Below are 144,179 nucleotides of genomic sequence, written 5' to 3' on the forward strand. Positions count from 1 at the left end.
ATTCAGCATATGGTCCTGGAGGTCTATATACAGTAGCCAATGCTAGAGATAATAGGGATTTCTTTCTTACATCTAAGAGCGTAACGTTTAGCACAAGTACTTCAAACGAATTAAACCTGTGACCTGTTTTCTGAATAACATTAAGAATATCTCTATAGATTGTTGCAACACCGCCGCCACGACCGATCAGACGGGGCTCATGTTTATAACAGTATCCTGGCGGGGTAGACTCATTTAGACCGAAATACTCGTTTGGTTTAAGCCAGGTTTCAGTAAGGCAAAGTACATCGAAGCTATTATCTGTGACCATTTCATTTACAATAACCGCCTTAGGTGTGAGCGATCTAATGTTTAGAAGACCTAGTTTTAGAAATTGTTTTTGTTCACTGATATTTACATTTTCAGGTTTAATTACAATAAGATTTTTCCTAGATCCTACTGTAGATTTATTATTTGGCCTCACTAAACGAGGAATAGACACAGTTTCTATATAATGTTCTACACTACTTATATCAATTAAATTGGCACAGCAAAGACTGTGATTTGGAATTTGATTTTTCTAGTCATACGGTGTGTAACGTCTTGGAGATGTTGTCCGACAGAACAGCCGCTCCGAATCTGCTGGGGTGCAGGCCATCAGCACGGTAGAGCCTAGGTCGCTCCCAGAACAGATTCCAATTATTTACAAAGAGCAGTTTTTGTTCATTACACAATGACATTAACCATTCATTTAGTGCAAATAATCTACTGAACCTTTCCTGTCCTTGTCGGTACGTGGGAAGCGGTCCAGACACGATGATCGTTGCCTCAGGCGCTGTGCTGAGTACCGTCTCGATCAGGCTCCTGTAGTCCTTCTTCAGAACCTCCGTCTGCCGCAGCTTGATGTCGTTTGTTCCAGCGTGAAGCACCACAGCTCCGACGCGCTCTTCACCGTTCAGGATCTCGGGAACCTGTGCGGCGACATCAAGAACACGAGCACCAGGAAGTGAGTGCGCACCTTACCCTTACCTGAGGTAGCACGGACATGACGGACCATGGAAGTGCCGATGATCACGGCGTCGTCGCGTTCCGACTCGCGAAGAGGGGAGAAGCGGTTCCGGGTGGAGATCTCGAAGACCGGGAGGGGCGGAGAGGTTCTTGCTCTGGTCCTGGCTCGTGTCTTCCGCTGTGGGATCACCCAGGGTCCATGGTGTTGAGTTGGTGCCGGAGTGAATGATGCCAGAGATGATCGCGTCCTCCTGGGCAGAGAAACGCACGGAGTAGACGAAGTCAGAGTCAAAAAGTTACTAACCACTGACTTGTGTGCATCGGCGCGTGACGTTTCAAGCGCTGATCGCCGATCCCGCAGCTCGGCTTGCCTCTCTAGCAGACCACGGATCTGTTTCTCCACCGATTCCAGCTCCGATCGTACCGAAATCAGCTCGAATGTGTCCTCACCTGCACTCAGAGGTAACGTTAGACACACATCTGATATGTTCGCCATAACAGATGAACAGTAGATTAGTAGTGATACTACCAATATCACTAGTAATTTAGGACTGAAATGCCGGATATAACCTGTATCCTTTCAGTGAAATGGGTGTAAAATCAAACGGTCAATAGGCGCGAGGCCACGCGTGAAATGCTAGCGGACTAAAGGCTAGTAGCCGAGATTCGCAAAGTTGGGTCTAAGTAGCGATATCAAGGCAATCCGATTGTTTTTTAAAAGGAATAGTATCGAGGATAAGTTCCCATGATATAAAAATAGAAAGTGCTTGTTTATAAATGAGTGGTAAAGAAGAAAATCAAGGATTAATGAATTGATTCGACGGAGCTTTCAAACACAAACACAAACTGATGGAAGTGACCCCTACATTGCTCTGTTGGAATACAGAAACACGCCATTGGATGGTATTGGGTACTCACCATTACAGTTACTTATGGGACGTCGGTTGAAATCAAAAATACCTACCTCAGTCACCTTGTTGTCACCCGAGAGCAACATACAGATCCAAGACGACCTGAAACTAAGACAAGACAAGCAAAAAGCCTATTTTGACAGACAAACGAGACTGCTTCCAGATGTCCACATAGGAGAAAGAGTGAGGGTGCAACGAGGAGATTTCTGGAAACCTGCAGTAATCATAAAAAGACATGAGCAGCCAAGATCTTTCATCATACAAACTCCAGATGGGAAAACATACAGGAGAAACAGAAAATGTAAAGGTTTGAAATATTGAGAAGTGCAATGGCTTACACTAATAACTATCTAACATTATTCCAAGCAGCTAGTCCCATTTGCCGTGTCCATTGTAAGCTCAGCAACACAGTTCAATAAATCCACTTCAGAAACGTTGTTGAAATAAAAGATGAAAATCTCCGGTTTTTATTCCTTGGTTTCCGATTTACAAAAGAAAATGTGAGCTGATTAATACACTTATTATAATGGATAATGAAATAAGAAATTCTTAATAGAAATAGCTATAAGTTAGCAGTTATCAGGTAAGAAAACCGTTCGCTTCCACAGCTCTCAATATCTGAGACACGTAATGAAAATCAACATAATGTAATCTGAGTTGGCCTGTTCTTAAAGAGGCAGTACACTATTTTTACCAATCCTACAAGCACATGAATTATAGTATGCTTTTAACCTTTTAGGTATAATTTAACATTTTTAACCATTACATGAACTTCTAAATGAAATGATTTACCTGTTTAACATAAATTCTTATTCACATTACTATGAATTATACTTTGGCCTCTACATACCCGGCCCCTAATTGCCTTCTATCCTAGAAGCAATTACAACTTTAAATGTCTTTCTTTTGAGTAAAACTCAATAACAGTCCTTCTCATACTGCTTCCTGAAGTAAGCAGAGTTTAGTTATTGGCCTCTCAAGTTCATTCGTCTTTGTCTTGACTCGAACCTTGCGGACCACTCCATGCTCGTCCTCCATAGCCTTAACGATTCTTCCCATCAGCCATGATCCCCTGGGGGCTGATTCGTCGACAATCAAGACTACATCTCCCGGGATGAAGTTCCGTGATGGATGGTTCCATTTCTGCCTCTCCTGGAGTTGAGGCAGATATTCCTTGGTCCAACGCTTCCAGAATAGATCGCTCATATACTGGACTTGCCTCCATCTTTTACGCGCATAAGTATCATCCTTATCGAAGAGTCCTGGTGGCAATTTGGGATTAGTCTTGAGCAGGAGTAAGTGCTGTGGGGTAAGAGCTTCCAAATCATTAATATCATTGGAAGGCATGGTAATAGGCCTACTATTCAGAATGGCTTCACATTCACAAAAGAACGTCTGAAGACCTTCCTCATCCAAGTTTTGTTCTCTCAGCGTAGAACCCATGATTTTCCTGATGGAGCGGATAATTCTCTCCCACACCCCTCCGTGGTGGGATCCGGATGGTGGATTGAATAACCATCTGATGTCACGTTGGAGCAATTCCACTCCTTTATTGCCTTTCTGAGCTCATGATCAGCTCCAACAAAGTTGCTCCCATTATCAGATCTCATCTCCTTCACCTGACCTCTTCTTGCAATGAAGCGACGCAGAGCTTGAATAAAGGAGTCTGTTTCCAATGATGTTGCCATTTCTATGTGGACCGCACGACATGCAAGGCAGGTAAATATAACCCCATATCTTTTTACAGACGATCTTCCACGTTTAATGTGGAATGGCCCAAATAGATCCACTCCAGTTCTGGTGAAGGGTGGTTCATCTGGTACAACTCTGTTTCTTGGTAAGTTCGCCATCATTTGTGTGCCTGATGCCCCATGTTGTCTTCGACAGATAGTACACCGTGACAGCATTCTTCTGATTGACGAGGAAGAATCAATAATCCAGTACTTTTGACGTACATGAGACAAGACATGATTACGTCCACTGTGTCCCAGTCGCTCATGTGAATCCTGGAGAATCAGGTCAGCCACACGATGGTTCTTAGGCAGTATAATCGGGTGCTTGGCTTCAGCTGGCATGGATGCTCGACTGAGCCTCCCTCCAACACGAAGGATTCCCTCTTCAAGTTGTGGATTCAGTCTGAAGATTCGACTACTCTTCTTGATGGAGTCCTTTCTCCAAAGAGCAGATATCTCTTCATGAAACAAACTTTGCTGACAATTAAGTCGATGATGTCGGTCTCAGCTTGTCGCAGATTGTCCACGGTCAGGTAAGTCTTTTTGAGATTCTTTTTGTAGCTCAACATCTCCCTGTTCACCCGTTGTTGATCACTGTACAATCCATTCATCTCCTTTCTCTTCCTTGACAGATTTACCAGGGTTCCCTTAAGTCGTATGAGCCACGCCACAGCCTTCTTGAGGTGTATCCATGAAGAATAGTATTGAATTAGTTGTTGCATTGCATCAGTGCTTTCTTCTGCTGTTATAGCATTGACAAGTATGCCTTTCTTGACCTCAGGATCTTCAGCCGTGAGCTCTTCTAGGTGATCGTGCTTGTCTGGCCATTCCCTTTCAGGTTTACTGAGGAAAACAGGCCCTTCAATCCAAACTTCGTTCTTCATGAAGACACTCACCTTTTGTCCCCTAGAGGCACAATCAGCAGGATTCAACTGAGTGTTGACGTAGCTCCATTGCTGCACCTTTGATGCTTGCAAGATTATGGCAATCTTGTTCGCCACAAATGTCTTAAATCTGATGTTCTCATTTGCTAAGTACTTAAGTACGGCAGTACTGTCCGTCCAAAACCTGGAATCTGACAGTGACAACTGTAGTTCTTTCTTCAGCATGACATCCACCTTTACAGCTAAGGCAGCCGCCGTCAGCTCCATCCGCGGGATAGTTAGTGGTTTGAGGGGGGCAACCCTTGCCTTTCCCAAAACAAATGAGCAGAGTATTTGGTTGCTACTGTTCTTCTGGACTAAGTAAGTAACAGTACCGTAGCCTGTTTCGCACGCGTCACAAAAGTGATGCAGCCGAGCTTGCATTGTTTTGCCAAACTCAGGTGGCTTAAAGCACCGATCCACTCCAAAGTCAGTGAGCTGTTGAAGTTCTTCAGTCCACTCTGTCCATTGTTGTGCGAAGTGTTCTGGCACAGTGTCATCCCAGCCTGTTCTTTGTCTACACAATTCTTGTAAGATGTTTCTAGCAGGCAATATGACTGGCGATAACATTCCCAGTGGGTCGTAAACTGAACTCATAATAGACAGGATACCTCTCCTGGTGAGAGGCTTCTGCTCTATGTGTACATGGAACTTGAACTGATCTGACCGGATACACCACTGTACTCCTAAAGCTCTCTTGATGGCGAGTGAATCCTGGTCAAGATCGAAATCTTTGACTTCTGTTGCCCGGTCCTCAAGTGGAATGCTTAATAACACATTTCGATTGTTCGTCGTCCATTTCGTCAGTCTAAAACCTCCTGTTTGACAGATGGCCTTCAAGTCTTGGAATAGTCTGACTGCTTCTTGTTCAGTGGCAACTGATCTCAAACAATCGTCTACATAAAAATTATTTAAGACTGTATCCACTACTGCTGCATCAAACATGTTCTTGTTGTCCTCGGCACACCTTCTCAACGCATAACTCGCGCAACTTGGTGAGGAGGTGGCTCCAAACAAGTGTACCTCCATTCTGTACTCTTGCAGCTCTTTTGAGGTGTCGCCGTCCGGCCACCACAAAAACCTGAGGAGGTCAGCATCTTCTGGTGGGACTTTGACCTGGTGGAACATCGATTCCACATCCGCCATGACTGCGACTCGCTCTTGACGGAATCTAGTCAAGACACCAACCAGACTGCTTGTCAAGTCAGGCCCTTGCAGTAATTGTTCATTGAGTGTGGTTCCTTGATATGAAGCGCCACAGTCGAATACCACTCGCATTTTATGCTTCTTAGGGTGGTAGACACCGTGATGCGGAATAAACCACACCTTTCCGTCACTCCTTTTTAGTTCTTCATCTGGGACCTTTACAGCGTAGCCCTTCTTTATCACCTCATTCATGAAGCTGACATAGTCCTCTTTGAACGTCTGATTTTTCTGAAGCTTCTTTTTCATGTTGAGCGCTCGTTGCTCTATCATTGCTCTGTTGTTTGGCATTTTCACATCCTTGTTCTTCAACGGCAGACCAACAGAGTAGTGGCCGTTGACCAGCTTTGCCGATTTAGAGACTCTGTCCATAAACAGTTGGTCTTCTTTAGACATTTCTAACTGCTCTCCTTGAGCGTTCTCAGGAAAATCATACTTGAATTGCTGAGTCCACAAGTCCTCGAGTCGACCCACTGAGATCCGATTCATCTGGATCTGCGGGTATCCATTCTTTGTCCAGCTTCTGCTGTTCTCACGCAACGGTCCGTTTACTGTCCATCCCAAAGCTGTGCGTACTGCATACGGTCCATCCTTGACACTGTGGATTACCTCTTCTGGCTCCAAAGCCTTTGCCACATCGGTCCCAATCAGAAGACCGATATCCGCGTTGATCGATGGAATTCGTACACTTCGTAGATGTGGCCACCTATCCACATCTTCTTGGGTTGGAATGTTCTCTTTACTTGCGGGGATAACCTTTTGTGCGAAAACACCTGTAAGCTCGATAAAGTCGTCACCTTCTAGGCTACTCACTTCTAGGTCTGATACAGCTTTGCATGAGACTGTCTTTTGATCTCCCATAGTAGTGAGTAGGATGTTCACATTTTTTCCTTGCAGATGAAGTTTGTTTGCCAGCTTGTTAGTGCAGAAGGAAGCGTTACTTCCTGGATCCATAAATGCATAACAAGTCAGTACCTTATTGCCTTTCTTTGCCTTTACTCTCACAGGAACAATGGCGAGGACACTACCTGTACTCCCGACACCTGTCTGAGAGCATGCTTCCCCTGCGTCCACAAATCCACTGACAACGGTATGCTCTTCCTTTGGAAACCCCTCTTTCTGCTCTTCCTGTGAAGCCTCTTCCTTTGAAAAGTCTTTAAATTTCTGCTTTATGTGTAAGAGCGTAGGGTGTGTCGCTGAACATATCTGACAGCTCTTCTTCTCTTCACAGGCATTACTCATGTGTCCTCCCATAAAACAACTGAAACAAAGTCCTTTGCTCTTAAGGAATTCAAGCTTTTCTTTGTGCAGCTTTCTTTGGAGTTTCTTGCACTGTTCCATGGTATGATCTCCCTGACAGAAGATACAAGGTTTCTTGAAGGCTTTGTCCATGCTTGTTCCCTTCTCATGAGTTTTCTTGTTTCCAGCACCAGCAACATCTTTCTCAACTTTCTGTTCTTTTACTTCAGTGGCTAGCGTTGTGATGTTTTTCTTTCCACTTGACCTTTCAGTCTGGCGCTTTGTTTGTCCTGAGATTTCACCAAACACAGGGTGTGCTGCCATTTCAGCCTGTGTGTTGACAAATGACACTACGTCTTTGAACTTTGTCCGCCGATCTTGTTTTTTCTGAATGTCTATGGCGACACTCCTGAATCTCTCTCTCAGCCTGTATGGGAGCTTTGAGATTATCGTGCGCATGTTAGCGGCATTTTCCATCTCTTCTAAGTACTCCAGATCCGACATTGCATTATTGCAGTTTGTCATAAAGAGGGCGTATGCTTCAAGTGCCTTGGTGTCATCTGCTTTAATGACAGGCCAGTTTAAAGCCTTATCAAGGTATGCCATGGATATCTTATATTTATCACCAAAGCGTTCCTTTAGCAGTCTCTTGGCTTCAAGGTATCCCTGATCTGGATCCATATGAAAACAGCTACGCACTAAGTCATTAGGCTGCCCGTTTGTGTGCTGTTCTAGATAGTAAAGCCGATCTTTGCTGTTTTCAGTCTTGCTTTCTATGCGGTGCTCAAAGGCTCTCATGAAGAGACGATATTCTAATGGATCTCCCTTGAAAACTGGAATGTTCGGTGATGGCAATGTAGATAGCCTTTGCTGTTTTATTAAGCTTTCAGTGATTTCATTTTGCCGTTGCATGACAGTAACCAAATTATCTGAAGTGACAGAAGCTCGCATCGCATCTGCGCCTCTTTCACTAGTGTGGCTATGCAAAGTTCCACAGCTAGCTACGCTTCTCTTACTTTGGCTGACATCACGTTTCCTTGGCGCAGACATCAATATTTCCACCTTACTGCCTTTGGTTCTACTTGACACATCTGAACCTTCATATTTTCTTAACACGGCTAATCGTGCATCAGTTGCAGCGAGCTCTGATTGCAGCTCCAACTGTTCTTTTTCAACCTTGAGCTGTAGTTCCTGCTCCTCCAAAGTCTGTCTTTTTCTCAATGTAGCTGACTTGGCTAACAAAGCAGCTCTCTCTAATTCAACCTTTAAGCGTTCAGCACGAGCAGACGATGTTGTAGAAGTAGCAGAAACAGACTTAGATTTTCTAGACTTACTGGCTGTGAATGACACACTATCTTCAGGATGTATCTGCTCACTAACCTTGTTAGCCTCTTCTCTGCGTAGTATTGCATTCTGTATCCATGCATTCACTTCTTGCACAAATTCTCTGTGCTCGTTATTTCTTGGCTCAAACCAATCACTTTGATCTGTGTTCAAATTCTCTATGCATTCAATCTGGCAGAATAAGTCTTTAACGTCAGCATTTATTTTTCTGAATTCCTTTATCAGTGTTTCATACTTGGCCAACAATTCCTTTGCAATGATTTCCACATTTGCATCATCATCCATTAAAGCATGCAATTCGTTCTTTTTCACAGTAAGTTGTCCTAGTATAGCTCTTCTGGAACTTATTTTTGTTTGCAGACTATATTCCAATGCTTTAAGTGTCGGTTTAACCACTCGTTTTTCTTCAGTTAGGCTTACCGTGGCTTCTGTTCCTGTCTCCGTCATGATTGCTTTGATAGTCGATCCGTTTTTTTTTACAGTGTCCACTTGCGACAGTCACGCAGCAACAACAACGAACTCGTTGAGGCCGTTGGCAATCCACTTAGCACTCACCGGCCACGAGCACAGTGCATGATCACTCGTTGAACCTTCATTCATGTTCCACTTTCCGCAAACCTCTCCAAAGGCTCGTTGTCTAATGTCAAGCAGGTTTTCTTACTAATGTAAAGGTTTGAAATATTGAGAAGTGCAATGGCTTACACTAATAACTATCTAACATTATTCCAAGCAGCTAGTCCCATTTGCCGTGTCCATTGTAAGCTCAGCAACACAGTTCAATAAATCCACTTCAGAAACGTTGTTGAAATAAAAGATGAAAATCTCCGGTTTTTATTCCTTGGTTTCCGATTTACAAAAGAAAATGTGAGCTGATTAATACACTTATTATAATGGATAATGAAATAAGAAATTCTTAATAGAAATAGCTATAAGTTAGCAGTTATCAGGTAAGAAAACCGTTCGCTTCCACAGCTCTCAATATCTGAGACACGTAATGAAAATCAACATAATGTAATCTGAGTTGGCCTGTTCTTAAAGAGGCAGTACACTATTTTTACCAATCCTACAAGCACATGAATTATATGCTTTTAACCTTTTAGGTATAATTTAACATTTTTAACCATTACATGAACTTCTAAATGAAATGATTTACCTGTTTAACATAAATTCTTATTCACATTACTATGAATTATACTTTGGCCTCTACAGAAAACATCTTCTAAAGACTGGAGAAAAAAGTCTCACAACAACAGCAACAAACACAGTCAATGACACTTATAGTGATATGGACTCACAGGTCACTGACACTCAGTCATCTACAATTGACAAGGACACACAAAACACAGAATTGCCTGAGTCTCAGCCACATGAATACATTACCAGGTCAGGTAGACAGTGACAGTGAAAATACCCGCAAGGTACAAGGACTGAACAGTGGTTTGTACTATACAAATACGCTGCAGTAACCTGAGTTTTGTTTTTGTTTGAATAACTTGTGCAGTTAAAAGAATGAGCTCAAATGTTCATAAGATGTCTCATAAACAAAGAAATTATATTTTGGTTGTATAACTGTTTAATTCAGATATGTAATAATGGTTACAAGCTGAATAGTTCTAAACTTAAGAAGGGGGATGTCATGTATTTTGTATAGCTATGCTACCCATACCTGGGTGACGTCATGTTCAGTTCAGTTTTAGTAAAACAATGGAGACCCTACTGGGAAAGTCACCTCGTGTCTGTGTCATCTTATTCTTCACTTTAAGTACATAACACATGAGACCTGTGTTGTGCCAACAGTGAAGCATCCTGAGACCATCCATGTGTGGGGTTGCTTTTCATCCAAGGGAGTGGGCTCCTTTACAAATATGCAGTGTTTCTGTGCTCTTGCAGACCAGCATGTGTTCAGCTCCTCACAATGTGTGTCCTTGGAATCAAATCATGCTCACTAGAAAAAGACAAATGCATCAGTAATGCGTTTTTAGCAATTGACTGTATTTAATGTAATTTTTTAATGTATTCTCCCAGTGTCTCCAGTTTACGGAGGCTTCTAGCCAATGCAATTGTCAGTGCATTAAAGCTATATATTTTACATGCATTCTCAGGCCACCAAAATGCCGTTAACATTAAAGCAATATATTTTACATGCATTTTCTTGACATTGCTAAAAACACATTCTTTACTGATGGAATTGCCTTTAAAACAAATATGTTTTGTCAATAAAATGACCCATGAAAATGGGAAACCTATCACTCTCATTCATGTTGAATTATCCTTACAGAGTCTGAATTACTCAAGTAAGTGCTGTAACAGTATCTGAAGATAATCTTAACAGTGGAAGATCAAAGACTGCAAAGACCTTTCTCTTGACTATTCCACTGACAACAAACATAAATTAAAGCCATGCAAAGTGAATTAACGCCATCTGGAGGGACCAATAAGAAGAACAGCAAGTATGTGTGTGTGTACAGGTTTGACTATACTTGTGAGGTCCAAAATGTCCTCACTATTAAAACAAATGTCCTTACTAATATAGTGAAACTTGTTGAACACTGATTAATGAGCCAGACCTCACCAGTTAAAAAGACTTATAAATCAGCCAAATCCACTTCATATTTAAATGTTTTGCACAGATTTCTGTGAGGTGAGGGTTATTTTTAGGGGTAGGAAAAAGAAAATATCATTATCATAACCTGATATAAAACAATGAAAGTTAAGAGATATCCTCACTATAGTGAAACTTGTGTGTATGTGTTTAACCTTGATGACCAAATTTACCCACTAAGATAATAAAACCTGACATTTTTTACATTGTGGGGACATTTGGTCTGGCCTTTCGAGGAAAACAGCTAATAAATCATACTAAATTATGTTTTTTTGAAATTGTACAATAATTTGTGCAATTTTTACAGTCTAAAAATCATTATGCCTATGGAAAGTCTACATAATTACATAAAAGACAAGTCTCTCTCTCTCTCTCTCTCTCTCTCTCTCTCTCTCTCTCTCTCTCTCTCTCTCTGTGTGTGTGTGTGTGTGTGTGTGTGTGTGTGTGTGCATACAGGTTTGGCTATACTTGTGAGGGCCAAATGTCCTCACTTAAAGGAGAACTCCGGCGCAAAATGAACCTTTGGTCTAATTACACATTGTTACCTAGTCAACCGTTATCTGAGATTTGTTTTCATGATTATCGAATGTAAATAGTTTTATCTCTAAAAACAGTTTAGCCTATAAAGCTAGTATAATGCTAGTATATTGGGCATAGTGTAATGACAAATAAAAATCGCTTGTTAATACCACTAACAAGGCTGAAAATAGCCCCACACTAACACGGTAGCATAATGAGGGTCCCTACCTTCAAACCGAAGCATTGAGAACTTTGTCAGTGTCCAGACAGTTTAATAAGAAGATATTTTAAACATACAGTCAACTTCGCGAATACAGGCAGGAGCCATCTTTGAAATACAGCCTTTACCAGTCGATTTACGAACGCCGATCCAAGCCTACTGTTCGCGCTCACCTTATCACAACTTATAGCTCGTTCACATCTCACCAGCGCACTTGGATCGGCGTTCGTAGATCGACTGGTAAAGGCTGTGTTTCAAAGATGGCTCCTGCCTGTATTCGCGAAGTTGACTGTATGTTTAAAATATCTTCTTATTAAACTGTCTGGACACTGACAAAGTTCTCAATGCTTCGGTTTGAAGGTAGGGACCCTCATTATGCTACCGTGTTAGTGTGGGGCTATTTTCAGCCTTGTTAGTGGTATTAACAAGCGATTTTTATTTGTCATTACACTATGCCCAATATACTAGCATTATACTAGCTTTATAGGCTAAACTGTTTTTAGAGATAAAACTATTTACATTCGATAATCATGAAAACAAATCTCAGATAATGGTTGACTAGGTAACAATGTGTAATTAGACCAAAGGTTCATTTTGCGCCGGAGTTCTCCTTTAAAAACAAATATTGATATAACTAAAATTGTATTTCTCTACCAATCTCTCAAGAAGAGAAAACAATCTGTCCATTCTCTCCCTGCTCTCCTGTGATCTCCTCTGTCTCTCTCTCTGACAAACATATTTGTGTTTACATATTTATGTAAGTGGCACAAAACTGCAGTAAAATCATGCCAAAACACTGAAGATGCTAAATTGCAAAGATAATTTTTATATCTCCAACGGTGTACCCATGGCGACGCGATAACGAAAAAAAAGGGAAACAGGGAGTCTCACATCGTCTGCGTGCATCATGTGATATACTTCAGATTGGACACATATGTTTGGCTTTGTGGGCTGATCACACTGATGTTGCTAGTGTGACACAAGGTATACATATTGCTTTTGGAAACATTGGACCCGAAGCCTCTATATGTTTTATAAATGATGCCACATCCGCATCATTCTTAATTGTTTTGTATTGTTTTACATTTATATATATATATATGTACTGTGTTGTCTCTATGGACCTCTGTGTCTTGAATAAAAGTTGATTGATTGATTGATTGACTGATTGATTGTGGGTCACGGTTGTAGCGCCACCAACTGGCAGAAGGAAGTAGGGCCGTTTTAACATTTTTTTAAATATCCCTTTTTCCTCTTTTACTAAATTGCTTCAGATGTTTTTATAATAATGCAATAAAGTACAGATTTCAAATTATTAAGGGATATTTGATATCTTCAGTATTATCCATTTTATGTTTAGTTATGTCTTTTTGAGGTACCTCTCATGTTTTAATTTTCAGGATCTTTTGCACGCTTGTCAAAGTCATCTACCATTATGGCTTGGCAAAGGTTAATTCATGAACTTGTAGAGAGGGCTATATAGCACCACCTAGAAAATGGGCATGTTCAGGGAACTCTGTAGCACATCCCTTTCAGCTATGGTCACCAAGCTTTGTACATATATAGATCTCATCAAGCTGGACAACTTTCACACCACAGACATTAGCTCCGTCCAACAGGAAGTCGGCTATTTTTTTTTTTTAAATGGCATGCTGTGGCATTTCAAAAACTCCTCCTGTGAATTCTTGCGACTGCCATCAAATATAGGTAAAATCATGCCAAGTGTTACAGCGTCTAGCCCTGGTGATTCCCTGCACTCTCAGTCCCGTGCTCTCTCTCCTGAATACTAAGTGTCTTATACTTCAGTTTAGTAGGGATCGTTACGCTCTGATTGCACTACACCTGTTCTGTATGAACTCTGGTCCCCAAACTATATCTGCCTCGTTAACTCGGCGCCCTGTGCAAAGTATTGTTTCATCCCGTGTTTCATGACCGAGCGCTCTCTAGTTTCCCTGATTGTCTGTGTTACGGAACCTAGCCTGTTACTAACCTCTCTGACTGTCTGCAGCCTGCCTAGTGACCGTTGCCTGATCCTGGACTCTGATTCTCGCCGCCAGCCCTGAACCGCGAGTATAACGTTGTAACACTCCACAATATTTAAAGGCGGGGTATTAACAAAATAAATAGGAACCTGTCCTGTTTCTATATAGACTCGTACAGAGGAGAGAAAAAAAATAATACTCAACACCGATATATCAACAATCAACCCAAGTGTATTTACAAATCAAAAAATAAATATATACAATAATTAAGTGTGGCGATACGATCGGCTTCTGGGTTGCTAATAAAGAATTTAGGATAATAAAGAATTTTGTGATAGTCGACTACGCCACCCTGACTCAATCAGGGAATATACCCAGTAGTTACACTAGGCCACACAGGTTCGTGTGTGCCAGGGAGGTCAGAGACGCAAGTACAATCAGGTTACAAATAATCTTTTATTGCCATACAAAATTGTAAAAACACAGTATTTCCTCTTTTTAAAAACCAGGGCACTCGGCACATGTACACATGATAACACTTGGAAAAGAAAGATCTCAGAGGGCAGCACTAATGGCTCATACAACACAGTCCCCATACCCGCAAGGGTAGAAGGAACTTCAAGAAAACTCTGTTTTTCTTACCCACAAGGCAAACCAAAGAAAAGAAAAAAACACAACCCACCCAGGCTGGGGCTACAGGCGGAAGGACCACTTATAGGCTTTTCCATCACACACACACTCACACGTCACCGTGCGCTTAAATCACACACCGGCACTTCAAAAGTGTCACCCCACAGCAGCACCACCATGCAGAGAAGGTCCTTCCGCCAAAGCACCTCAGTCCCTGGGGAGAAACAAACAAACAGCTGGGTTTAATACAACCCTAAAAATAACCAACATTAACAAAGCCAAACCTACAAATATACATGATCAAGGTCACAAAAGACCAGCTGATCTTCAAAAAAGAAAACGTACTCGGTTACTAACGTAACCTCGGTTCTCTCTAGAGAGGGAACGAGTACTGCGTAATAGCTTACGCTATGGGGAAAACCTCTTTTCCACGAGATATTGAAGCCAAAAATTATCCTTAATTTTTTATTAATGTAAAACACTTTGCAGCAGCAAGCAAACATAGGCGAGACAGCTCGCGCGCCTATTGGCTGCTCTTGCGGCAAATGCAGCAGCCTATCGAGAGAGACTCTGCGTGACGTAATGACCAATGGGGGCAATTCGCGCCCATATCGTCACGTCCCGCCAGAAAGGGCGTGGTCTCGCCCTATAAATAAGCTCGGTAGGCTGGTACAAGCTGGTTTTCATCGCCGAAGCGAACCAGAGCGTATTCCAAGCACGGCAAGATACGCAGTACTCGTTCCCTCTCTAGAGAGAACCGAGGTTACGTTAGTAACCGAGTACGTTCTCTTACGAGAGTATCTCTCGTACTGCGTAATAACTTACGCTATGGGGAACACAATGCAACACGCCGTGCGTACAGGGATCCAACACCAAAGTCCCAGGGGCCGAAACCCGGGGCTCATATAGTGCATAATCACCATAAAATCACATAGAGTGGATGAAGAGAGGCTGGAAGCATCATTCCTTATAAAAAAGCACCCATAGGGGCTAATCATATGACAATTAAACGCGCAGCCAGGGTGAAAGCTTTCAGCCTGATCTGGGTGGCCATACGTGTGTCAACACTCATGGGGCTGCAGTAAACTCAGTATCTGGGCCGCACAGCGGGGCAGATAGCACTGAATTCTAGACCGCCAAAAGCTTAGCTTGTAAGGCGGGTACCTCCAGGTTATAGTATTTTATAAATGTAGACGGCGAGGCCCCGCCCGCGGCCATACAGATATCTTGCAAGGTAACCCCGCTAGACCATGCCCACGAAGAGGCCACGCCTCTCGTGGAGTGCGCTCTGACACCCAAGGGGCACTTTGCAGTGTAAGCGAGCGTAATGGCATCCACTATCCATCTGGATAGGCTCTGTTTTGAGGCGGTAAGTCCCTTGGAACGCCCGCCAAACAAAACGAAAAGCTGCTCAGTCTGTCTGAAACCAGACGAGCGCGACACATAAGCTCTTAATGCCCTGACGGGGCAAAGGAGACTCGCGTCTTTCTCCTCATTGAGAACCGGAAGGGCAGACAGGGAAATTACCTGGGCCCTAAACGGTGTATTGAGGGATTTCGGCACGTACCCGTGCTTAGGTTTGAGAATGACTTTCGAGTCATTAGGCCTAAACTCCATACATGACGCGCTTACTGAAAGCGCCTGCAAGTCCCCTATGCGCTTCACTGAAGCGAGAGCCGTGAGAAACACTGTTTTGAAAGACAGGTGTTTCATGTCCGACAGCTGGATTGGCTCGAACAATGGCCTCCAGGACCGTGGAAAGGTCCCACGTCGGGACTGAAGGGGGCCTGGGAGGGTTTAGCCTCCGAGCTCCCCTAAGGAAACGCACGACTAAGTCGTTCTTCCCCAGCGACTGGCCAGACACCGGTTTTGCAAACGTTGCTATGGCCGCCACGTATACTTTGAGCGTGGATGGGGTCCTGCCCTTATCCAGTAGCTCTTGAAGGAAGGAAAGCACTTCCGAAACCCCGCAGTCCACAGGTGAAAAGCTCTGGGCTTGACACCACACAGAGAACACAGACCATTTCGAGGAGTAGAGCCGCCTGGTAGACGGAGCTCTAGCCTGCGCGATCGTGTTTAACACTCCCTCTGGGAGGCTAGCGGGTACCCGTTGATGGCCCATGCGTGCAGGGACCACAGATCCGGGCGAGGATGCCAAATCGAGCCCCCTGCCTGAGAGAGGAGGTCTCTCCTCAGTGGTACAGGCCACGGGGCAGTGCTGGCCAGCTGCATCAGGACTGGGAACCAGGTCTGGTTTGTCCAGAGCGGGGCCACGAGCAGCACTGGGCATCCGTTTTCCCTGATTCGTTCCAACACTTGAGGCAGGAGCGAGACAGGGGAAAAGCATATAGGGGAACGCGGGGCCAGACATGGGCCAGCGCATCCCTGCTCTCCAAGCAGAAGTTCGGACACTGAGCGTTTTTCGTGGGACGCGAACAGGTCCACCTGCGCTCTGCCGAACGTGTCCCACAGCAGTTGGATCATCTGCGGGTGCAGTGACCATTCCCCTGCTGGGACATTGTTTCTGGACAGTCTGTTTGGTCCCACATTCAGGTGACCAGGCACATGCGCTACTCTCAGCGAGAGCAGGTTGTGCTGAGCCCAGACCAGAAGGCGTTCCGTCAACCTGTAAAGGTTTCAGCACCTGACGCCGCCCTGGCGATTTATGTGTGCCACCACTGACATGTTGTCCGACCGGACCAGGACGTGGTGACCTTTTATCTGGGGACAGAAGCACCGTAGCGCTTTGTCGACTGCTATCATTTCCAAGCAGTTTATGTGAAGGAGCTTTTCCCGTTCTGACCACAGGCCAGCGAACGGTCTGCCCTTGAGCAGCGCTCCCCATCCCGAGGTGGAGGCGTCCGTAGACACCACCTGCACACTCGAGGCGGTCCCCAGACTCACACTTGACTGATACCAGTCGGTTACTTTCCAAGGTTTCAGAGCTGAAACGCACTTTAGATCGACCCTGAGGCGAAACAGACCAGCGGTCCGTGCCCGGGGCGGAACTCGCGCTTTCAGCCACATCTGCAGTGGGCGCATGCGAAGTAGGCCCAGCTGGAGTACAGAGGCTACTGAGGCCATCAGGCCCAGTATTTTCCGAAACCTTTTGAGTGGGACTATAGAGCCGTGGCGGAAGGAGTTCGCGACGCGCTGAATGTCTAGTCCGCGCTCCGGTGACAGGCGTGCTGTCATGGATAGCGAGTCCAGCACTGTTCCCAGAAAAGAAATTTTCTGACTGGGAGACAGCGAGCTTTTCGCCCAATTGACTGTGAGGCCCAGATTCTCGAGGTGTTCGAGTAATGTGGCCCTGTGTTCTATGAGCTCTGAGTGTGATCGAGCTAGAATCAGCCAATCGTCCAAGTAGTTCAAAACTCGCATGCCCCGAAGTCTCAGGGGTGCGAGAGCCGTGTCCATGCACTTCGTGAATGTACGGGGTGCTAGGAACAGGCCGAACGGCAGGACTGTGTATTGATATGCCTGGTCCTCGAAGGCGAATCTCAAGAATCGCCTGTGATGGGACGCTATTTGTATTAGGAAATAGGCGTCTTTCAGATCTATTGACATAAACCAGTCCTCTTGGCGAACTCGCACGAGGATTTTCCTGGTTGTAAGCGTTTTGAACTGGCGCTTCACAAGTGCTCTGTTCAGCTGTCGCAGATCTAAAATGGGTCTGAGACCTCCATCTTTTTTCGGTACCAGAAAATATCTGCTGTATAGGCCCCCTTCGCTCTGAGCCTGAGATAAAGGTTCTATAGCACCTTTGCTCAGTAGTTTCGCTATCTCGGCTCGAAGTAGATGTGCTACTTCTGTTTTCACCGTGGATTTGACGCGCGCCGTGTAACGGCGGGGGCGCCGAGCGAACTGTAGCGAATATTTGCAGGTGTGCGTGTTATACAACAGGCTCATTGCTGCAATAATGACATTTTCAGCCGCACAAACTAGGAGCTGAGAAATGTTTGAGAAATGGAGATTAGTCCGGCCTCGGCGGGAATAAAACACACTCTTTTCTCATTTTGCCGGTGACGCACGCCCATGGGGGGCGGGGTAGATTTCATATAACGTAAAGAAAGCTAGCCGCGGTTTTAGGGCTCGCGGTCTTGATGCTGGCCCGTTTCCCTGACGACTCGCGGACAGAAGGGGGGAGGTCCACAGAGCTCGCCCAGTCCTCACTGTCCGACGCCAGGATAGAGCAGCAGGTCTCCTCTACAGATGCAGCTATCTCGTCGTCATTAATGGCGGAAGCGGCGGCGCGCGGCGGCCGTTATCCGTCAGTGAGCGACTCGAGTGAAGCTGGCGGGCGAACCGGCGAGCTTTCACGGGCTGGAGAAGGCTCGGGGACCCGCTGAGTACGGCGCGGCACTGCAGCGGGTGGAAGTGCAGTCTCGCTGAAGGATGCCAGGCGAGTCCTCAGAGTCACCGTAGGCAATCGCTCGCAGTGAGGGCAGCCGCCGTCGGCGAGCGCGAGAGCTGCATGATCCTCTCACAGGCAGGAAACGCAACACATGGCGGTCCCCGTCGCTGAGTGTGGCTCGGCACGAGCCACAGGAGGATGGCATCTTTAAAAAGACGCAGCTCTTTTAGATGATAGACGTGTGAGTCGCGGGGCGAGCACACACACACACATACACACAGAGCAGAGTAAAGGATATATAGTACGCCGGAAAGCGCAGCAGGTACGGCGGCTGAAGGCGGCGAGGTGAAGGCCAGCTACTTCAGGCTCGAGGGCTCGTCCCGCTGAAGGCTTGCGTCGACGGCGCGGCTTCTCACTCCGGATCCAGCGATGCGTGAGGCTTCGCTGAAGAGATGAAAATCAGCTTGTACCAGCCTACCGAGCTTATTATAGGGCGAGACCACGCCCTTTCTGGCGGGACGTGACGATATGGGCGCGAATTGCCCCCATTGGTCATTACGTCGCGCAGAGTCTCTCTCGATAGGCTGCTGCATTTGCCACAAGAGCAGCCAATAGGCGCGCGAGCTGTCTCGCCGATGTTTGCTTGCTGCTGCAAAGCGTTTTACATTAATAAAAAATTAAGGATAATTTTTGGCTTCAATATCTCGTGGAAAAGAGGTTTTCCCCATAGCGTAAGCTATTACGCAGTACGAGAGATACTCTCGTAAGAGAACCACACGTAATTAAACAAAAAGGAAATAAACAAAACGAATACGACTCACACGCGCGCACACACCCACACACACACACTTAAATGGAGCTAAACTAATCAAACACATCCAGTGAGCCTAGGAAGAATAACAGAAGTTAAGGCTGTTGCAGCACACACACATACACACCCACGCACACTAGTGCGCATCCAACTATCACTCAGATTATAATTTTCTCGGTCACTCTAAAAAAGGAAAACAGAAAGTAGACAGTAGAATCCCGGCAACGGGCACGTCGACCCCCGCCGAGTCACAGCAATAGGAAAAGCAGCGCGAACACTGCAGTTTATCGAGAGGGGCTCAGATTCCAACGAAGCCCAATCACTGCCGATACGGAGAGAGAGAGAGATCGGGACGGAAACCCGTCCGGAGGACGAAAGAGGAGACCCCACACCCTACAAACGCCCTAAAGAGAAGCCTATATCAATGTTGCAAGAGTAACTGTAAAAGTCCAACGAGATGAGTAATCCAACTGGTTAGTACTCCTCCAAGGATCGGCACCTCAGCGCTCCGAAAACAGCCAGCCAACAAAGTAATCCACACGGCTCGGTGAAGTTTGTTAGTGAGAGTCAGCTCTCCCTAAGACCGGAATACCGGTTCCTTATATGGCAAGCACAAAGTCTTTTCCTGTCTCATGACACGTCATCACGTGACGAGAAGTCTCGATAAGAGATCGCGAGAACATATATATCGGTGTCAATGACACAACAGTAAGGGTCAGTAAGTACAGACTAACGGGAAAAGCAATGCAATAATTGACAACATAAAACTTAATATATTTCAATTAATATCAAATATGCTTTCCCTTATGTGGCAACGCTACAACGTTGTATTTATTAGCAGCATGTGCTAGACGACACTTGTCAGGATTTGACTTCGGTTTTGGGAAGGGAAAAAAATGCACACCCCCCTCCAACCTCTCTGGGAAACGCGTATCTGTGTTACAAATGCCCCAGGCACAACGTTTAACCATATTTTTGATAAAACTACGACGGTAATAGCCTGCCGAGACCAAAAATATGAGACGCCTGTGTTAAAGTCAATAGAGCGCTGTGAAAAAGTGTCGGACCTCTGTGGGAGCTCTTTCTTGGCTGCGCTGTGATTGGTCAATCTACATTCTAGGGTGTGGCTTAGCCAAAGGCGAATTATGCAAGGAACTGCGTCTTTATTAATCCATAATCTGCCCCTGTAATCATAATTGTGTGAAAACGATTCAAAGTGCTTGCTGTTTTACTGCCTCTAGTGTTCATTTCTGTTAGAAACTGCAGTTATATACGTATTGGTACGTATTTTGCGTTTTGCAAAAATGTTGCCACAGGTACGTTTTGTCCAATGAGCCTGTGTTGGCAGTTTGCCCTGGGTATGGATTTGAATATTGCGAGGGTCTTTCGTCCCCATGACAGGGGGACCCCAGTTTGTTGTTATGTAAATCACAGAACTAAACAAGAAGCATTAAGAATGAAGGATTATTATAGGATTATTTGAATAATTACATTTAAATAAAAAACATTTATATAAGTTTAACTAAAACCATTAATGGAAGTTAAATGTACACCATTGATTCTAGTTAGTTCTAAATGGTGGGATTCAAATGAGAGAGAGAGAGAGAGAGAGAGAGAGAGAGAGAGAGAGAGAGAGAGAGACCTCTTTCAGACCTCTCAGTTTCTTACTTTCCCACACACACATGCACACAAACAATTATTTGCTGCAGGAGGACAGTGCAGGTCATCAGTGTGTGTGTTTGTCTGGACAGTGTCAGCTTGACCTAAATCATGCTCTCAATCACACTTAGTCTTCCTCTATCACCAACTACGAGAGAGAGGGTATGATCGATTCAACACCGCTGCTGCAGATAATCTGCTATGAATACTGTTATAAATATGCTGCACACATGGGTAAGAAAGTGCAGCTGGATCATAGAGCCACTTTCTCATACATGAAAAGAATGACTGAATTTAGCCTGAAGTACACCTGATGCACAGGATTGCTATGAGTGATATTTATTTTCCTCAGGTGCAAACTAGGTGTGAGTGGTGGGGTGGGGGATCCCAGAAATCCCAGAAAGAATTTAATGCTGAGAAGTTTCCCATGATTCCACAGGTCTGCACTGGGATGAAGGTGTTAGTGTGTGGGTGAGGTGTTAGTGTGTGGGTGGGGGGTTGTGTGGGTGGGTGGAGGTGCAATTTGTCTGAGAAAAATAACAACACAGACTTGCTGTTTCCTGCAGGGCTCTGAGAGTGTCTGGGACCCTGCTGGGCGACACCGGGGTCACAACCCATCCACGCAGGGAGTCACACACACACACACACACACACACACACAAAGAAGAAGAAGAAAAAGACAACTCAGTGACATAAAGAAACCATAGCACTTTATGAGAGAATGTTTGAAATAATCAAAAATTGCCATCAAAATTGCCATAATGCCATCAAATTTGCTATTATTTCATATTAATTTATTCATTCATTTTTCTGCATTTTCAGAAATATATTATATTCATTTAAAAAAATGTAATGATGGTATGTCATACAAGTAATCTTAAAATAACAGATGATCGATCTGACTAATTTAAATAATAAACAAACGGAAATCTGAAAATACATTAGAAGAAAAAAAATGCATTTCTGATTGTAGGTTTTTAGAGGACGATATGAGATACAGTACATTCTCTTCACAGTAAGGTGTTTGAAAAAAGCATTACAGACACTGGACAGATTCCAGCTTTTCTTAATTAAAACAGCTTTAATTCGGTTGTGTGGAACTTTAAAACAGGGTCTCTCCATGACCTCCTGTTCCGATGGAAACATCAAGCCACCTGCAGAGGAAGACTGTAAAACATGCTTATGGAAATAAATAAATCAATGTAGAAGATTTAAAAAGGACAGGTCTTTCACCTGAGGTAACAACATTTAGCCGGGAAAGGAAGGGAATTTGAAATCGACAATTTGAAATTAAAATTCACCTTTAAAGTTACACATGAACTATAGTACACTATAAAAAAGAATGACTAAATAATACTTTACAAAATAATACTATTTCAGTTTTTACTTAAAAATTCCATGTTTAATTCAATGTGTTACTCTCAGTTCCTTTGTAATTGTTTGTGTAATTTGCTAGAAATTTCTGAATGAAAACGGTTTCAAGACATTGGACAGTTGGATGTCTTGGACAGAGGACCAGGACTCTCCAATGAAGAGCGGCAGACAACAGTAAGTGGTGGGCAGGACACAGGGGACTACAGTTAGGTAGCGGCAGACAGTGGACTTTCTCTTTTCACAGGACAGCATCAGACAACTGAGTGTCACGTTTCTTTCGCAGGGCAGCAGCAGGCGGAATGCAGCGGCGGATGACAGGATCTCTCTGTTCACAGAACAGCAATGGTGAGCACAGAATCCAGCAGTTAATAACTGAGTCTTCTCTTACCACAGGACAGCAATGGCAGAATGCAGCGGCGGGTGACAGGATCTCTCTGTTCACAGAACAGCAATGGTGAGTACGGAATCCAGCAGTTAATAACTGAGTCTTCTCTTCCCACAGGACAGTAATGGCAGCATGCATCGGCGGATGACAGGATCCCTCTGTTCACAGAACAGCAATGGTGAGTACAGAATCCAGCAGTTAATAACCAAGTCTTCTCTTACCACTGGACAGCAATGGCAGAATGCAGCGGCGGATGACAGGATCCCTCTGTTCACAGAACAGCAATGGTGAGTACAGAATCCAGCAGTTAATAACTGAGTCTTCTCTTACCACAGGACAGCAAGGGGCAGATGCAGATCTTCACAACGACACACAGAGCTGAACTTCTCCTTTCTTTACCACAGCGGCATGAACTGGGACACATGTACAAAGCTTTACCCCCAGCAGTTCAAATTATTTCCTGATGCACCGCCGGGCTAGACGATCCCCGACAAAGATTTCAGAGTGCTGGTAGCATTTAATTTTCCCATACTCGTGCATGTATCAAAACACTGTAAATCTTCACACGTGCTCACTTCAATCTTCAGACACTGCAATGACACACCACTTCACAGTGAAAAGTATACCTTCACTCCACCTCGTCGGGGCCGGCCAATCCACCGTCGTGATCTTCAAAAGGGGGACATCAGGTTTGACGAACGATCCGAAGATCGGGGCCCACTCGTTTCTCTCACGATAACAACCTGTACATCCAACAATGCTTTCACTCGTTCCGTTCTCAATCTCAATCATGCCCCGCGCCTTGACCGCACTTTAGATAGATAGATAGATAGATAGATAGATAGATAGATAGATAGATAGATAGATAGATAGATAGATAGATGCCTTTATTCATCCCCACAGGGGAAATTCAGATCTCCAGCAGCATATAGTGTGTGTTGTCTACCAACAAGCATTCTCACCGCAATACACTCATAAAAACACAGATGATAAAAAAAAAATATATATATAATATAATAATAAAATAAAATAATAATAAAATTACTATCATTAGTAGTAAATAAATAATGCACTTCAAACAGATCCATTATGCAGTTTTATGGCGGCCGGAATAAATGACCTCCTAAACCTCTCAGTCCTGCAACTCATGGAGAGGAGTCGGTCACTGCGGCTGCTTTGCTGGGCAACCACAGTGTCATGCAGTGGGTGGCTTTATCCTTCCCGTCTCTGCTCTTCTAGCCTCTTCAAGCCGCCGCTTTTAAATCCCCCCGTTGGAGACACGCACTCCAATGGCTGCTTGATTAGCCGCTGCAGCTGCCGCTTGTCGCACTGGAAGTCTCCCCCAGGGCAACTCGTTCCGCTCCCAAAGTTCCTTCTATGTCACCCGGTGACAACAGCATAAAACGCATATACAGACCAAAAGGTACGTAACACCCCCATACACAAGAATAAACATGATAACATGTTTATAGTCAAGTCAAGTCACCTTTATTTATATAGCGCTTTTTACAATACAGATTGTATCAAAGCAGCTTCACAGTGATAACATGAAAATAATACAACAAAGTTTGTTTCTAAACAACAAAGTTTGTTTCTTGTTATAGACAAGATCTAGATAGAGAATCCGCAATAACATTATCTGTGCCCTTTTTGTACTGGATGTGCAGGTTAAAATCCTGACAAATTAAAGCCCAGCGCATGAGTCTTTGATTTTTGTTACAGAACTTTTGCAAAAATACAAGAGGGTTGTGATCAGTAAAAACTTCAACAGGTTGTGAGCTTGAACCAATATAAACTTCGAACTGTTGCAAAGCTAGCAAAAGGGCAAGGGTTTCTTTCTCAATGGTACTGTAGTTACATTGATGGCAATTAAACTTAGAAAAAAACCACAATGGGTGATCAATTCCATTTTCATCTTCTTGTAACAGTACAGCACCTGCACCGGTTCCGCTTGCATCAACCTCAAGTTTTAACGGTTTGGTAAAGTCAGGAGTAGCTAAGACAGGAGCACTACATAAACTCTTCAAAGAATCAAAAGCAATCTGACACTGAGGAGACCACAAAATTGCTTTTAGGAGGTTATCAGTAAGAGGTTTCACTACATCAGAAAAATTCGCGTTGACTTTGGCTTCTATTGGTCGTACAGTGCCCTGGCCTACTTCCTTTCCTAAGTACTGAATAGTAGCATGACAAAATTCACATTTAGCAAGATTGAGGGTTAGATTAGCTTCTTGAAATCTAACAAACACTTCCCTTTAATACCTTCAAATGACTCTTCCAGGTCTCTGAATAACACACAACATCGTCCAGATATGCCTCACAATTTTTAACATTAGACAGTACTTTACACATCAAACGTTGAAACGTTGCTGGAGCATTTTTAAGGCCGAAAGCTAATACCTTATACTGTAAGAAGGCATCTGGAGTAGCAAATGCTGAAATCTCAGATGCACGCTCCATGAGTGGCACTTGCCAGTACCCCTTGAGTAAATCTAACTTGGTTACAAACTTAGATTTACCAATCCTGTCAATACAATCTTCTATCCGTGGGAGCGGATAGGAATCTGATTTAGTGACCTGGTTAACCTTTCTGTAGTCTGTACAGAAGCGTGAGGACCCATCAGTTTTTGGAACCAGCAAACATGGAGAGCACCAGGGGCTAGAACTAGGCAGAGCTAAACCATGCTTCACAAGGTATTCAGTTTCTTGTTTCATTATTTCACATCTAGTAGGGTTTACGCGATAAGCATTTTGCTTAATTGGGCGATGATCAGAAACATCAATATCATCAAATCAAAATCAAATCACATTTATTTATATAGCACGTTCAAAAACAACACACGTTGGCCAAAGTGCTTTACATATAGCCCAGCACATATAATCTAAGATTATAAAACAAAGTATAAAACAATTGCAAGAATTTAATTACAGTCAAAAGCAAGAGAGAAGAGATAAGTCTTTAAAAGAGATTTAAATGCATCAAGGGTGGCACAAGATCTAACATGGAGGGGTAGACTGTTCCATAAACAGGGAGCTGCAACAGAGAAGGCCCTGTCTCCTTTTGATTTAAGTCGAGACTTTGGAGTGGTTAACTGAAACCTATGTACAGATCTTAAAGGCCTAGAGGATGTATGTTGCTGAAGAAGTTCACTAATGTAACTTGGTGCCATCCCATGTAAGCCCTTAAAAGCAAATAATAAAATCTTATACCTAATCCTAAATTTGACTGGAAGCCAATGAAGGGATGCTAGTACAGGTGTTATACTCTCATACTTTCTTGTCCCGGTTAAAAGCCTTGCGGCAGCATTTTGCACTAACTGCAGACGTGAAAGTGATGCATGAGAAATACCATAGTACAATGAATTACAATAGTCCAGTCTGGACGTAATAAAAGCATGCATAACAACTTCCAAATCATGAAAAGACAGAAAAGGTTTCAGTTTCGCTATATTCCTTAATTGGAAGAAGCCACCTCTAACCACAGAATTAATATGCTTATCAAATTTTAACTCTGCATCAAAAATAACTCCAAGACTCCTAGCTTGATTATGAACCTTCGGTTTAAAAAGGCCTAATTGATTAATTATATGTTTAGTAGAACTCGGAGGGCCAAACACTATCACTTCAGTTTTTGAATCATTTAAGTGGAGGAAATTGGCAGACATCCACTCCTTAATATCACTAAAACAATCAAAAAGAGACTGCAGGGCTGAATTATCCCCCATTTTTATAGGTAGATAAAGCTGAGTATCGTCGGCATAAAGATGATAATATATATTATGTTTTTTACAAATATCCGCCAATGGAAGCATGTAAATAGGGAATAGGACCGGACCCAATATTGATCCTTGTGGAACCCCACACTTCATAAGAGCAGACGTAGACGAAAAATAACCTAATTCCACAAAAAAACGTTCTCCCAGAAAGATATGAGTTAAACCAATTAAGAGCTTTTCCCTGAATCCCTGCCCACTCTCTTAGACGCTCCAGTAGTATAGCATGTACTATAGTATCAAATGCAGCAGTCAGATCAATTAAAACTAAGATTGCACACTTTCCTGAATCGACTGCTAAAAACAAGTCGTTTGACACTTTGAGAAGGGCTGACTCTGTACTGTGTTTAACCCTAAATCCCGATTGGAACTTATCAAAAATACCATTTTCATTTAAATAAATAGAATGCTGTTGAAAGACAGCCTTCTCTAGAATTTTTGAGAGGAAAGACAACTTTGAGATTGGACGATAGTTCTTTAAATCAGATGGGTCCAAGTTGGGCTTTTTTAAAAGGGGTTGCACCACTGCATGCTTGAAGCAGGACGGCACAACACCACTCAATAAGCTGGAGTTCACAATCGACAAAAGATCTAAACCAACCACATCCAATACCTGAACAAGGAGGCGCCCTCTGCTTTAGCACATGCTTTAGCACATTAGTTACAGTTGGCACATCTGAAAAAAGCGATGTAACCGATCGGCGAGAGTTGCCGCGTGCAGGCGGGGAGGAGCTGCAAACGGAGACGTGAAGTCGGACACTTTCTGGTTCCCGTAGTGACCGCTCACGTGGTGTTTGCATACTTTACCACAGCTGAAGTGAAATAAATGCAATATTTGCCAAATACACAGATATTTCAGACACATTTTCATTCAATACTTTACTGCTTCATACAGCATCTGTTTGAACAAGAATAAAGTTCAAAATAAGCCTATAATTATGAAGTGTAGTCAACGTTTTTTAATCAGTTTTATTTTGATAAACATGACACAATATAACATCGCGACTACATGAAAAGACTGTTTACTGTTATAAAAAACTGATTTGTGACCTTTAGTGGAACTAAAGGTGTGAGAATAAACACGAAACGCACGTGATCTTTGTCATGCGGTGAATCCGGCGAATCGTGGAACAGCTGTGACGCCATCAGGGCTTGTGCAGCTGCTCTTGAGAAGCTGCGCTGGCTGAGTTCTCCTGATGGCATACGTCACAGTCATGTGGCGTCGGCGCTGCATCAAGTCGGACAAAATTTCTAACCGGCATGCACTGTTTCAAGTCAGCCGCCGATCGGTCTGTGCAGAGCTGCATGAAGTCGAACACACCTATATACCGACCAAAAGGGACGTAACAAACAGTAATGATTAAATTACCAACATCCAAGTGATCTCAAAGAGCACAAACATTACCCGAGGAGGTTATTAGTGATGTTAATGAACCTTGTGAAATCAGTTTATCTGCCAACATAAATTCTCTGACAAGCATTAAATTATTTTTAAAGGGATAATTCACTCAAACTTCTATTCCAAACCTGTTTTTCATTTCTTCTGTGGAACATAAAAAAGATTAGGCCCATTTGGCTTTCAACCATCAGGTCAGTGGGGTCCAGTGTTTGTATTCTGTAACAAAATCTTGTTTTTACAGAATAAAAATGGAAAATATTTTGTACCTTTGCAATTATGTGTCCAGTAGAGTAGTGTATGTCAACAAACACATGTTCTCTTACGAGAGGTTCTCTCGTATTGCGTAAGTTTAGCTTACGCTACGGGTAAAGTTCATCTTTGCTCGAGATACTGAAGCCAAAATTATCCTTAATTTTGTATATATTGTCAACACAGTGCAGCAGCTGCAGACCTAGAGCAGGCTGCCTAGCGTGCTCATTGGCTGCCTTGCGGCAACTGCAGCAGCCTACCAGTGAGCCTGGCGTGACAGCCCGCGCGAAGGGGTGTGGCTTAGCGTATACAAGCGGGGCTCAGAGGCTGCTTCCCTGATTTTTCATCTCTTCAGCGAAGCTCTTCATTCCGCTGGATCCGAGAGAAGCCGCCGCCGTTGAAACCAGCGACTGCAAGCAGAGGAAAGCGCCTGAGGAAGCCGGTCGATTTCTCGCCGCCTTCAGCCTTCCGTGCCAGCAACGCTATCCGGCGACAATATCCTTTTACTGCTCTTGTCTGTTTCTGTGTACTGTGTGTGCTCGCCGCCGCGACATACACTTCTACTAAAAGAGCGCAAGCGTTCTTTTAAGAATGTCTCGCACGTCCTGTGGCTCGTGCCGAGCCCCGCTCAGCGCCAGAGACCGCCACGTGATTTGCGCTCTCTGCCTGGGCCAGGACCACGCAGCCCTCGCACTTTCCTCGGGAGGCTGCGTCCACTGCGAAGAGCTGTCCATGGCGACCCTGCGGGCTCGTCTGGAACTCTTCAACGCTGAAGCTGTCACTCCGCCCTCCATTTCACCGCGCAAGAAGAATCGCCGTGCTCAGAGGATGCCGGAGCCCGACGTGGAAGACAAACACTCGCCGGACAGGCTCCCTCGAGTGTCTCTCTCGCCTTCCCCTCCCCCCCTCACCGACACGCAGATGCCGGCTTCCGTCCGCACTGCCGTTGCTTCAGAGGACGAGGCGGACAGGGGCACCGCGGGCGACAGCTGTTCCATCCTGGCCTCGGACAGCAAGGAATGGCCTGGATCTCTCCACTCCTCCTCTGCTTCCATCCAGGAGTCCGGACGGACACGTTCGGGTGTGGATGCCGAGCTGATGCGTCTCCTGGTGAAGGCCGTCGACCGCCTCGGCCTCGAGTGGTCACCGCCCAAGGATTGTTGGCATTGTTTCTTAACCGCCTGGACGGCTGTTTTCTTCAGTGCCGCCATCAGCCACCGGCTTCAAGGCCTGCTCCTTTTCTGCCGGAGCTCCACGCCGAACTCTCTAAATCGTGGAATGCACCTTTCTCCGCGAGGCTCTACTCCAGTTTCTCCGCGACGCTCTCCCACGTGGACGGCGCCGCCGAGAGGGGGTATGTTTCCATTCCCCAAGTGGAAGAAGCGGTAGCAGCGCACCTTTGCCCGCCCTCCTCTGGATGGCGCTCAAAGTCTGCGCTCCCCTCAAAAGCCTGCAGGACCACGTCAGCTCTCGTCGGCCGTGCCTTTTCCGCCGCCGGACAAGCTGCTTCCGCCCTGCACTCTATGGCCGTTCTGCAGATCCTGCAAGCCGACCTCCTCCGTTAATGGGACGAGAAGGGCTCGGATCTAGCTGCGATCGCCGATCTAAGGAGCGCGACGGACCTTTCCCTCCACGCCACGAAGACCGCAGCCCAGGCCATCGGCAGATCCATGGCTGCGCTAACCGTCACAGAGAGGCACCTCTGGTTGACGCTCGCAGACATGAGGGAGTCTGAGCGCGCCACTTTCCTCAACGCGCCGCTCTCCCCCATCGGTCTCTTCGGCCCAGCGGAAGTACAGAAGTACAGAAGACCTCGCAGGCCATGAATTTGTTTCTGCCACGACGCTCTAGCTCAGCCACAGGCCGCTCACGTGACAAGCCGCCTGCTAGAAGCTCCACTCAGCGTCCAGCCAAGCCTGCCGCTTCGCAGCGTCGACAGGGCGGCCGCCCTAGATCGCGCTCGGACAGCCGCCGCAGGCCGCCTCCCCCGCGGGGACCCCGGCCGAGGATTGCGTTGAAGCCCGAGCAAGCGAAGCCCTCCTAACATCAGGGGAGAAAAGACGGTTGAGTCCCGCTGCGGCCGGACCACCGTCAAAACGCCATGCCTTGTCAGTCCCCCCACAGAGGGCTACTGCAGGAGATTATTTAGCAGCCAACAAGCCGGTTATAATGCCATCTCGCCTGCACACAAACGCCGTTTTTACGGCGACCCACAGAGATCCCATAAAGAGTGTAATTTCTGTTTATCCGGCTCACGCCGCTGGTGTTTTAAGTGTAGGAAATGTGCCCACGCCCCAGTGTTCACCCCTACACACAAGCACTCAAAAACATGTGTCCCTCTGGCCCACAGAGCCCACTCTCATAAAGCTGACAAATGCCGCTCGAGTGTTAGATGTAAACATCGCGCCCGTGAACTCACGCTTGCGTCCATCTCATGCCCGCTCTGTCACACGGCCATTTCAACCTCAAGTCAGTCAGGTTATGAGTGTAAGTCACGTGCCCGCTCACAAGCGCTCACTCTTACTAACAGACACACTGTCTCCGGTGCTGCTCGCGCGTCACAGAATGTTCATGGCATGCTCCCCGTTCACGGTAACCGGGTCGCCTCATGTAAAACAGCCAGCTGTTGCTGTCAGCGAGCTGCCGCATACAGACACCCATATGAGTCAGGCTGCGATTGTAAGTCACGTGCCCGCCCCAGCGCGCTCTTGCTTGCTAATAAATGCCTCGCCTCCGGCGCCGCTTACTCGCTACAAAGCTCTCAGAAAACGTTCCCCGCTCAAAGTAACCGGGACGTCACATATGAAACAGCGGGCCAGACTGTGAATGTATGCTACGAGCCCGCTCACGAGAGCTCGCGTGTACTATCAGTCGCTCCGCCTCAAGCGCCGCCGTTTCAGTTCCCGAAGCCCACAGTGTGCGGCGATCGGAACCCGGAGGCCATTCTCCCCCTATCCACACATGCACAAGCATGGGAAGCCATTCCAGGGTTTTCAGAGTGGGTGCTGAGCACAATAAGACAGGGCTATGCACTACAGTTCGCTCGCCGTCCCCCGCGTTTTCACGCTCGGACCGAGTCGACAGTGAGCGCGAAAGTAGCACATCTACTCCGCGCAGAAATAGCCAAACTGCTGTGCAAAGGAGCTATAGAACCGGTGCCGCCTTCTCTGAGCGAGTCAGGCTTTTACAGCCGTTATTTTCTCGTACCGAAGAAGGACGGAGGCCTGAGGCCTATATTAGATCTCAGATTTTTTAACAAAGCTCTCATGAGGAGACCGTTCAAAATGATTACAACCAGGCAGATCCTCGCGCAAATTCGCCCGAGGGACTGGTTTATATCTCTCGATCTGAAAGACACATATTTTCAGATACAGATTATACCCCGTCACCGGCCATTCTTGAGATTCGCCTTCGACGGCCAGGTATATCAGTACACCGTCCTCCCGTTCGGCCTGTCCCTGGCACCCCGTACATTTACGAAGTGCATGGACGCGGCGCTCGCCCCCCTCAGATGTCAGGGTGTGCGAATTCTGAACTATTTGGACGATTGGCTGATTCTAGCACAGTCAGAGATAGAGCTCGTATCTCACAGAACTATGCTTCTCAGTCACTTGGAAAGATTGGGTCTCACGGTCAACTGGACCAAGAGCTCATTACAGCCCAGCCAGTCAATCTCCTTTTTAGGGATGGAACTGGACTCCGTGGCTATGAAGGCTCAGCTGTCGACAGAGCGCGCGCGCCGTGTTCGACACCTGGCCGCATCTTTCCAGAAGGGCAGAACCGCCTCCCTGAAGAAATTTCAGAGGATGCTGGGCTGTATGGCCTCAGCTGCAGCAGTGCTTCAGCTGGGCTTACTGCGCATGCGCCCGCTACAACGCTGGTTGAACGCCCGCGTACCCCGTCAGGGGTGGACGCGTGGCTACAAGCGGATCAGGATATCTCAGAGCTGCATTTCAGCTCTGCAGCCCTGGTTAGCGGCCAATTGGTACCAGCAGGGGACGAGGATGGGAGCGATTTCCCACCGGAAAATCATCTCGACAGACGCCTCCAACTCAGGTTGGGGCGGCCTTTTCGAGGGCAGACCGGTCTTTGGCCTGTGGTCAGACCGAGAGAAATGCCTTCACATAAACTGTCTGGAGATGTTGGCGGTCAAGAACGCGTTGAAGCGCTTCCTCCCGTTCATACAGGACCAACACGTTCTAGTCTGCTCGGACAACATGTCGGTTGTGTCCTACGTGAACCGCCAGGGCGGTGTCAGGTCCAGGAGCCTCTGCGACCTGGCAGAACGCCTCCTCGTTTGGGCCCAGTGGTTCCTGCGTTCGCTGAGAGCGACGCACGTGCCAGGGATCCTGAACGAGGGACCGGACAGATTGTCCAGGGACAATATCCCCCCCGGGGAGTGGTCGTTACACCCCCAAACAGTCCAGCTGCTGTGGCGCCTCTTTGGCAGAGCGGAAGTCGACCTATTCGCGTCAAAGGACAACGCTCATTGCCCAGTGTTCTTTTCAAAGAACGAGGATGTGCTGGCCCAACTCTGGCCCAGACGCCCGCTATATGCCTTCCCTCCGATCTCGATGTTACCGCAGGTAATCAAGAGAATCAGGGAATCACACAGCCCGGTGCTCCTCATAGCCCCGCGATGGGAGAACCAAACCTGGTTCCCGGAACTAACACGGCTGTCACACACAGCCCCGTGGCCGATTCCGGTGAGGAGGGACCTCCTCTCTCAAGCCTGCGGCTCGATCTGGCATCCCCACCCAGAGCGCTGGTCTCTGCATGTGTGGTTGATCAACGGATACCCGTTATCCTGCCAGAAGGAGTTATGAACACGATCACGCAATCTAGAGCCCCCTCTATGAGGCGGCTATATGCGTCTAAATCAGGGGTCTCAAACTCAACTTAACTGGGGGCCGCTGGAGGTAGAGTCTGGGTCAGGCTGGGCCGCATCAAGTATTCCACAAAAAAAAAGTATTCAAGTATTCCAAAAAAGGAGCACAACTGATCCAATCTTCTCAATATTTATTATTAACGTTTCTTCTGAACTGTTCCTCTGAATTTGAACTTTCCTTTCTGTACATGATTGGTTCTTCATGAGCTGTCCTTCTGACAGTTGAAGTTCATTTTACAAACTTTATTTATTTATAACACATATTTGTGATATTTATATTTGCTTATGTCCTTTTTATTTTCTTTATACAACACATTAATGATATTGAATGTTTTTTTTGGAAGGCACATTTCCTTTTATTATACTTAGAAAAACAATTATTGGACGATTATTCAATAAGATGGGCAGACATGACTGCAAATACAAATATGTGCAGTCATGTCTGCCCATCTTATTGAATTCTTTCTACACATGTATAGAGTCTCAAATTACTGACTGCACAAATCAAAGCAAACCTTCTTATCAACCTGTTGGAAACAAGCTCAAAGTGATTATTCTCACATTGTTTTAGAGCAGGGTCTCTCTCCAACACGGCGCTCGCGAGCTACCAGTAGCTCGTGGCCTGATTGGTGTTAATTCGCCAAGGGGCCGTTCACATATCGCGCTCACATATTTTGCGCGCTCAAGTTCGTTATTTCAAATGTAGGCGCGTGGCAAGCGCGCTCATAATTGAAGCGACGCGCTCATTTTTTCCAGGCGCAGTATGTTTGTACTTCGCGGTTGTCTATGACAACTATTGACAACAAACCCACCGTAAGCTGTCACGAGACTATCTATGGTAGCCCATAAGGGATATATAAAAAAATTTTTTAAAACGCGGCACACGCAACGACGGGCCGCACTAACATTAAAATTTAATGTCAAGTAGGGGGCCACAAAATATCACCCCGCGGGCCGCAAATGGCCCGCGGGCCGCGAGTTTGAGACCACTGGTCTAAATGGTCTGTGTTCTCCAAATGGTGCACCGACAAAAATCTGGACCCCAGAACGGGTGAGGTTTCGCAGGTGCTCAGTTTCCTTCAAGAGCTGCTGGATAAGGGCAGGTCCCCATCCACGCTCAAAGTTTACCTGGCGGCCGCCGCAGCCTTCGCTGAGTCGAAGCAAGGCCGGTCGCTAGGAAGGAATGAGCTGGTCATCCGCTTCTTAAAGAGGAGCCAGAAGGATGAACCCTCCGTGCCCACCTTCGGTTCCTATTTGGGATCTCTCCGTGGTCCTAGAGGCCCTAAAGATGCATCCCTTCGAACCATTAGATTCAACGAATCTAAAATACCTCTCGCTCAAAGCGGTTTTTCTTTTGGCTCTGTCATCAGTTAAACGTGTGGGGGACTTACACGTGCTATCTGTTAGTGCAGCGTGCCTTGAGTTTGGCACGAATGACTCTAAAGTCATCCTCAAACCGAGACATGGTTATGTCCCAAAGGTGATTGGCACTCCCTTCAGAGCGCAGGTCATTTCTCTGTCGGCTCTGCCAGCATCCGACAGCGCGGGCAGCGACAGTCTCCTATGCCCTGTCAGGGCACTGAGAGCTTACGTAACACACTCAGCCCCTTACAGACGCTCCGAGCAGCTTTTCGTTTCGTTTGGCGGGCGCACCAAAGGTCTCGCCGCCTTGAAACAGTCCCTATCCAGATGGATAGTGGACGCGATTTCTGCTGCCTATGCGTCAAAATGTCTGCAATGCCCTCTGGGCATCAGGGCTCATTCCACAAGAGGCATGGCCTCGTCGTGGGCATGGTCCAGTGGAATTTCCATTCACGACATCTGTATGGCGGCGGGCTGGGCCTCCCCGTCTACATTTGTGAGATTCTATAATCTGGAAGTTCCTGCCTTGCAGGCCAGACTTCTATCAGTTTAATGTATGTATGTTCTGCCCACGTCACTGGTGCGCAGGCTACCTCAACGTTAGCTCTCCTGGTTGAGCTGCACTAATATGGGGTGATTTACATGTACATGCAGCCCGGCGCCGCCGCTCTGCATTCCCCATGGGTGCTTATGCTTATACATGTGTCGGCCCGCTTGCTGGCCGCCTGAATTTCCCACTTTCACTGTTCCCCGGGTTGGGACTCATAGAGTGGATGCTGGGCGCGCACGGCGTTGACAAAGTGTTCCCGTAGCGTAAGCTAAACTTACGCAATACGAGAGAACCTCTCGTAAGAGAACGTACTCGGTTACCTAACGTAACCTCGGTTCTCTCTAGAGAGGGAACGAGTATTGCGTAACTGGCCGTGCTAAGCGCCACGAGCGATTTTCGCTTCAGATCATGAAAACCAGGGAAGCAGCCTCTGAGCCCCGCTTTTATACGCTAAGCCACACCCCTTCGCACGGGCTGTGACGCGTAGATGGGCGCGAAGCGCCACCATTGGGCGTGACGCCACGCCAGGCTCACTGGTAGGCTGCTGCAGTTGCCGCAAGGCAGCCAATGAGCAAGCTAGGCAGCCTGCTCTAGGTCTGCAGCTGCTGCACTGCATTGACAATATATACAAAATTAAGGATAATTTTGGCTTCAGTATCTCGAGCAAAGATGAACTTTACCCGTAGCGTAAGCTAAACTTACGCAATACGAGAGAACCTCTCGTAAGAGAACCGAGGTTACGTTAGGTAACCGAGTACGTTTTGGCTGATTTTTAAGCTTTTTTACTAGTGAGGACCATTAAAAAGTCCTCACTTGCCGGTTGTCATGATATTTCACTATATAAATGAAACAAAATTGTTCTATATATTATTTTGTAATGTAAGTTATAATTTGTAAAAAAAAAAAAAAAAAAGTCTTCTCTGTGCATTGTTTTGTTTTGTAATGCCAATTTATAAATGAAACAGAACTTTTTTTTGTTATGCAAGTTATTATTTGTAAATGAAACTAAATAAATTATTCTATACATAAATATTTGTCATGTGAATTAATTTGTAAATGAAAATAAATAAATTATCGTATACATTTTTTTTTTCATGTGAATTAATTTGAAAATGAAACAAAAAAACAAACAAATGAAACAAAAACAGTACTTTTTACAAAATAACAACAAAAAAAAAAAACATTTTTATGTACACTTTTATTGAGCTGAGCAGGGAGACGATGCTGGTGATGCTCAGGTGGTGATGCTGGACTTGGATGGGCTGCCACAATAGAGACCCAGTAAGGCCTCTGCCAGTGGGACATAATCTGGGATGAGTGCATATTTCCACTGTCCACTGCGTTGTCTACCAACAGGTTTGCAGGACTGACTCAGTAGACAGCTGCCATGTCGCTAAGATGTTTTCAGAAGCGGGAAGAATAAAAAGAAATTAACTCATCCTAAAAAATCAAACCATAAAATATTTTTAATATGCAAAACCATGCAGCCCTCCAGGACCATCATTGCCTGTCCCTGATCTATAAGACCATATTTTGAGTGTTTGTATTATATAGCTTTGGTGGCCATTGGGTTTGTGAAAGCGCTATAAATGCAGTCCATTCCATTTACCAAGGTTGAAGGAAGAAAAATAAGTTGATGATCAAGTTTCAAAAGTCTTTAATAATCCAATTCGAAGGCAAGCCAAACAGTCAGGCAAACAAAACAAAACAGTAACCGGAAAAAGAATGACTTTGAGGGTACAATTATAAAGCAAACACAAATGAGATAATCAAACACAGCTGAAAAACAGAACTCATAATGACGGTAACCAAGGAGACAAACTAGTGGCCGGATAATAAAACAAAGGAGAACATGTGACTGAGGAAAAAAAATGTTGTCTGTGACAATAAGGCTTGTTCGACTTGAACCGGCGCTGCACAGACCGATCGGTGAATGAAATCAAAGTAACGCGAGAGCAAATAGAGAGTAGATGGCTCCTTGTGCTTTTGAATCACTCTCGCGGTACTTTGATGTCATAAACCAATCGGTCTGTGCCGTGCCGGTTCAAGTCGAACAAGTCTAATGACTGTTTGCATATATTTATATATATATTTATTTATTTGTATAATATAATAGAGTAAATTGAAAACTAATACTTGTGTATAAAAGTGTAATCTGGTTATTTCTCTAAAAAACCTGTCGTCACTGGCGCGCAATTAATTCTGGGTTAGGCAAGGAAACCAAATCAATCTGTTGTATCCATTTCAATGGAAAAGAGGGACGGATTTGTGTGCCACATTTGAAGGATCCTTTGAAGGAGCCTTCGAATTGGGACAGCCTTCGTCACGCCGCGGTGACGCAATTGGCTATACCGTCCACTTTAACAAGTCTTGGTGCGTCCTTCGAAGGCGTACTTGATGTAGCCCTTGAATTGGGACACAGCTAATGTCACTAAAAAAATTTGTGAATATCAGACAAAGTCTGTGGCAACCACAGCGATAAATAAATATGCGCTATGGAGTCCACTGGCCACACCCAAAACAAATGACCAAATAATTGATAAATATTGCTACGCTTCTATGAGTGTGCAAAATTTTGCGGGTTTTTGAATATTCCAAAGGGACCAAATAAGCATTTTCGAACTGGGGGGCTGTGGGGGGCATTATGCAAATCAAAAGATGTCCTAAGACAAATTTATCTGTTCAATTTCATGAGTTTTTAGCAATGGTAAGACCCTAACAACAGTGCGGGAAAATTGCACATTTCTTCCAAGATGGCTGACTTCCAGTCAGTTAAAAGTCAGTTAAAAGCAAGCGAATTTCGTATATATGACGTCATCGATGACCATACCAAATTTCCACGGCCAAGCCTAAGCACTACATAACTTTTAAAGGGGTCCTTTTATGCCCTTTTACGAAGTCTTGATTTTGTTTTTGGGGTGTACTATAATACTAGATTGTAAAAAAAAAATCATTATTTTTCCACATATTTTACATTTACATGTACTCTGTCTGTCTGCTGTTCTCCGTAAAATGTGCAGAGCACACACAAACGTTGAGGTTACAATGTTCATGAACAGTGTTAAAAATAAATTTTAACCACTCTAAGTTTGTCAGCCTTAGGACATTTTTTTTCCAGGGTGGAAAAAACAGTGACAAAACTCTTTATCTTCTCTAGCTTAACCAGGCCTCGCCAATTTTTTATTTTATTTTTGCGTATTCCGTGGGCGGGAATTATTTAAATGAGGAATATTATGACTTCATAAGATCCGGAAAAAAGTGCATTGTAGTCCAAACGAGCCGCTCATTGTAATTCTTGAAAAATGGTTTCTGTTAAATAAAATATCTCCCTTTGGAGTGGTCTTTGAGCTTTGGAACCTTGCAGATCTTTTTTATGCTCAAACAGCAACATTACACACTAACTAAAGTTGAAAAAGTGAAAAAGCATAAAAGAACCAAGCAGGTCTGGTGTCTGGGAAATTTCATGAGTTTTCAAGCATGACAAAGGCCTCAAAAACGGGTGAATTCTCTAAAGGAGAAAAACTAATAATAGTGATCTCTAAAGGAGAAAAAAATGATAATAATAATAATAATAGTGAAAAAACATGACAAAAAGTATAAGGCTTCTACGGACTGCACCTTCTAATAATTTTTCTTTAGACGTGATGTTAGGTGTTGGCAGTCCAGAATTGATACTGGTTTCATCCAGACCACTACCATATTAAGAAAACCTGGAAAAAATACACTTTACCTAATTTATGTAACTGACTTCTAGTTAAATCTATACTGTTTTAATAATATATATCTAGTGTGTTATCAAAAGGTGTGAAAAATATGATACAGCTGTTACGAGCCTGGCTCAAAGCAAGCAACAGAGTAGGGAAAGGCCACACACGGAATAGGAATATAGTATATTTATTAAATTAATAGAATGTTAACAGAATAAACTTTGCTCAGCCAGTACTGAAGTTGGCTTTGAAAAGGAAATAAAAATATAAGCAATCGGAAATGAATAAACAAAACAAAATCATAAACGGTGCGGGAGAAATGCAACGGAGGCTGGTTCGCCTCCCGGTCTCATCTGAAGCGTCTTTAAAGGCCCAGACCAGGAACTGATTAGCACAACTCCAAACACCTGTGCCCAGCTCACCTGGAGGAGACAGACACAGCACACAGCCAGGAGGAGGAGCCAGGCAAGGCCGTGACACAGCCATGAGGTTTTGTGATAGAACAGAATTTGCTGTTTACATGGTTTTCAATAATCACGCCAATCCAGCTTCGCTCTGCTCAGATGCTCTGCATTGTATCACATGACTGAATCTATACAGTGTATTTGACCTTTCAGATAAATGGTGAGTTACAGTATTTTACAGTAATTTGTCAGTCCATACCATGGTAAAAACTGTTTACAGTATCACACGGAATACTGTAATGTAAAATGCCTTGATTTGATACTACAACAGTTACCTGCCGTCTGTCTCACATTATGTTTCACTGATCAATCTAATAGACATAATCATTCATGGTTTCCTATCCCTTTTACTTTACCCTGTTCACAAATTGCAAATTCTCTCTCTCTCTCTCTCTCTCTCTCTCTCTCTCTCTCTCTCTCTCTCTCTCTCTCTCTCTCTCTCTCTCTCTCTCTCTCTCTCTCTCTCTCTCTCTCTCTCTCTCTCTCTCTCACACACACACACACACACACACACTCACGCACACACACATGCGCACGGACGGAGTTAGGTTTTAATGTTTTATGGGGACTTTCCATTGACATAATGATATACGGTAACACTTTATAATAACTGCACGCTATTAATCATTAGTTAAGCATTAGTAAACAGTTAATTCATCATTTATAAAGCATTAATAACCATTAATAAGCAGTTTATAAATACAGTTATACATGCTTTATTCTTGATTTAAAAGCATATCTATAACGTGTTTAATAATTGTATTTTCATACTTTATTAATGATCAATTTATCATTTCTGAATGAAGTATTGCATTATTTACAAACCAGTTATTTAGGAGTTGTCAGTGGTTCATAAGATCACTTAGAAAGTGTAAGTAAATGATTAATAAACTATTTAAATGTACATTCATACATCTTATTATTCAGACATATAGTAATAGTTACTTAGTGTGTTAATAAATGCTTTATTAACATGTATTTATACTGTAATTCAGGGTTAATTCGGGTAGTTATAAAGCATTTAGTAGTGGTCAGTTAACTATTTCTGTGAGCTCATCTAAAGTGTGGACTAGTTATGCCTGGTAAAGCATTTACAAATGAGATTTAAATATTTCTATGTTCTGTATCACTGTGTGTGATCACTTGTGTTTGTTTTCTGTTTAGAAGATAAATGAGCCTTTAAATCTCCTTTGTAAATACTTTACAATGCATGAATAGTCCTCACTTTAGATGAGCTCACAAAAAAAGTTAACTGACCACTACTAAATGCTTTATAACTACTTGCATTTACTACATTTACTTACACTTTCTAAGTGATCTTATGAATCACTGACAACTCTGAAATAACTGGTTTGTAAATAATGCAATACTTCATTAAAGTATTAATTGATCATTAACAAAGTATGAAAATGCAATTATTAAACACATTATAGATATGCTTATAAATCAAGAATAAAGCATTTATAGCTGTATTTATAAACTGCTTATTAATGTATATTAATGCTTTATAAATGAGGAATTAACTGTTTACTAATGCTTAACTAATGATTAATAGCGTGCAGTTATTATAAAGTGTTACCTGATATACTGTATATTAAAAAATTGGATTAAAATGATATTTGACAGATATTTTAAACTAAATGAGAATAGATGCAAATGAAAAGATTAATAGTAACAGCATTATGAAAGACAGTTACTGTAAATGAAACGTTTACATCATAAAAAAAAATTGTAGTGAAAAGGATAATTTGTGATTTTGTGTTTTATACTAACATAATTGAAACTATGCTTTAATGGTGAACAAAGTGCATTTTTGATAAACTGTTGTGAGATTAGCACTAAGAGTTACACGTAAAACGTACAACTTGCTTTTGAAAATTGCACCAAAGCAATTAAAAAATGCAACTAAAACACAAATTAACACAAATAATCTAATTCAAAAGTTTAAAACATGACAGGTGTAAATTGTTTTTTATTTTGTCCTTTGTGAAATATTGAAATATCTTATAGTGTTATTCTGGGATATTCTGGGAATATTCTAAATGGCAGTAGTAATAGTTGTCCTGGTCTTATGTGCAATTAGAGCATCATCACGAAGGCAGTGGAAAATTATGTCTTCATAAGCTGCTTCCTGTTTGTGTTTACTCAGTCCTTTTTGCAATGAAAGTTTATTTCCGCCACAAAAAAAAGAAGAGAGAGAGAGAGAAAACCTTGTCTTTATGCAATCTCGCATACACACAAAAGGCATGTCTTGAACACCTCACACTCTCCTCAGGCCTGGCCCTGACCCGGAGCTTGCCTTTGCCCGTAGGAGTGCCCTGTCGATGGGCCGTGTATTTGCGTGCCGAGGCCCCCCAAGCTCCCCCGTCAGCCCCTGTGTGGTCCTTCGGTGCGTGCCTGCGTGTGTGGTCTGCGCAGGCCACCCGATCATCTGTCCGAGGGCTGCTAACTGCCTGCCCAGCCACCACGACGTGTTTACTTTAGCTCTGTCTGCACCAGTCCAGTTCTGATCACTCCCTCTCTCCAGCTGGGTCAAATCAGGGCCCAGGAGCAAGTCCACGGAAAGCACAAAGCAGAGAGAGGGAGGCCCATGTCAGAAATACAGGGGGGAACTGGGGGGCTTTGAGTGCTTCAGAAACCTGTTCAGAAAATCCTTTTCCTTCCTGCTCTGGATAAACCGCTTCTAAATGAGAGACAGGATAGGGTGCAGGTCTTATAAAAACTCAAGTATAATTACACTGTCAGAGGCTTTGGTCCATTGCAGGTGATAATTGCACTCTTATTCCCTGTATTTGAAGCAGAAAAACACATGGTGGCTGACAAACTGTAGTTGACATGTTTGAGAAGGTTCGAAGAGAAGCTGCTTCACGAAATCGCACTGGTCTGTTTCTCGGCTAAAGCCTTTTATCAGAGGAGTTTTCTGACTGCAGCAGGCTTGTGTAATGGATATAACGCAGACTGAAGCAAACCTCCAACACTGCCAGTGCCTAATGCCATTGTGTAGAACAAGAGTTACTGTACTGCATGCTTTCGTACCTGTCTCTACGACTTTGTTCCCTCTTTTATTACAGAATTTATTTTGGTACGACCCAAAAGCTGAAATATTTTTTTCTGCAAAAACATTTTTATGCCGTTCTAAAAGATAATCTTTTTTTCATTAGAGATGTTTTTAGTAATATAATTCTTACAATTATTATTATTATTATTATTTAATGTTTAATGTTATAATGATCATTGATGATTTGTGCATATTCAAATCTTTTGTGGACAGTGAAAAATATATAATTGATTTCATTATTATATATTATACTTAATTTCAGTAAATATAAAACAAACATGCTGCCCTCACCTTCATTTTTAACTCTGTAATATACATACTGTATATATATATATATATATATATATATATATATATATATATATATATATATATTTCTTCTCTGGAGATGCACAAACTACATTTCTTTGCCTGTTATTTATGCTGCATGCTGTATTGTTGTGCATTTGATAAATAAATTATTTGGACAGAATACAAAGTAGATTAATTATCTTCTTTGTTGTAAAAAATAATAGATTGAACATAATAATATGATTATGTTCTCATTTGTGCTCATTTATATAAAGAAGGCTTGGATTAAAAACAAAATACTAATATGTTTATATGTTCTCTATGTTCAGAGATGAAAAAAATTATAATTGTTTTGAAAAGTTGTTGGTCTGCCTTAACCCCTTTCCAGCCATGTTTACCTGTCCTATTTATCAATTTCACTACATCCAGTGGAGTTTGTGGTGTTAAGCACATAAGTGTGTCACCCTGTTCAGACTGTAGCAGTCCACATCAGTCTGAGTAATGAGAGGAAGAAGTGCAACTACCTCTTAATAATAAGGTCTGCTGACTGCACTAGTACTTATGAAGAAACAATTCCTCTTGTTAAGGCCTGTTGGCTGGGCCGTCTCTTTAGAGAGATAATTTCTGTTATTAGGTCTATGCTGGAAAGTTGTGGGGTAATTCTTCTTTTGAGGGGTTTGGGAAGATGTCTGTGGACTCAGACCTGATGTCTTGGGATAGCTGGTAGTGTTTAAGTCTTGTGTTTTCCCAGGGAAGCCCCAGAGGTCAGAGTTTGCCTTTTACAAATTGAAGGTTCTGCCGGCAGGCGCCAGGGCAACGTGAAATGAGTAGGTTCCTCAGACCTTTGACCCGAACTCTGTTGCTGTGCCCACAGCCCTTTGTATAGGACATTGGTGGCCTTCCACCAACTTCAAATGTTTCTAGAACTGTTAGAAAATTCTTTGATTTTGACTAATTTTAGGCAGACAATCTGGCAAAAAAACAGAGCTAGAATGTTCCTGTTCACACAGATTAGACCTGATAAATGGATCTCAAGGACTGTGATATGCTATAAATTCATGGAAATGGATGCTTCTGTAGACAATCTATGTGTTTCTTCATCATCACAAATTTATGGAACACAATTTTTTTTTCTTTTGTGCAGGTGTTTGTTTAAAATATTTATCAGAACATCTCAGATACATTTCTCAAAAATTCACACATTAATTAATTTATTCATTCCAAAAATAACCATACAACTCATCTTTTAGCTGAGGCATTACAAATACACGTAAAATCTGTCCCTTTGCTCTCTGAAATGCCCACATTGTCAGTGTTGCTCACCTCATTTCTCTGTGTATACAACAAGTAACCTGGAAGTTTGAACTGAGACATCTGTCTATAATGTAATATTTCCTGGCCAAGTCAGTAATTCTTAATGAAAAAAAAATGTATGTTCAACCCACCATGGTTCACCGTTCTGAAGAAAAACCAAACAATGGAAAAAAAGAGAAAGTCTCCTCTCCTGTCCTCTGAGAGCTGTTTCCTTAGCCCTTACATGCGTGGGTGGCGGGGATGCACCCTGCTTGGCTTTCTTTAAACATCCCTGACGCCCCCACCGCTCAAAACATATATCTCATCAGGCTTGGTGGCCCCACTGGTTCATGGTAATTGTTTTCGGAAGTGAGAGCTGCATGGTTCAAGAGATCCCTAATTCTATCAGCAGTCCAGAAGCGGGACGGCAGGCTGGGTGGACCATGCGGTGAGACCACTAGGAACCGTCAAAGCTCATTTACCGCCAACAGCATCCATATTCCTGTCACTCATCCACAGGCCTGCCTCCCAACTTGAACAGAGAAACATCTCCCAGACTTACATGTGGAATGATTGATGCATTAATTACTGGTCTTTGTTTATGGGCTGTGACAGGGGAGATGTAAGGCCTATGTAACCGTCCAGGCAGGTTTTTACGTGTTACAGTTATACGGAAATGATAAGATTTCTTGTGTCTTGTTTATGTGGGCAAATAATTCCAATGGACAGCAAGTGACATATGGGGTAATGTGGCCAAAAGGTTTCTTGGCCAATTCCTAATATTGATTGCAATATCATGTAATTGGACTTCTACCACTATTCAGAGATCTTCCAGGCTGCCCTGATCGACAGTGAGATTATGGTCATGTGATCATGCTGGAGATTTGCAGAACATCATTTGTCGCAGACTTGAGGCAGGGGCTGGTCATGTTTTTCCTGGTGAGGTCTGTTTGTGGAATCATTACTCTTTTCCTGACGCAGACAAATCCCAGATGGCATTCCATTTGAATCTCTGTGCAGAGGCCTAGTGACACAAACAGAATAGCAGGAAATGGGTTCATCTAAAATTCCAGGGCAGGTCTGTGGTTGTTGCATGCAAGGTGTCCTGAAGGGTTTCTCTGGTATTATTGCTTAACTACTGAAGGGGTTTTTGACCACAGTATTAAAAGTAGGCCAGACTTTTGATGTTTTGTTTTTGCTTTGAATTTCTAATGAAATGTATCTGAAGATTGTATCTTCAGTGTCTTTGGAGATTTAATACTGTGTGTGTAATTGATTTTTTTCACTGCTGGAACTAAAATAAATATATTGACAGATAAACAGAAAGGCTTGCATGAGGACCTGTATTCATGCCGTCTGTTAGTTTTATGTGATTCTAAATGAATGTTTATATTATTAAGTTGTATGATGAAACTCTGAAATGTGGTGATGAACAACAATCAAACATAACATTTTAAACTCAAACATAAAACACACTGTAGGTGTACAGCTGGTAAATCAGAGAAATAGATTATTTCAATCCATTTTTACTAGTGGATATTTGGCATTAGGAAAAGGCTTTGTGGCATTAGCTTTCAGTTAGGAAGGGGCCAGATGGAAGGTTTGCAGGTTTGGTCTACCGACGTATGTTTGTGGAGAAATGGTGGTGAACCCAAAGCTGCGGCCATAGGCCTGCTGCCCACATGTGCACCTTCCCAGCTGGGTCTACCGTATTACACAGTGCATTAGCAACCCAAACTTGTCAATAAAAATAAAATGTTGCATCACTTTGGTGGGTAAACTCTGTTTGGGTACCACTTTATATTAAAGGGGCACTTGGCAACTCTAGTCATTTTTTCGCTGATTTTCACTTTTGTTGTCGCATGTTTTCTCATCGAGCTCCCCCTACAGCTGTGCTGCGTATATTTTCACAACACTGTCATAAAAAAACTCACTTGCGGCACCTTCCTCCCGCTTTCTACCGTTGCTCATGTGCATTTGTTATTATCGGAGCCGGCCAACTTTATCGTTTGGAGCTATGTCTACCGAGTGGGTAATACATCATACACAGTATCATAGAATTATGTCGAATTGCCATAAAGCAGTTCGTGGTTCTCGCTCGTTCTCGCTTCTCACAAGACTTCTATTTCCAACTTACTGGGACGGTAGTCCCCATGTTGCAAGGTTGGTTTTCCGTCTGGGGACGCTGGAAATGTAACGGCCGTTTCACACCGCAAGCATGAGCGGCGCTTGAGCAGCGCGTCAGCGTTACTACACCGTCACTGCAGCTGCAGACGCGTGAGAGTATTCACACTGGAAACGTTTGTGCAGCGTCACAGCAGGGGCTCCAAAGCGTGTTTTCTCTTAGGCCGACAGAAGAACCATTTCAAAACAATGGGTAAGTTCTCTTACGAGAGTATCTCTCATACTGCGTAATAGCTTACGCTAGGGGAAAACCTCTTTTCCACGAGATATTGAAGCCAAAAATGATCCTTAATTTTTTATTAATGTAAAACGCTTTGCAGCAGCAAGCAGACACAGGCGAGACAGCTCGCGCGCCTATTGGCTGCTCTTGCGGCAAATGCAGCAGCCTATCGAGAGAGACTCTGCGTGACGTAATGACCAATGGGGGCAACTCGCGCCCATATCGTCACGTCCCGCCAGAAAGGGCGTGGTCTCACTCTATAAATATGCTCGTTAGGCTGGTACAAGCTGATTTTCATCTCTTTAGCGAAGCACGCATCGCTGGATCCGGAGTGAGAAGCCGCGCCGTCGAAGCAAGCTTTTCAGCGGGACGAGCTCTGGAGTCGCTGGCCTCGCCGCCTTCAACTGCCGTACCTGCTGCGCTTTCCGGCGTTCTATATCCTTTTATATCACTTTGTATCCTTACTCTGCTGAGAGTGTTTGCTCGCTTACTTGACGCGACTCACACTTCTCATCACAAAAGAGCTGCGTCTTTTTAAAGATGCCATCCTGTGGCTCGTGCCGCCCCCCACTCAGCGACGGGGACCGTCACGTCATCTGTGTGTCCTGCCTGGGTGAGGATCACGCGGCCATCGCGCTCGCTGACGGCGGATGCCCTCATTGCGAGCTTTTGCCTATGGTGACTCTGAGGACTCGCCTGGCATCATTCTCCGAGCCTTCACCACAGCCCGCCGTGGTGCCGCGCCGCAAGAAGCGCCGCGCCCAGCGCGCTCCCGAGCTCTCTCCAGCCCGCCAAAGCTCGCCGGTTCGCCCGCCAGCTTTGCTCGAGTCGCTCACTGACGGACAACGGCCGCCGCCTGCCGCCGCGTCCGTCCACGAGTTCGACGAACCCACCGAGGCGTGTTCTCTTCTGGCATCCGATAGCGAGGATTGGGCGAGCTCCGTGGACCTCCCCTCCGCTAGCGGTTCCAGCCAAACCACTGGTAAGAGAGCCGGCATTGAGACTGAGCTGATGCGTCTGCTCTCTCAGGCCGTGGAAAGCATCGGCCTCGACTGGGAGGCGCCCGCGCAACCGCCGCGCAACAGGCGAGCTCTGTGGACCTCCGCCTTCTGTCCGCGAGTCGTCAGGGAAACAGGCCAGCATCAAGACCGCGAGCCCTAAAACCGCGGCTAGCTTTCTTTACGTTATAAGAAATCTACCCCGCCCCCGATGGGCGTGCGTCACCGGCAAATGAGAAAAGAGTGTGTTTTAGTCCCCGCCGAGGCCGGACTAATCTCCATTTCTCAAACATTTCTCAGCTCCTAGTTTGAGCGGCTGAAAATGTCATTATTGCAGCAATGAGCCTGTTGTATAACACGCACACCTGCATACAAACGCCGACACACACAAAACTGTGATGACGCTCTCTTATCTGCTTGAGCTAGTGTAGTTTTCCCTGTGGCCCAGTGGCGGAACCCGAAGCCTTCGCGCGAGAGACCCGTGTTCGATCCCGGCTCTCGCAGCAGATAAAAATTTAGTCTCGCCGCGGCCAGACTTCCACCGAAACTTTTCGCTCGTTCAGTTCCAGAAAATGCGACTGTTCCAGTGTATTTTGCAGTAAACAAGCTGGTACCACGGCCCGCTTGCCTGCACATAAAGGCCGTTTCCACGGCGACCCAGAAAAATCATGTAATCATTGTATTTCTGGTTTTCCGGCCACAGCCGATGGTGTTATAAGTGTAATAAAATGCTCACAGCCCAGTGTTCATTTCTACACACAAACACAGCCCGCCACGGTACAGGGCTCGCACAAATGAAATCGACGCATGTCAATTGTGCATTAAATGTAGTGAATGTGCCCACAACCCAGTGCAAACAAACACTACCACGGTTTCTGTAAAACGAAACCAACACAAGTCTTCCTAGCCTCCTAGGAAATCGGCGGTGTTTCAGTCTCGCCGTGGCCAGACTTCCACTGAAATTTTCGCTCGTTCAGTTCCAGAAAATGTGACTGTTCCAGTGTATTTTGCAGTAAGCAAGCCAGTACCATGCCCGCTTGCCTGCACACAAATGCTGTTCCCACGGCGACCCAGATAAATCACATAAACGGTGTATTTTCTGGTATTCCGGCCACAGCCGATGGTGTTATGAGTGTATTGAGAATGCCCACAACCCAGGGCTCATTTCTACACACAAACACAGCCCGCAAAAATGCAGGGCTCGCACAAACAAAATCGCCTCATGCCGATTGTGCACTAAATGTAGTGAATGTGCCTACGTCTCAGTGCCCACAAACACTACACACCACATGTCCCACGGGTTCTGTAAAAACGAAACCAACACGCATTCAGTCAGCTCAGGCCGACGGTGTTTTTCAGTGCAGTAAATGTGCCCGCTGTCCTGCGCCCACATTCACTCACAGACATGTTAAGCCCCACGGGGCTCGCCCCGCTCTCTCTCCCTCAGCAAACTGCTATAAGGGTTTTGAGCGCGGCCAGGCTGCCCGCCGCGATCGGCGCGCCCCCCGCCTCACACACTGTAAACACAGTGTCTGCGTTACAGCACGCCGGAGCTCTCTTGCCGTCACTATGTCTCGGCCAGAGCCCAGATCTCATTCTACCCCTAGCTATTCACGCGAAAGTGTGGGCACAGCTTCCTGGGGTATCAGAATGGGTGCTGAACACTATAAAAAGAGGCTATTCGCTACAGTTCGCTCGACGTCCCCGCCGTTATGCGGCGCGCGTCGAGACGACGGTGGAAAACGAAGTATCTCATCTACTTCGAGCCAAGATAGCGAAACTACTGAGCAAAGGTGCTATAGAACCTTTATCTCAAGCTCAGAGCAAAGGGGGCCTACACAGCAGATATTTTCTGGTACCGAAAGGTCTCAGACCCATTTTAGATCTGCGACAGCTGAACAGAGCGCTTGTGAAACGCCAGTTCAGAATGCTTACGACCAGGAAAATCCTTGCGCAAGTGCGCCACGGGGACTGGTTTATGTCAATAGATCTGAAAGACGCCTATTTCCAAATACAAATAGCGTCCCATCACAGGCGATTCTTGAGATTCGCTTTCGAGGGCCAGGCATATCAACACACAGCCTGCCGTTCGGCCTGTCCCTAGCACCTCGTACATTCACGAAGTGCATGGACGCGGCGCTCGCACCCCTGAGACTTCAGGGCATTCGAGTCCTGAACTACTTGGACGATTGGCTGATTCTAGCTCGATCACGATCGGAGCTCATAGAACACAGGGCCGCATTACTCGAGCACCTCGAGGAGCTGGGCCTCACAGTCAATTGGGCGAAGAGCTCACTGTCTCCCAGTCAGAAAATTTCCTTTCTGGGAACAGTGTTAGACTCGCTATCCATGACGGCACGCCTGTCACCAGAGCGCGGACTAAATATTCAGCGCGTCGCGAAATCCTTCCGCCACGGCTCGATAGTTCCGCTCAAAAGGTTTCAGAAAATGCTGGGGCTGATGGCCTCAGCGGCCTCTGTACTCCAGTTGGGCTTGCTTCGCATGCGCCCACTGCAGATGTGGCTGAAACCGCGGGTTCCACCCAGGGCATGGACAGCGGGTCTGTTTCGCCTCAGGGTCCACCTACAGTGTGTTTCAGCTCTGGAACCTTGGAAAATAACCGACTGGTATCAGTCAGGTGTGAGTCTGGGGACCGCTTCGAGTGTGAAGGTGGTGTCTACGGACGCCTCCACCTCGGGGTGGGGAGCGCTGCTCGAGGGCAGACCGCTAGCTGGCCTGTGGTCAGAACGGGAAAAGCTCCTTCACATAAACTGCTTGGAGATGATAGCAGTCGACAAAGCGCTACGGCGTTTTTGTCCCCAGGTAACAGGCCACCACGTCTTGGTCCGGTCGGACAACATGTCAGTGGTGGCATACATAAATCGCCAGGGCGGCGTCAGGTCACGAAACCTTCACAGGCTGACGGAACGCCTCCTGGTCTGGGCTCAACACAACCTGCTCTCACTGAGAGCAGCGCACGTGCCTGGTCACCTGAATGTGGGACCAGACAGACTGTCCAGGAACAATGTTCCAGCAGGGGAGTGGTCGCTGCACCCGCAGACGGTCCAGCTGCTGTGGAAAACGTTCGGCAGAGCACAGGTGGACCTATTCGCGTCCCACGAAAACGCTCATTGCCCGAAGTTTTTCTCGAAAAGCAAGGACGCGCTGGCTCCTATATGCTTTTCCTCCTGTCTCGCTCCTGCCTCAGGTGTTGGAACGAATCAGGGAAAACGGATGCCCAGTGCTGCTCGTAGCTCCGCTCTGGACAAACCAGACGTGGTTCCCTGCCCTGATGCAGCTGACCAGCACTGCCCCATGGCCTGTACCATTGAGGAGAGACCTCCTCTCTCAGGCGGAGGGCTCGATTTGGCATCCTCGCCCGGAGCTGTGGTCCCTGCACGCATGGGCCATCAACGGGTACCCGCTAGCCTCCCAGAAGGAGTGTTAAACACGATCGTGCAGGCTAGAGCTCCGTCTACCAGGCGGCTCTACTCCTCGAAATGGTCTGTTTTCTCTGCATGGTGTCAAGCCCAGAGCTTTTCACCTGTGGAATGCGGGGTTTCGGAAGTGCTTTCCTTCTTTCAAGAGCTACTGGATAAGGGCAGGACCCCATCCACGCTCAAAGTATATGTGGCGGCCATAGCAACGTTTGCAAAACCGGTGTCTGGCCAGTCGCTGGGGAAAAACGACTTAGTCGTGCGTTTCCTTGGGGGAGCTCGGAGGCTAAACCCTCCCAGGCCCCCTTCAGTCCCGACGTGGGACCTTTCCACGGTCCTGGAGGCCATGAAAGGCGCCCCGTTCGAGCCAATCCAGCCGGTGGACATGAAACACCTGTCGTTCAAAACAGTGTTTCTCGTGGCTCTCGCTTCAGTGAAGCGCATAGGGGACTTGCAGGCGCTTTCAGTAAGCGCGTCATGTATGGAGTTTGGGCCTAATGACTCGAAGGTCATTCTCAAACCTAAGCACGGGTATGTGCCGAAATCCCTCAATACACCGTTTAGGGCCCAGGTAATTTCCCTGTCCGCCCTTCCGGCTCTCAATGAGGAGGAGGACGCGAGTCTCCTTTGCCCTGTCAGGGCATTAAGAGCTTATGTGTCGTGCTCGTCTGTTTTCAGACAGACTGAGCAGCTTTTCGTTTTGTTTGGCGGGCGCTCCAAGGGACTTGCCGCCTCAAAACAGAGCCTATCCAGATGGATAGTGGATGCCATTGCGCTCGCTTACACTGCAAAGGGCCTGCAGTGCCCCTTGGGTGTCAGAGCGCACTCCACGAGAGGCGTGGCCTCTTCGTGGGCATGGTCTAGCGGGGTTTCCCTGCAAGATATCTGTACGGCCGCGGGCTGGGCCTCGCCGTCTACATTTATAAAATACTATAACCTGGAGGTACCCGCCTTACAAGCTAAGCTTTTGGCGGTCTAAAATTCAGTGCTATCTGCCCCGCTGTGCGGCCCAGATGCTGAGTTTACTGCAGCCCCATGAGTGTTGACACACGTATGGCCACCCAGATCAGGCTGAAAGCTTTCACCCTGGCTGCGCGTTTTATTGTCATGTGATAGCCCCGCTGGGTGCTATTTTATAAGGAATGACGCTTCCAGCCTCTCTTCCTCCACTCTATGTGAGTTTATGGTGATTATGCACTATATGAGCCCTGGGCTTCGGCCCCTGGGACTTTGGTGTTGGATCCCTGTACGCACGGCGTGTTGCATTGTGTTCCCCTAGCGTAAGCTATTACGCAGTACGAGAGATACTCTCGTAAGAGAACGTACTCGGTTACTAACGTAACCTCGGTTCTCTCTAGAGAGGGAACGAGTACTGCGTATCTTGCCGTGCTTGGAATACGCTCTGGTTCGCTTCGGCGATGAAAACCAGCTTGTACCAGCCTAACGAGCATATTTATAGAGTGAGACCACGCCCTTTCTGGCCGGACGTGACGATATGGGCGTGAGTTGCCCCCATTGGTCATTACGTCACGCAGAGTCTCTCTCGATAGGCTGCTGCATTTGCCGCAAGAGCAGCCAATAGGCGCGCGAGCTGTCTCGCCTGTGTCTGCTTGCTGCTGCAAAGCGTTTTACATTAATAAAAAATTAAGGATAATTTTTGGCTTCAATATCTCGTGGAAAAGAGGTTTTCCCCTAGCGTAAGCTATTACGCAGTACTCGTTCCCTCTCTAGAGAGAACCGAGGTTACGTTAGTAACCGAGTACGTTCTCACAACTTTTTGGTTTTTATTCATTATGCCTATATTTAACTTGCAGAATATTTGTAATAAAATTGTCTGACGATTAAGTTATTTAATTGTAGGTGTAGCCTATAATTTCTATTTATAATATTTTTTGCAAATTATCACTGTTTTCTTTTTTTGTACGTTTTTATGTGGTCTTTTGTAGCCTAGTTGCTGTCATACGATCATATTAAAATATAATCAGAGCATTTTATTGTGACTTAAGTGCCTGAAGATATGTTTTGTTATCTAAAATTGTTGTGTACCATAGCCTTTTCGGCACAGTATTTTAACATTTTGTTTTCATTCCTTTTTAGTGCGTGTTGTAGACAGAAGGAAAGTCATTGCACTTTACCTTTTGCTCAGAAAGTTTCGTCGAAGGACGCAATGGAGAATGTGGGTTCATCCGATCAATATGCGCAGAAGACAGTTTGGTGCTTTCCATCATCTTGTTGCGGAACTGCGCCTGGATAGCGACCGTCATCTAAAGTATTTTCGCATGAGTGCTGAGCAAATGGACGAGCTTCTTTCTGTTGTTGGACCTGAGCTCACAAGACAGTCCACGAATTATCGAGCAGCCATAGAACCCAAACAGCGACTTGCAATTACACTGAGGTAATAACAGACACATTGGGTGATTTGTTTGCAATCAAATTATATTATTGTATATTTTTAAACAGCTGTACATATGTAGTTACATATGTTCCCATATGGTAATGTTATAATAAAATACAATACAATTTAAAACATGTGCTTTTAATGTAAATTAATAAATCAATGATGTAGACAAGAATTTATTTTCCTAAATGTCTTTAACTTGTAATGAAAAGGCAACACCAGAAATTCTCTAAACAGAATAGATAAATATCACAACAGAAGCATGAAGACTTTAAAATATCTTTAAAAGAATATCAAAATAGAACAATGTATTAAATTAGAGTCACAAACATTATATTTACAACAAAGTAGTAAAACTGCAAAACTGCTATGACAAAATAAAATATTGAAAAACAAAGTAAATGCATTAAAAATGGTGATATACTGGCGAAGATGGGTCTTCCATAGATGAAGCTTGTTGTTGGCCAGACTTTGTTGAAGAAGGTGTTGACTGTGCTAAGTGATGTGTCTGGATTTGCTGAGTGTGGCTTTGATGGTAAGTGGGGGTTGGGTGGTATTGATGAAATCCAGAACTGTGTGGCTGCTGACTCGTTGTGAATGTTTGGGTTGTAGTGTGACTTTGTTGCATGGTTTGTTCTTCTGCTTCTAGTTCTGACAGGTAAGTCAGTATCTGTACCTGTGCCCTTGTCTGGTTCCTGGGAAGTAGTCTTGCAAGTTTGGGTACTAAACTAAGGGCGAAGTAGTACATTTCGTCTCCTGGTTTGGGAATATATGGTGATGGTGTTGTGGTTGGTTGTGTTAAAATGTCCAAAAGCTGTTGCTCTGTTGCAATTGGATCATTTTACCTCCTCCTCTTCTGTCTTGTTGGCTGAGTCTCAGTAATTAGAGCTTGCACTCTGGGATGTGATGTGGGGATGTTTGACCTCGGACTGGCCAGTGGTTGTGTGGAGGTGTCAGATCTTGAAATTGTAGAGAGTGTTTGGGTAGCAGATCTCTGTTGAGGTGGCACTGGAGAACTTGTCCTTGATAGTTCTGCTAATTCTGACTCCACATCATCGTCTGCAACAGTCATGTCCACAGGTCCATCTTCCAACTGCAGAGTGTTTCTAGAGCTACAACAAATAATAATAAAAACACATTTATATACATAGCTTAGAAACACTTTGAAAAACTATAAAATTAAAATTTAGCTTCATTAATAGTACCTTTTTTTAGTATGTAACAACTTTGATTATTTGATGTATCAAATTAACATAATTCAAAGCATATTTCACAACATCAATTTAACATACTTACTTTCTAGACTGCATATGGGGAAGCAGAAAGGACATAACCTGTTCATATTTCCATTCTCTGCTGCTTCCACCAGCAGAGCCACTAGGTTTTTTTTTTTTGCTTCCTGTTCCTTGAAAAGGCATCCCTTAGCACCTTCCATCTCCTTTTACACTCATTTACTGTTGGAAAAGAAAAAACATTTTAATAACTACATACTTTTGTCTGTTTTTTTTCTCAGATTCCTTGGAACTGGGGAAAGCTTCACCAGCCTTGCCTTTCAATATCGTCTTGGGACAAGCACTGTTGCTGGGAGTGTGCATATGACTTGCAGGACAATTGAGAGGAAAATGATGGCAACGCAGTTTCCAAAGCCAACAGAAGACATGTGGAGAATCATCGCCTCCAAATTTTGGTCTAAATGGAACTTTCCAAACTGCATCGGTGCCATTGATTGCAAACATGTCAACATAGTTGCACCTGCACAATCTGGGAGTTTGTTCTTCAATTACAAGAAGACATTCTCTATTGTTCTGCTTGCACTGGTAGATGCAGACTACAAATTCACATTCATCCAAGTGGGAGACTTTGGACGAGCCAGTGATGGTGGAGTTTATCAAAACTCATCTCTCGGAAGAGGCATTGAAGCAAAAACGTTGTCTCTGCCAGCAGATAAGCCTTTACCAGGATCTGGTGCTCAGGGTCCCATGCCATATACCATGGTTGCAGATGCAGCATTCCCCTTGAAGACCTATATCATGCGACCATTTCCAGGGAACAACATTCCAAGATGGTTGACGCATTTTCAATTACAGGCTGTCTTGAGCCAGGATGGTAGTTGAGTGTGCCTTTGGTATTCTTTCATCAAGATGGAGAGTACTCCATACAAGTTTGAATGTCAAGCCAGAAAATGCAGATTCTGTGGTAATGGCAACATGCATCTTGCATAATTACCTGATGACCCCATCTCAGAAGCAAAGATGGCTAGATGAGGCTGAAGAGAGAGACAATGTGCTACCACCGGTCAGAAACATGGGTGGAAACAGGGGAAGTAGAGAAGCCTACGATGTGCGTGAAAGGTTTTGCACCTTTTTCTGTTCCCCGGCAGGCAGAGTGTCGTGGCAGGACCAAATGGTTTAGGGAATAGTAGCCTACAATGGCAACATACAGAGTGTTTTAAATATTAAAAAACATAATCCAGTGTTAAAGTTCATTACAACTTTGTAAATAGAACACATGCATATTTATTGTAACATTTCTCAAAATAGCACTGTCCATTTTTTTATTGTGATTGTATTGTACATAAATTCGTCTTTAAAATCACTTGTTCATCTTTCATTTATAGTAAAAACTGACTGAACTGGACAATTATGCAATTCATTGTATGAAAATTAAAAATGATGAAATATTTATATTATATCATTTAATAAGTATAAGATTTTTAAGATAATGTACACTACATTAGTCATGTTGCCAGAAAAAAATTTGTAAACTTTCCTTAAACGAAACAGAATATAAATATAAATATAAAATTGATGACTTACAATCTGCAGAAATAGCAGAAGCAATTTCATCCCACGCTTTTTCCTTAGAAGATATGTCCTTGTAGTACCTATTTTTTGGGTCATAAAGCACTTTGTGCGTCTCGACCTCCACAATCAGCCTGGTATCATCCATTGCTGTACAGGTGTACGTCATCATCTGCCCGCGTGCACAATTTTTTTAATTACAACCATACTTTCACCCAAACTGAATGATTAAAACAAGTTTAAATGGTTAAATCTTCTACAAATATTTTTGGAATCTGTGATTTATTTTCTCACATAGTCCAGTTCTTAAAACACACCACACATGCTTATTCTATGCATTTTGAGCACTTTTTGTGTGAAATAATTTTTATTTTGTCTATCAAAAGTGTGCTTTCACTTTAATTGAACCCTCATGTGGTGTTCGGGTCAATTTGACCCGGAGAAGATTTTCTTTTTCCCGAAAATACTAGTTAATGTTATCGCTTTGGACTGAAACTTAGTGACTTTGTTCCCAAACGGTATAACTAAATCTCAGTGTTTTTTTGAAAATGTTCTTATTTTTTTGTGGGAGTATTGTTACCTTGTTACACTTGTGGTGTTCCCGGTCAAAAATGACCGGCCTATAAAAAATAGCTTATAAGTCACTCATTATACCATATTTTCACCCAATCTTGGATTCAATCTTTTTGTCAACTTGTTCTCTTTCAGTTAGGACTGGTTTTATATTTCTGTTTGAATCTGATTAATCGTGGGCCTCATTTGTCTGAGAGTAGGCATCTCATTTTTTGAGTAAAAAACAAATAATTTATGAGTAAATTTGGAAATATGAAAAAAAAAAAATGAAAAAAAATGGCTATGGTTGATCACACTAGTCTACTCTAATGTTTCACCAGGAATTTTGTTTTGAAACTTTTGTTTTGTAAAAAATATGGCACATAGTCACACTTGTGGTGTTCCCGGTCAAAAATGACCGGCCTATAAAAAATAGCTTATAAATCATTCATTATACCATATTTTCACCCAATCTTGGATTCAATCTTTTTGTCAACTTGTTCTCTTTCAATTAGGACTGGTTTTATATTTCTGTTTGCATCTGATTAATCGTGGGCCTCATTTATCTGAGAGTGGGGATCTAATTTTTTGAGTAAAAAACAAATAATTTATGAGTGAATTTGGAAATATGAAAAAAAAAATATGAAAAAAAATGGCTACTGTTAATCACACTAGTCTACTCTAATGTTTCACCAGGAATTTTGTTTTAAAACTTTAGTTTTGTAAAAAATATGGCACATAGTCACACTTGTGGTTTCCCGGTCAAAAATGACCGGCCTATAAAAAATAGCTTATAAATCACTCATAATACCATATTTTCACCCAATCTTGGATTCAATCTTTTTGTCAACTTGTTCTCTTTCAATTAGGACTGGTTTTATATTTCTGTTTGCATCTGATTAATCGTGGGCCTCATTTATCTGAGAGTAGGCATGGTCAAAAATGGTCACAATGGCCGACCATTGAAAGTGAATGGGAGAGACTGAAAATAACAGAACAATTTAGTTTTCAGGAGCATGTTCATTATTTTCATGTACACATATGAGCATGTGTGCTTGCAAACATTGAGCCCTTTGACCTGTGCATGTATCGATACATTTATACACACGCTACCCAGACACACACACGTCAAAACACACAAACTTTTTTGAGTATTACACACATTCTTTTCCACAGAGAGAAATTTGATCCTACCCTAACCTGCATCTAATATACATTTATCCATCTGACATTACCACACACACACACACACACACACACACACACACAAACTGGCCGTGACTGCAGTGACCCGGCTTCAAAAGAATCTTTCTTTCATGGTCTTGTTTCATCACAGCTTCCAGACAAAATATTATGACATTTTGTTTTGGAACTGTGAGGTTCTCACACAGAACTAGACAATATTTACAAATATACATCATGTGATAGCACAGGCATATATAAAATGCCTCACAGCACCTTGCTTGTCATTCATTTGTGGCAGCACAATGGCAAAACAGCTCTGCACATGATGTTATTCATCAGATTTTTGACTCAGAAACTAGTGAGGAGGAGGAAATGCAGGATGCATCTTGCAGTGAAGATGTTTCTGAAGAGGAAGGCCTTCAGAAGAAAACCTGCCTTGCCTCATAGGTGGGGATGAAGGCCAGGACAAAGTTCCATCTTTTGACCAGAATGAAACGGTAACCTCAGCTGGGCCCTCATCACTGGAAGACTGCTCCTCATCAGTTGTTTCAAGCTCCGTAGCCGATTCAGTGGTGCCTTCCTCTTCAGAAACATCTTCACTGCAAGATGCATCCTGAATTTCCTCCTCCTCACTAGTTTCTGAGTCAAAAATCTGATCACGGCCTGTGTGTGTGTGTGGTAATGTCAGATGGATAAATGTATATTAGATGCAGGTTAGAGTAGGATCAAATTTCTCTCTGTGGAAAAGAATGTGTGTAATATTTAAAAAAGTTTGTGTGTTTTAACATGTGTGTGTCTGGGTAGCATGTGTATAAATGTATCGATACATGCACAGGTCCAAGGGCTCGATGTTTGCAAGCACACATGCTCATATGTGTACATGAAAATAATGAACATGCTCCTGAAAACTAAATTGTTCTGTTATTTTCAGTCTCTCGCATTCACTTTCAATGGTCGGCCATTGTGACCATTTTTGACCATGCCTACTTTCAGATAAATGAGGCCCACGATTAATCAGATGCAAACAGAAATATAAAACCAGTCCTAATTGAAAGAGAACAAGTTGACAAAAAGATTGAATCCAAGATTGGGTGAAAATATGGTATAATGAATGATTTATAAGCTATTTTTTATAGGCCGGTCATTTTTGACCGGGAACACCACAAGTGTGACTATGTGCCATATTTTTTACAAAACAAAAGTTTCAAAACAAAATTCCTGGTGAAACATTAGAGTAGACAAGTGTGATCAACAGTAGCCATTTTTTTCATTTTTTCTTTTTTCATATTTCCAAATTTACTCATAAATTATTTGTTTTTTACTCAAAAAATGAGATGCCTACTCTCAGACAAATGAGGCCCACGATTAATCAGATGCAAACAGAAATATAAAACCAGTCCTAATTAATTGCTTCGAATTATGCTGTTGGCAAGTAGGAAAGCAATAACCAGAAGATGGCGAAGTGATTTGGTGCCTAAAGTGGAAGAATGGGTAGATGTAATGCTAAGCATTTATAAGATGGAAAAGCCAACTGCGTCATTAAGATTGGAAGTCGATAAATTTAACAATATCTGGAAAGGATGGATTAAATATATTAGGCAACATAGAACGGATTTTGTTTAGAGACTTGTGGTAAGGTCTGAATGTTTTATGAATACCTCTTTAATGTACTATGTAGAAGGATGAAGAAAGCAAATTTACTATGCAAGGATTGTCACGGAGAGTAACACATACCACACCCCAGTTCTAAGCTACAATTTTATTTTATTTTTTGTTTTAGTTTTATGTTTATGTTTGGTTTATGTTTAAAAAAACGAATGTCTTATCATTAAGGGAATTCAAGGAAAAACAAGTTTTGACTGTATTTAAATATTGTCAATGTTTGCCTTGTTGTTCTGTAAAATTCATATTGTGAAAAGACAATAAAATATAAATGAAAAAAAAAAAGAAAACCCCAAATTCAAAATTAGAATATTGTGAAAAGGTTTTCATATCTGTAATCCATAATCATCACAATTATAACAAATAAAGGCTTGAAAAAAAAAAAAAAAAAAAAAAAAAAAAAAAAAAAAAAAAAAAAAACAGTCCTAATTGAAAGAGAACAAGTTGACAAAAAGATTGAATCAAAGATTGGGTGAAAATATGGTATAATGAGTGACTTATAAGCTATTTTTTATAGGCCGGTCATTTTTGACCGGGAACACCACAAGTGTGACTACGTGCCATATTTTTTACAAAACAAAAGTTTCAAATCAAAATTCCTGGTGAAAATGTTAAGTTGACTAGTGTGATCAACAATACCAATTTTCTTCAGATTTTATTTAATATTTCCAAAATCATTCAAAAATTAAAAAAAAATTACTCAAAAAATGAAATGCCTACTCTCAAATAAATGAGGCCTATGATTATTCAGATGCAAATCAAAATATAAAACCAGTCCTAATTGAAAGAGAACATGTTGACAAAAAGATTGAATCCAAGATTGGGTGAAAATATGGTATAATGAGTGATTTATAAGTTTTTTTTTATGGCCCGGTCATTTTTGACCGGGAACACCACAGGTGTTATAGGGTTTTGAACACCACATGAGGGTTAATTGAACGTGAGCAGCACAGCAAAAATAGACTCGGCGCCAAAACCTCTTTTAATCAGCTGTGGCAGTGGAGAAAATAGCCAGAGAAACAGAGCTCCTGCGGCAGCAGAGGAGACATCACTGCTGCGGCAGTGGAGAAAATAGCCAGAGAAACAGAGCTCCTGCAGGAGCAGAGGAGACATCACTGCTGCGGCAGTGGAGAAAATAGCCAGAGAAACAGAGCTCCTGCGGGAGCAGAGTAGACATCACTGCTGTGGCAGTGGAGAAAATAGCCAGAGAAACAGAGCTCCTGCGGCAGCAGAGGAGACATCACTGCTGTGGCAGTGGAGAAAATAGCCAGAGAAACAGAGCTCCTGCGGCAGCAGAGGAGACATCACTGCTGCGGCAGTGGAGAAAATAGCCAGAGAAACAGAGCTCCTGCGGGAGCAGAGGAGACATCACTGCTGCGACAGTGGAGAAACTTACCTTGAGATATTGAGCTCCTGTGGTGTGAGGCTGATAGAAGGGAGGAGGAGGAGCTTCACTGCTGCTCACGCGACGCTCCTGCTTGACGCTCACGCGCTGCTCCTGCTCCCGGTGTGAATGCACTCATTGATTAACATGCACGCCGAAAAAAATACGCGCTGCTCACGCGCCGCTGATGCTTGCGGTGTGAAACGGCCGTAACTCTGCGTATGCAGGCTATGTAACTCAAGTCAACAAGTCTGTTGCACAAAGTTGGTTTCAGATGTTACCCAGGTAAGTCTAAGATTAGTTTGAGGAAACTCTGTTTCTTCAGGCTCAAGAAGGTGGGTTGTTTTTTAGTTGTGCTCTTCACCATGGTAACTTACACAACAAGGCTAACCTACTCCGGAGCAGGTTTTATTCAGGTTTAAACTAAAACTGTACTAATCAGCTGTGAGCAAAGTGACATCTATCTGATGCAATAAAGCCACCTGTATCTCTTTCTCCAAATTAAAGTAGTTTATATCAAAATTGCCTGTAATTTACAATTAATATTAAACTTTGCTCTTAAATTAATAGAAATATACACAAGTAAATCCAATTTTAAAGCTTTTTAAATTACAAAGCTTACGTGTTTTCTTTTGAGCTTTTTGTGAACCTATATAAATTATTTAATATTTTGTCAGATATTTTCTTCCAGCTGCCTTCTCAAACTTTGAGTCCAGCAGCAGTTTATTCCTTCCTTGTAAATGTAATCCATGTTATGTTTAATATCGATCTCTTAATCTTCGGCAGAGACATGAATTGTGCTGGATCTCTCAGAGAATGTTTATATCAAGTATTGTGAGTGCGCTGAACCTGATCTAAACAAGGTTAGATTTGTATGGTTTTGTATGAGTTTGCTCAGCTAGCTTCATGCAACAGGCCACTATCCCTACCCATACCTGTGATTCACCTCAACAGCAACAGTGTTTTGCAATGCATCATGAACACAATAAGTACACTGCATCTAAATCTTTTTTATGTAAGTACATATAGGGCCCTATTTTAACCATCTGAAACGCTAGTATCAAGCGCAAAGCGCAAGTAACTTTGTGGGCGGGTCTTGGGCGCTGTTGCTATTTTACCGGCGGGATAAATTACTCTTGCGCCCGACGCAAGTTTAAAAGGGGTTGGTCTGAAATAGCTTCATTATTCATAGGTGTGGTTTGGGCGTAGGAGACCGACGTTCTTGTCAGGGCAGTGAAAGACAGAGAAGTGACGTTGTATGGGGATGGGAGATTTTTTTTTGACAGACAGTTTGTCTTGACAGACATTTTGTCTTGACAGACAAACTAATTTGTGAGATGTCCTTATATACATATGTGCCTTATATACATAACAGGTCTGATCCGTCATTACTACAATTAGCCTGAAAAATTTGGGTAAATGTGTAAGCTAGATTTAGGCCTACATTTTTTTACATCTTCATGGACACCACAATGATTTCCCTCATGTGTTAATATTTTTCCTTGTTATAATGTATGATTTGCAAAAATAAAAACTGCTGCATCAGTGTTAATGAGAGAATCAAAGTGTATGCGCGTTGTGCACCCGCTACATTATGGCCAAGCATGCGCGCTTAAAATAGCATTATGAACAACGCGCAACGCGCCACTGACTTTAGACTAGGTTTTTTCTGGTCAGTGGCGGAATTGTTTTCTGGAACTGCAAAATAGCACTAGGGAATGTTTGCGCCGAAACACGCCTCCTTTTTGCGCCGACCCGCCCAGGGAGCGCAAGTTAATTTCCTAGTTTACCGGCGTGCGTCTGTGGAGGGAAAAGCCCGCTTTGCGCGGGTGCAAAATAGGAATGATACATGCGTCAGTGTACAAAGTAATTTGCGCCGGGTGCAAGATAGGGCCCATAGTATTTAAAGACACATAATATAAAGTGTGACCAAATTTTGTTGAAAACCTGACTAAAGGTGCTTTAGGATAGAAGCAGTACCTACAGCATAATTAAGGGTGTGGCCACTTGAGTGACAGGTGGATTGCCGCTGATGTTACTACTAGCCGTTTGTCTGCTGTCTGTTAGTGTCACGTCACTTCAGCTAATTCCAGCTGCTGAATTCGCCATCTCTGTCGTGTTTTTGCTTTTTTCGGGATTATTTCATACAATTTAATACACGCATTATACCTTCGCCCAAGCCTTTGGATTCCATCGTCGTTGCGTTTCACTAGTTCACATCTACATATAATTATTATGGTAAAGGTTATGCGTACTTGGCGTGCTGTCCGGGTGGAGGGCTCCGAGCTCGGAATTTCTGCCCGAACCCAGAGTACTCCCCCCGTTGGTAAGAGTAGATGGAACTAGAGATGGAACTAAAAAGTGAGGAGATGGGGTGGAGGTGGGATGCTGATAAACTGTCAAGGAACAGAGGATGGTTCTGCTGTTATTTATCTTGTCCTGAGTTGATTACTGATTGATCTCCACTTGTGCTGATTGGGTTAATTATCTGCACCTGCTCCTCCCGAACCTTGTTAATAAAACATCATTTCACGAGTTCACATCTACATATAATTATTATGGTAAAGGTAATGGGTACTTGGCGTGCTGTCCGGGTGGAGGGCTCCGAGCTCGGAATTTCTGCCCGAACCCAGAGTACTCCCCCCAAAAAGCAAAAGAGCAAAAGGACAGCTGCCAGACTATAGACCCCCCAAAGACGCAGCGAATTTGGCGGGCTGGCTTTTCAATAAGCTTGATCGCTTGATCGGGATATCTCCATGGCGTTAACGGGTAAGTCCCGCTGACCCATGGACGGGGAGCGGCGGGAATCGGAAAAACGGCTGACCGGTAGGGTCCATGTAGCTTCTGACGTGAGCGGCTCAATGGCGTCAGGATATTGGGCTCTACCGGCCGCCTGCGAGGTGGAATGAATTTGAAAATGCTGGCCGGGCAGGAAAGATAGATACGTGTCGAGTCCGCTGAGAGACCAATGCTCACTGGACAGAGGTAATAGAAAGGTAGATACATGCTGTGTCCGCTGGGAGACCAATGCTCGCTGGACGGGAGAGAGTAGAGATAAGTACACAGTACGTCCGCTGGGAGACCAATGCTCGCTGGACAGGAGAGAGTAGAGATAAGTACACAGTACGTCCGCTGGGAGACCAATGCTCGCTGGACGGGAGAGAGTAGAGATAATTACACAGTACGTCCGCTGGGAGACCAATGCTCGCTGGACGGAAGAGAGTAGAGATAGATGCATGCAACGTCCGCTGGGAGACCAATGCTCGCTGGACGGGAGAGAGTAGAGACAAGTACACAGTACGTCCGCTGGGAGACCAATGCTCGCTGGACGGAAGAGGGTAGAGATAAGTACACAGTACGTCCGCTGGGAGACCAATGCTCGCTGGACGGAAGAGAGTAGAGATAGATGCATGCAACGTCCGCTGGGAGACCAATGCTCGCTGGACGGGAGAGAGTAGAGATAAGTACATAGTACGTCCGCTGGGAGACCAATGCTCGCTGGACGGGAGAGAGTAGAGATAAGTACACAATACATCCGCTGGGAGACCAATGCTCGCTGGATAGAAAAGAGTAGAGATAGATGCATGAAACGTCCGCTGGGAGACCAATGCTTGCTGGACAGAGAAAGAAGAAACATAGATGCATGCAACGTCCGCTGGGAGACCAATGCTCGCTGGACAGAGAAAGAAGAAACGGATGCATGCTACGTCCGCTGGGAGACCAATGCTCGCTGGACAGATAGAGGCATCAAGTAGGGGTTTTAACAGGAATATTAATTCTGAATAGTGAGGTACTGGAGAAAAGACATCACTGCTGCTGCAGTGAAGAAAATTAGCCAGAGAAACAGAGCTCCTGCGGGAGCAGAGTAGACATCACTGCTGCGGCAGTGGAGAAAATAGCCAGAGAAACAGAGCTCCTGCGGGAGCAGAGTAGACATCACTTCTGTGGCAGTGAAGAAAATAGCCAGAGAAACAGAGCTCCTGCGGGAGCAGAGTAGACATCACTGCTGCGGCAGTGGAGAAAATAGCCAGAGAAACAGAGCTCCTGCAGGAGCAGATGAGACATCACTGCTGCGGCAGTGGAGAAAATAGCCAGAGAAACAGAGCTCCTGCGGCAGCAGAGGAGACATCACTGCTGTGGCAGTGGAGAAAATAGCCAGAGAAACAGAGCTCCTGCGGCAGCAGAGGAGACATCACTGCTGTGGCAGTGGAGAAAATAGCCAGAGAAACAGAGCTCCTGCGGCAGCAGAGGAGACATCACTGCTGCGGCAGTGGAGAAAATAGCCAGAGAAACAGAGCTCCTGCAGGAGCAGAGGAGACATCACTGCTGCGGCAGTGGAGAAAATAGCCAGAGAAACAGAGCTCCTGCGGGAGCAGAGTAGACATCACTGCTGTGGCAGTGGAGAAAATAGCCAGAGAAACAGAGCTCCTGCGGCAGCAGAGGAGACATCACTGCTGCGGCAGTGGAGAAAATAGCCAGAGAAACAGAGCTCCTGCGGGAGCAGAGGAGACATCACTGCTGCGACAGTGGAGAAACTTACCTTGAGATATTGAGCTCCTGTGGTGTGAGGCTGATAGAAGGGAGGAGGAGTTTGGGGCCTGGCAGACCGATGCACATCTTCTTGCGCATTAATCAAGACGCGAGGAAGAGGAGGTGAGAGATTAAATCCTTGCAGGATTATGCGTATCTGAAGTTTAAGTGGCCGAGCAAAGATAGCAGTTCTCGTTTAGAACAGTTTAGACTGTCTGGGAAGGTGGACGAGATCAGAAATCCTATTGATTATTAAATGTTTGAATTTTTTTTTTTTTTTCTCAAAGTGATAACATGCGCTTACATGATGAGAAGACTAAAATGTTTTAGAACCTGTGTATATTCCCCTCTGACACATCGGTTTGATTCAGTAATCATTCCCAGGTACCAAACAGACGTTGGGCCAACGTCTGTTTGCTACCTGGGTTGTTTGATGTTGGATGATCATCAAACAGCAAAGTACCGTCTGATTTAGATGATTGTTTGTTCATTTATCCGTTGCTGGATTTGGGTGGCACACGCATATTCATTCAGTCGTTAAGTAATTCGAAAATCTTTCTAAGTTGCGTAGGAACCCTCAACATGACAGTTTATTTTAATTATTTATATGGCTATGGGTCACATTCCCTGCCGATTTGTTCGTTCTGAATCAGAAAAAAAAACAATAGTGAAGCTATGGGTTTAAATTACTTTAAAAATTAAATAAATTTTTAAAAAAACATTTACGCTATAACTTTAAGTTTCTAAGCGATTTTTGTAGATACATTGCAGGACAGTGTTAACAATAGGTTCTTAACGATTCTGTGTGCAATCTGCACGTAATGTGCGACATACTGTTTACGTGTGAGTTTACGCCACAAGAAGCATCGCGTTAATGACGATAAATCATTTGTACAGAAATGGTTTAAAATGAGTGTTCCCCCGATCAAAACATGAGTATCCAGATAGCATAACTGGCTCGTGATTCAACAACTGAAGCGATGCGAAGTTCAACCAGGGACGGAAAACGAAAAAGTTTTTGAGCTGAGCACTCGCGAAGTTGACCTGGCAGATGTTGCGAGTGTGGACTGGCCGGCGGCCGCGACTGAATCTGCAGCGCGGCTTACTTAGGGCCTGCTGCGGCAGCCTGATGCTGGAGGAAGGCCCGTTCCTTCGCGTGAAGAGGGCGGCATTGCCTTATCCATTTCTCTATGGCAGGAATTATTGATTGGATGGTCCAGTTTAAAGATTGCGGATGTTTCGCCCGTGGTGGCGAGGACCTGTTTGTTTGGCCTGACGCCCGCGAGATAACACCAGAGGATTGCGGCAAAGATTCCTGATTCTGACGGGCGAAAGATTCTTCATTGAAAGGGAAGAGCTCGATTCGGACATGTTAGGAAGTTACTGCGGGGCCAAATGCTGATAAACTGTCAAGGAACAGAGGATGGTTCTGCTGTTATTTATCTTGTCCTGAGTTGATTACTGATTGATCTCCACTTGTGCTGATTGGGTTAATTATCTGCACCTGCTCCTCCCGAACCTTGTTAATAAAACATCATAAAGAGAGAACAACCAGCGCTGTTTTTCAGTTGTTTTCCTCTGTGAACATGCACTCATCATAAATGTCTGACAATTTCTTTGCATTTTGGAGTTTTCAGATTTAAAAATGTCTATAGATATTGAGGCTACACTCGCTCTGCGGTACCGTTGCTCTCACGGAACAGATACACTATGCTTATTTAACTTTTTAGTGTTAAATAAAAAGTACCGTCAGATGACATTCTGCAAGTGTCAATGCTTTCTCCATCCATGCAATAAATGCACATCCTACAATGAACGTGGATTTCTAACGCATTTACTTGAACTTCTGAGGTAATAACTTTGGTTTGACTCATTTGAGAGGCAGCCAAAATCAGAATTTAAAATGGACTGAATAAAGCTCTCTACGAACTTGACAGCACTGCCGCGCTGACTGACATGTATGTGCATGAATCACTGTCACACACACACACGCTCAGAAATATTGTAAGTTACTGCATAATTCATTTTTAACTAGCAGAATAATACAGCATCACGACACACATAGTCTCACTTTTAGCTATGTCTTTTAACCCTCTGGGGTCGGCAATCACGCCGGCGTGATCTGCTCGCTTTTTTCCTTATCAGTGCAAAAGAGACTCAAAATACTCTGTTGATTTTGATCGTACATATAAGTGTTATACATCAATCGATCCTATTAAGTGTCTATTTTTTTGTGGATACTCACAATAAAAACAAAGTGTTGTGCTTTTCGCCAAATAAAGAAAAACAAACATGATGCGAGTTCTGCGTTCTCTCTGTCAGTGAAGTCAATTCTGAAACGCGTCCTAAGATTAACTGTAACTCCGCGAATACTTGTCACACAGGCACGAGAGATTTTTCTTTATGAAGCTTGAATTCTCTTCTTTTAAATGAAGTAATTTATATAAAAAACAAATATTCTCAGTTTATGTAATCCGTTTGAAACCAAGGAGAGGTCCAGTTTTTTCTTTCTCATTATTTTTAATGAGTTGAGGCTGCCACGCCCCCAGCGCCATTCACATGGTAAATAGGCGATCTATGCATCGCACACGCGGCACGCCCCCCGATCAATGCCATAACAACACGAAGTAACTTTCTTCATCAGAATCACTGATAGTTCATCGCGTTTTGAGGATGGCAGCACGCTACTCCTTCAGAGGAGGATGGCAGCACGCTACTCCTTCAGAGGATTATGGACAGCAGGGAAAAATTCACCTTTTCCTCAGAGGAATTTGAAACTTGGACGACGAACGGCTGCATTTTGAAGAACGAATTGACCCCGCCGATGATACAAGCTCGGAGTAAGTTGTTTAGTGTTATATAATTCCTTTTCTGATCATAGAGCTCAAATTAATTTTCAGACTATATTTTGCCTAGTTTTGGCTAGCTCTTAACATAGTAAATATTACCTATACGCTCGTGTAAACTTTTTGAATAACTGCTTAGGTTATAATGATTTAGTGAAATATATCGAGCCGCAAGTTTTGCTTGAGTACTTCAGTGGTCTAGTGGCAGATCTTTTGCCAAGCGTGTCAGAGGTTACGGGTTCTAATCCGCCCTCGGTATAGTTTTTTTTCTCTCATCAAAACCGAATATGTTCATCAGTGGTTACAGTCTATATCAAGTAGTTGTGTGCCTTTTATTTTGTGATTTCACCGGAATGAATAGTGTCCGCCCCAACGGCGAAAGATTGAAGAGCACGTCCGAGTGAAGACTGCTGATTATTAAACACAATAGTAGAGAACACTGTATCAATGACACTGATAGCAGCGGACACGAGCGCTTAGCTTGAGTTCAAAAACAAAACATTTTAGCGCTAGATCTCTTATTTAAGAGCGGACTAAATGAATGCTCTGCTAGTTAACTGGAGATGTTTTATTTGTATTAGGTACATCCGTGCCTCAATGTTTCCAAAAGTGCTGGGCACAAAATGACTCATGACGAAATCTGGTGGGGACGCGTACCCACCGAAATCGACGCCTATGCAAATATGTGATACTGTCTAATACAATATATTTTTTATATATAAATGTTCAGTTTTGGTTAGTCTATTACCCAGGCTGCCAAGGCAACTGCAAAAGGCTGCAAATATACATGGACAGATGTCAGCATCAGTGAGATGTACCGCTAACTTACCTAACTAACCATCAGCCTTCAGAAATCATTCTGATATGATTTTTTTAAAAATCAATGTTGGAAACAGTTGTGCTGCTTAATTTTTTTTTACCTGTAATAGTTTTTTTAGGATTCTTTGAATACATTTTTTTTTTAAATAAAAAAAAAAACAAGTTTGGTCTTTTTATGTTTGTTTTTTTGAAAGGATGTGTTAAGTGATAGGAATGACTTTAAGTCTTTTCGTTCTTAGGAAAGATTTCTATTTTGAATAAATGCTGTTCTTTTTAACTTTTTATTCATCAGTGAATCATTCTTAGTTCAGGCTGCCTCACAGCACCTTGATGGGCCATTGGGGGAGTGTCTTTAGTCTTCCCACCCAGGTGTAAATCACATTAATATTCATGGCCATTCACACTCCCACGCATACAGCAGTGCTGACTAAAAACTGATGTAAGAAATTTAAATCGTTATATTGTTGTTTGTGAAAGAGTGGTCAGAATGATTTTCACTTCATTTTGAAGTAAATATTCTAGCCTACAAGAATAGTAACTCAAAAGTCTTGTGGACAACTATTCAGTATGTGTTAAATGGCCTTATTGCGATGACATTTTTTTTCCCAAAACGTACTAACCACGCATAATATTTTTTTTCTATAAAATGCAAACATGTACATCCATTTTGCTCACATATTATTGTAGCAGAGTTTGTGCTGAATACAGCAAATTTATATGTTGGCAAATGGTATGTTTTAAGTAGCTGAAATAAGCACAAATGTCAGGGCATGTCAAAACATCTCAAGGGCCCCAAAAACACCTCAGACCCCACAGGGTTAACTATTATAGTGCGCAATAACATGAACTTTATTGGCTCTATTGGCTTTATTTCATCAAGTCTCTTTAGCGCGAGGCCCTGTGCGATCGCACACTAGGTACTGCAAGTAGCATATAGCATTAGCTCCTAAGCCTGAGCAAACTTTATCACGTCGAGCTAGGTGGGCATGGTTTCAGCAGCCAGGCACCTCAGCTCCACCCACATCCAGCCTCTTTGCCCATTTTCTGTTATCCGGGAGTGACGCGCTGCCAAGATGGCCGGCTCCGCCCACTTAAGGCTTCAAAAATGCTCTTCAGAAACACTACGGGTGATGTCACAGACACTACGTCCATATTTTTTTACAGTCTATGGTTTTGTTCTATTATAGCGTACAAGTGGCGCAGTTGCACCATTTTTTTTATGTGTTCTCAGAGTGAGCCCATACATGTGTGTCAAATTCGGTGAAAATATCTCCTTTTGTTTTAGAGTTTTAGACATTTATATGTATGAGAGGATAAAAAAGGACCCATGGGCGACTTTGATTGATTTTTTTTGCAACTTACTATCAAAATTTTGACATTTGGGCATTTGGGCATTAGAGCCAGCGACCTATGTTTCCGAATTTCCAACGGTGGTTTCGTCTCGAACGGTTTTAAAGATATTGTGATACACCTTTATGTGGTAAATATTAACCAGCACAGCGTTTAGTAGACTTCAACTTTTATTGTGCAATACAATATTAATGTAGGGGGGAACCAAATCAAAGCGGAACCAAAGTGCGGGTATTGTTGCATCACGGTATCTAGGTAACGGCCGCCTTCCTCTTCTCTCAGATCGAGATTTGGGAACGAAGATGGCGGTTCGCTCTTTCACTCACTGATTCCGTGATTCTGTTTTCCAGGTTGGTACTTAGTGTAAGAATGTTTAAAACGGTTTCCTTCTGAAGTGTATGTGGTGTATTAAAGCTTGAATGAGTGTTTAGGGAATTTTTGAAGTGTGTAGCCGAATTAAAGAACCGTGTTTACAACCGCGGGAAACGGGCATTGTAAACAATGGCGCGAGCAGCTGAATAGTACATGAGTATTGTAGCTATATGGATGAATAGGGTTTCATCTAAGAGAGTTGAGAGTAGTGAACCACAAACAAAATCATTTGTTACGGCAGTTACAGCATTTGAAACCCGTAACAAACTGTGGGGGCTCGTCCGGGATCTCTCCTCATCACAACTATCGTGGGAGCAGATCCAGAGAACCATGCGACCAAGGTGACAAGATGCTGTTGCAGCCCTGGAGTCAACTCGTGGGCGTCCGAGGAGGGGAACCACAGAGGAAAGGGATCTCCACCTCGCTTAGGAGCCGCACTGCTGATCCTGAGGCCAGCGCTTACTGGAGGGCTAAACACTGATCCTGTGGTCATCGCACACCAGCATCAGGCGAACTTCACCTGTGATCGGGAGGTTGACACACACACACACACACACACACACACACACACACACACACACACACAGGCCACTTACCAAGTCACTACACCACTGGTTTACTGAACTCACAAACCACAACGGGACATTAGATCTGCACACCATGTCAACCACTCGTAAAGACTTAGTATAGAGCATCAAGAAACAATTATTCAGACTCTCAAGCAACGGCATCTATGAGGTTGCAAAAGACATTGCAAGCGGCAGCCAATGTGAAGAAGAGCTGAATCCAAATGATGAAGAAGGCTGCATGGAGTATGTCGTTTCATAAATGCAATCTGACACTTTACTAGGACTTGAGGATGAAGGTATAGGTCAGTTATTGGTTTTGAATGACTTAATATGTAAAGTAGTTCATGCTGAGGCTACTGTTAATTTTCCATTGAGTGCAGTGAGTGATGGTAACACACGTTACACCTAGTCACAGCCCATCCACTACAATCCCACACACTACATCACAACCTCATTCTTACCCCAACAGCACAGTAATGCAAACACAACCCCACCCTACCACTCATATCACTACAACAACACAGTCATTAGAAGAACTGAGACAAGTGTATGAAGAGCTGGGTGAGAAACTGCGACGACGTGAATCTACAGCGACTCCATCACCCACAACTTACCCCCACCAGGGTGAGTCAGAGTTACACTGTATGCCACAGATGATCACAGAGAGACCAGTAGTACTGAAGGACCTCTCCTATCTGCAGCGCAGAGATTTCAAAGTACATGGTGGTCAGGTTGGAGATCAGAACTCCGATTTTACTTACAAGAACATCAGCAAACAAATCAACGAATGGGTGAAAGAGGGCTTCGCAGACGCGGAAGTGGTCAGAGGGGTGTTGAGGATCATCAAACCAGGGGCCTTTAAGGATATGCTGGTAAACAAAGATTCAATCACAGTATCGGAACTCAAAGTTTTCCTCAGGTCTCACCTCGGAGAGAAAGCAACGACTGAGATGTTCCAGGAATTGATGTGCGCCAGGCAATCAGACCAGGAACCACCACAGCAGTTTCTCTATCGCATGATCGGGCTCGAGCAGAGAATCCTTTTCCAGTCTCGTCAGGCCAGTGCCGACATTTCATATGATCCCAAGACCACCCAGGAGGTGTTCCTCCATACCATCTATCAGGGTTTGGGGACAAAACATACTAACCTCCGGCAGAGACTGAGGCCTCTAATCTCAAACGGTCAAGTCACAGATGAGGAAATCCTTCGTCAGGTCATGGAGATAATAAGCGATGAGAATGAGCACCAGCCCAGGCTGGGCCAACTCCCCCGACAAAAGACAACACAAGCATACAGTGCAACAATAACAACAATAACAAGTCGCGGGATACAGCATCAGACAATAAAAATCTCCAGACGATGCAACAGCTCACTTCTCAGATGGAGACTCTGACACATATGGTGGCTTCGTTGATGGAACAGCGGGCGGCAAGTACTCGGTGTCTTACTCTCCTTCTCAGCCATCCCCCGGGCAGACCTGTCCAACCTGCAGTCCAGGTGAGAGGAAGACCGGCTCGATGTCCGAAATGCACCGAACAGAATGCACGAGTGTAACCATTGCTTTGTGTGTGGAGAGGCAGGACACAGAGCAGTGGGATGTCTGCAACGAGTCAGGGTTCAGGGAAACGGGGCTCGGTCTTTGTGGAGGGACACCCAGAGACCAGTGAGCAGCTTCAGTCCCAAACAGTAACAAACAGCAAACGACAAAGACATCATCACCTGCAAGGCACCCCTCATTGGAAAGAAAAGTCTGCTGAAATGTTTGATTGGCAGGTACCCAGTTACAGTCCTGTTTGATTCAGACTCGCAGGTGAGCATAATTGACCAACAATGGACCGACACTCACAATCCAAATCATATAGTGAGACCCCTCTCTGAGCTTTTAGAGGAAGAACTTGGTGTTTATGCAGTCACTGGCCATGCCGTCCCCTACAGTGGATGGGTGGAGCTCACAGTCAATCTGGCTGGCAATGAAGACCCCAATCTTACCATACAGGCCCCGTTCCTAGTCAGCCCGCTGCCACTGCCTCAGCCCCTTCTAGGAGCCAATGTACTACAGGAGCTCATCAGAAGGAAAGAGTCTTCGGGCGATGCAGTTGCAACGGTAGTCAGCCTTCTCTGCAGTGCATCCGGAGTAGAGGAGGAACAGTTGGAGGCCATTGTGAATTTCAGCCAGGATCCTTCTAGGACATGCTGTGATCCAGTCACTATAAGAGTGGGCAAAGACCATGCTATCATTCCCCCTGGCAGAACAGTTCAGGTATGGTGCAGAGTACCGCCAAACTTTGATTTGTCTGACCCCATTGTTCTATACGAACCGGCAGAGGAAAGCGTTGTCTTAGGGCAGTTGAGTGTAGGAGAAGGCCTCTTGGAAATCAATAACACCCGACGACCTTATGTTTTTGGAATTTTTTTGCTGATGTTCAGAGCTGGAGGAACCATTGAGCCGGTGAGCGAAGAAGCGTCGATCGATTACTGACCTTTTGTTGTACAACGCTGGAGGAACCATTGAACCGGTGAGCGAATGAGAAGATAATGTGCGGTTATTGATCTTTTGCTGTCCAGCTTTTCTCACCAGAAGTGGAGGATCATTGAGTCGGTGAGCGAATGAGAAGATAATGTGCCGTTACCGACCCTCTGTTCAATGCTGGAGGAACTATCGGGCCAGCAAGCGAATGAGAAGCTATGCTCTGTCGTCGTCCCCCCCCCCCACCAGGCATGGTGCATGGGCTGAGGTACACCGTTAGAACCCATTAGTAGGGGGGGATGTCACGGGTGACGATCATGAAGGAGGCGGAACCTTTAATTGCAGGCGAGGTTTCCCCTGAGGAGTACTTTCGGTGTGGGACCCGTGAAGACTCCGGTTCCGGTTACTCCGGGTAACGACGCAAATTATCATTCAATGATTGAAAACAGGTGCAGGAAGATAGTGAGTGCATCAGCGATTGGGACGCACAGCAATTGAGAGTAATATAAAAAGGCTTTGCATTCTAAACAGGTGGTCCTCCCACCGGGGTGTCTTCCAGCCAGTGTGTGGCTCAGCAGTCGGGTGCTCAGGCCAGTTTTGTGTTCCAGATGTAATAGGATATCGGAAGCCGGGAAAAAGGGCGAGTTTGACGGGCTGAGATCGAACTAGAAGATTGGCGAGGAGAGTCATTGTCGAGCATGGATAAGTGTTGCACATTGACTGGGTTGTGATATGATGGATGCCCTTGGGAATGTGATGGAACTTCATGGCATGTGAAATTGTCTTTTTGGAGAAGGTTTGAATACCCTACGCTTCATCATGGATATTAAGGAGGCTGTATTGACGAGCAGTAGACTGGACCCCAGGCCAACGCCCTATGCTGTGAGTGACGAGGCTTTGCAGTGCTGTATATTGATATAATCACGTGTGATGATATGTGTGGGTTGCAGTGGAACATGAGTGTGAGTGCATCGCGACGGCATTAGCCTTTTAACTTCAATAAAGACCTTTTAAACAAACTTTTAGCCTTGTCTGTCTGTGGTGTCGGCTCCTCACGGTGGTGGCCGGTCATCATGGTGCCCACCCCGATCTGTGACACTTACACGACACCGTTCTAACAGAAAAGCCTTAACGCGCTCCGGCCCGCTCATTCGCACAACAACAGTGCCTGGTGGCTCGAGAACTCAAACCTTGAAATAGGTTCCAAGGTGCAAGCCTTGAAGAATATATATATATATATATATTTTTTTTTTTATCTCTGCGCAAGCTTTAAAAACGCAAACCTGTGAAAACGCTGACGGCGTGCACATGCGTATTACGTGTTTAGTCTATAGGAATGCACGTTTGAATATACACTGAACAAAATTACAAACGCAACACTTTTGTTTTTGCCCCCATTTTTCATGAGCTGAACTCAAAGATCTAAGAATTTTTTTATGTACACAAAAGGCCTATTTCTCTCAAATATTGTTCACAAATCTGTCTAAATCTGTGTTAGTGAGCACTTCTCCTTTGCCGAGATAATCCATCCACCTCACAGGTGTGGCATATCAAGATGCTGATTAGACAGTATGATTATTGCACAGATGTGCCTTAGGCTGGCCACAATAAAAGTCGACTCTAAAATGTGCAGTTTTACTGTATTGAAAGAAAAAAAAAAGGTTATTGATTGTGGCCTGTGGAATGTTGGTCCACTCCTCTTCAATGGCTGTGCGAAGTTGCTGGATATTGGGAGGACCTTGAACGCTGTAGTATACGCTAAGGGTGTAACGATATTCAAACCGAACCGAAAAACCGCGATACACCACCCACGATACGTATCGCGATACTCTCATGGCGTACCGAACACGCCCCGCCCCCTGCTGCCCCGCCCAGCCCTGGCTCAATGGACCTCATGTCTTATGTGTACACAACGAATACAGCGTTGTAGCCTAACCCGCCATTAACCCTCTGGGGACCAGAAACGCGCCCGCGCGTTTTGCTCGTTTTTTTTTAGCAATGCAAAATAAACTCAAACTGCTCTGTTAATTTTGATCTTTCATGTTCGTGTTATACATCAATCGATCCTGTTCAGTTTCAATTTTTTTTCTGTATACTCACAATAAAAATAAAGTGTTTTGCTTTTTGCCAAATAATGAAAAATGAACATGATGCGAGTTCTTCACTCTCTCTGTCAGCGAACTCCAATTTGAAACGCGTTCGGAAATGATCTGTAACTCCACGAAAATTCAGTCAAACAGGCAAACATACCCACGGGCATAAAGCTAGAGATCGCACCTTTTAAATGAAGTCATTTATATTAAAAACAAATATTCTCAGCTTCTGTAATCTGTATGAAAATAGAGCGATTCCAGTCGAGCTCATTACGAGCTCATTCACTCTAATTCGTTCACGCCTACTCCCGGAGCGCGCTATTCACAAGATAATGTGTTAAGCCATCTATGGAAAACAGGTAAACGCCCCCAAGCAAATGCATTAAAGGCTTCAAGTTTCATCATTCAGTTCACCTGCGCGTTAGGAAGATGGCACGATACACCGGTGTAGAAGCTCTTCAGCTCGTCCTGGATACTAGCGACGAAAAATCCACATTTTCATCAGAAGAAGAGCGCGACTCTGATGACGACCGTTTGATCGAGCCGTGGATAGAATTTCGTATGAGTAAGTACTTAGTCTTACTTCCATTAGTTGACAAGAAGTCTTACTTCCATTAGTTGACAAGCTATTCAATATAAACATGTAGCTTACATATTATACTGGGTGGACTATTTTCCACTTGCCATCCAGAGTATTGACATTTGATATATTCAACACGATCTAATGAAAGTGCATATCTATACCATGAATTTAATATCTCGTGTTAAAGAGAAAAATGTTTTTTTTTTTTTTTTTTTAGTGCATGCTACGCACTGTAAACCCCAGTTAGGAAATTTGTATGTGTAAATGATATGTTTAGATCATTGTGTATGAAAGCTAGAATGTAGAAGTTATTTTAGAAAATAGGCCTACTAGATGTTTAGATTATATTTTGACTAGTTTAAATGCTGCCTCATTATTATCATTTTCTCAACATAAGGTTTCATAAAAGCCTCAACAATAAATATTACTAATAAATTGATAAAAATTTGTTTGAAATAATCTTATGTTATGTCATTGGTTTCACATTGCGTCACTGGTGTTACATTGGTGTCACTGGTGTTACTGCATGGGATATTGGTGTTCTGGCATCAGAGTAGCCCAGTTTTATAGAATATGTTTTTTGTATCTACCTAACTGTTGCTGCGTTCATTAGTAAGCATTTTAAGGATATGGTCATTCAATTTTGATCACTCAACCTCAATTATTTCTAATGTTACAACAAAAAACACAATGATAGAAATAGAAAAATGTCACACAATAGATCTTTACACATACCTGGTTAAAGCAAATAATTACTAATCAAGACAATTTCTTAATATTACATTAACCTTTTCTGTCTTTGATTATGTATGCAAATTAAATGGTCAAATTGCATTCTGGAAAGCCTGAATTGTCATCTAAAATATAGGTAACACCAGTGACAAAAAGGCAGCTCAAGCATTTTTTTATGTAATGTAGTAAAAATATAAAAATACATTAAGCTGTCATTTAAGTTGATTTATAATGTTAAGAGGTTAACTATTATCTGACTATAAGTTTTGGTATAAAAAAATAATTAAATTTTTTAAAAGTTGTCTGTTCAAAAAGCCACCATTTTCATAGAATGACCCACATCAGTTATTCATTATAGACTAATGCTGCTATGGTTATATTTATGTAATAATATTCCTCAACTTAAAAAAAAAAAAAAGGAATCTAGTTTCATCACTACCTCCGCCTGCAACTCGGAGTGCGCTTAGCAACACAGTCAGAAATCAGAAAGAAAGCACATATTTACCTACAATTTTACAGATGTTAGTTCAATTTTGTTTATACTTAGTGTTAATACAATATGAGCCTGTATGACTTCACAATTGCTTTGTTTATAGCCGACTGATTATTTATTTATTTTACTCACATTTGATTTGCTTAGAGCAAATTTAGAACATTTAGTTTCTCCATATAGAGGAATTACAATAAAACAGATTGAAAAACCTTTGAATCTCCTCTCATTCTTGGTTCAGGCTGCCTCACTTGATGGGCCATTAGCCATTGGGAGAGTGTCTGTCACACCCCTGGTCTGAATCTCATTAATATTGATAGGCCATTACCACCCCCTCGCATAAACCTCTTCTGACCAAAAAACTGTCATACAAAGTATGAATTCATGTTTTGCTTTATGTGAACAATAAGGCAGGATGGTTTTCACATCATTTTGAAGCCAGAACTCGAAGCGACAACATCCATTAGTCAAAAGTCTTGTGGACACATATTTAGTATGTGTTTTGTGGTCTTATTTCAGCAACTTTAATTTTTATTTTTTTCAATAACCACGCATAAACATTATTCTCTTAAAAATACAAACATGTACATACATGTTGCTCATATATTATGCAAGCCCCGTATGCGCTATATAGAGTGAATTTACACCTTTGCCATTAACATGTTTATAAATAACTGAAAAAAGCACAAATGTTAGTGCTTGTCAAAACATCCCAAGGGCCCCAAAAACACCCTGGTCCCCTAAGGGTTAACACCCTATAATAGCAAGCTCCATGTTTTGTTACTTTCGATAATAAGCAAGATGTAGTCTTTGAAATTATGTCTATTTGACCACGAAATTCAAACAATAAATGCCGTTTTGGCGCTCTTAGATGTGCCGTGACAGATCACTGTACTAGGCTCCTCATTTAAAGCGGCAGCGCGGAGCGCGAGTAAACGCGATTATCTCTTCCTCAGTTACAGAATAAACATGAATGGACACCCGAATAGACCCCAAAGCCGCCGCCAGGCGCCGCCATTTGCGCCATTTAGAATTTCAGCCGCCGCCAGCCAATAATTTCTTAAGCCAAATTGAGCCGCCATCTGATAAAGTTTGGCTGAGCCGGCTAGAATTATTTGCATCAAATAATAATTCTATCACATAGAGACATACACACACGAAATATATAAACAATACACGAGATCTATTTTCCCACTGGATTCATAACAGCACAGTGTGCTCGTCGCTACGATACACAGACTTATATAGCACTGAACGTGATATTACTGCAGTAACAAACCACCGTTTCCACATTGCTAATTCACGACGCATGCTTCAGTGTATTGAAGTGAAATGTGCAAAACTTTGTCCAAAATAATACTGATAACAGTGTGTGTACTGTTTATATTAATGCGAGACACTGCAGGCAAAAACATCGGGTTTTTTTTACTGGTCAATTTTGAGATTTTTGGATATTTGTCTTCAATAACAGACAAGTCTTCTTTCAGACTTGTGGTGAAAAAAAGTCCGAAATACACATTTAGGTCTTTATTTTTACTACACTTCGTCTGTTTGCGTCTGTAGATTTCTCATAAATTCAACAAAAGTTTGCGTTCTTAATCAACATACTTCTCCGCGATCTCTGCCGTCACCCTCTCATCACATGCACCATTAGGAAGCTCTCTCTCTTCTGTACAATCCTGTTGGATCCAAATATGGTCATTTCCTTTTTATCAGCAACCAATCGTGAATGTAAAAAGACTGAATGCGCGATCTCATTGGCTGATGATAAATCTTTAAAGCCCGTTTTCTCAAAATGACCTGCTTCAGCCATTTGCAGTGTAGCCATGGTCAGATCTGCCATTTTCTTAAACTGCTGGTTTTGCATTCTTTTAATTCAGAGACTATGACAAAAGTAAGGGTCATTGGAACTGCTGATTAGATTACCGAGTCACTCACAAAGCCTCTCTGTTGTAATTTGCCACACAAAGCAAATGGGGCTTGGATTTGATTGAATTACTCATAGTGAGGCGCTCATGAGGTTTCCCTCTGAGCAAAGGTGACAAGACAAACATTGTCCATTCAGATAAGCGCACACACGTGGAATCCCCCTGGGGTTTTTCGCTTACACACACAGAAGAGAATTGTAAGATTAGACAACTGGCCATTGTGTTTTCATGATTCCCTGGTGACAAAACTGGTATAACCGTAAGCTTTTATGATATGTGATCAATTTAACATCCGTTTTAATCACGAAAATCATGTATCTGCATTTCACTAAGCCCTAGGAATGCCGAATTTGGTATGGTTGTAATCAGAATAATCAAAGAAGATTGAATCATCAACCCAGAATGTAATATGATGCATGCTTTTATTAATACTAGTTTAGAAGTGTATTTCGAACAAGTTTTATCCCCTATGCACATGATCCGGGAGGGCGTGAATCACAAGGTCTGCCGACCCGCCCTCCTGCAAAACGGTTGGATCAAACACGTGAGAAAGGCGTGTCCCTCGCCCCTTTAAAATAGACCGCCACCTTATCCTCTGTGCAGTTTCCTACGCCAGAGAGAGATTCCTAAACTTTCCTGCTAAACTCCAGCCGGAGTTTTCCTTCTTCGTCGTTTTTCTACTTTGTTTTAAATCTAAGTTGCTTTCTTTCGATCTACCTCAGTTGATTGTTCGGTTTCATTCAAGAACGAAACAAGTTTAAGATTAATCGCCTCTCGTACGGGCCGCAGCTGAAGCAATCGCAAACATCTGCCTCCTACCGGAAGACGTGCCAGACAACTCCAACCACGCTGCCTTTGTAACACAACTCAACACAAAGGGACCGTGTTTAAATCCAGTAACGTACAAATCTCAATTAAGTTCTGCTTAAAGTTGTCTAGATTAATGTTGGAATCCTTTGGGTCTCTGTTGAACTGTTTTGAATTGTTCTGTCATTCTCTCTCTCTCTCTCTCTCTCTCTCTCTCTCTCTCTCTCTCTCTCTCTCTCTCTCTCACACACTCACACTCTCTCTCTCTCTCTCTCTCTCTCTCTCTCTCTCTCTCTCTCTCTCTCTCTCTCTCACTCTCACTCTAACTGTGTCTTTTTAAATACGTCATATTGCAATCCTGTATTAATTGTTTGTTTTGATATGCATATTATTTACTCCTGCGTGATTTTCAGTAGTCTATATAACCCTTAGTATTGTGTTATTAAATTCCATAATCCTTTGAATCGAATCTGTCTCATTGTCCCATGATTGAAGTCTCTGTAATATGTCAAAGGTCTGTAAAGTTACCAAAGCTCTACCTCGGTTAACTATTTTAAACATCTGAAAGTGCCGTATACGAGCAGATACTTCCGTGTGGCCAGCGGAAAATATTCACTCGGTATACAGGCAGGTAATCCTGATAATTAATCTGACTTAACTGACCTCTATATCAATAATTACTACGATCAATCGTGTTAATTATTACTATATGGTAATGTTTAGTCCATTCCCTATTTGGGATAATTTAATTTATGTATGCGATTACATATTCATTATCTAATGAATAATCTTCCCCATTTGAGTTAAATAATTTCCCCAAACAGAGTCATTGTGGCTACATATTTTATGGTTTTTTAGAATGCGGGCATTTACAAACTTCACGGTGGGACCAATATTCAGATTCATGTTCATGTGTGTTTTGGGAATTTAATATTGTATGCGCATTGTGTAATTAAGTCGACTCGAAAACTGAGCAAGGCAGAAGCCGCGTTTCAGTAACACACCAGCATCTGGCTGAAAGGAAGCCTGAGGGCACCTTTTTAGCTCGACTGGATGTGAGTGGAAAAAACTGCAGCCACAGACAGTGACTGCACGGCCCAGCTTAGAGAAAAGGAAACTCTTTGTTTTCTCTTTGCCTGGCTGTGACACTAACACTGTCCGAAGCCCTGTTTTGAACGAAGAAAACTTCAAAAACAGGCACATTACCGGTATATATGGTTTAACTGTTGGGACGAGAATCTCCCATGCAGTAAAAGATCTTTAAATTCGTTAGCAACGAATAACTTCGGGTTTTCAAAAAAAAACGCTGGCGTAAAGTTAGCTAAACCGGTTAGAAAATCCCATTTTCTGTGCAAACCAAGCACAAAGAGATCCGCCGTGATCTGCAAAGTATATTTGTAAGATGTGTGTATACTTGGTTCGTGTTTAAATCTGTGCGCATGAAAACTTCTGTGTTCCTTATCCAGGTTCACAAGCGCGTATCAGTTTCAAAGTACCACACTTGTGAGTTTGGGCCGCGTGAGCGCGACACTGCCACCGCGTGGCAATAGCAGGGAAAGACCTGCTACCCATCTGCTTCCCATACTCGCTGTTCCTCCTCGTGTATTTCCTCCCAATCCACCGCGATTATTGTGAATAAGCTGCCTGAATACATATTTGCATTTACAGCTTGCTAGTTCGTAAAACAATCCTCCTGTTTTGGACTGAGACATTTTATTTTAAGTTCAATTCACAGAAGTGAATTAGAGTTTAAGCTATAGAATTCCTCAGTTCAAATCACTGACAGTTAATTTGGAGGCAGACGCCCCTAGCGGTGGCACCCCTCCAGGTCAGCTACCACCCTTCTGCTCAATCCATTTCTGCTCTACCCTGCTCCCATTTCTCTCTGTCTCGATGACTCTGTTCTGTTTTGTTTTATTTTTATAATCGCTACTAATAACTTTAGTGAGGTGGTGATTTATTATCAGAAGCCATTCTGATTCCTTTACAAAACTTTTGCTCCTCCCCCAATATATCTGGATTCAGGGCTGCCAACTTTTGAGTTCAGCTTAGAGTGAGATTTTGGGGGCGGGGCTTGGGTTATGGGGGAGGGGCTTATTGAAGGGCGTGGCTTGGTGTGGGGAAAAATACAAACACAAAATCCTTGCATTAGCAGAAGTGTATTAAGTATATATTGATTGTCGAAGTATTTGGTATCTGTACAGAATTTCTTGGGAGATTTACATTACATTTAATTTTACATTTAACATTTTAATTGACATTCTGTTCTTAGAAAACAATAATTAACATTAACTACTAGGCATGTCCAGATATTTGTCATCTGGAAATGCTTTTGTACTGTTTTTATGATAAAGTTATGTAAAATAACTGCTCAGTGCTACAAAACAAACAACTCTGCTATTGCTAACTTAATTCTATATAACAGGCCTATTAGTTACCAGCCTAAACTGGATGGAGACAAGGAGCGCCCTGTAACTCACTGACCTGCCTGCGTTCACAATTCTTTCACACAGTGCAGATGGGAGGGAGAACGGCTGACTACACAGTTTATGGGAATAAATTGTGTATTTCCCTCACAATTGTCACAAAAAACTCACACTGTCTGTCTGGTCTCCAGAGCCGGTCCGAGCCTTTTGGGGCCCTAAGCAGAATTTGATTTGGGGGGCCCCTCCCACTACGCGAAGTCCCCTGTGCTTGACGATTATTGACACAAATGTCACGCAATAATGACACATTATGAATGAATACAGTAAGGTTATGTATTAATACAAAATAAATAGGCCTACTTAATAAACAATAGATGCCTACTTAAATAAAAAAGTTTTAAATTTTACTTTACTCTTTTACTAACTCTTTAAAACTTCTTCAAACAAACTGTCTCAAAACATATAAAATAAATTATTTGCTAAAATAATGACAAAACTGAGAAATCAGAAATATAATAAGAGCAAGGGTTCAACAATGCCAATTATTGTTGAAAACTGTAAAAATATTATTATTTCTCAACTGTATCAATACAGTCCAACTGTCCACTGGGTTGTGTTGCGAAAGACACGCAAGCTCGCTTGATCACCTCTCTGCCGTCGTGTGCGCGTGCGCGGTTAGGAGCGCGCCGTTAGGAGCTCAACACATCTGTCTCGCATGCACGCTCGCTCGCTATAGAATACAGGATATTTTAACTAATTTGCGGTAAAACTAGTCGATCACGAATGGCTCAACTGGTAGATCTATAGATAAACTTATCTTTCAGGCATTTGACCGACTGGGTTGACACTTCAGCGTGAGAAATCGGGGGTGTGGCGTGAGAGCGTGAGAATTGGCTCAATTGCGTGAGTCTCACGGTGAATGCGTGAGAGTTGGCAGCCCTGTGGATTTAATTTTGATTGGAACAATATTTTATTTTTAATTTTTTTTGATAAAATTAATTTTTAATTAAATTTTTTTTTCTTTTATTAAAATTTTCACTATAAATTTTTCTCAGTTCAGTCAGTTGACAGCCCCCTGAAAAGCAGGACGCCATCTAGTGGCAGACAACCTTCTCAAGTCAGCTATCAGCCTTCCACTGAACTTTGTATGAAATCATTTTCATTCATGTTTTCCGGATGAGTATTTTATAATTATTGCTAACAACAACAGGGTTGTTGTGATTATTATAAGAAATCATTCTAATTTTGTCAATCTCCCCCAGGCTTATTTTTGATTGGAGTTTAAAACTATTCGAATTAACTTTAAATTGTACCAAACAGTCAAGGTGAACCACAGGAAGGAAGTGCGCCCCCCTTGAGGCTCCAAGACCCACTACCGCGGCTCACCGCTCCCCTTCCTGACCTCCACCTGCATTAAGTTATTGATAACTTCCGAAACGGGTTAGGATATTTTCAATAACTAATTACTACTAATTACTTTCTGTGCTATCCTCAGTTGGCAAAAGCCGTTCATCTCTTAATTTGGTTTTTCCTTTCCAGGTTAAATTAAGTTTCTTCAGAGCTATTGTGTTACTACCTTACCCCTTTTCAGGTCTATTGTAGTTTCCGTTTACTCCTACTTGAATTACTTTGAGTATAAAAAAGGAAGTAATAATAATAATTGTTTTTTTTGTTGTTGTTTAAAGTGAGTTAAATTTGCCGTAAGCAGGAAAATCTTAATTTACTTTAAGCTCCCTTGTTCTTTCCGTGTGCATGTGTACAGGTTAAAGTCTCAGCACCTGTGGTGGATTGTGGGAGCCCCTGTTGTCCTCTGTGGGCGGGTCTGCTGACTGGCGTCACTGACGCTGACCGTGCGGTGGCTCTCGGGGTCTGCTGTCCCTGCCATTGGTTGCGGCACGCAGTAACGTGACATCAGCAACCTGGTGCTCCAAAGGCTCAACCACTAAAGCCGACGCACGAGTCAATTGCAGGGACCGGTGCATGCGCCACTGTCTACGTCAGCATTGCTGGCGGGGTTCTGTGCACCACCCACTTTTGCAGTGCGGTCGGCCGGCTGACACCTCGGAGAATACCAGGTTGTGCTTACAGTCACGTGCTGTTTGAGTGGGCGTAACCGTGACAGAGCAACAGAGAGTCCGGAGTCACGGCGGTCGGGTGTTCGGTGGCGCCGGAGAGTTGACCACGCTCATTGAGGCCGGCTGGGTTTGACCTCAATTCACCCCAGGTAAGACTGGATTTTGATAAAAACCCTGCCACTTAGCAGAAGCCACAGAACATTAGGTATTTCCCCAGATATATTTTCTGAGCGTAGGGTTGCCTCTTTCTCCCTAAGACACACCCTCTGAGTTATTAGCGGCTACACTACAGCGCAGGTCAATTCACTTAGGTGTTATTGCCACTGCAATATTTGTGTTTGTTTCCCCTCTCGCTCCTCTCTTCCTTGCTTTGTTTTGGTCTTTTGTGTTTTGTTTCTTTCAGTTCACCAAGAGACCCCCAAGGAAGCTAAATAATAGTGACAACCAAGCAGTACTTCGGGTCCCACGTTGACCCGCATAAAATTGTCTACGACAGTTAGGCAAATTTCTATAAACGGCACGGCTGTACTACAGCTCGTTAGCCTCAAAACAAGCTAGCAGCGGCCCTTTGTGTGTGTGTTGTGTTTCTCTCGCCCTCAGGGAGTCAGAATGTCACGCGCTTCCAGTCCCGCGGACCATTGGAGCAATCTGGATGCTTGGTTACGAGCCATGACAACCGGCTGTCTGCCCAAGGACTCTGGCGACCCGAAATCTCCGACCCGGCAGGAACTGAACACCGAGGTGGACCAGATAATGGCCAACGACCCAACGCAGACCTACAGCTCAAAGGAATGGAGTCGGATCATTGGACGTCTAGCTCACAACTTAGTGGCACAGGCATGCTCTGCGGAGGAGGACAACGCCAGTCTGGCAAAGGAAATCGCAGGACTAAAGACTCAACTGGAGGAGGCCCGTAAACAAAAGGACCACACACAGGAGCGTCTGGATCAGCTACTTCTGGAGGAGAAAGACAAGGACGAAATGCCCCCAGAATTACAAGAGGAAGTGGAAAGACTGCAAAAGGCCCTGGAGGATCTGCGCACGGACACAGACAGGAGGATGCAGTCGGAGAAACACACCACGGAGGAGCTCCAGGACAGACTGCAGCGCGCCGAGGCCCTTCTAGAAAGAGCAGAGAGTAAAATACAAGACAAAGAGGCCAGAGCCAAGGCCTGTGAGAAACATTTGCACGCAGCTCGAACTGAAATTACCGAGCTTGCCCAACAGAGACATGATCTAAAGTATGAACTGGACTTGGTCCATAAAGAACTCAAACACTCTTACAAATTACAAGGCGACCTGGAGGGGGAAATACCCATCACTCCGTTTCCCCTCACCAGCGAGCCTGCACTTTTCAGCCAAAAACCCAGACCTGAAAAGGGGGGCGAAAGCCCATTGCTAAAGACATCACTAGCCAGCCGCTACGTACCCCCACCAACTGAAGAGGGGCGGGGTCAGGGCATCGGTCACCACACGGCCCTTAAAGAACTGAAAAGGCTGGCTAGAAACATCCCGACCTTCACTCCCAATCCAGCAGGAGGCCACGATGTTCACTCTTACTTACAAGACATTGACTTTCACCTACAAACTATGGCCAACGTCACTAATCGGGATAAGTTGTATCTTCTCAGGATTACTTCAAGCCGTGACGTGCGGAGTTTTCTAGACAGGCAACCTGAGATCGTCAAAACGGACTACCAGCAGCTGCGACAAGCTCTGATCCGTGAATTCTCCGACCCAGACTCTGAGAGCGGATTCGTAACCGCAATGGACCTCAAGCAGGCCCGACTAGAAACCCCACAAGCTTACTACGGCCGCCTCCGACAAGCCTACTTCGGACCTCGCAATGAGTCTGGGATGGAGGAAGACTGTAACTTTAAAACTTTGTTCCTGCGGAATCTCCATCCGACCCTATCGCACCACCTCGGGGTTTTAGCTGAGCCACGGACTATGTCAATCCAACAACTGCGTGACTTGGCTCACAAAGCTTACACCAAACAAAAGACTATCTCTGAAAAGACTGTGAGAAACCCCACAATCTGCCCTGTCTCTGAGCACCGTCCAGAGCTGTCCCTAGAGGGCGCACAGCACCACAGTTACAAGCCTGCCAACAGAGAGACACGACCATTCCAACCCAGCAGAGGTCAGCGCGGTCGTGGGGGTGCCCACCCCAGGCAGCAGAACAGCCGCACTGGGGAGTTCTGGGACCGGCCTCGCACCTCCCACAACCAAAGGGGAGGGGGCACCTGGGAAACCGGCCGGCAACCCAGAAGGAACCAACCTCCATCTCCCCGGACAACAAGCCCAGAGAACCGGCTGAAAGACCCCTCTCAAAATGACATTGGTAAACTGAAGTTGGAACTCAAATCCAACAGAGACAATGCCGCCGCGTCTGACGCTGCAGAACTTCTGAGCATGCTGAGGGAGTTTCTTCAAAAGAAACCTCACAAGAAAGACAAGGACAAGCCAGACACCGCATGACTAAACCTGAGGCCTGAAGCCAACTCCAATCCCAACGCTTCTCCCAATGACGGCCCCACAGACACTGTCAAACCCCAGACTATGGAACTCGCTGTCACATCACCCAGTGACAGCACCACTCACTCCCTCCAACTGACAGCCCAGAACACGGCTTGTCAGTCACAGACTAGTGAACTCAATGTTGCATCACCAACTGACAACACCCCTCGTTCACTCCGGCTGCCAACTGCACTTCTTGAACAAAACACTGCACTTCCTGAACAAGACGGTAGCAGCACTCACCTAAAGGTACCAGACAGTGCTGTCTTGGTGATCTGCACTCACAGCGAGCCACACCTAACACAACCACACTGTCTATCGATCAACACAAAAGACCCCACACCAAAACTTCTGGGAAATCTGATAGAGAGAGGTGTGGCACGCAAACTCTACCTAACCATCACTTTGGAAAAGGAGGTGAGACTCGAAGCGCTCGTGGACACGGGCTCGGATCTCACACTCATATCAGCTGAACTTTTTGAAAAACTCAAATTTGAAGCTCAAAGACAGAATCGAACTCTTAACTTCCACACCTGTGAGCTGAATGTGCAGTCGTACAGCCAAAACGACATCCAGCTGAGAAACGTGGCCCCCATTCACCTGGCAATCGGCCCGATGAGTTTAGTACATCCAGTCTATGTTTCACCAATGCACATTTATCCATTCCTAATAGGCAAAGACCTGCTGGATCGATTCGAGCCGTTACTGGACTTCAAACACCTGCAAGTGTGGGCTCAAGTGCGTGAACCCCTCCCCCTTTCGCCAAACAAATCTGCTGAGCCAGACTGTCAGGTCACAGTTCACGGGAATTCCCTCAGCCAGACATGGCGACCCAGCCACAACAGCTGATCAAGGGTCAAGTTCGCTACTCTGCACTTTCAAAACCAGCCAAGGCTCTGATACCTACTGCCCTCAGGTCAGGACCGACCTGCAGCTGCAGGAGGTAACCACAACAGACATTGTTCTGGCGATATGGTCTGACCAATCTGCCATAAGCTTCTCACTATTCAATGCAATCATTGACAACACACCGGACCTGCCCTATACCAGCAAACGCACACGCTTCCCTCTCAACGCAAATCCATCCTCCATGATATCTGCCAAAGGGATCTGTGCTTTGCAATTAAAGTGGAATCACCGGTGCCTGACCCATTACTTCCTGATCCTCCCGGATCCAGTCCACGACGTCTACATTGGAGCAGACGTTCTGATTCGCCTCAAAGCTCATGTGGACATGTTAAATGAAGTGGTATGGGCCCCATTGACTATACAGCCACCTGTTCCCAGCAATCATGACAATCTACTGTCGGGACAGACCATCCCTGAAGTCTGCACCCTAATCAACGAACAAGCAACAGTAGTACCAGCCTACACCAAAGGGGTCGCTGTACGCCTCAACATACGACGGAACCAAACACTGAACCACACGCTAGGTTTCTTCCAACCTTCACCTGAATGTGGAGACCTCGGACTCACACTCGAAGCCACACCCCTCACGGAAGTGTCATCTCGGATAGTCTACGTTCTGTTCAACAACTGCACAGCAAGGGACATCAGCATTCCCAGAGCCTACAGGCTAGGATGGCTAGTGAGCCATGACTTTCATGACTTTGAACTTGTATTACCGGTCATCGGCCCCCTTCCACCTGCACTGATACCTGAAGGGCACACAGACAACACAGTGCTCACGCTGCCCTTCCAACTCATTGCCATCACATCTGTCATGTCAGTGGCCAAAGACCAGGTGTGCAGAACTGAGCTTACAGAGGACCAACACCTCGCGGTGTACACAGTCTCCCACCAGCCTGTCAGTGAGACTAATGCACCTGCTATGCCTTCAAAGATCAACCCGACTGATGACACACCGACAGAGGAGCCATATCAAGGTTTTGAATCTCAAGTGCAGCAAATTCTACAAGAGGCTGACGGGCTTCAGAATGACACAGACCGCCAAAGGTTAAGACAAGTCCTTTACAAGTTCAAAGAATCCTTTGCCAAAGACTCTTTAGACTGTGGCCTTACCAACCTCCACACGGTGCGCATCCCCACGCATCCCGAGGCTCCTCCCACTTTCGTCAAGCAGTACAAAATTCCCATCGCCTCGCACGAACCAGTGCAGGAAATCATCGAATCCATGCTTGAGAAAGGTGTCATCCGTCCATGTAACAGCACCTACTCTGCCCCCATCTGGCCCGTTCTCAAACCGAATGGGAAATGGCGGCCCACCATTGACTATCGAAAGCTGAATCAACAGGTGCCGTTATCACGATGGCCCATGACCCAACTCGAACAGGAAATACCCCGAATCAGAGGAGCCACCATCTTCTCTACACTCGATGTGGCCTCTGGATTCTGGACCATTCCAGTGCACCCAGAAGACCAACACAAGCTGGCATTCACATTTGGCAACCGACAGTTCACCTTCAACAGATGCCCGTTCGGGTACGCCAACTCACCAGCTGAGTTCAACATCTTCCTGAACAAAGCCTGTCCTGACGCCAGGATGAGAGGTAACCTGATTTACGTGGACGATGTTCTCATGAAGAGCACGACGGTGGCAGACCACCTGAAAGAAATAGACTATGTTTTGAACCAACTATCCGCTGCCGGCGCCAAAATAGCTCTCCACAAAGGTCAGTGGTGCCGCACCAAGGTCAACTACGTGGGCCTTCTCGTCGGATCCCATGGCATCGAACCACAATCAAACCGTATCCACGCCATTCAAAACATCAAGCCGCCCACTAACGTCTCTGAACTGCGAAGCTTCCTAGGGGTATGCAACTACTCCCGACAGTTCATCGAAAACTATTCGGACATCGCCAGGCCCCTCACAGCGCTGCTGAAAAAGGACTGCCCTTTCGTCTGGTCAGACGCTCAAGAACACGCCATGGCGGCACTAAAAAGACATTTATGCTCAGCCCCTTGTCTCGCTTACCCCGATCCTCAAAAGGAATTCTACCTGGAAGCAGGATTTTCTGACCAATGTCTCAGTGCGGGCCTATACCAACTGCACGATCAAGACAAAAAGGTGGTCGCATATGCCAGCAAGACGCTTCTCCCTCCAGAGTGTAAATTCTCAGACTGTGAAAAAGCTTTGCTCTGTACGGTATGGGCCATACAGCGTTTCTCCAACTACATTGGAGCACAGAAAGTTATCATTGACACTTGCCACCAGCCTGTGATGTACCTCAACAGCCAACGCATCCGAAACGGCGTGGTCACCAATGCACGCATAGCCACGTGGTTAATGGTTCTACAAGGACGAGATGTCGAGGCACGATATGCACAGAATCACAAGTCGGCATTGGTAAACGGCCTGGCTGCATGTCAGAACTGCTCCGACGACTCACCTGCTGCGATGCTAGACACACCAGAGCCCCAACAGCCACAACTGACCTGTCACAGGTACTTTGACAAGAATGCGTGCGAAGGCATGCCCACAGCTTACGTCGACGGATGCTCCTACAACCACGAGGGCATCCTAAAGGCAGGTGCAGGGGTACTGTGGGTTGACAACCACCCACGCCCACCACAACGCTTCAAACTGGGCCCCCAGTCATCCCAGTATGCAGAGGTGGCAGCCATTCTCATAACTCTGCAAATCGCATCGGCCCATAACGTCAGTGAACTTCTCATCTGCACAGACTCTAACTATGTCAGACTCAGTTTTGTGTGCCATCTCCCGATCTGGAAACGAAATGGTTTCAAAACAGCAAACAACAAGCCTGTCAAACACCAACACCTGTTCCAGGAATGTGATAACATCACAACAACACACAATGTCACCGTGTACTGGAAGAAGGTAAAGGGACATTCAAAACTGCCAGGCTTAGACAAAGACTTTAATGACCACACTGACGCCCTTGCCAAAGCGGGCGCCCTCCACGGTGAGCTGTGGTCTTCCCCAAACCCCACACCAACACCTGATGTGGCAATACTAACCCGCAGCAAACAACCCTTGCCTGCGACAGCACCAGCTTCACAGCCGCTATCGCTAACGCCGCAAATTTCTAACAACGATATTGCGGATATGCAAGCCACAGACACTGCTATAAAGACAATTCTTGACCACCTCTCTGACCCCGCCTGCCACCCTATCTCACCTACAGCCTTAGCGGACGACTCATACCTCAGACATCTACACAACTCCAGACATATGCTGCGTGTGAGGGACGACATTCTATGGTTTGACCCCGATGGCACCACACCGCCTAGGCTCGTGGTGCCACTGTGCCAAAGGGGGGTGATGCTAATGCACGCCCACAACACACCCTATGCTGGACACCACGGTACCAGAGCCACGTATGACACACTCAGACAGGTGGCATACTGGCCAGGCATGCAGCAAGACGTGGCAGAGTATGTTAGAGAATGCTTGGTCTGCTGTCAATTCCAACCAACAAACCCAAATCACAGAGCCCCACTGCAACGCAGAGGAATCACGTTCCCATGGTCAGACCTCCAAATCGACTGGGTAGGACCCCTGCCCAGGTCAACAAGAGGCAACAAGTACTTTCTCACGGTGGTGTGCCAGTTTACCAAGTGGGTAGAGTGTCTGCCAGCACCTAACGACACTGCCCAAACAACGGCATACCTCCTGATGAACCACATCTTCTCCCGGTTCGGATTGCCACTAAGAGTCAACTCAGACAGAGGTACCCACTTCACTGCCGAGATCATGCAAAAGATCTGGAGATGCCTAGGGGTACAAGCTAGACTGCACATTTCGCACCAGCCAACATCATCTGGGCAAGTCGAGAGGTCCAATCAGACAGTGGTCCACATGCTAAGGAAATATGTATCGACAAACCAAAAAGACTGGGATGTGAAACTCCCCCTTGTGCTGATGGCCCTCCGAGCCACACCACAGGAATCAACACGGGTGTCCCCATTCGAACTAATGACCGGGCGGCAGATGACTCTGCCATTACACCTGTTGTACCAACCGGGAGACCACAACCTCGTCACCGCCTACACCACGTTCCAGTACCTGGACGAGCTCCATAAACACCTGAAAAGAACTTTCGCTTTCGCCCAGCAACACCTGAAAAGCAGCGCTGAAGGCCAGAAAGCATACTATGACCAAAAGGCATCTCACCACGAGTTCAATGTGGGCGACAAAGTCCTGTATTACATCTTCGCCCCGCCACCACGGGGGCTGTCAAAGAAGCTCCTGCCCCACTGGACAGGACCTCACGAGATTGTGAACAAACTCTCCCCCGTTGCATACCAAATCCAGCTAAAACGGGGACAGAGAGAACCAGTTCTCAAATGGGTCCACCGCAATCAGATCAAAAGACATGTGGCCACTAGCAGGGACAGACAGGGAGGGGCCAATGCAAGCTAAAACTCAACCGCCGTCATCGCAGCGAAAGACTGTCTCACACAACCCGGGACAAACCTCGCTGACCTGTGCCTTTCTCTCTCCCCTGCTCCTCCATACCTCTCTCTCTCTTGCCTGTAATAGGATGCTGCTGTTGATCGTCCTCATGTGCCTTCAGTCGACCAGAGGCCAGCCGCCAGCCGACGTCATCTCACCAGGACCGGCCTCGGGCATCGTGTTGAGGGACCAACCAGGACTCCTGATCACTAACTGCCGAACGCACACACAGAAAGCGTATGTGCGACTGGACCCCCGAAATGTCTACCGGGCGCACTACCCAAGCTCGGTGGCACAGTACAGTTGGGCAGGTGCGCGGTGGACAGAAGCCGCCCTCAACCACGCCGAAGCCGATGTTGAGCACATGCTGAGCCAACTCGAGAAGATGACCGTCACCCAAGCGGAATTGGGAGGACACAACAAACGTTCCAAACGGTTCCTGGGAGCGTTGCTCGGAGCCGCTGCGGCCGTGGGCACGCTGTTCAACATTGGCATGTCCAGTGTCAACGCCGTGAACATAGCCACGGTGCGACGACACGTGGCCGAAATCCAGACCGAGCTTCCACAGTTGAAAGAACAACTCACCACACAGAGCGAATCCCTGCGAACCATTGGCAAGACACTGAGAGGAACCGTGACGATCCTCAAACACTCACAGCGTCATGCTGAATCAGACTGTGAGCTCCATGAAGCAGATGTTCACAGTTTTCCAAAATGACTTTGCCCAAACACAGTTGGTCACGGCATTAATGACCGACATGCTCCGAGAAGTAAGCTCCTCCATAGACAGCTTAGCTATGGGTCGGATCCCGCCATACCTGATACCCCTAAGCCTGGTACAAACCGTGCTGGCTTCCGCCATAACCACACCCATTGACCCGATCCAAACCCACCTTGCCTACTCCTTAGGCAGTGCCATTCCACTGTACGTTGACCCCGCACAGCGAGAGGTAGGCTTCCTCTTGAACTTACCCATCATAGAATCAAGCCGAATCTACCGACTCAAAGACATTGTCAACGTGGGATTTTGGCAGAGCAATACCTACTTTAAGGTACGGACACCTGACGTGGTAGCCTACCACGACAGCGACCCTCAGCTGTACCTAGCCCCAAACCTGCACATGTGCACCCGCACCAAAGATATCCACTATCTCTGCCCTAGCAAGCCGTTCCTCAGAGACAACACTGATGGGATCTGCGGCCTGCAACATCTGGCCAGCGACGCACGTTGCCCGGCGGATGCTAAACCCCGCAGCCAAGTCACCGAGACGCAAGCCGAGATTGTGGGAAACCGATGGCTCGTTAACACCCCAGTACGGTCAGCGACACTGACCTACGACCAACACGACACCGCTACGCGTGTCAACCTGCTGAACCAGACCATGTGGATCCAAGTTCCACGAGGAGCCATCCTCCACCTGGACAACCTAGCCTTGTACCACCTCCCTAGTGAAGAATACCAATCCGAACTAGAGATTCCATCCTTCTTTAAGGATCGCAACTTCACCCTCGACCCAGAGCTGGAGAAATGGATTCAGGAAGGGGGGTCACAGATCGTCGACATCGCTCCCCTGGACACCGCCCTCCAAGCCTTGTCCAGAATGCCTATCCTGAACGCCTCACCAGTCGTCCAAGCATGGACCGCCGCTGACACTGCCGTGTGCATTTCAATGATCATCGGACACGCCCTAACCTTGGGCCTTGCCTACGTCCTGTACCGACGAGTCAACGAGATGCGAGCCTCTACAGCCAGGCTCACCCAAGCCATGTCCGTGGGGTTCCGTAAGACCCCTCGGAAAGAAGACTCCCCGCTAGCGAACGCGGAGGACCTCATAGAGCTGAGCCCTCAGCCCTAACCATCATCTGCAGAGTCCGACCTCCATGATTTGCCTGCCATCTGACCAAGGCAATCGTGATGGTCCAACGAGGTCCACTCCCACGGGTCCTGTCGAACCATCAAAGGGGGAATGTAGCCATGGTCAGATCTGCCATTTTCTTAAACTGCTGGTTTTGCATTCTTTTAATTCAGAGACTATGACAAAAGTAAGGGTCATTGGAACTGCTGATTAGATTACCGAGTCACTCACAAAGCCTCTCTGTTGTAATTTGCCACACAAAGCAAATGGGGCTTGGATTTGATTGAATTACTCATAGTGAGGCGCTCATGAGGTTTCCCTCTGAGCAAAGGTGACAAGACGAACATTGTCCATTCAGATAAGCGCACACACGTGGAATCCCCCTGGGGTTTTTCGCTTACACACACAGAAGAGAATTGTAAGATTAGACAACTGGCCATTGTAGCAGTTGCTTAAACTCATCAAATTCGAAGCACACACGCTCACACGGGACTGGTCGCGAGTTCACCGCGTGACCAACGCTGGTTGAACTTCTGAACACCCATTTACACACACGGAACACTCGGAACACATGGGATCAAAAAATCCCCTTTTGTAAATGTATAATGTTTTGTGGTTGTGTTTTCATGATTCCCTGGTGACAAAACTGGTATAACCGTAAGCTTTTATGATATGTGATCAATTTAACATCCGTTTTAATCACGAAAATCATGTATCTGCATTTCACTAAGCCCTAGGAATGCCGAATTTGGTATGGTTGTAATCAGAATAATCAAAGAAGATTGAATCATCAACCCAGAATGTAATATGATGCATGCTTTTATTAATACTAGTTTAGAAGTGTATTTCGAACAAGTTTTATCCTCTATGCACATGATCCGGGAGGGCGTGAATCACAAGGTCTGCCGACCCGCCCTCCTGCAAAACGGTTGGATCAAACACGTGAGAAAGGCGTGTCCCTCGCCCCTTTAAAATAGACCGCCACCTTATCCTCTGTGCAGTTTCCTACGCCAGAGAGAGATTCCTAAACTTTCCTGCTAAACTCCAGCCGGAGTTTTCCTTCTTCGTCGTTTTTCTACTTTGTTTTAAATCTAAGTTGCTTTCTTTCGATCTACCTCAGTTGATTGTTCGGTTTCATTCAAGAACGAAACAAGTTTAAGATTAATCGCCTCTCGTACGGGCCGCAGCTGAAGCAATCGCAAACATCTGCCTCCTACCGGAAGACGTGCCAGACAACTCCAACCACGCTGCCTTTGTAACACAACTCAACACAAAGGGACCGTGTTTAAATCAAGTAACGTACAAATCTCAATTAAGTTCTGCTTAAAGTTGTCTAGATTAATGTTGGAATCCTTTGGGTCTCTGTTGAACTGTTTTGAATTGTTCTGTCATTCTCTCTCTCTCTCTCTCACACTCACACTCACACTCACACTCACACTCACACTCACACTCTCTCTCTCTCTCTCTCTCTCTCTCTCTCTCTCTCTCTCACTCTCACTCTCACTCTAACTGTGTCTTTTTAAATACGTCATATTGCAATCCTGTATTAATTGTTTGTTTTGATATGCATATTATTTACTCCTGCGTGATTTTCAGTAGTCTATATAACCCTTAGTATTGTGTTATTAAATTCCATAATCCTTTGAATCGAATCTGTCTCATTGTCCCATGATTGAAGTCTCTGTAATATGTCAAAGGTCTGTAAAGTTACCAAAGCTCTACCTCGGTTAACTATTTTAAACATCTGAAAGTGCCGTATACGAGCAGATACTTCCGTGTGGCCAGCGGAAAATATTCACTCGGTATACAGGCAGGTAATCCTGATAATTAATCTGACTTAACTGACCTCTATATCAATAATTACTACGATCAATCGTGTTAATTATTCCTATATGGTAATGTTTAGTCCGTTCCCTATTTGGGATAATTTAATTTATGTATGCGATTACATATTCATTATCTAATGAATAATCTTCCCCATTTGAGTTAAATAATTTCCCCAAACAGAGTCATTGTGGCTACAGCAGCTATGAAAAGTTTGACGGCTGCAGCAGCCATTTAGGTTTTGGCTGAGCCGGCTAGCCAGCCAATAACTTCATCAGCCAGCCATTATTCTCAAAACAAATGGCTTCGGGCTCTACCTCAGCTGACAGTAGCACTCTTTCTGCTCTGAGGGAGTTTTTAACAAGTCTAAATTATAATGAAATTGTCTTTTTAGGAGATTTTAATTGGAACTGGCTTTTGCCCATGTCTGATCATTTTAAATCATTTTGTGATTCTTTTAATCTCTTTCAGATTCTGAATAGCCCCACTAGACCAAACCAAAAACATCCAGAAAAATCATCCCTAATTGATCTTATTCTTACAAATGCCCCTCACGAATACTCCTGTGCCTCTGTTTTTGCAAATGATATATGCGATCATCGTCTTATAGCATCGGTAAGGAACACAAAAATTCAGAAAACAAGGCCGCGCATAATCTTTAAGAGGGCAATGAAGCAGTTCTCATTGCAAGTTTTTTTTACATGAACTGTATGATTTTGATTGGGGAAGAATTAGCCTTATTGATGATGTTTAAAATGCTTGGACATTTTTTTATGATGGTTTTACAGGCCTGGTAAATAAGCATGCCCCACTTAAAAGACATAGGGTCTCATTCATGAAACACGAGCAGAACGAATTTTTGTGTAAATCGTGTGTAAAGTGGTTCTGGCGTAAATTTTCGGGTTCATTAAAATGTTCGTATTTTCCAAATGTTAGTTGGTACGAAAGAAATCTACACCTGCTCCCAGCCACGCATAAATAATGAGTTTAACATCCGAACGTTTTGCTCATTAATAACTAAGGCTGCATTTTAATTCACCTTAATCGGGTACATATTTACACAGCATTTTGAAAAAATATTATATATAGTAATTACATACGGTTTTTCTTTTTACTTCTGGGACTGTTTGATTAACAGATGAAACTCCATTAACTGCATCTGTAATATGCTGCCAAGCTTCCTTTTTTTTAGGACCTGATACGCAACTATGTAGCCTATGCTTGAAAATAAAATGTGGTATTTTGAACGAACTTCTGATAATAAAACTTCGATTTCTGCATCTGAGAAATTTTTCTTTTTCATTCGTTTTTGAGAAGACATGTTGAAATCCTTCGTTTGGTGTCATAATATGATGCCCATATATAGTTGTCAGTCGGATTTAATGGGCGGGATTTATGGTAATTGAGAATGAGCGTGCACGCGCGTCCCATTTACGACTGATTGGAATTCATTAACACACACACACATTTCACTATCACATCTGACGTTTACGAAGTATTTGTGAATCAGGAGATGAGTTTTCGGGAAGGTCTCTTTACGCGCAAATCACTCTCATATTTACTCGTATATTTACGAATGTTTCATGAATGAGACCCATAGAGTGAAAGGGCGAAATAATGTTTGGTTTAGTAATGAATTGTCTGACCTTCTTCTAGAGCGAAACCAAGTCTGGGCTCAAGCTAGAAAGTCAAAGCTTGAGTCTGACTGGTTGAAATTTCGGCGTTTACGTAATTCATGTACTGTAAAAATCCATAATGCCACATCTGTCTATTTCCTTTCTGAAACATCAAAAAATTTAAATAACCCTCTCAAGTTCTGGAAAACAATCAAATTATTAACGGAAGCAAAGACAGATACAGAAGTACCATCTTGTATTGTTGTTGATGACAAAAAAATCATTGACAAAAACAAAAACAAACAGATAAGCATTTTGTAAGCTTTATATTCTAATCGCTGAACACATCAGACACACTTTTAGAAGGATTCTAACGTCCTTGCGTTATTCAGCTTGAGGGTGGTGCTCTAATGATGATTGACAGACTTTAGTACACACGACAAACACATAGAATGTCTTAGAATTGCCTTAATGTATTTATTGCGTCCGGATGTTGTTTTAGAATGTTGAAAGTTAGGAAATCCAGTGAGGAAAACAAAGTCATGTCTGACAAACATAACACAAATACAACAGAACTACTGTATATAAAAGCTATGCACATGAGCATGTTTAAACTAAAGTGTTTATACTTTCATTCATTTGATACGCTACTCCACATAGGAAGAACAGACATGCCAACTAATTACTGACCTGATGCAGACACATAGCTGAAGCGGACTGAAAGCGTCTTTGTCTGGAGCGAGGATTAGGGAAGGTCACGTGAAAATAAGCGGGGCAGCCAGAAATCTGCTCCAATGGCTCTCTATGTTAGCGCGCTGCAGTTATATTTTTTATATAATAATAAGATAGAAATGTTTACTAGGTTGTGACATTTTGATGTTGTATTTATTGTGCTTTGGTCATTAACCCTTAATTCTTCAGTGGGGTCATTTTGACCCCACTGGACTTTTTCTTTGATTTTTTAAAAATGTTCCCTTCATCTCAGGGCCATGAAACTCTGGGACTTTTCCTAAATAATCTATCTAAACATGCACAAAAAAACTGGGTTCGATTCAGTTGTTCTAAAGGTGTGTAAAAATGTTTTTACCATTTAAGGTGTTTGGGGTCAAAAGGACCCCAATTGAAAATGAATGGGAAAATGAAAAAACTGACTTTTTTTGTTTTGTTTATCAAAAAAATAAAAGTAAATCCATTATAAATCTGACATGTCCTACATATAAACCAAGGTCTGGTCCTAGAGCATAAATACAAAGTAGAACAAACTTTCTATCTCATACACACACACAGACACACACACACAAACACACACATGTCATGACTGCAACAGAGAGCATTTTTACAGAAATTGGCAAATAAAATAAACAAAACTGGCATAAATCTAAAAAAAAAAATACATTTAAATCAAGGTCTGGTCCTCGAGCATAAACACAAAGTGGAACGAGCTTTCTATCTCACACACACACACACACAGCCACACACACACAAACACACACATGTATGCATATGTATGCATCCTGTTCATTACAGTTTATTGGTGCTGTTGTTTTGTATTATATTGGTTTATTTACTTGGTTTATTTAATTTATTTTGTTCTAAAATCTCTTGTTCTAAAAAAATAAATAATTTTGATAAATAATTTTCTGAAATTACATGTTTTTTTCAATTTTCATGTCATTGTGCTGACTTGTAATGTTTATGCAAATGTATGTATAATAATTTGCAAAAACAAATAATTCAAAATATATCAGACAACAACAACAAACTCTAACTTTGACATAAACTATTTTTATCATATATATCAAGTTGTGAAGAGAATTTGAAGCGTTTAGAATGGTTTAGACAAATGAGTGAAAATGAATGAGTCTCTATGGACCTCTATTGGACAGATTCGGTCATTGCACTTTAATTTCTTAACTATAAGAAAAACTGTTTTTCGACTAACCACCAGATGGTAGTATTTTATCCCTAGATAGAATACTACCATCGAGTAGTATTAGAGCAATGTCCAAAAACTATTTAGATTTAATTATCATCATCATTAAAGTGATTTTTTCTTTAAAAAATCATTTTTCATGTGCCAATTTATGGCCTAGTTATGTAATTGTGCAGTAAATATGTAAAAAACCTAAAAATTTCCAAAAAAAAACACAGCATTATTGTATAGTTGAGGAGTGAATAAAAAAAATGATATATAGTTTTACATATAAAAAATTTATATTTCCTTATGCAATCACTCTTTAAAAGTTTGGGGTCAATATGACCCCAAACAACTTGAGCGTTGTCCTTTTTTAATAGCTATTTGCTGAGATGGTCAGTTAAGCAGAAAGATCGCAGCACATCTCAATTCTCACAAAGATGTGTTCTGTGTCCTTGCGTCCTTCCAAATTCGTTCTTTCAAGGTCACATGCCAAGACCGGTCTAAACGAGAACGCAAGTCCGTTCTTTGCGTTCTTGACAAATTGAGAAACAGCCATCATGTCAGTTTTTATTTTATTCTGGAGACTGAACTCGAACTCTGCTGCCACACTGGAGCGCACTCACCACTAACTGGACAGGGGTGGTAATTACAGTTACAAGTTACAAAGGATCACCCTCAGTGTAATCTGTCAAAATGACGAATGACCTTCCAATTTTTCTGTCACTGCTAAAAAATTTCGTGACGGATGACGGAAGATTTTCTATTAACGACCTCTAGTCCTGACCTAACATCACATAAAAAAAACGACGGTGAACTACATTGTATTGGACATTCAAGGTGAACATGATGGCATCAGTTTACTTCCAGTGAGGGGGTTCTGCCAGTCTCTGATCTTCTTACTAAGAGTCAAACTATGTATGAAATGAATGTTGACAGCCTTAGTTCTCATGACCAGGTGCTGCTTAAACCATTTGGGGTACTACATAGCTGCCAACTTTTGAATTTAGCTTGGAGTGAGATTTTTCCGACGGGGTTAGGGGATCACATTCTCCAACTTGGGGGGTTGATGACATTCTGATGACATTCTCCAACGGGGGCCCGGGTCTCTCACACGCAGGTCTCTCGCTCGCTTTCCCTCTCTGCCGTGCGCACACGCTACGTGGTTTGTCACAATCTCTGTCTCGCGTGCGCGCTCGCTCTAGATTATGGGAGATTTTATATAGCGCCGAGCATGCTCACCATTACAGTGGGAGCTCAGCATCAACTTCATTTCCAGAGCGTAACAGCCCTCTCTCTGATGCAGCGATTGACATCTAATCCTTCCCTGGAGAGTCCACTCCACTAGGAGTGTCGCTTCTTCTGGGTGCTGTCACACGGCGCCTCGCTGACAGATATCTGTAGAGCTGCGGGCTGGGCGACACCTAACACGTTGGCTAGGTTTTATAGCCTGCGTGTTTAGCCGGTTTATTCCTGTGTGCTCGCTTCAACCAGCCGGTAACACCGAAGTTCCTGCTCTTGTGTCGGCTTGCCTCGCCACTCCCCTCCCCGCAGCGGATATGTGCGCTTTTTTCTCCAGTCAAGTTCCCCACTTATTACAAACGATAACATTACTTTAAATGAGTCCACCCCCCAAGATTACTGTTATAAACATGAACCTCGTCTGAAAGGCAAAGGGGGAGGTGTTGCTGTAATTTATAGTAATATTTAAAAAAAATTACTAAGAAGTCTAGTTTAAAATATAATTATTTTGAAGTGTTGGTGCTTAATGTAACAATATATAGTGTAAATGATGAATCACATTTCAGATTTGTGCTGGCTACTGTATACAGGCCACCAGGGCACCATACAGACTTTATCAAAGAATTTGCTGACTTTCTATCAGACTGGCTGCAGATAAAGTCCTAATTGTTGGTGATTTTAATATACATGTAGATAATGAAAAAGATGAATTGGGATTGGCATTTAAAGATATTCTTAACTCTATTGGAGTTGGACAACATGTGTCAGGACCTACTCATTGTCATAATCATACTCTAGGTCTAATATTATCACATGGAATCAATGTTGATGCTATTGAAATTCTGCAGCAGAGCGATGACATCTCCGATCATTATCTAGTTTCGTGTAAACTTTACTTAGCCAAGGCTGCAAAGCCGACTCCGTGTTACAAATATGTTAGACCTATCACTTCTGCCACTAAAGATTGCTTTATTAATAATCTTCCTGATCAGTTTCATCATCTCAGCATCCTAGATAGCTTAGAAGAACTCGATATTGCGACAGAAACTTTTAACTCTCTCTTTCCCAGCACTTTAGACACAGTTGCTACGTTGCGCTTAAAGAAGATTAAAGAAAATAGTCCAACGCCGTGGTACAACGAGCACACTCAGGCCCTTAAGAGAGCAGCTAGAAAAATGGAGCGAAACTGGAAGAAAACTAAACTAGAGGTATTTCGCATTTCATGGAAGGAGAGCTCGATTGCATACAGAGAGGCCTTAAAAGCTGCTAGATCTGCTTATTTTTCAACCCTATTAGAAGAAAATAAAAAAACCCTAGGTATTTATTTGAAACTGTTGCTAAACTAACAAAAAATAAAGCTTCAAGCCCAGAAGTTTCCAAGCAGCATAACAGTAATGACTTTATGACCTTCTTCACTTTATAAGTTTGATAATATCAGGGAGAAAATTATAACTATGCAACCGTCTACTATAGCATTGCATCAGGGAGTGCATTGTAGTCTCCCTAAGGAAAAATTCGATTCATTCATTGCTATAGAAGAGGAAGAATTTTCTAAACTCGTTAAATCGACAACATGAATGTTAGACCCTATACCGACTAAGCTATTAAAAGAGATGCTTCCAGAGGTCATAGATCCTCTTCTCAATATCATTAATTCATCTTTGTCACTAGGATACATACCAAAAACTTTTAAGCTGGCTATGATTAACCACTTGTTAAAAAAACGCAACTTGATCGTACAGAATTGGTCAATTACAGGCCGATCTCGAATCTACCTTTTCTGTCAAAGATACTAGAAAAGGCAGTATCCTCACAATTATGTTCCTTTTTAGAAAGAAATTATATCTGCGAGGATTTTCAATCAGGATTTAGACCGTACCATAGTACTGAGACAGCTCTCATCACAAATGATTTGCTCTTATCATCCGATCGTGGTTGTATCTCGCTATTGGTGTTACTCGATCTTAGTGCTGCATTTGATACTATAATTGACCACAACATTCTTTTAAATAGACTCGAAAATTATGTTGGCATTAGTGGAATTGCATTAGCATGGTTTAAATCATACTTATCTGACCGTTATCAGTTTGTAGCAGTAAATGAAGAGATGTCTTATCGATCACAAGTTCAGTATGGTGTACCACAAGGCTCAGTACTAGGACCGTTGCTGTTCACTCTGTACATGCTACCTTTAGGAGATATCTGTCAGGATACAGGCACGGAGACAGAGGTAAGTGAATCCAAACACAGCTTTATTGCTTTATTTAACGTGACAAGTGCAAAGGTGAGTATTTCAAAGTTCAGGTGCAGATTCGGTGAAGATCACTACGTGCGGGGCAGATTACAGGTGAGCAGGTCCTCTTCAGGTTAACTGATGTCAAGAAGTCACAGATCTTTAATACTTGTCTTTTCTCTTTCAGATGCAATCACGAGCAAGACAACTCGGCGTGAACACAGGGGCTCAGGAGAATACAGGGTCTCGGGGAACAAGGATCCAGACAGGATTTCTGAAGACAGCGGAACAGGAATACAGAGGTTAGTAATTCACAGGTGAGTATACGTTACTTGGCTGGTACTGGAAGTATCAGTACGGGAAGTATCGCTAATGTTAGTCTCTCTGTTTATCCCGAGGTTTGCCGCAGTCCGCCGTATCCAGATCTGATGAAGGACCTGCGTCTGGACGCGACTACAACACAGTCCTGAAGTATCACTAGTCCCTCCATGTGAAGGCCTCCTTCCCTTTACCTCCCTGTACAGATAATCGTTGTCGGGATAATTCTGGTTCACGTGGCTAAGCCGAAGCGATAAAATTCTGTATTATAAATTTTAAGGCCAGCCAAGTAGTTTGTTGAGGGTTGTTTTTTTAGGGAAGGACTACATGCCTGCGCACATATATTCAAACGCGCATACCTATAGAAAGAACTCTTAATAACGCATGTGCACGCCATCAGCGTTCTCACAGGTTCGCGTTTTTAAAGTTTGCATAGAGAGAACTTAAGAGTTTTCTGTTAAAACAGTGTCGTGTTAGCGGCCCCTAAGTTAATATCTAATGATCGTTGCGATGGAAGTGAATCAATTAAAACTAACTTTAACTGGAAAATAACTTTGTTCTAGAGCTGTCATAAAGCCAAAACAATCTCTGTTACTTTAATTTCCTATTATCACTGTAAAGCAGCTTTGGAACAATCTACATTGTTAAAAGCGCTATATAAATGAAGATGACTTGACTTGACTTGTGCTAGGCTGGGTTCCATATGTGGTGATCCCTGCGGCGATCCCATATGTGTATTCTTCCACGACCAGCTCCCTGCGGTGAGCCCGTGTCTTCCCTTGGCAGAGTCCGCTCTGCCGTCACTGCCCGGTGTAGTCTCCCCCTTCTCAGGCTGGAGCCACCCCAGTGACATTCCATATGTCGTACTGCCCCTAACCGGCCAGTCCATGTGTGTATTCTCCACGTTACCTCCCTTCGGGCAGGATGTGGCTTCCGCAGCGTCCCTCTCCCCTGGAAAGGCACGCTTTCCCAGTGTTATCCAAGAGTTCCACTGTGTGGGGTATAACGGAACAGCAGTTTGAACTCCCTCTACGCTGGCTTCGGCCCCAGTCAGTTGGGGATCTGAGAGTCTGGCGTAGGGCGCTGAATGTGGCAGCAACCGTGGTGTTTTCCATAGGGATCCTAATTACATCGTCACGTCGACGTAACGTCGAACTTGAGCGACTGATCGGGAACGTCTCAGTTACAAATGCAACCCTCGTTCCCTGAAGGAGGGAACGGGAGACGTTACGTCCTGTCGCCATGGTTGCTGACCATCGCTGTATGGCCGAACACGTCTCGGCTCCTCAGCGTAAAACAATATGTGACGCACCTGCTGCTCGTTATGTGCTCACGCTGCAAGCAGAGCAGCTGATGCAATTATCGCATGCCAATGTGCATTGGCTCGTTTTAATTGGCTAGAAGTAGATTGGTCTCTCAAGGCGATCCCAATTACGTCCTCACGTCGACATAACATCTCTTGAACAACATAAGCAAGCTGACATTCAGTACAATCTATATCTTTTATTTAGAATACATACAAATGTCATTTACATCTTTTAGTTTGTCAAGAGATTTAAAGCGTCTTTTTTTAAAGAGTGCGCTTGTGCGAATGTGCTCTAGTACATAATAACGAGCCTATGATTGAATCTGAAAATAAAGCAAAATAACTGAGAAAAATGAGAAATAGTCCTCTGATGTCATGTCCGTCATTTATAGCAAAACATCTAGCATTATTTCAATCTCAAACTGATTAATTAAAAGTAGTTATTAATCCACCACGTGCGTGACATCATTAAACAACGTGGTTGAACGACAGATTTGCGACAATATGGTTTTGGGAAACAGTCGTTACTAGCTAGTTGATTTCTTCAACGATGCATCGTACTATAGTTAAGCAGCGAGTTACGTCATTGTATGGGAAACGCACCCCAGAGCAGGTTGGGAGCAGGTTTTCTTCAGTAAACCCAGAGATTCTTTTGGTCTCCTCCCCCTTTTTAAAGCGTAAACAGTGTTTAAATACTTAATTCATTCACGCTGCAAAAATTATTTTCTTAATGAGTAGAAAAGTACAAATATCTAAAAATTCTTAAATCAAGATGCATGTTCTATATAAGAAAAATTATATGAGATATTTAGTCTTGTTTCCTGGTGATGATACAAGACTAATGCAAAAGGAAACAAGATTATTTTTCTTACCCCAATTGGCAGATAATTAGCAAAATAAGAAAAATGCACTTAAATTAGTTCCCTTTCGAGGGAACTCCAACTGCGTCGAATGACACTTTGGGGGAACGCCCCTCAGCGTAGCGCCTCTGAAGCATGAATGAAACTGAGCCGATCTCTGATTGGTGCAACGTCATGACGTGATGTGTGACGGCACATAGGCGGAAGCTATATAAGCAGCCGGCACACATAAGATGTCAGCTTTCTGTTCTTCAGCAAGCGCTATCTGTGACTGTTTGTCCTATTTATTGTTGTCTGTTACTGAGTGAATCTGAATGAGTGAAATGGCGAGTGTGAGCTTCAGGAAGTGTGTGCATCCTTGCCCTCGCTACATCACGGGCGGGGACACACACCAACTGTGCACACATTGTTTGGGAATGCAGCACGCGCAGGCAGCTCACGAGGGGGCTGCTTGCGAGGATTGTGAAAAGTTGACAATCCGTGTGCTGCGTTCCCGGCTGGCTATCTTTGATGAAGATGGTCAGCCTCGCGAGCCCCGTGGTGCGGGACCCGCGTCCGCTGAGGCGGCGCGGCGATGCTCTTCATGGGGCTCGCAAAAAGATCTGTCCGGGGATCTCGAGGCTGCCGAGGCACCTTCTCGGGATTCATCGGGCAGTTCTGATGTCCTCGAGCCTCGCGCAGAAGCCCGCCCCGCGGCTTCTTCTGCGCGAGTCGAGGATCCGATGTTTGAGCTGTCTGCCTCCGAGGAGGTTGACGTGCTCAGCATCGAGGGCGGGGATTTCGGGGACGACTCGCCGCCCCGTGTCCCCGCGTATGAGGAGCTGGTTGAGGTTGTTTCCCGTGCGGTGGCTCATTTAAATATCAGCTGGCCACAAGAGAGGCAGGAAGCGCAAACTAAAAGCAAACTGGATGAGCGCTTCCTGCAGCACAGGGAACAACCTCATCACCGGGGCTTGCCGTTCTTTCCCGATCTGCACAACGAGTTGTGTAGATCGTGGAAAAAACCACACTCTTCTCGTGTCTCCAATCCCCCTATTATTAATTATAGTAACATCATGGGGGCACGAGAGAACGGTTATGGGATGATGCCGCGCGTTGAACAGCCTTTGGCGAATTATTTATCGCCTGAGTCGGCATCATCCCTTAAAGCCCCGGTGCTGCCCACTAAGCCGTGTAGAGACACATCAGCGCTAGTGGGCAGGGCTTATATGGCTGCGGGTCGGGCTGGTGCGAGTCTTCACACCATGGCTATGCTCCAGGCGTACCAGGCCGACCTTCTTAAGGACATTGATGAGGGCGAGGGTCCAACTCCGGAAGATATTGCGGAGTTGAGGAAGGTCGCTGATTTGTCTCTCCGAGTCACCAAGGAGACGGCCCGCGCTGTCGGTCGCTCCATGGCAGCTATGGTGGTCTCGGAGAGGCATTTATGGTTAAATCTTACGGGCATCAGGGAGAAAGACAGGGCTTTCCTCCTTGATGCCCCGATTTCGCCTTCTGGCCTGTTCGGCGACGCCGTTAATACCGTCGTCGACAGGTTTCAGGAGGCGAAGAGACAATCAGCGGCCTTCAAACAATATCTCCCTCGCCACTCAGTGTCCAAGAAGTCTGCCCCCAGTGGGCAGCCGCAGCCACAGCCATCAGCCAGCTCCTCCGCCTATAGACAGGCTCAAAAACAGAGCGTCGCGTCTAGAGCCCCCCCTCAAGGAGCTTGGGGGCATAGACAGCGCTCTCAGGCGAAGCCTCAGCCTAAGCAGGGCGACCTGAGGGCCGTCCTGCAGGCTAAAAAGGCTTCGTCAAAGAGATCCTAGCTACTCTAGGATCTCTGCGGGCGGCCCCACCCGTGGTGGAACGACCGAGGTCGTCTCCTTCACGGAGCCCGATGTTGCTCTCCCGCCGTCAAACACGCTTCGGGACACATCGGTATCCAGCGAACGCAGGCTGCACTGTCCGCCCCACAGGCTTGCGGTCAGGCAGCATTCGCGTCCGCCCATCGAGAATCGTTTTCGGTTCAGCCCTGCCGGGAATCCGCTTCAGGGGGCCGAGAACGAATCCCGATTAATACCCGAAGCCAGGCTCGAGAGCCTGGTTCCCTTGGTAAAATATTTCGATGCATGGAAAAATCTGGCGAATATTTCTCCTTGGGCCCTGCGCACCATTCAAAATGGGTACAGGCTGCAGTTCAGTTCCCGCCCACCCAGATTCAACGGGGTGGTCTGGACTGTAGTCGACCCAGTGCAGGGTCGGGTATTGGAACAGGAAGTAAACTCCCAGGTGGCAAAGGAGGCTATAGATCGTATTCCTCCACCGGACAGGGAGTCCGGGTTTTACAGCCGCTACTTCATAGTTCCCAAGAAGGATGGGGGGTTGCGTCCAATAATAGATCTCAGGCACCTGAACCGTTCTCTGAGGAGATTCAGGTTCAAGATGCTCACTATTCCCATTATCGTGAGTCAAATTCAGTCCGAGGATTGGTTTGTCACGATAGATCTAAAGGATGCATACTTCCACATATCCATCCTTCCATCTCACAGGAAGTTCCTGAGGTTCGCTTTCGGGGGCGAAGCGTACCAATATCGGGATCTTCAGTTCGGCCTAGCTCTCTACCCTCGCACGTTTACCAAATGTATGGATGCAGCTCTAGCACCTCTGAGGCTTCAGGGCATCAGGGTGCTCAACTACATCGACGACTGGCTGATATTGGCCCAGTCGCAAGAGCTGGCGGTTCGGCATCGAGATGTCGTCCTCACCCACATCCAAAGGCTGGGGTTGAGACTCAACACGAAAAAGAGCATGTTGACACCAGCCCAGAGGACTACGTTCCTGGGAGTGGTGTGGGACTCGGTCACGATGCGGGCACGTTTGTCTCCTGCACGAATCGAGTCCATTCTGGCCACAGTGTCCAGGATAAAGCTAGGCCAAGCCATCACTGTGAAGCACTTCCAGAGAGTGTTGGGGCTCATGGCAGCAGCGTCCAGTGTCATTCCATTCGGCCTGCTGCACATGAGGGCCCTTCAGTGGTGGTTAAAAACCAAGGGGTTCTCCCCGAGGGGAAACCCGTTCCGCATGATCAGGGTTACGCGCAGATGCCTTCGTTCCCTATCTATGTGGAAGAAAGCTTGGTTTCTGTCCCAAGGGCCAGTGTTGGGAGCGTCATGTCGCCGGAGAACCGTTTCGACAGACGCCTCCCTCACGGGCTGGGGCGCGGTCATGGACGGCCGCTTTACGACAGGCCTATGGCAGGACCATCATGCCTCCTGGCACATAAACTGCCTGGAGATGTTGGCGGTGTTCCGAGCTCTGAGGAGCTTCCTGCCGGACCTCAAAGGTCATCATGTCCTTGTGAGGTCAGACAATATGTCGGTAGTGGCCTATATAAACCATCAGGGGGGTCTGAGGTCTCGCCCTCTATGCAGACTGGCGCATCAGATCCTCCTGTGGTCCCAGGGGAAGTTGTTGTCTCTAAAAGCAACATTCATCCCGGGGAGTCAAAATCAGGGAGCAGACATCCTGTCGAGACAGGGGCTGAGGCCCGGGGAGTGGAGACTCCACCCCGAGGTGGTGGAGTCAATATCTCAGAGGTTCGGCCCAGTGGAAGTGGACTTGTTCGCGTCTCGAGAGACGACCCACTGTCCACTGTGGTTTTCCCTCACCCATCCAGCCCCGCTGGGGTTGGATGCCATGGTGCAGACGTGGCCGAGGCTACGTCTGTACGCATTTCCCCCGATCGCTCTGCTCCCGGGAGTTCTAGAGAGAGTCCGTCGCGACGGGATCAGTCTACTGTTGGTAGCCCCGTTGTGGCCGGCCCGAGTATGGTTCTCCGACATAATTTTGCTCCTGGACGGCCCTCCATGGGAGATTCCCATCAGGAGGGACCTGCTGACACAGGCAGAGGGCTCAATATTTCACCCTCGGCCCGAGTTATGGAAACTGTGGGTCTGGCCCCTGAGGGGGCACAGTACCTAGAGGCCGGCCTATCAGCTGGAGTAGTGGAGACCATACTCAGCTCTAGAGCTCCATCCACGAGGAAATTGTACGGCCTAAAGTGGAACGTCTTCACCGTTTGGTGTAGGGAGCGTGAGGTGGACCCAGTTAACTGCCCAGTGGCTTCAGTGCTGGAGTTCCTCCAAGATCGCTTTTCCACTGGTCTTACCCCGTCCACACTCAAGGTGTACGTGGCTGCCATTGCGGCTTTCCACGCTCCTCTGAGTGATGGGCCTCTGGGGAGACACCAATTGGTCGTACGTTTCCTCCGTGGGGCTTGGAGGATGAGACCTGCGGCTCGTACCAGGGTTCCCACTTGGGACCTGGCAGTGGTTCTCGAAGGGCTGGCCGAGGCCCCCTTCGAGCCGCTGGAGTCGGCTGAGGCCAAGAACCTTTCGTTGAAGGTGGTCATTTTTGTTGGCCATTACTTCTCTGAGGAGGGTAGGAGATCTCCAGGCGCTCTCCATATCTAACGAGTGCCTGGAGTTTGCTCCAGGCAACATTAAGGCCATTCTTCACCCTAGGCCCGGCTATTTGCCTAAGGTGCCGTCCAGTGCGGCACGGCCTACGGTTCTGCAGGCTTTTCATCCTCCACCTCACGTGACGGCGAATGAAGAGAGACTTCACATGCTCTGCCCTGTCAGAGCACTGAGTATTTACATTCAGAGGTCCTCTTCATGGCGGAAGTCGGACCAGTTGCTGGTGTGTTTCGGGTCGCCCAAAAAGGGGCTTCCCGCCTCAAAGCAGACCATCAGCAACTGGATTGTCCAAGCGATTTCCACTGCCTATCAGGTGCGCGGTATGCCTTCACCTTTGGCCGTGAGGGCTCATTCTACCAGAGGCATGGCGTCCTCTAGAGCCCTTCTCGCGGGGGCCCCCATCCAGGAGGTCTGCGATGCAGCAGGATGGGCTACCCCTCATACCTTTATTAGGTTTTATAGTTTGGACATTCCGTCTACACCCGGCTCTCTTGTGCTCGCGTCCTAAGTGTGCCTGTGAGCAGCTTCACACTAGGGCAGGCAGGGCGCGTTGTGGCGTAGTGGGTACTCGTTCCCCCAAAGTGTCATTCGACGCAGTTGGAGTTCCCTCGAAAGGGAACGTCCTCGGGTTACGACTGTAACCCTTGTTCGCTGAGAGGGGAACGAGAACTGTGTCCCTTGGCCACGCCTTCCCCTGCCTGGGAGCCCTTGCTTCATCACAGAAGCTGACATCTTATGTGTGCCGGCTGCTTATATAGCTTCCGCCTATGTGCCGTCACACATCACGTCATGACGTTGCACCAATCAGAGATCGGCTCAGTTTCATTCATGCTTCAGAGGCGCTACGCTGAGGGGCGTTCCCCCAAAGTGTCATTCGACGCAGTTCTCGTTCCCCTCTCAGGGAACAAGGGTTCTCTTACGAGAGTATCTCTCGTACTGCGTAATAGCTTACGCTAGGGGAAAAACTATTTTCCGCTAGATATTGAAGCCAAAAATTATCCTTAATTTTTTATTAATGTAAAACGCTTTGCAGCAGCAAGCAGACATAGGCGAAACAGCTCGCGCGCCTATTGGTTGCTCTGCAGCAAATGCAGCAGCCTATCGAGAGAGACTCTGCGTGACGTAATGACCAATGGGGGCAATTCGCGCCCATATCGTCACGTCCCGCCAGAAGGGGCGTGGTCTCACCCTATAAATATGCTCGTTAGGCTGATACAAGCTGATTTTTACCTCTTCAGCGAAGCACACGCATCGCTGGATCCGGAGTGAGAAGCCGCGCCGTCGAAGCAAGCCTTTCAGCGGGACGAGCTCTGGAGTCGCTGGCCTCGCCGCCTTCAACTGCCGTACCTGCTGCGCTTTCCGGCGTTCTATATCCTTTCATACTCTGTGTGTATTTACTCTGTTGAGAGTGTTTGCTCGCTTACTTGACGCGACTCACACTTCTCTCACAAAAAGAGCTGCGTCTTTTTAAAGATGCCTTCCTGTGGCTCGTGCCGCGCCCCGCTCAGCGATGGAGACCGGCACGTCATCTGTGTTTCCTGCCTGGGTGAGGATCACGCGGCTCTCGCGCTCGCTGACGGCGGATGCCCTCATTGCGAGCTTTTGCCCATGGTGACTCTGAGGACTCGCCTGGCATCATTCTCCGAGCCTTCACCGCAGCCCGCCGTGGTGCCGCGCCGCAAGAAGCGCCGCGCCCAGCGCGCTCCCGAGCTTTCTCCAGCCCGCCAAAGCTCGCCGGTTCGCCCGCCAGCTTCGCCGGCTTCGCTCGAGTCGCTCACTGACGGACAACGGCCGCCGCCTGCCGCCGCGTCCATCCACGAGTTTGACGAACCCACCGAGGCGTGTTCTCTTCTGGCATCCGATAGTGAGGATTGGGCGAGCTCCGTAGATCTCCCCTCCGCTAGCGTTTCCCGCCAGCCCACTGGTAAGAGAGCCGGCATTGAGACTGAGCTGATGCGTCTGCTCTCTCAGGCCGTGGAAAGCATCGGCCTCGATTGGGAGGCGCCCGCGCAACCGCCGCGCAACAGGCGAGCTCTGTGGACCTCCGCCTTCTGTCCGCGAGTCGTAAAGGAAACGGGCCAGCATCAAGACCGCGAGCCCTAAAACCGCGGCTAGCTTTCTTTACGTTATAAGAAATCTACCCCGCCCCCCAATGGGCGTGCGTCACCGGCAAATGAGAAAAGAGTGTTTTTTAGTCCCCGCCGAGGCCGGACTAATCTCCATTTCTTAAACATTTCTCAGCTCCTAGTTTGAGCGGCTGAAAATGTCATTATTGCAGCAATGAGCCTGTTGTATGACACGCACACATGCATACAAACGCCGACACACACAAAACTGTGATGACACTCTCTTATCTGATTGTGCTAGTGTAGTTCTCCCTGTGGCCCAGTGGTGGAACCCTAAGCTTTCACGCGGGAGACCCGTGTTCGATCCCGGCTCTCGCAGCAGATAAAAATTTAGTCTCGCCGCGGCCAGACTTCCACCAAAAACTTTTCGCTCGTTCAGTTCCAGAAAATGCGACTGTTCCAGTGTATTTTGCAGTAAACAAGCTGGTACCACGGCCCGCTTGCCTGCACATAAAGGCCGTTTCCACGGCGACCTAGAAAAATCATGTGATCATTGTATTTCTGGTTTTCCGGCCACAGCCGATGGTGTTATAAGTGTAATAAAATGCTCACAGCCCAGTGTTCATTTCTACACACAAACACAGCCCGCCACGGTACAGGGCTCGCACAAATGAAATCGACGCATGTCAATTGTGCATTAAATGTAGTGAATGTGCCCACAACCCAGTGCCCACAAACACTACCACGGTTTCTGTAAAACGAAACCAACACAAGTCTTCCTAGCCTCCTAGGAAATCGACGGTGTTTCAGTCTCGCCGTGGCCAGACTTCCACTGAAATTTTCGCTCGTTCAGTTCCAGAAAATGTGACTGTTCCAGTGTATTTTGCAGTAAGCAAATAAATGGTGTATTTTCTGGTATTCCGGCCACAGCCGATGGTGTTATGAGTGTATTGAAAATGCCCACAACCCAGGGCTCATTTCTACACACAAACACAGCCCGCAAAAATGCAGGGCTCGCACAAACAAAATCGCCTCATGTCAATTGTGCACTAAATGTAGTGAATGTGCCTACGTCTCAGTGCCCACAAACACTACACACCACATGTCCCACGGGTTCTGTGAAAACGAAACCAACACGCATTCAGTCAGCTCAGGCCGACGGTGTTTTCAGTGCAGTAAATGTGCCCGCTGTCCTGCGCCCACATTCACTCACAGACATGTTAAGCCCCACGGGGCTCGCCCCGCTCTCTCTCCCTCAGCAAACTGCTATAAGGGTTTTGAGCGCGGCCAGGCTGTCCGCCGCGATCGGCGCGCCCCCCGCCTCACACACTGTAAACACAGTGTCTGCGTTACAGCACGCCGGAGCTCTCTTGCCGTCACTATGTCTCGGCCAGAGCCCAGATCTCATTCTACCCTTAGCTATTCACGCGAAAGTGTGGGCACAGCTTCCTGGGGTATCAGAATGGGTGCTGAACACTATAAAAAGAGGCTATTCGCTACAGTTCGCTCGACGTCCCCGCCGTTATACGGCGCGCGTCGAGACGACGGTGGAAAACGAAGTATCTCATCTACTTCGAGCCCAGATAGCGAAACTACTGAGCAAAGGTGCTATAGAACCTTTATCTCAAGCTCAGAGCAAAGGGGGCCTACACAGCAGATATTTTCTGGTACCGAAAAAAGATGGAGGTCTCAGACCCATTTTAGATCTGCGACAGCTGAACAGAGCACTTGTGAAGCGCCAGTTCAAAATGCTTACGACCAGGAAAATGAGGAAAAACCCCTGAGACTTCAGGGCATGCGAGTCCTGAACTACTTGGACGATTGGCTGATTCTAGCTCGATCACGATCGGAGCTCATAGAACACAGGGCCGCATTACTCGAGCACCTCGAGGAGCTGGGCCTCACAGTCAATTGGGCGAAGAGCTCACTGTCTCCCAGTCAGAAAATTTCCTTTCTGGGAACCGTGTTGGACTCGCTGTCCATGACAGCACGCCTGTCACCAGAGCGCGGGCTAAATATTCAGCGCGGCGCGAAATCCTTCCGCCACGGCGCAATAGTTCCGCTCAAAAGGTTTCAGAAAATGCTGGGGCTGATGGCCTCAGCAGCCTCTGTACTCCAGTTGGGCTTGCTCCGCATGCGCCCACTGCAGATGTGGCTGAAAGCGCGGGTTCCACCCAGGGCATGGGCAGCGGGTCTGTTTCGCCTCAGGGTCGACCTTCAGTGTGTTTCAGCTCTGGAACCCTGGAAAATAACCGACTGGTATCAGTCAGGTGTGAGTCTGGGGACCGCTTCGAGTGTGGAGGTGGTGTCTACGGACGCCTCCACCTCGGGGTGGGGAGCGCTGCTCGAGGGCAGACCGCTAGCTGGCCTGTGGTCAGAACGGGAAAAGCTCCTTCACATAAACTGCTTGGAGATGATAGCAGTCGACAAAGCGCTACGGCGTTTTTGTCCCCAGGTAACAGGCCACCACGTCTTGGTCCCGTCGGACAACATGTCAGTGGTGGCATACATAAATCGCCAGGGCGGCGTCAGGTCACGAAACCTTCACAGGCTGACGGAACGCCTCCTGGTCTGGGCTCAGCACAACCTGCTCTCACCCAGTGCTGCTCGTAGCTCCGCTCTGGACAAACCAGACGTGGTTCCCTGCCCTGATGCAGCTGACCAGCACTGCCCCATGGCCTGTACCATAGAGGAGAGACCTCCTCTCTCAGGCGGAAGGCTCGATTTGGCACCCTCGCCCGGAGTTGTGGTCCCTGCACGCATGGGCCATCAACGGGTACCCGCTAGCCTCCCAGAAGGAGTGTTAAACACGATCGCGCAGGCTAGAGCTCCGTCTACCAGGCGGCTCTACTCCTCGAAATGGTCTGTTTTCTCTGCATGGTGTCAAGCCCAGAGCTTTTCACCTGTCGAATGCGGGGTTTCGGAAGTGCTTTCCTTCCTTCAAGAGCTACTGGATAAGGGCAGGACCCCATCCACGCTCAAAGTATATGTGGCGGCCATAGCAACGTTTGCAAAACCGGTGTCTGGCCAGTCGCTGGGGAAAAACGACTTAGTCGTGCGTTTCCTTAGGGGAGCTCGGAGGCTGAACCCTCCCAGGCCCCCTTCAGTCCCGACGTGGGACCTTTCCACGGTCCTGGAGGCCATGAAAAGCGCCCCGTTCGAGCCAATCCAGCTGGTGGACATGAAACACCTGTCGTTCAAAACAGTGTTTCTCATGGCTCTCGCTTCAGTGAAGCGCATAGGGGACTTACAGGCGCTTTCACTAAGCGCGTCGTGTATGGAGTTTGGGCCTAATGACTCGAAGGTCATTCTCAAACCAAAGCACGGGTATGTCCCGAAATCCCTCAATACACCGTTCAGGGCCCAGGTAATTTCCCTGTCCGCCCTTCCGGTTCTCAGTGAGGAGGAGGATGCGAGTCTCCTTTGCCCCGTCAGGGCATTGAGAGCTTATGTGTCACGCTCGTCTGTTTTCAGACAGACGGAGCAGCTTTTTGTTTTGTTTGGCGGGCGTTCCAAGGGACTCGCCGCCTCAAAACAGAGCCTATCCAGATGGATAGTGGATGCCATTGCGCTCGCTTACTCTGCGAAGGGCCTACAGTGCCCCTTGGGTGTCAGGGCGCACTCCACGAGAGGCGTGGCCTCTTCGTGGGCGTGGTCGAGCGGGGTTTCCCTGCAAGATATCTGTACGGCCGCGGGCTGGGCCTCGCCGTCTACATTTATAAAATACTATAACCTGGAGGTACCCGCCTTACAAGCTAAGCTTTTGGCGGTCTAAAATTCAGTGCTATCTGCCCCGCTGTGCGGCCCAGATGCTGAGTTTACTGCAGCCCCATGAGTGTTGACACACGTATGGCCACCCAGATCAGGCTGAATGCTTTCACCCTGGCTGCGCGTTTTATTGTCATATAATAGCCCCGCTGGGTGTTTTTTTATAGGGAATGACGCTTCCAGCCTCTCTTCCTACACTCTATGTGAGTTTATGGTGATTATGCACTACATGAGCCCTGGGCTTCGGCCCCCGGGACTTTGGTGTTGGATCCCTGTACGCACGGCGTGTTGCATTGTGTTCCCCTAGCGTAAGCTATTACGCAGTACGAGAGATACTCTCGTAAGAGAACGTACTCGGTTACTAACGTAACCTCGGTTCTCTCTAGAGAGGGAACGAGTACTGCGTATCTTGCCGTGCTTGGAATACGCTCTGGTTCGCTTCAGTGATAAAAACCAGCTTGTATCAGCCTAACGAGCATATTTATAGGGTGAGACCACGCCCCTTCTGGCGGGACGTGACGATATGGGCGCGAATTGCCCCCATTGGTCATTACGTCACGCAGAGTCTCTCTCGATAGGCTGCTGCATTTGCTGCAGAGCAACCAATAGGCGCGCGAGCTGTTTCGCCTATGTCTGCTTGCTGCTGCAAAGCGTTTTACATTAATAAAAAATTAAGGATAAATTTTGGCTTCAATATCTCGCGGAAAAGAGTTTTTCCCCTAGCGTAAGCTATTACGCAGTACTCGTTCCCTCTCTAGAGAGAACTGAGGTTACGTTAGTAACCGAGTACGTTACAGTCGTAACCCGAGGACGTTCCCCCCCCAGGAATTATGTCATTAAGAATTAAACTTATGTCTTTTTGTCGGGTGCTGTTGCCATGGTGAATTGTAATTTCGGAGCTCCATTGATCATGGCTTTGGTCCATGCGCTTAACTCAGAGTTGATTGAACTAACTCAATTCAGCTGTTCTGAAACCAAAAACTCAGAGTTTCCCATCTCAGGGTAAGTCAACTCAGAGTTCAAGTTTTAAACAGAGTTGGTGGAACCTCCTTATTGAAAACTATTAACAATACACAACATCCACCAAATACATCTAACAATACATAACATCCACAATATCAAAGCTTAAAATATTCACATTTCCTACCCCTCATTTTAAAAGACTTGCATTTGGTACAAAAGCTTGTTTATATATTGCTTTCAAAAACATGATTCAATGAGTGTGCTGTGTCTATTGTTATAGTCAAAGCTTTTCTCTGAACAGCAATTTCATATAATTTATTGACTTTTGCTTGGATCCTATGATTTTACCTACTACTCTTGTAATTCTGTTTAATTTTACTTTATTCACAGATGTAACTAGTCCGAACCACACAAATGTTATACCCTAAAATACTCATTTGAACTAATATTAACTCTTTGCAGAACAACCGGACTTTCATGAGCAGTGATGTTTTATTGACAAGACTGTAGACAGGGCACAACAAGGAGAGTGAGACATGAAACAGTTCAAACAGTAGGGAAGGGCAGGGCACAACAAGGAGAGTGAGACATGAAACAGTTCAAACAGTAGGGAAGGGCAGACCACATGATGACTGGCAGGGAGGATGACCACTGAGACCAGTGGGGTGACAGCGGGCTTGAGAACTGCAGAGGAAGAGGCAGCACCAGGTGTGATGATGGTGAGGAAGACAAGCAGAAACACAAGGAACCAGAGGCTTGATGATCTCTTCGATGTTGCACCAGTCTTGCTGCCAGGCAGAGGCTCACAGAACCAGAGGCTTGACACTTGAGAATCAGACTTCTCCCCCAGTCTAGCTGCCAGGCAGTGTGGGTCAGTGGCCAGGAAAATTCAGGATGCAGAGCAGGGACAAACAAGACTCACAATGAACAAGACAAGATACAGCAAGATAACATAGCAAGACAAGAGAAGATTTTAAATTAAACAAAAGGCAAACTAAAACCTGATGTAACTAACTATGGTTAGATAAAATAAAATGAGAAAACTAGAAATAAATAACTGGAACTAGGAAACAAAAACAAAGTTGCAGGCAACTAGATACTGGAGATGAAAATCTTCAGTAGAAATTAAATCAAAATAGAAAAACAAAAGACATTGGACAAACTAACTTGAACAAGATTATAGAGGGAAAAACAAAACAAGGACACACTGTAACTAATTAAATACTCAACTAGAACAAAAGCAAAGATAAACTGCAGACGCTGGCAAGCGGACAGTGTAAGGGGTATACAGTCAAAGACCCAGAACTAGATATGAAGAATGAAGACCCGGAGTCAGAATTATAAAAAATTAAAGAAAAGTTTTACTGAAGATAGTTTGCATTTTCATCAGCAGAAGTCAGCTTCAAGACTCACACAGGAGTTCGTAGGCCGCCTTCCTTACAGTTACAAAGATCACAGCAGTTATACCATTTCCAAGGTCTAAGCTACGTCATTGCTTACAGGTTGAATGATTCTCATTGGCTAAGAAACATTAAAGCCTAAACAATTTAACACATGTGAGGAGATAGGGGTGCCTATCGCCATTAGTAAAGATAGTTGTCGTCCACTCATTGGATTTAGGCCTGTGGTGGCCTCGCAGGTTAGAGAAGGGCGCCGGGGTGTCTGGTCCGACCGTCCAGAACCTACATAGAATGTCATACACACACACACACAAATAACAGACACTAGCAAATAACAGCTCCCATCAAGGCTGAAGAGAGTCTGAGCTCCTTATTATCAGTTAAGTATACCAAAACATAATGCTAAAACATTCACTCGTTTGGGAGAAAAACAGATAACTGGCATTTACTCCCAAGGAAGGAAATATACTGGAAAGAATACATTTTAATACAACAATTCAAGTTTCATAGTAACGCTCAATATAGCTTGACCATATGTCCAGCGAAGAATCATATGTGCCCACGCTGCCTTTAGGACCCTCTAACCTTTCTACTGATCCCAGAGAAAGAGACAAACGGCCTTGTGGGTTCCGTGGCCTTCGTGTCCTGCGTGTACTAAGTGCAATCTCAAAGTAAGATTGGAATGCACCTAAAAGAAACTGGTTACTTGCATCCATGCATTTAAGAAAATATAATTTCACAGGCACAAGAATATAAAAATTATTATGTGATAATGAATATATTTGATTATTGATTTTTATAAAGGAAGTATATAACCATTCAAAATGATATATGATTATATATGTATTTGAAGAGGCAAGGGATTTTGACCAACCCTTCAGTCCCCCGTTTTAGACCAATGTGGGGTCCAATACCGCCACGTCTGGTCTAACCAGTGAGGTCACTATACGGAAGGGAGGAGTGGTGACGCATGCTCCCCTGACGGGTCACACTTGTCTCTTCACCTCGTCACGGACATGCTGGATACTAAAAATTCCAGTCCCCATTAAGAGGCTCTCCCACCTTCCACTCACAACAGGACATCAATGTCATTCTTCCTCAGTTTATCAGTCAGGTTAAAATTTTTATAAAACACATAACTGATTACGAAACAAGTACATATTTATTCTCTGGAAGCCAGGCTAAATAAGCAAGCACTATTGCTGTATTCCTAGCATGGGCTAGATCCACAGTCACTACTCAGATCCTAAATAAAGACATTGTCTATAATCATGAATACCAGAATATATGCACTAGTTTTTTTTTTTTTTATAAAATTATGATTTCCAAATCATTTTATTATAAACAAAGTTGGATGGTTAATCCATTATTTTCACTACCCCTTTTATAGACCCTTTAGGTTTAAAACACAATGGTTGTCTAACTAAAAATAAACAACAAACAATAAAATATTAATAATTAAGACCCATAATAATCGATGTAAGCACTTTAAGTCTTTACTGAAATCATCCTTCAGTTTACAGTCACATAGCATGTACCATTTTAATTGTATAACATCTTATACCCTTTTTTGTTTGTTTCAAAAATAGAAATAAAATAAAACAAATTCACATCATCATTTCAGTCATTATTTTACCACTAAAATATAGGATCGTTCCCCATTCTGCTTAATAAAGCTTTTGTTCATTCCTTATCCTTATATCACTTGAATCCCTGTCAATCATACAATGTCTAACCCTAACCTTTTTCATACCATTTAAACTTAATTTGACTTCCATAAATCCTATCAGAAATTGTATTTTCATTACATACATTTTCTTCTACTATATTTCTTCCATCTTGCCCTACATGCCAGTTCCTTCTGCATCCGAGTCTCTCACCACTGTCAGCCTAGTGACACTTAAAGTTCCCTCGTTAGGGGAATCATGGTATTTTATTAATTCTTCAATACTCTTGTTTTCTTATCATTAACTTCAACTTTATTTTTCATTATAACTACTTCTCACAGTATTTGTCTCAGTTCCACTTATCTTTACAGTTTTACAGAAACCAAAATATTATGTTACTCAGATCCCAGCCCACAGCCATATAGCTGCTTTCTCTTTTTACCTTTATTAAATTGTAGTTTTCTTAGACATCTAATGTCATACATACATTTAAGGGATTGAGAAATAAAACCTTTTCTTTTTAGAAGTTAGATTCACTCCTCCTTTATTCGCCCTCCGGCCTTTCAATAAAAATGAGGGAGCTCACTCTGGATAATTTGGATAGTGACTTAGCCAATGTGTCACTTTGTCTCTCTGCCGTCAAGTCTATATATATATATTTTTTTTTCCTACGTTTATCCTTATGATCCCACCTAGTTGTCTATTTAAATTTAGACCCTCAGTTGAACTTAGACAAGAGTTTTACCCCATAATGGACGGCAATCTTCTTTACAATTCCAATTTATATAAAATACTAATCCAGAGAGTAATTCAGTTCAATATCATAAATGACAAAAGCATTCATAATTACCAATAGCAGACAGAGCTGGAAAACCACTCCAATTAAAGCTCGTCCCATGTTCTGCATTGTCTTTTCATCAGATTGACTTAGAATTATCAACTTTTTTAAAGTTGGTCATTTCACTTAACCCATCTGTAATGATAAAACACTAATTCCAGAGGTTAATGACACAATATCCTCAAAATCAGGAAAAATAATAGTACCCCAAACTAATACATACAAGACATAAAGTGCTGTCACCATCATACGCACTCATACTAGACACACATATGTTAACTGTTCATTTTCAATGTTCACTTTTCTTTATATTATTGCTAAAAGATTTAAATTTTAAATAAGATTTTAAACTTCCCATTTTCCGGTAGCTTCTACCTAATTTTACATGGTCTCCCAACCAGTTTCAAAGCATGTCTTGTTCATTATTCATTAGAATTTAACAAGGTCAGCTGGGTTGTTTTGTTTCATTATCATTATTTTGCTTCAGCTTGCTCTAGCAGGCCAATAATGGAAAGACAGACACAGTTACCATCCCTTCCTCTGCTCAAGCAGTCTCTCTCACTATAAATAAATAATCTTTTTCAACAGCCTTCTAAGGCTGTAACTTAGACAAAATGTAATATTAAATTAATTACAATAACCTTTGACCATTCACCTTGTTATCCAGACTTTTCTCAAATCTACAAAAACTGTCTTCATCTTTAGCCACCACCATGTCTAACGACCTTCAGGAGTTAAAACTATGTCATAGACCTATTAGTTCAAAATCAACACTATGATTTTCCTTGCCCATAAGGCAAACCAGTACATAAAAAGTTTTGCTACTGTCTCCACAACAACTAATGGGAATCACTTCATGGCCTCAGCTGGCTCTTGAAAGCCCACTCCTGTTAGCCCTTTATCTATAATCTCCATCAGGGTGTTTTCCCCTGGCATATTTGCAGACGCTTGTCACAATAAAAAAAAACAAGCCATACAATGAATGCGGTTTCTGGTGATTGGTATTAGAGGAACACTCACGTTTCGGGGTCAGACTGTCTGTAACTCCTCACAGCGCATCCGCCCTAACGATAAAGGATGCTGCTGGCCTCACAGTCATCCGTTCCACTCTCATACCTTTCTCACATAAACACCTCCATCTTGAGATGCCCAGTGACTTTACGTGATCCACTCTGGCTTGGGTTGCCCCCTGTCTGGCCAATAGAAGGTCTTACCCGTCATTGAGTAGCCACTCGTGCCCACTGGTGACCGCTCTTTCCCATCACAGGCTGTTTGCTTCAACAGAACTCAGCTGTTTTCTAGAGCTTAGGAAAGGCACGTTCAAGAGTCACCAGAGCCATTCGGATTGCCTAATAGTGTTCACATATGGAGACAGGTCAGAACAACAGTATTTAATCACTTAAATCCATTAACTATCTTAAAAGCAGCAACCTAGCTACTTGGATTATACTCAGTGAATTTTAGATCACAACCGTACATTCAGTGTACTTTTCCGTCGGCCCCTCCCCCGTTTCATGGTGGGGACTAAGATCAGACAAAGAAGTTACGGGTCCTAAAATAACCTAATCAAAGATGTCACTACAAATAGCTTATTATCACTTATGACACCGACTCAGGTAACAGCTTTTAGCTGACATTGACTGAGAGAGAGACATTGAATGAGGGAGGGACTGGTACACTGCACTCTGAACGTCTAACTTATCTACCATCTTTTAACTCTATCCCAGCTTAAGGCATCTTTGCCAGATATTACATACGGTTTCAAATAAACATATTATTTATATTTGTCTTTTGCCCACACATCAGGAAATTTAGGCATTACAAATTTCCACTCAGATTGAGTCTGTTGCACTGGCAGTTTCAGCCACAGCACACATCAGATTCAGATAAGCAAACTGTTTCATTACAGCCAATAACAAACTTATCTTTTGAAAACTAAACATCAGCGTCTAGTTCTTTCATGGTCAACTTTTCAAGCTGTTTGTTTAATCAGCATTTAGCAACTGTTAATTCAGTACGGCTTCTGCTTATTTGTTTTACATAAAAATAATTATTCTAGTTCTCAATAACGTTTCACATTTCTCAATCTCAATTTTAATTGTCAAGTTCTCAACCATAGTTTAATATTTGACTTCAGTTTTCTCTTGGAGTTTATCAATCTCCAATTAGGATTCACACTAAGTTTGACGAGGCAAGCACTCTCTGCTTGTGATACTTTTGCAGTTATTGTAAATCATCTGTGAGATTAGTCTCTCTATATCATCTAAAATCTTTTTAAAAATTTTAATTGCAACACAATCATCCTTTTAGTTACTTTGATATATTCTGCAACTCACATTTGTTGGAGTCATTAATTTTACATCAACTTATAAAAATTACTATTATAGATCTTTTCTTCAAAAGGATTCACTTTAAGACTTCAATCTTTTGACCTTGTTTTATCTCTTGTTCTTTCTCAGACGACAACTTTAATATCGTCATTTAAACACTGATCTACTTTCAAACTCACATTATTACCAGAAATGTGTTGTCATTTTATCACATTTTTAAACACCTTCTCGGTGGGAATTTAGAGTTACGTATTAAATGGTCCTGATGACCACCATTAAAACACTCTCTGTCATCTGGTGAATTTGTTTCAGCCTCAACTACAGCATCACACCCTTGAAACAGTGTGTCCCATTCAGGAATGCAAACAGAGCTACTGATTAAGCAGTTCTCTGTATTCTTTTACAGTCCACCAGTGGCTGATTTAATCATAATAACCCAATCATAATCTTCATCATTATTATTGGCAGAACATAAATTTTCATAAGCTGCAAAATATTGTTTTCACAAAGTGTCTGTTTAACTTTAGTCGCTTGTCGAGGGAAATTATCCCTGACCCAGAATTTCTTTCACTTGCTTCTTGTAATCATCGTAAGCAATACGAGGCTAAACATTTTAATTTTTCAGTTTCTTTGTTTGTTTGTAGCCAGTCAAGTTTTTTTTTTAAATTTCCAATCAGAATCAAAATCCTGACTACCATTTACTTAATCATTTCTGCTAATTTCTTTGAAGTGAGGGCTTTAGAGCACAGCTGCTTACAGCGTTTGCTTTTCCTGACTCACTATTTGTTTCAGGACTCTTCAGGTTACTGATTAAGTTATTACATTTTTCTGCCATATCTTAATCATGGTTCATACTCACCTGAAGTTATTGCAGAAATGGAGGCGGCGATCTTTGAACAACACAGCTTGGCTTCTGCGTGATGAAACTGCAAAGTATACTCCAAAATCACAGTTACATATACTGGTCCATGCCAATTTGGGTCACAACTTTTTAAATTTTTCTCTCGGAATTGTTCCTGATGCATCCCTGGCAAACAACCCTATTATTGTTAGTATCCCTAACTGCCTGATTCACTTCACTAAGTTCGGGGATCCCCTATCTGAGATGGAAGAGATTGAGCAGGTTTACGGTGCCACTGGACCTCTAGCCCAGGGACGTGCTCTGCTGGGGTGGTGCTACACCAGTAATGCCCAGCGGGGCCCCCACAGAGCACGCTTCGCTTGCGCTGTCTGCTGCCGTTACCCTTAACGACGCTCTCAGCGACTTCTTATACTGTCAGCAGTATAATTAACTTACTCCTTCACTCGCCTCATCGGAGTGAAGCTTCACTCGCCTCATCGGAGTGAAGCTTCACTCGCCTCATCGGAGTGAAGCTCTCCCGCTCTCCTTCAAAATCTCTTCCAGTCAGACAGCCCTAACAATTAACAAAAGCTTACTACCTTGTTTGTTGATTTGCCAGGGGTGTCACCGAGAATAATTGCCCGCATCCTCCACCATAACTGTAAGGGGTATACAGTCAAAGACCCAGAACTAGATATGAAGAATGAAGACCCGGAGTCAGAATTATAAAAAATTAAAGAAAAGTTTTACTGAAGATAGTTTGCATTTTCATCAGCAGAAGTCAGCTTCAAGACTCACACAGGAGTTCGTAGGCCGCCTTCCTTACAGTTACAAAGATCACAGCAGTTATACCATTTCCAAGGTCTAAGCTACGTCATTGCTTACAGGTTGAATGATTCTCATTGGCTAAGAAACATTAAAGCCTAAACAATTTAACACATGTGAGGAGATAGGGGTGCCTATCGCCATTAGTAAAGATAGTTGTCGTCCACTCATTGGATTTAGGCCTGTGGTGGCCTCGCAGGTTAGAGAAGGGCGCCGGGGTGTCTGGTCCGACCGTCCAGAACCTACATAGAATGTCATACACACACACACACAAATAACAGACACTAGCAAATAACAGCTCCCATCAAGGCTGAAGAGAGTCTGAGCTCCTTATTATCAGTTAAGTATACCAAAACATAATGCTAAAACATTCACTCGTTTGGGAGAAAAACAGATAACTGGCATTTACTCCCAAGGAAGGAAATATACTGGAAAGAATACATTTTAATACAACAATTCAAGTTTCATAGTAACGCTCAATATAGCTTGACCATATGTCCAGCGAAGAATCATATGTGCCCACGCTGCCTTTAGGACCCTCTAACCTTTCTACTGATCCCAGAGAAAGAGACAAACGGCCTTGTGGGTTCCGTGGCCTTCGTGTCCTGCGTGTACTAAGTGCAATCTCAAAGTAAGATTGGAATGCACCTAAAAGAAACTGGTTACTTGCATCCATGCATTTAAGAAAATATAATTTCACAGGCACAAGAATATAAAAATTATTATGTGATAATGAATATATTTGATTATTGATTTTTATAAAGGAAGTATATAACCATTCAAAATGATATATGATTATATATGTATTTGAAGAGGCAAGGGATTTTGACCAACCCTTCAACAGGAACACACCATAGGACAAAAAATGAAGCAGCAAAAACATGAAGGAAAGGAGCACAATATAAAGGGAGCAGAGCACATGAGGAACAGGTGCACACAATCAAGCAAATGAGGACTAGAAAAGGGCTACGTTTACAAGTGGCTGGCTATTTTCATAAACGGACATTTCACTCTCTCCGTTTTCAAAAAGAACATCGTGCACACCTGTCAGTTCTCTTACGAGAGTATCTCTCGTACTGCGTAATAGCTTACGCTAGGGGAAAACCTCTTTTCCACGAGATATTGAAGCCAAAAATTATCCTTAATTTTTTATTAATGTAAAACGCTTTGCAGCAGCAAGCAGACACAGGCGAAACAGCTCGCGCGCCTATTGGCTGCTCTTGCGGTAAATGCAGCAGCCTATCGAGAGAGACTCTGCGTGACGTAATGACCAATGGGGGCAACTCGCGCCCATATCGTCACGTCCCGCCAGAAAGGGCGTGGTCTCACTCTATAAATATGCTCGTTAGGCTGGTACAAGCTGATGTTCATCTCTTCAGCGAAGCACACGCATCGCTGGATCCGGAGTGAGAAGCCGCGCCGGCGAAGCAAGCTTTTCAGCGGGACGAGCTCTGGAGTCGCTGGCCTCGCCGCCTTCAACTGCCGTACCTGCTGCGCTTTCCGGCGTTCTATATCCTTTTATATCACTTTGTATCCTTACTCTGCTGAGAGTGTTTGCTCGCTTACTTGACGCGACTTACACTTCTCATCACAAAAGAGCTGCATCTTTTTAAAGATGCCATCCTGTGGCTCGTGCCGCGCCCCACTCAGCGACAGGGACCGTCACGTCATCTGTGTGTCCTGCCTGGGTGAGGATCACGCGGCCATCGCGCTCGCTGACGGCGGATGCCCTCATTGCGAGCTTTTGCCTATGGTGACTCTGAGGACTCGCCTGGCATCATTCTCCGAGCCTTCACCACAGCCCGCCGTGGTGCCGCGCCGCAAGAAGCGCCGCGCCCAGCGCGCTCCCGAGCTCTCTCCAGCCCGCCAAAGCTCGCCAGTTCGCCCGCCAGCTTCGCTCGAGTCGCTCACTGACGGACAACGGCCGCCGCCTGCCGCCGCGTCCGTCCACGAGTTCGATGAACCCACCGAGGCGTGTTCTCTTCTGGCATCTGATAGCGAGGATTGGGCGAGCTCCGTGGACCTCCCCTCCACTAGCGTTTCCTGCCAAACCACTGGTAAGAGAGCCGGCATTGAGACTGAGCTGATGCGTCTGCTCTCTCAGGCCGTGGAAAGCATCGGCCTCGACTGGGAGGCGCCCGCGCAACCGCCGCGCAACAGACTGGACGGACGCTTTCTCGGAAATGACGAGGCTCCGTCAAAGTCAAGGCCCGCGCTCTTCCTCCCGGAACTACACGAGGAAGTGACTAAGTCGTGGAACGCCCCCTTCTCCGCCAGGCTGCGTACCTCTGCCTCTGCTGCATTCTCCTCGGTGGATGGCGCGAAGGACAGAGGGTACCTCTCCGTTCCCCCTGTGGAACCAGCTGTAGCGTCTCATCTCTGCCCGCCCTCCGCTGGATGGCGCGCTCACACGACGCTACCATCTAAAGCCTGCCGAGTGACGTCAGCCATGCACGGACGCGCTTACACCGCCGCCGGGCAAGCAGTTTCAGCGATGCACACTATGGCTATCCTGCAGATCTTCCAGGCCGACCTTCTCCTTAAACTGGACGAGGAAGGACCCAAAGCGATCTGCGTGGCGGACCTGAGAAGCGCTACAGACCTCGCTCTTCGCGCTGCTAAAGCCGCTGCACAGGCCATAGGACGGAATATGGCCTCTCTCACCGTGGCTGAGAGACACTTATGGCTGACGCTGTCCGAGATGACGGAAGCCGAGCGCTCTGTGTTCCTCAACGCGCCCATTTCACCAGCGGGCCTCTTCGGATCTGCCGTCAAAGATTTCGCGGACAGATTCCTGGAGGTGCAGAAGACTTCGCAGGCTATGAAGCACTTCCTTCCGAAGCGCTCGAGCTCCACTGCAGGCCGCTCAAAACAGCCGTCTGCTCGCAGCTCTCAGCCGCAACCTGCACCGCCCGCCACCGCCGCTTCACAGCGCCGCCACGCCCGAGACCAAAGACCGCGCTCTCGCTCTGCTGGACGCCGCCCCCCTCAGCGCGGGCCCCGGCCGAGGATTGAGATCAAGCCCGAGGCCTCAAAGTCTTCCTAGCCATTCTAGGAAAGCGACGGTGTTCAGATCCCGCTGCGGCCGGATTTCCACCAAAACTTCTCGCTCGGTCAGTTCCAAGCATCGCGACTGTCCCAGTGTATTTCGCAGTGAGCCAGCCGGTGTCTCAGCCCGTTTGCCTGCGCACAAAAGCCGTTTTTACGGCTACCCAGATAAATCCAATAAAGAGTGCATTTTCTGGTGTTCCGGCCACGGCCGATGGTGTTATGAGTGTTGTAAGAATGCCCACGCCCCAGTGCCCATTCCCACACCCAGACACAGCCCGCCACGGTGCAGGGCTAGCACAAATAAAATCGACTCAGGTCGATTGTGCAAACAATGTAGTGAACGCGCCCATGCCACAATGCCCGCTTACACTGCATGCTGCGTGTCCCTTGGTTTCTGTAAAAACGAAACCAACACACATTCAGTCGGCTCTGACCAACAATGTTTTCAGTGTAGTAAATGTGCCCGCAGTCCCGCGCCCACATTTTCTCACAGACACGCAGAATCCTACGGGATCTGCCCCGCTCACTTTTTCTGCACAATCTGCCATAGAAAAGCTGAGCGCGCCCAGGCTGCCCGCTGTGATCAGCGCGCCCCCCGCCTCGAACGCTGTAAACACGGTGTTGTGTTCCCAGTATACCAGGGCTCTCGAGCTGCCGTTTTGCCGCGGCCAGAGCCCGGATTTCATTCTGCCTCTAGCTATTCACGCAGATGCGTGGTCAAAGCTTCCCGGGGTATCAGAATGGGTGCTGAACACTATAAAGAGAGGCTATTCGCTACAATTCGCTCGACGCCCTCGCCGTTATACGGCGCGTGTCGAAACTACGGTGAAAAACGAAGTGTCTCATCTACTTCATGCCGAGATAGCGAAACTACTGAGCAAAGGGGGTATAGAACCTTTATCTCAGGCTCAGAGCGAAGGGGGCCTATACAGCAGATATTTTCTGGTACCGAAAAAGGATGGGGGTCTCAGACCTATTTTAGATCTGCGACAGCTGAACAGAGCGCTTGTGAAACGCCAGTTCAGAATGCTTACGACCAGGAAAATCCTCACGCAAGTGCGCCACGGGGACTGGTTTATGTCAATAGATCTGAAAGACGCCTATTTCCAAATACAAATAGCGTCCCATCACAGGCGATTCTTGAGATTCGCTTTCGAGGGCCAGGCATATCAATACACAGTCCTGCCGTTCGGCCTGTCCCTAGCACCTCGTACATTCACGAAGTGCATGGACGCGGTGCTCGCACCCCTGAGACTTCAGGGCATGCGAGTCCTGAACTACTTGGACGATTGGCTGATTCTAGCTCGATCACGATCGGAGCTCATAGAACACAGGGCCGCATTACTCGAGCACCTCGAGGAGCTGGGTCTCACAGTCAATTGGGCGAAGAGCTCACTGTCTCCCAGTCAGAAAATTTCCTTTCTGGGAACAGTGTTAGACTCGCTATCCATGACGGCACGCCTGTCACCAGAGCGCGGACTAAATATTCAGCACGTCGCGAAATCCTTCTGCCACGGCTCGATAGTTCCGCTCAAAAGGTTTCAGAAAATGCTGGGGCGGATGGCCTCAGCAGCCTCTGTACTCCAGTTGGGCTTGCTTCGCATGCGCCCACTGCAGATGTGGCTGAAAGCGCGGGTTCCACCCAGGGCATGGACAGCGGGTCTGTTTCGCCTCAGGGTCGACCTACAGTGTTTTCCAGCTCTGGAACCTTGGAAAATAACCGACTGGTATCAGTCAGGTGTGAGTCTGGGGACCGCTTCGAGTGTGAAGGTGGTGTCTACGGACGCCTCCACCTCGGGGTGGGGAGCGCTGCTCGAGGGCAGACCGCTAGCTGGCCTGTGGTCAGAACGGGAAAAGCTCCTTCACATAAACTGCTTGGAGATGATAGCAGTCGACAAAGCGCTACGGCGTTTTTGTCCCCAGGTAACAGGCCACCACGTCTTGGTCCGGTCGGACAACATGTCAGTGGTGGCATACATAAATCGCCAGGGCGGCGTCAGGTCACGAAACCTTCACAGGCTGACGGAACGCCTCCTGGTCTGGGCTCAGCACAACCTGCTCTCACTGAGAGCAGCGCACATGCCTGGTCACCTGAATGTGGGACCAGACAGACTGTCCAGGAACAATGTTCCAGCAGGGGAGTGGTCGCTGCACCCGCAGACGGTCCAGCTGCTGTGGAAAACATTCGGCAGAGCACAGGTGGACCTATTCACGTCCCACGAAAACGCTCATTGCCCGAAGTTTTTCTCGAAAAGCAAGGACACGCTGGCTCATGTTTGGCCCCACTGCCCCCTATATGCTTTTCCTCCTGTCTCACTCCTGCCTCAGGTGTTGGAACGAATCAGGGAAAACGGATGCCCAGTGCTGCTCGTAGCTCCGCTCTGGACAAACCAGACGTGGTTCCCTGCCCTGATGCAGCTGACCAGCACTGCCCCATGGCCTGTACCATTTAGGAGAGACCTCCTCTCTCAGGCGGAGGGCTCGATTTGGCACCCTCGCCCGGAGCTGTGGTCCCTGCACGCATGGGCCATCAACGGGTACCCGCTAGCCTCCCAGAAGGAGTGTTAAACACTATCGCGCAGGCTAGAGCTCCGTCTACCAGGCGGCTCTACTCCTCGAAATGGTCTGTTTTCTCTGCATGGTGTCAAGCCCAGAGCTTTTCACCTGTGGAATGCGGGGTTTCGGAAGTGCTTTCCTTCCTTCAACAGCTACTGGATAAGGGCAGGACCCCATCCACGCTCAAAGTATATGTGGCGGCCATAGCAACGTTTGCAAAACCGGTGTCTGGCCAGTCGCTGGGGAAAAACGACTTAGTCGTGCGTTTCCTTGGGGGAGCTCGGAGGCTAAACCCTCCCAGGCCCCCTTCAGTCCCGACGTGGGACCTTTCCACGGTCCTGGAGGCCATGAAAGGCGCCCCGTTCGAGCCAATCCAGCTGGTGGACATGAAACACCTGTCGTTCAAAACAGTGTTTCTCATGGCTCTCGCTTCAGTGGAGCGCATAGGGGACTTGCAGGCGCTTTCAGTAAGCGCGTCATGTATGGAGTTTGGGCCTAATGACTCGAAGGTCATTCTCAAACCTAAGCACGGGTATGTGCCGAAATCCCTCAATACACCATTTAGGGCCCAGGTAATTTCCCTGTCCGCCCTTCCGGTTCTCAATGAGGAGGAGGACGCGAGTCTCCTTTGCCCCGTCAGGGCATTAAGAGCTTATGTGTCGCGCTCGTCTGTTTTCAGACAGTCTGAGCAGCTTTTCGTTTTGTTTGGCGGGCGCTCCAAGGGACTTGCCGCCTCAAAACAGAGCCTATCCAGATGGATAGTGGATGCCATTGCGCTCGCTTACACTGCAAAGGGCCTGCAGTGCCCCTTGGGTGTCAGAGCGCACTCCACGAGAGGCGTGGCCTCTTCGTGGGCATGGTCTAGCGGGGTTTCCCTGCAAGATATCTGTACGGCCGCGGGCTGGGCCTCGCCGTCTACATTTATAAAATACTATAACCTGGAGGTACCCGCCTTACAAGCTAAGCTTTTGGCGGTCTAAAATTCAGTGCTATCTGCCCCGCTGTGCGGCCCAGATGCTGTGCAGCCCCATGAGTGTTGACACACGTATGGCCACCCAGATCAGGCTGAAAGCTTTCACCCTGGCTGCGCGTTTTATTGTCATATGATAGCCCCGCTGGGTGCTATTTTATAAGGAATGACGCTTCCAGCCTCTCTTCCTCCACTCTATGTGAGTTTATGGTGATTATGCACTATATGAGCCCTGGGCTTCGGCCCCTGGGACTTTGGTGTTGGATCCCTGTACGCACGGCGTGTTGCATTGTGTTCCCCTAGCGTAAGCTATTACGCAGTACGAGAGATACTCTCGTAAGAGAACGTACTCGGTTACTAACGTAACCTCGGTTCTCTCTAGAGAGGGAACGAGTACTGCGTATCTTGCCGTGCTTGGAATACGCTCTGGTTCGCTTCGGCGATGAAAACCAGCTTGTACCAGCCTAACGAGCATATTTATAGAGTGAGACCACGCCCTTTCTGGCGGGACGTGACGATATGGGCGCGAGTTGCCCCCATTGGTCATTACGTCACGCAGAGTCTCTCTCGATAGGCTGCTGCATTTGCCGCAAGAGCAGCCAATAGGCGCGCGAGCTGTTTCGCCTGTGTCTGCTTGCTGCTGCAAAGCGTTTTACATTAATAAAAAATAAGGATATTTTTTGGCTTCAATATCTCGTGGAAAAGAGGTTTTCCCCTAGCGTAAGCTATTACGCAGTACTCGTTCCCTCTCTAGAGAGAACCGAGGTTACGTTAGTAACCGAGTACGTTTTCAGAAAAGTGTTTGTTTACACAAACACGTGTATATATGCCGTAAAGAGCATGCCAGATCTGTAGGTGGCAGTGTAACGAGAAGCTCAACCCCACGTTAGCCAATCAGAATCCCGAAAATAGCAACAACAGCTGACCTCCGAGCACTCATTCGTCTCTGCTCCTCGACATAATAGAGCAGCTGTATTTGCAAATGCAAACAGACAAAAATGGTTTGCACCAACATAAATGCGACTGCTACTCTGAATGCATTCATGATCACCATAGCCAAATTAAAATGTAAACATAGGTCGCACTTTTGACGCAGGTGCAAGTTCTGTCGCATACTGTGACGTCGGCTGTCTAAAACTCGTTTTTTGTCAGTTTACATGCAAACATGCAAACGAAGCTTTCCAAAATCTCCACTCTGGCCGGAGTTTTTAGAAAGAATCGTTTTCAGAGGCGAATTCTCCGCTTGCGTGTAAACGAAGGGCACAAACGAAGGGAAATGTCTCAGTTTTTCAAAATAACCACGTACGTGTAAACGGGGCAATAGACTAAACAAGGGAGCTTGGTAATGGAAAACAAGAAGGTGGGATGAAAGGAGCACATGGCCAACACAAACAAAGAGCCATGTTTTCAGGCAGAAGACAAACAAGGAAACATTAAACAGTGACAAAACAGACTAGACTTCTTTTTTTTAAAAGGTTTCTACATACACCTGAAGAGGTTTCATAAAATAAGCTCACATCAACAAAAAAAAAAAAAAAAAGCTATAATTTATTAACCCTCTGGGGACCAGAAACGCGCCCGCGCGTTTTGCTCGTTTTTTTTTTTAGCAATGCAAAATAAACAAACTGCTCTGTTAATTTTGATCTTTCATGTTCGTGTTATACATCAATCGATCCTGTTCAGTTTCTATTTTTTTCTGTATACTCACAATAAAAATAAAGTGTTTTGCTTTTTGCCAAATAATGAAAAATGAACATGATGCGAGTTCTTCACTCTCTCTGTCAGCGAACTCCAATTTGAAACGCGTTCGGAAATGATCTGTAACTTCACGAAAATTCAGTCAAACAGGCAAACATACCCACGGGCATAAAGCTAGAGATCACATCTTTTAAATGAAGTCATTTATATTAAAAACAAATATTCTCAGCTTCTGTAATCTGTATGAAAATAGGCCGATTCCAGTCGAGCTCATTACGAGCTCATTCACTTTAATTCGTTCACGCCTACTCCCGGAGCGCGCTATTCACAAGAAAATGTTATAAGCCATCTATGGAAAACAGGTAAACGCCCCCAAGCAAATGCATTAAAGGCTTCAAGTTTCATCATTCAGTTCACCTGCGCGTTAGGAAGATGGCACGATACACCGGTGTAGAAGCTCTTCAGCTCGTCCTGGATACTAGCGACGAAAAATCCACATTTTCATCAGAAGAAGAGCGCGACTCTGATGACGACCGTTTGATCGAGCCGTGGATAGAATTTCGTATGAGTAAGTATTTAGTCTTACTTCCATTAGTTGACAAGCTATTCAATATAAACATGTAGCTTACATATTATACTGGGTGGACTATTTTCCACTTGCCATCCAGAGTATTGACATTTGATATCAACACGATCTAATGAAAGTGCATATCTATACCATGAATTTAATATCTCGTGTTAAAGAGAAAACGTTTTTTTTTTTTTTTTTTTTTTTAGTGCATGCTACGCACTGTAAACCCCAGTTAGGAAATTTGTATGTGTAAATGATATGTTTAGATCATTGTGTATGAAAGCTAGAATGTAGAAGTTATTTTAGAAAATAGGCCTACTAGATGTTTAGATTATATTTTGACTAGTTTAAATGCTGCCTCATTATTATCATTGACGATGCATGCTCGCAAATTAATGCTCCCAGTTAATGACTTGCGCAAATGTGTTTTGTTTGCGGTGTGCCTCTCCGGCAATGGCCCATTGACACGCATATTTATTGCACTCGCCTAAAATTATTTACATCAGTTATTCATTATAGACTAATGCTGCTATGGTTATATTTATGTAATAATATTCCTCAATTTAAAAAAAAAAAAGGAATGTAGTTCCATCACTACCTCCGCCTGCAACTCGGAGTGCGCTTAGCAACACAGTCAGAAATCAGAAAGAAAGTACATATTTACCTACAATTTTACAGATGTTAGTTCAATTTTGTTTATACTTAGTGTTAATACAATATGAGCCTGTATGACTTCACAATTGCTTTGTTTATAGCCGACTGATTATTTATTTATTTTACTCACATTTGATTTGCTTAGAGCAAATTTAGAACATTTAGTTTCTCCACATAGAAGAATTACAATAAAACAGATTGAAAAACCTTTGAATCTCCTCTCATTCTTTGTTCAGGCTGCCTCACTTGATGGGCCATTAGCCATTGGGAGAGTGTCTGTCACACCCCTGGTCTGAATCTCATTAATATTGATAGGCCATTACCACCCCCTCGCATAAACCTCTTCTGACCAAAAAACTGTCATACAAAGTATGAATTCATGTTTTGCTTTATGTGAACAATTAGGCAGGATGGTTTTCACATCATTTTGAAGCCAGAACTCGAAGCGACAACATCCAATAGTCAAAAGTCTTGTGGACACATATTTAGTATGTGTTTTGTGGTCTTATTTCAGCAACTTTCATTTTAATTTTTTCCAATAACCACGCATAAACATTATTCTCTTAAAAATACAAACATGTACATACATGTTGCTCATATATTATGGTAGCCCCGTATGCGCTACATAGAGTGAATTTACACCTTTGCCATTAACATGTTTATAAATAACTGAAAAAAGCACAAATGTTAGTGCTTGTCAAAACATCCCAAGGGCCCCAAAAACACCCTGGTCCCCTAAGGGTTAATAACAAATAATAACTCCTCTGTGAGGCAATATAGTTTTTCATTAACATTTAGCAGAATTGTTGGCAAGCAACACACGGATGCCATACTTATGTGATTAGTTCACAGGCGTGCGTTAACAGCCTTATTGGTTATATGCAAGTATTTGTGTGTAACAATTACACATACCGAAACACCCTTTTTGGTAACTCTTTAGATTACAGCCCGGAAAGTACTGTGTAAGTGAAACAAATTTACAGCGTAAATTTCGATAATTATAGTGTACCTATAAATTATGTACGTGTAGGTATAAGGGAACAATATGCAACGTTTGGGGGTAAAAAGGGGTAACAACCAGGAGATGAAATGGGTCCAGGTAAGGGGGCGGTTTTCTCTCTCTCTCTTCGGTCTGAGGTGCGAGGGGCGGAGGCTTCGGCATAGCGGCTTGTCCTCTAGGCCAGTGATTCTCAACCGGTGGGCCGTGTAGGCAGTGGTAGACTAACCCCAAATTAATTTTTATTTATTTTTTAATTGACTAATCTTATTATTTTCTAATTATCTGATTGTTCTTATTAATATATATGTAGCCCAGGTATGAATCTGTTAGAGGTTTCAGATTTAAATAGTTTTTTAAAGTTGTATACAAAAAATGTATAAAGTTAGGTTAAAATGTACTGTGGAAAAATGTGTTTAGAGATAACCTAAACTGTTAGGGCCTGTTATTTTTCTTTCTTTATAATGTGATTGGGTACTTTGTGAAGAATAACCTATCAGGTATGAGGATATGAAGGGGGGGCGGGACGAGAAACTGAGTTACTGCTGGCTAAGCGTGTGTCTTTGGCCTCTACAACCCAAGTAGCGGAACAGGCCTGCAACAGAAACTAAGGGGTATTTAAAGTATTATTTGAAGGCTTAGGAGGTTATTCTATTAGTTTGAAAACGTTTCTTTGTTTTTTGTTTTTATTGATTGTTGATTTACATGTGAAGGCCATTTGAAAGAGAAAAGTATAACCCAGTTCCAAATATATATATATATTTGTTTGCAAAGTATGGCCAGATAATTTAACCCCTTACTACTCGCCCCACGTTTTGGCAATCGAGTGCAAAATGACATACCCATAATAAAATGGTTGTTGCTAACTAGTCCTTCTGGCTACACACAAAACCAAGGTATCATTTAAAAGCTGACACTTGACAGTTTACTATGAAAGACTTAAAATTGCTCTGAGCAATTACTAATAGAGAGATAAATAAGCTCAAAAACAATGGACGAGAATTTGTTTTTGTATAATAAATATTTATGAAAAAGAAAAATGCTTAAGGCAAAAATATACGGGCCTGGAAACACAAGCAAACTAAAGCCATAGGTCTTAACAATGTATGTTTCAAATTTGAAGTTTATACAAGCAAAAATGATTTTTTTACAAGCATTTATTTCAGCGCATGTCAGGGCACCTACCCAAAAAGGCCACTTGGAGACTCCAAAGGGACACTTGGTAACCAACTTTTACCATGAGCTATAACAAGTTTTTTTTTATCATTTCAATATATTTTCTTATTACAATACGACAAAGCACAACTTATATACTTTCTCTGGTGTATTGTTTACATCCTAAATGTTTATAAAAATGCAGTTATGTGCATTTTTGGAAAAGGCTCCAAAAGGACCCTAAAGTGACATTTGGCAACTTGCTTATAAAAAGTATATATAACAAAGTATTTTATTTGTTCACTACCATCCATTTAATGGTTAAGAATGACACATTATTTAGCAAATAAAACTTTTTTTATTTATACATCTGTATATAGTTACAAACAACTGTTTCTTAGTTCAGTGCAATCAACAGTGATACACATTTCTCAAAAGCCCCCCCAACTTTTTTTTGAATAAATAAATAAAACAAATGTACTATTTACAAAGTATTGCACAGTTTGGCAGTGCTGTTCTGTTGATGGTTTGTCAATTAGCTGGTAGTTCGTTCACCTGGTACATATACTCTCACAATCCCTATTGCAAATTAGCCATTCTGCACTGGACTAAAAAGTCACAGGAGGTTGTCATTCACACTAGAAGTGTCCAGCACACATAGAGGAGAGTTTTACCACAGGTAAGGACGGTTTGTCAAGCCCACTCGTCCACCCGGTACATATACTCTCACAGTCCCTATTGCAAAAGTGCTATCATTCTTTGGACTAAATATGAAGTCACACTAGGAGGTTGTTCTGTGCATGATAATCCATAAAGCAGTTCCTTTTAGGGAGGTAGCAGAAAGCTACATCACAGTTGTGACACTTCACAGGAGAATTCCAGTGGCACACCTTACATTTGCGTCTACCTGCCCTGCTGTCGTTGGTGATGTGCACAGGACTGTGACACCCACAAAAAGTATGAGAAGGAGGGTCAAAAACCTTGCTTTTGGTGGGATGTCCAGTCAGCTCTCGTCTCTTTCTTCCGTTCTTTCCTCTTGAACTTCTGGAGGCAGCTGAAGATGTTGCAGCCACACACGGACGCTTTCATGTTGTCCAGAGGCCTCAGGTACCCTCGCATCATCTGAAGTTTCGTCACTGTTGAATTACACAAAAAGGATTAGAAATACACCTAACATAACTGATTATCTTACACATAAATGAATATTATTGCCTTTTCAAATCTGAAATTCAAACAATCATTCACATACAGCAATCTACCTCTACACCCACTCTATTGTTGCCCTGATTGCACATTTACACTACCAGCTTACAGATTTTATATTCAAAAATAATTCACATACAGCAATTCTCCTCCATACCCACTCTATTGTTGCCCTGATTGCACATTTACACTACCAGCTAACAGATTTTTTTTATTCAAAAGATCATTCGCTTACAGCAATTCTCCTCCATACCCACTCTATTGTTGCCCTGATTGCACATTTACACTAGCCTGACTACGTCAGACTTCCTACTTCCGCTAATTTCATTTCGCTCCTGTACTCAGTCTGAGATAGCAGCCTATCTTTCTGTTTTCCACCGGCCTGAAAACAGCCTGGCCAATCAACGAACAGAGGGCGGGCTGAAAGCCGTGACGTTGTCGGTAAGCGCCGTGTTTAAGATTAGGTCAGGGAAATCGAAAACGACCGCTGATATGGAGACGCGGATGCAATTCGCTCTGTTGTGGAGAATATTCCCGGCATTAGCAAACTGAAGCCCGAACACGAAGAGTGTGTATTAAACATTTTGAATGGAGGTGATGTTGTGGCCCTACTCCCTTTGGGAAAAGTTTAATTTATCAACTATTACCGATCGTCAGCGAGAAACTGGGGAGCCTTTTGACAGGTCAGTGTCTCTTTTCTTTTCCAGGTCTTAAATACCGTAAAACTTCAAATAATAGCCCGGGCTTTTATTTGCCCAAATCGTCGAACTGCACCGGCTTGTACTTGAGATAGGCGTCTAACTTATATGAGACAGGCCTTTATAGTTGAGATGTTGTTCATTGAGATGTTGTTCCTAGAGTCTATAATCTCTAAAAATCTCCAAATGCTCCACGTGAAACCGCGGTCTTCCGACCTCTTACTATCTTGTCGATTGATTTTTATGAATATGCGCGAGGGAGAGAGAGCAAGACAGCGCTCGTGTTGTTTGTAGACGTGGGAGTGCGCGCGCGCGACCGGGGCTCTCTCTCTCTCTCTCTCTCTCTGCTCGTTTGTGCCTTGTCAAGCGCAGCAGTCATTCTATTACATCACTCACAGATCAAAAAAGTCGTTTACAGCCATGTTCACTCGGGTATTTCGCTCGCATCATCAAGTGTTTACAGTGGAAGTTCGATCATAGATTTGAGTTCGATGCATGATGTCTGTGGTTCGATGGCTGTGTCGGCGCATAACATACGTCATAAACAAACTTATCTGATTGGCTTACGGGTAACCAATGATTTTAAACTTCAGTACGCGCCCCCCTAGCTAGAGAGAAAACACTTCTCTATTATGCTATCCCAGACTCTGTGTACGAAGCAAAGTGAAGTAGCAGAGTCTGGTATTACCAGGCTACATTTACACTACCAGCTTACAGATTTTATATTCAAAAATAATTCACATACAGCAATTCTCCTCCATACCCACTTTATTGTTGCCCTGATTGCACATTTACACTACCAGCTTACAGATTTTATATTCAAAAATAATTCACATACAGCAATTCTCCTCCATACTATTGTTGCTCTGATTGCACATTTACACTACCAGCTAATAATGCAGACTGTAATCAGACAATAATAATGCCCTCAAATGCTATTTTTTAAATCTCACTAAACATTACTTTACTTGCTTCACGTTATTTGCTTACCACAAAGTGCTGGGCTGTCTCTTTCTTCCGTTCTTTCCTCTTGAACATCTGGATGCAGCTGAAGATGCTGCAGCCACACACGGACGCTTGTTGTCCAGAGGCCTCTGGTACCCTCGCATCATCTGAAGTTTCGTCACTGTTGAATTACACAAAAAGGATTAGAAATACACCTAACACAACTGATTACCTTACACACATATAATTAAATTTTCTTCTCTGAAAAGTTTGGTTTTGTAAACTTCGTCTTGCGTTCTAACTTACACACAAAACAATAGCCTATAGCTAACATTACATAGAGTAATATGTTCAATGTTGTATAGGGTTTCTTCTAATTTAGCGCTTGAATCACAACGAATTTTCACTGTTTTCAATGTACTTATAAGCCGCAATAGTGCAGAAAATCAAAACGAAAAAGCAATATTATACAAACTCACTAAAATGATTAGACACTTACCGATCTGAAACTGATCGAGACCTTCCAAAAACATATCCTCTTCTTCAAAGTCGACGCCGGATAACGTTACAGCACTCTCTTCTGAATATTCCACGCTTTCTTCATCACTGCTTCGCAGAAATTCCTCCAATGCAGCAGCAGGACAAAATAACTTCTTTCCCCGCCGTGAACGCATTGCAGCAGGCTAATATACACAGAGCGAGTGCTACTGTGCTAGCGCGAGCAGGTGACCTCTGTGCGTCATGACTGTCACGTGTGCGTAAATTTCCAGAGAAGCAAATGGTTGCGCTCACAAAAGGCTTGTTCGACTTCATGCAGCTCTGCGCAGACCGATCGGCGGCAGACTTGAAGCAGTGCATGCCGGTTAGAAATGTTGTCCGACTTGATACAGCGCCGACGCCACGTGACTGTGACGTATGCCATCAAAGTACCGCGAGAGCGATTCGAGAGTAGCCGGAGAACTCAGCCAGCGCAGCTTCTGAAGAGCGGCTGCTCTGGGCTGCACGAGCTGTGATGACGACACAGCTGTTCCACGATTGGCCGGATTCACCGCATGACAACGATCACGTGCGTTTCGTGTTTATTCTCACACCTTTAGTTCCACTAAAGCTCACAAATCAGTTTTTTAATAACAGTAAACACTCTTTTCATGTAGTCGCGATTTATTGTGTTATGTTTATCAAAATAAAACTGATTAAAAAACGTTGATTCCACTTCATTGATAGTAGGCCTAGCTGTAGGCTTATGTTGAACTTTATTCTTGTTCAAACAAACGCTGTATGAAGCAGTAGGCTACATAAAGTATTGAATGAAAATGTCTCTGAAACATCTGTGTATTTGGCAAATATTGCATTTATTTCACTTCAGCTGTGCTAAAGTATACAAACACCACGTGAGCGGTCACTACGGGAACCAGAAAGTGTCCGACTTCACGTCTCCGTTTGCAGCTCCTCCCCGCCTGCACGCGGCTACTCTCGCCGATCGCTTACATCCAGCCGCAGCCGATGTCGAACACACCTAAAGGAACACTGTTATAAACGCGAGATTATGCAAATCAGCACATGTGCGTATTCGTCATGGCATAGGCTTTCACTTTGGATGACAACACAACAGTTTCCATTGCTATTGGTTTATTTTTTACCACACATATTTGCATTATGCATGATCATACGTCACCAAAAGCGTCTGACATCCTTCACTTCTTTCTAAAATTACATGGCCAGTTTTCATCGGACATCTTCTGGGCCGATCTCATTCATTTCCAGACACTCTACTAAAAACACTGATATGTTATGTTTCATTGAATAATGCGCTAGATGTGGATAGTTCGTCGAATAAACGGGACAACGCCCTCGTGATTAGCAAATTTCAGGATGTAAACAATAGAAGTTATATGGATATTTTTAACAGTTTGCATATTTTTGGACAAATCGTTACCATGGACATCATATACTGGACTCTTCCCATGGTAAAAAGATCGATGTCATCATTATTCTGCCAAGCATTACATTTCAACAACACAAAAAAGGTAAGCGCCCCCCCCCCCCCCCCCTCCCCCCCCCCCCCCTCCTCTTCATAGTTGTATCACATTGTTTATGTTGATAAAGAATAACAAAAACCGGTTGCAAAGTTATCTTGATTGTATAATGCTTATAACGAGACGAATATACAGTGTCGTATCTTTCAAACAATGTATTGGTTAACCTTATTACTTGACAAAATGATATTGTAAACACGCGATCAATGTAAACAATGTAAAATTTGGGATCACCAGTGATCCCTGCGGCTCAAGGGGTTAAGGATGAGTTAATTCTTTGTATTGTGGTGAATTACGCTTCATTTTCCCCTTTGATTTGAAGAAAAATAGATAGCAGCACGAATTAAACTAAACCCATCATACTAAAGAACTTGGGCGTCACCCATAACAATTCCCAGTGACAGGAAAGAGATCATTACATATATGATCAAAAACACTCAAGTCAAGTCAAGATGCATTATCTAAAAGCTAATTTATGTTTACATATCGCAACACCAATCACGTCACAACGTCAGATTGAATGTTTGTTCGATCAGATGCAGTAACAATGCGTTACTGTAATATGGATCGTTTTCTGAAAAGAAAAGCAGATGTGGGAGACAGACCTGTGCAAGCAAAAGCTTCGAAGTGTGTGGTGAGAAAATACGACATATACTAATACATTAAATTTGGTTTTATAAGGGCAGGTACTGATTAAAGGTGGTTGCACATCGGACGAGAAGCGCAGCGCCGCGTCGTGTCCAGGACAACTAGAGGTATCGCACACCGGATGCGCACTTTCTCAGTTTATAGCCAGTTTATAGGACATTATGGAATTAAGACAATGTAGGCCCTATATCTTATTAAATTATAAATGTAGTTAATGTATAAAAAGGTTTTTCATAAAAAATTAAATTTAAGTGTTCAATCCAGTTGTTTCAACTGTATTCCAATTTTAAAGACGTGGCTGCGCTTCTCGTCCGGTGTGCGCCCCCCTTAAACCAAAGGCGCAGTGTGTTGAATGTGGAGAAATTTTGGCAAATGAGGTGCTAAAACCATCAAAGCTGCAGAGACATTTGAACTCAAAACACACTGACTGTGTGACACCACCTGGTCAGGAAGCAGACAGACTGGCTAAACCGACCGTCTGCTAGCGGCCTCGCGTCACCAAGGTCAGATAAATCCCATCAAATAGAGGCTCTTTCACCTAGATATCATATAGAGACTGTGTCTGTTCCCCGAACTTGGATATCCAAAAAACGTCAGATTAAAAATTTAATTGATGTTCAACAAATAAAAAACAGATATAATACAGACGAGCAAATGATAAAGCTTGGGTTGCTGAATATTCGATCCCTTACTTCAAAATCGCTCATGGTTAATGATTATGATTTCAGATTATAATCTAGATGGAATCTTTGACAGAAACCTGGCTAAAACCAAACGATTACATTACTTTAAATGAGTCCACCCCCCAAGATTACTGTTATAAACATGAACCTCGTCTGAAAGGCAAAGGGGGAGGTGTTGCTGTAATTTATAGGGGTGTAAATCGGGGCCTTCATGACGATTCGATACGATACCGATTTCTTAAGCCAACGATTCGATTATTTTCGATACTTCAAAATTCCCCACGATACGATTCGATTCGATACGATTAATACTCGATATTTTTAAATTATATCTATTAAGTTTCAAATAAATCAACAAAGAAATTTATAATTTGCCTTTTATTAAGAATACAGAATCAGTATTCTATTCACAGTGTGCATGTTGTGCTCAAAGCATTGCAAATAGAACAGCAAATGTAACAGTTACTGCATCTACAGTTACAATAAAGTGCCATCAGATAAATTGTAATAAGAACATGCTTACAGTGCAGGTCTACTATGGCCAATTAGCCTATTCACTGTTAAAACAAACAAACAAAGACTGACCTCTACAGCCTAAAGTTCAACGTTTTTTTTTTTGTTGCATGTTTTGCATCTTATTTAGAGGTAATGGTCACACATCCTCTGCAGTAGATGAACTGCAAATAGAACAGTTACTCCACAAAATCAGTTAAAGTGCAATAATAACAAAAAGTAACAAAAGTCTAGGACATAAGCCTACAGCACATTCACTACAAAATAACAAAAATGCATTTGTATTTTAGAAGAATGAGGTATTTAGAAGCATGGCTCATGGCTTGAGCTATAGCAGGGGCCTTGCAAATAGAACAGTAACTCAAAACAGTTTAAGTGCAGTAAGAATCAAAAGTAACAAAAGTCTAGGACATAAGCCTAAAGCCCATTAATGGCAAAACAACCAAAAAACAAGGAGACTCTACAGTTCAATACTCTCAGTGGTGCACTTTGACAGATTTTTCTTCAAGAAAATCAACTGGTCCACATGCTCAGAAGACAATACACTACGCTCTGAACGCACAATGTCCCCTGCTGTACTAAATACACGTTCTGATGGTACACTTGTACCAGGAATGCATAAGTACGTCTTGGCCAGGTCTGCCAGGAGAGGAAACTCAGCCTGGTGAGCTCTCCACCAGTCTAACACCTTACCATCTAGGCTCAAAGATGCAACATCTCTGTACTTCCTAACTTCATCATGGGCTTGTTCTTT

Source organism: Rhinichthys klamathensis, unplaced genomic scaffold, assembly GCF_029890125.1.
Source record: "Rhinichthys klamathensis goyatoka isolate OS25496 unplaced genomic scaffold, OSU_Roscu_1.1 h1tg000102l_1, whole genome shotgun sequence".
NCBI classification, from domain to species: domain Eukaryota; kingdom Metazoa; phylum Chordata; class Actinopteri; order Cypriniformes; family Leuciscidae; genus Rhinichthys; species Rhinichthys klamathensis.